Genomic DNA, 120130 nt, shown 5'->3' with positions numbered 1-120130 from the left:
ACTACATCCATAAATCTTCCTGCGTGTCAGCTCCAATTCCAGCATCCGTCTACCAATATATTTACTATCCCTCCTCTGTACATGACCCAACCATCTCAGTCTGGCTTCTCTGACCTTCTCTCCAAAACATCTAACATGTGTTGTTCTCTGATAGACTCATTCCTGATCCTATCCATCCTGGTCACTCCCAAAGAGAACCTCAGCATCTTCATCTCGGCGACCTCCAGCTCTGCCTCCTGTCTTTTCGTCATTGTAAGTGTTTCTAGTCCATACAGCATCGTTGGTCTCACCGCTGTCTTGTACACCTTTCCTTTCATTCTGGCTGATAGTCTTCTATCACATAGTACCCCTGACACTTTTCTCCACCCATTCCAACCTGCTCGAACCCATCTCTTCACCTCCTTTCTACTCTTTCAGTAGCTATGGACTGTTGACCCCAAATACCTGAAATCCTCTAACGTCTTGATCTCCAGTCTCTGTAGCCTCACCGTTCCACACAGGTTCCTCTTATTCACCCACATATACTCTGTCTTGCTGCGACTAACCTTCATTCGTCTCCTTTTCAGCGCACACCTCCACTTCTCTAGATTTTCCTCAACCTGTTCCCACTGCAGATCACAATGTCATCTGCAAACATCATGATCCATGGAAATTTCTGTCTTACCTCATCTGTCAGCTTGTCCATCACCACTGCAAACAAGAAGGTACTCAGTGCTGATCCCCGATGAAGTCCCACCTCCACCATAACCTTCTCTGTTACCCCTACAGCACACCGCACCACTGTCTCATAGCTAGCATACATGTCCCGCACCAGTCTTACATACTTCTCTGCCACTCCAGATTTCCTCATACAATACCAGAGCTCCTCTCTTAGCACCATGTCCAGCCTTGCTACCTTTTCACCTGGTCTCCTGGCCACAGAGTATATGCACCTTCCTTCTCTGCATCATGTCGACCAACTCTACCTTTTCCTGTCATCATCCCGATATTCAAAGTCCCCACTCTCAGTCCCAGGCTCTTGCCTTTCCTCTTCTCTCTCTGCTTCCGAACATGCCTTCGTCCTCTCCTTCTTTGACCTACAGTAGCCCATTTTCCATCGGTTCCCTGCAGGTCATCGGCACCAATGGTTGTTGTTGTTAACCTGGCCTCTACCGATCCGGTATCGTTTTAGGTTTGATTCGCATGTTTGGTTTTTGCAAAAGTTTTTTGCAGATGTCCCAGGATGGCCCGTGCCGCCCTGAGGCTGCATTGTATGATTGTTAATGCAATTGTTATTGTTAAAAAGACCTCTGTCTGTCTAGATCACACTCTTTCTATCTCTCTGCCTTTCTCTCTTTCTCTCTCTTTCCAGCCCAGTCAGTTGAGAAAGAAGGACAACCATTTTGAGCTTGGATATGTCCAAGGCTTCTGCCCAGTAAATCAAACCGCCGACCTTCCGATAAGGGGATCATTTTTAACTTTATTATACAAAATAGAATTCCCTTGTCACTGACCCCCATAAACATTCATTCACCGTCTGCGCCAGTTATCCTGTACTCCTGGGTTGCAGCTGGGCTGGAGCCAATCCAGGCTGTCACTGGGCAAGAGGCGGGTTTCACACTGGACTGCGAGTTATTTATAGTGTCACCCTCAGTAAACAATTTTCCCCCCAAATCCTCATCTGAGCCACTAGTTTGAAGCCTTTTTTTATCACATCATCATCACCACCATTTTAATAGCGTTTGTCCCGTTTGGCTGCAGGAACCTCTTATGTTCATGGGTATGCTGGAGCCTTCTTCTTTAACAATACACATGGCTCATTTAGTTAAAGATATTTATGTTTTAGGTTAAAGTTAAGAATTAAATACAATACAGTTAATGTTTTGGGTTCTACAGCTCCCCAATGTATATATATTTTGACTGTGCCAATTTGTCACACCAACAGCTCATGCCAACAACCAAAATTCTCCTTATTAAATTTAGATTTGCATGTTTGCTACATGACAAAAAGCTTTAAAATTTCTTACAGACTCGAACTTTCAGGGACAAATTCCATTTATATCATGCAATCAGAGCGGCGCAGTGGCACAGCAGTGATGCTGCGGTAAGTGCTTACGCCTTGCAGCAAGAATGATCCTGGTTCACAGGAGCCTCTATGTGTGGAGTTACTCCCTGTGTCTGCATGCATTTTCTCTGGGTTCTCAGGTTTCCTCCAACAATTCACACACATGCAGAAGGTTAATGGGAGACTCAAACGATGTGTGAGTAAATAGTTTTTCATTTCAATATGTGGCTCTGGGAATGATTGGCGACTTGAATGAATGACTCGTCTAATCACACATGTAGCAACGTTGTCATGGAGTCCATCGGTATGAATGTGTTCAGGACAGCAACCAGGTCAGGGAGGGAATTATTAAAGTCAGCAGTAGTAGCAGTTCTCTTCACATATTGGGATTTAAAGGGTTGGTGGTTCCATCGTAACCAGTCATAAAATAAAAGTGAGTCGGGGTTGACATCCAAAAAACCTTCTCATCGATCAGGGTATTTAAACTGACCATGACCTGGATGACTGAGAACCTCCACAGACATACATGTTTAATTCATTTACACTATATGTACAGAGAATGAAATGTAAGAGCTGCTGTAAATCAAAATCTCTTGTTTAAGCTGTGATGCAGCCACAGAGAAGTCTCAGGCCACAGCACTTGGATCATGTGGGACGGGTGTGATGGAAGAGAGATGCTCGGGAGACAGGAGAGGAGGCATGTGACTGTATGGGGGAGGTAGCCTTTTAAAAAGACTTAGTCTTTCTAGCAATACTTTGAATGGAGACTCCCTGAGCCATGAATCATCTGTATTTAAAATTGGGCCTACTTACATTTCTTTATAAAGAAAATTGTTTTTGATTTGCAATTCGCACCGGGTCGTGTAATAAAGTACAATAAAATGTCATGTCATTTTGCAGAAAACTCAGGATTTAAAAAAATAACATGCTAATATGTCTACACATTGCAATGGATGATATTGTGTGTTTTACATATGATGAAAAAAAGGAAATTATTGAAATGACCAAAGGTTGAATATAAAATCACAAACTTACTTCTTACTTAATGCTGAAATCAGTGGAACCAAAAATTTGAGCAGTTAAATTTGTGTAAATATCTTGTACATAATTAAATATCTTTTACATATGACAAATATATTTTTTAACAATTTTAACATTTTTTTTGCTGGAGATTTGCTGAAGATTCTCTGTCATTCAGGTCATGGCACTTGTCTGATAAATGTCATATTGGCAGCTGGACTTAAAAATGTTCTGATAGCGTTTTAGGCTTCTTGTACAGGAGTAACGCATCATGATTATATTTCAAGATGAGCTTTAACAAACTTGTAAAATGGAGTTGTTCAGAATTGCGTTCTTGAAATAAAACAAACCGATCATCTCAGGAGAAATGGGTCTCCATAAAAGTAATGTTTCCCCCACCTTGCAGTTTAATAGCAGCTAACAATGCATTGCATTCACCCATTCACACACTGATGGTAGCAGAGGTGGCGTGCAACACACTAATCACACCATCATGGGAAACTGCAAGCAATAGGGTCTTCAGTGTCGTATCCAAGGCAATGGCATGCAGAGCTAGGAATTGTATGACAAATGTTCCTACTGGACGGACCTCTGCTCACTCAGGTGAGCCATTGGGGCCCCCGTGACCAATGTCTGTGCTGTGGAGTCAGATATGGTAGTTTTCGGGCAAAATGTTTGAAACTGTGAGAGATCATTTACTATACAGTTCAGTTGTCTCCTGATCTCGGGAACTTGTTCGATTTCAAATTAGAGCAATGAATTAGTAAAATCTAATTTCAAGATTCAGAACTGCGACAAAAGGAAGGTCATTTCACTGCAACTTACCCAAAAGAAAGTTACACTTCTATTAGTGCATGTATTAGGGGCATTTAGTTAAGGAGAAAGATTTCTATGGGTGAACATGAATATTGCAAGTAGGCAAGAAGGATATTAATGGCTTAAGTGAAATATCAATGGTGCCGAATTGCTGACTTAATTTGGAGGTAAGATTCAATAAATGCTTGTTGCAGAGTAACCATTGTGTAGAAATGGTGCGAATTTCAGTGCAATTCATTTTCAACAAGAGTATTTAATATCTCCCTTAAAATTGGAGCAAGGCAGGTCTACTTTTGATTTTAATCCACCCAACTTTTTTTGATTGATAACTATTTTCCTCCTATTGTTTCAAGCTGATTCTGGAACACTGATTGAATTCAGCTCACAATGAAGCCCTTTAAGCAAAGCCCGAGCTGTACTTGTACCGCTCTAGATGATTTGGAATATCTATTAACATGGAGGAGGTCATGAACTTGTATGTGATCAATTAAAAATAAAGCAACAGATGAAACAAGATGAGCAATTTATAATGCACTTAAAAGCCTGCATCTTTGAAATTGTATACAACCCCAAATGCAATTGTTAGGGAGGACCAAACTCACTGAGCAGTGAATTACAGTCTTAAGATCTCTGTGACTTTTTTCATTTGACAACACACAGAGCATTCGAATCCCCCAAAATGCAGTTGCATATTTTTGACTGTGAGTGTTGAATATATGAAATGACTTTATGATGTTGTTCCTAGCAGTATGCTGTGTGTTTCCCCTATTTTTTTTCACATGTTCTAGTTTAATACAATTAATACTATGTTGCTTCTGAACTCAATGATTAACTGTGCTGAGCCAAAAGAGGTCAGCGAATGGACTACACATGATCTGTTGGAGGAAATTCTTTTGTCACAGCTGCATAACAGTTACAGTAATTTCAAAAATTAATATGAATATTAATACTAATAGAGAGACAGTTAGAAGACAGAAGATAGCAAAGACATCCGCGAGTAAACAGACAGCAGGGAGAACAACATCAGGGATAAGAATGGACAACAGAATGGAAGAGTGAGGGTGAAAAATAGACGTCCAAAATTAAAGGACAATATAAATAGAGTGACTATAGCAATGACAAGAATCAAATTAATAAACAAAAATAAACAAAGACAGCAGAGTTAGTGCATGACATGTGAATTGGTGAGGTAGTGAGGTTGTGGGGTGCAGCACAGATGCACCTCAGTCTGATGGCTGTGGGGAAACTACGGCCCGCGGGCCACATCAGGCCCGCTGGTCTGCACAAAGATCGTACTTGATGTGAATAATTGAATGAGTGAGTGGGATCAATGAATGTGGGAGCTTAAACAGGAGATTATTTCATTTTTGGAGCTACTTGAGAATTTTCCTGAGCTGAATGACACAGATCGGGTTTGCGATTTAGCCCGGTGATTTTCAACCAGTGTGCCGTGAGAGATCGTTGAGTGTCACGTCTGTGGCGCAATGACATAGAGGTCAATGTTAGAATTATTGCTGAGTGACAGTGATGGAGATGGACAAAAATAAAAAAGAAAAGACGGTGAGCTCGAGGCAATCTAGCGAAAGCTATCTTTCATTTGAATTCACTTTTACCGGGGAATTAACTGTTCCCTCCAAGCCACAGGTGTCAAACCCTGGCCCGTGGGCCAAATTTGGCCCGCAGTGTAATTATATTTGGCTCGCGAAGCCTTACCAAATGACTATTAGAGCTGGCCCACCGGTGTCATAGCCTACAGCTAATGTACCGCTGTACCGCTAATGCTACAAATCCCAGAATGCTCTGCTGGTGTTTTGTCACGGGAATCACGACAGGTCCCATTAACACCCTCTCCTCTGTTGACAGTAGCCATAGCCATTTTTTTTCAATATAAATATCAATGTTTGCCCGTGACTTTGTCCCAGTCATGAATTTTGGCCCACTGTGCATTTGAGTTTGACACTCCTGCTCTAAGCCGGGCGTTTGCGCAATCGCGGACTGCTCCAACGTTCTCCGCGCGCAGCAAAGCTGAAGTGTAAATAAATTAAACACATTTATTTTATGTAAAGTTCAGGTCAGATTTTATTTTCCATCTCCAAACAAAACACCCTTCCGTTCAAAACAAGCTGATGATCTATTTTGTACGCTTACGTACAATTAATGAGATACGGGCAGTTTTTTTGTAGAAAAAAAGCACAAAGGTAAATGAGAGAGCCCTCAAAGCTAGCTACCTTGTTGCTGAACTCGTAAATCAAAAAAGTCCCACACTTTGGTAGAAACATTAATACTGGCAGCTTGTAAAGCTTGAGCAAGCGCTTCATGCGTGTCTTTCTTCCATTACTGCCGGGATATCCATTGTGTGTTCATCAAAACAGCCCCAGATTTAACACTAAGTAAGTATAAATACATTAAAAACTCCATTATTAAGTATATGTGTTATATGCACTGTGTTGGAGTGTCATTTTGTGTCATTTCGGTTGGTGGTGTGCCTCGGGATTCATTAAATGTAAAAAATGTGCCGCAGCTCATTTTAAGGTCGAAAATAGCCTTTACTGTGAACATACTGCCACACATGTACATGTATGAGCTAGACATGAAGCTACGCGGGAAAAACTGGTTTGTCCATGAAATGCAGGCAAACGCCAGAGCTTTCAAAACCAAGCTGGTTTTATTTTTAAAGCAAATGTCAGATGAGTCTGATATGTACTCTTATATGTATTGCATCTTGTGCTGGCCCCGGCCCGTCTGTCAAATTTTAAAAGTCAATGTGGCCCCTGAGTCAAAAAGTTTGCCCACTCCTGGTCTTAAAGCCTTCGGTTCTGCACCAGGGCGGGTCGAACCGTCGGCTGAAAGAGCTGCCGTCGTGCAGGATGGCTCCCAGTTTGTCCTTCACCCTCAGATTGTCCAGGTTTAGTCCCACCACTGAGCTGGTTTTCCTTACTATCTTGTAGGACCTGTTGACCTCACAATGGCCCCACCTGCACACTATAGTGAAGAAGAGCGTCCTGGCTGCTGGTAGAAGGTCTCGAGGAGCTACAAACGACCTCGGTCTCCAATGTGAACCCCAAGGTACTTGTAGGAGTCCACTATCTCAACATTTGAAGTAAAATTCGATGAAAATTTCGGATGTGAGCTCCTGACTCAAGAGTATCTGCTCTCACCCGTGTAGTTTGGAATGATTGATGAATGATAATAGAATTTGACCGCAAAACCTCACCAGCTGATCACGGTCATGCGATTTGTTTTAAGTCACCGGAACTTCATTCTCATCAAAGAAGAGCAGTTGACTTGTGGCGGTTACAAAAATATATGACTATATGATTATTTGAAGGTATATTTATCATTGATATTTTTAGTGGTTTACACTCCTCGATTTATTTATATGTGTCAAACAATTAGGGAGGAAGAACAAGAAAAGGATGACAAAATAAGCTGCATGAGGTCGCTACTAATTGGGAGGGAAGAACACGACTGGGAAAAGCTGAAAAGAGTTACTGAGGTAACCCAAATGTGACAGTGAACAATGGAAAGCAACAAAGCAGCAGTCACTTATCCATAACAATTCTTAAGTGATGAAAGAAAAGAAAAGAATTAGATCTTTTTTATCATCCTTTTTCAGAGCTTTTAGAAAAGCATCGTTAACTGCTGAGACTAATTTATATGTGCATCCCTGTCAAGGAAGTTAATCATTTCTCCTTAACTTCCTTATTACATGATACGCATCCAGTGTTTGAGAGTTAACCTGGTACTGAGCGCTTCATGTGAGGAAGGTAAACTTTGGTGACCTTGATTTGCTGTTCGTTCAATGCGATAAAAAGAACAAATTTTCGCAGAATTACTGATGTTAATCCAATAGCCTCCAGTGTTGGGATCTGGGGCCAGGGGTCTATGTGTGTTTCCCATCACCTCTGTCAGCTGGAGGGTAAGAGGATCCAGCTTGTCAGCCCTTTGGTGCCAGATTGTTGGTTGTTCCTCATCCCTGAATTCCATGTCTTGCTTTTCCTCAACAGTTCCTTGTCCCAGAACTCAACGCCTCTCCTTGCAAGTTCCTACTCCCAAGACTTGATGCCTCTCCTTGGAAGTTCCTAGTTCCTGAGTCACAGGAACAGCTCTCCATTCGTCTCCCTTGTCAAGTAAACCCCTTAAGACATCTAACCTCCTGAGTGTGCCTGCGTTGGGGTCAGGCACTTTCCAAAATTATAACCAGGGCAGATAGTTTTTTAATGAAGCAGGAAAATACAATCAGTCCAAGATTTAAGTCTTTACCTCAAACAATCTTGTCTGGTGTAAAGATTGATTGATTGCTATCTTTGCTTGAATTGATATTTTTGGATTTAATATCAGGATTTCTCACAATACTTTATATCAGAAAATAATCAAAAATATATAGTCTAAAAAAGATATGCCAAGGGGAGTCAAAGGCACTGTTGCAGCTCGTGTCAGCTAGGTAGGATAGCGATAAGAATCTGAATTGTAGCTGCAGCTGTGGCTCTGTAAGACCATCAGACACAAGGAGTTGACATTGTGTGGATTCATGATCTTGCTGTTTGAAATGTAAGGTCATAAAGATGAGAGTCTGTTCCTCTGATGCATAATTAACCCTGACTAGTGAGTGCTGGGAACAATTCTGTCATGAGATAAGGGACCGCTTTGTTTACCAAATGGTACAAAGGGCAAGAATTACATACTGCATGAAGTGAAGCCACACAATCTATCACGCTCATTCCTCGAATCTTTCTAGAGCAATGGCAATTCTCTTGATCCCGACCATATGTCACACGTTGGACTTAACTGTTATTGCACCTCCCAGCCAAGCCTTCTGTTTTAACCCTCAATTCCACAGTCAAGCCCATATAAATAGCGAAAGACCAGTCTGAACCCAAATCTCTTTTGTGTTTTTATAAATTTAACATTGTACCTTTTGAAACCCAAACAAAATATCGATTTGCACCTGACACACACCTACACACACACATACAGTATATATTTCTTCTTCTGCTACTACTAATGCTTTTGTATTGCGTAAGCGGAGTCTTGCCCATTCGTTTTTATCATATATATATGTCATATATATATATATATATAAATATATGTATGTATGTGTATATATATGTATATATAGGAGTATAAATATACATATATATGTATATATATATGTGTGTGGCTATACACATACATATATATACACACACACACACATATATATATATATATATATATATATATATACACTGCTCAAAAAAATAAAGGGAACACTTAAAAAACACATCCTAGATCTAAATGAATGAAATATTCTTATGAAATACTTTGCTCTTTACACAGTTGAATGTGCTGACAACAAAATCACACAAAAATGATCAATGGAAATCAATTGTATCAACCCATGGAGGTCTGGATAAGAATCACACTCAAAATTAAAGTGTAAAAACAAACTCCAGGCTGATCCAACTTTGATGTAATGTCCTTAAAACAAGTCCAAATGAATCTGTGTTGCTTCCTGAGTGGACACTATGATTTCACAGAAGTGTGATTGACTTGGAGTTACATTGTGTTGTTCAAGTGTTCCCTTTATTTTTTTGAGCAGTATATATACATACATACATATACATATAAATATATATGTATATATACATATTTATACTCCTCTATCATAGATAACCTATGACACTCTTCTATTTGTAAGATAGACAGGAATCTGTCTAATAATGACAGTGACCAGTGAGTTCGTCTTTGATCAAGATTGCAGAGTCGCAGTAGTAGCACTATCTACAATCATTCAAAGAACTCTCCGTTCATTGTTTTGCATGTGATTGCACTATTCTTGCTACTCTATAGTACATCGGCACAAGACTTGTTAAAGTTTGCCCCCCAGACATCTTCTCTTTTCAGCTTTCATATTTTCTTGTCACAGGCAACAGTGAGAACAGACCAGGTGACTGGGTTCACTCAATGGGAAACATTGTTTTCTCCTTGGTTTCAGAGCTTGAAATAGGATGATACTGGAATTCGGTAGACGCTGATCACTCGACAGCAAAAAAAAAAACAAAAAAACTTTTTTCTCTCATTGAATTGGAACATTATAAAATGGTATTTAATTGTAGTCATATACAAAATCCAGACAGATTTATGATCCATGAATTATTAGTGATCATCTAGAAATGCTTATAGAAGGAGCAGATGGAAGTCTTTGACCAGTCTGATTTTTCTGCAGCCTCTGAAACTGGAGAGAATATGGAATATTATACAACAATATTATAATATGATTGGTCCTAGTCAAACAATAACAGAAATAACTTTGAAGAAAAGCACTAAAAATGCTTTTTTTAGACAAATGATAGATTTAATCTAACTGTCAGGTATTTTTCATAATGGTTCAATGAAAGGAATTTCTAATAACCTCATCCTACTAACAATTTACAGGATGTTTTAAATTCAATCTGCTAATTCATGTGGTGTCAAAAGTATACCGTATGTATTAAAAGATTATAGGGAAGAATCACCGCTTCACTTCTTTAACTTTTACAGTGGACTAAAAATTCTTGATTTTTTTACTAATTTTTAAATAAATTCAAACACACATATGTGGCCAAGCCTAGTTAATTCGTAATCCAATCAAAGAAATGCGTTTGCCCCTAATAGAAATATAGGTCAGTCTGGAGTTTGTGATTAGTGCATGCTGATTCTCGCGCTTATAGTCTTGTAAGATTTTGTGCTTGGCAAAATTATGCAGATTACAGTCTGGATTGTTCTGATGGGGGGCAAATCTTCAAGGTTGGGATGCTTTTTTTTAGAAAAATAACAATACAGATATTCCAAAACTTTTCATTCATGTATAATCATAAATGATTCTGTCTCCCGACTTGACCCTTTGACTTTTTTGGAGAAATTCTGACTTAAATCTCTCTGACCCTGCTCAAAGGACACACTAACACACACACACACACACACACGCACACACACACACACACACACACACACACACACACACACAAACCCCTCACTTCAAACTTACATTTATGCGAAGGTTGTCATTAAGTTGTAAACAGTTATGAACAAATGAATAGTTAAGGAAAAATAAATTCAAAAACACAAAAAAAATAAAAAATACCTGTGTTTTATCAGCATTATATTTCATGCTTTTTAATCCTGGCAGAAAGAGACTAAATGAAGGATGCAGAGATCACTGGACATTCTTCTTAAAAGGATAGGGGGGAGGGTTTCCTTGAAAACATCTCTGTCTCTGACCTGTCTGACCTTTCTACACCTTAAATCTGGCAAGTTGACTCAGCCTGGTGGGAGTTCAGCTTAGAGGTTTAAATTTGACAGCTCTCCCTCCAGCAGTTTTTTGAGACTAAGAGACTGGGTTTGAATAAAATAGTCCCAAAGATAACATTAGGCATCTACCGCAGCAATTATATTTGATACATGCTACAAATCTGTTGGAATGAAACACAGTGCAAAATCAAATCTTTGTAAAGCGTCACAAAGTAATAGATCTACTTTCTAAATAATCAATGAGCTATTCATGAAAATCTTTGCACCATTGAATTTGAACCGCAAGAGGTAAGACTGAGTAAAGTGGGGAAATTTCAGTTGTACAAGGGAGGAGAATAACTGGGTGGGAAAGTTTTCCTGTTAAGCCACTATTAACGGAGAAAAAATTGCCCCCCTCAGCCCTCCCACACACACACACACACACACACACACACACACACAGCTCCTCTGGACCCAGACTGCTCAGGAACATCTCCCTCCTCTCAAGGGGAGTGCGAGAGGAGAAGAAAAACCACAGCCTCTTTGCCTTTCTCCTCTTCGATCCCAACTCTGTGCTATAATATCACGGCAAAAAATATAATTCATTCCAGCATCTGTAACAACTTGCAGCATCAAACGTCCGGATCTGTGTGAATTACTTGTTCTTCATGGTGCCGGATGTTCATCACTTTAATAAAACCAACCAGAAAATCATTTTTTCTACCATCATTATCATAAACATCATCATCATCATCATCATCATCATCACCTTCGCTATCCAAAAGATAAAAGGTAAGATGCATCCTTTCTTTTCTTTCCTTTTCTTCGTTTCAACAATTATTTCTTGTATTATGTTGCATTTGTACAGCATGCAGTCTACATGGGATGCATTTGCAAGACTGTATCACACCTGTGCACCTTGTTTCAAATTATTAAGGCTCGAGTTAAAAATTCCTGAAAACGGGAAGGTATTATCTCACTGTGTCTTTCAGAATTCAATTTTCCCTGATGTGTGTTTTTTTTTTTCTTCTGCAAACACTGAAAAGAAAAAAAACAGTTCCAACCTAATAAATATGTAATTGTACCGTTACTGGGTAAAATAGTTGTTTGACCACACATTTGACACATTTGACATTTGTTTGAAGACATTTATTGTGAACACAGCTGGATACATTCAGAAATCTGGTCTCTACTTTGCCGAGCCCACGGGCAGGGTGTCATATAAAAGGGGTCATTCTTCTTCCTGATTAGGCACATCAAAAATATTGGACAAGGCTATTATGTGAGGCATTACAAACTAAATCAATCATATAATAAGCCCCAAACCAAACACGTCATTTTTTTTGACCTATTCGTATATCATTAGGACAGTCGGGACTATGGTTTTATTCATAAGAAAATATTCGCCCACCCAAAAGTGCCGGGCATTTATTCTCCATCACACAGCCTGCAGAAAAATGTGTCGTAATTTCTCTGCACTCGGTTTTCTGGAGTTGCAACAGTTGCTAATTGTTCAGCGGATCAGTTGTGCGACCCTGTACTGCCTCTTGACAGAACTACAGTTTTACGCCTTAGAGAGGTATTATTGTAGAGCTGAAATGTCGCACGTGAGCTACAGTCTCCTTTCATGTGAGCAATAATCCTGTCCAGTTCATGGAGCTTTTGTGTTGACGAGGAACACGTCTGCTGCAGCTGCCCTTTGCCTCTGACCCTGTGCTTTGCTGGTATGGTTGCGCTAAGCCATGCAGCTGGATGCTCACGTGTAATCGCAGCAGAAAGTTTGAAGTTGCATTGGCTGGATTATTCAATCGCTTCATTTACTTCTGATTTAGCCTATATTTAACGAATAAAAACCGTTATTATCCTCATGGCTTCTATCATCAAGGTTGATGCATTTCTTGCAACAACAGAGCTCTTTCTTTGTTTTTGCCCCCAGAAAGAGAAAGTAGAAACTTTCATCTTAGATTAAGGGGAGAACAATTTGTCTACATTCTGTGGCATATTTTTAAGAGGAAAAAATTAAAAACCCGCATTAAGGTATTACTTTTATAAGCATTTACTTAAGTTTAATGTCAGCACACAAGTCTTTTAAAAGCATTTATGCATGGTCAAATTTTACAACCTTATAATTGCAATTATAAGCCGTCCAATAACAACATTGTCATATTCATAGCAAAAACAGAATTTGTAAGCACCAACATATATTTTTTTTTTCAAGTCGCACTTGTATTGATGTGATTTTGAAAATGATACTATAAAATAATTAAAAAAATGTTTCATATTCAATTGGAGCTAGCTGCTCTCGCCCTGGCAACCGTTGCCATGGAAACTAGCTCACGGGCGCCATGAAGGTGAGGGGATGATTTATCCCAGAAGACATGGCAGAAAAAAGAAAGAAAACATATAATTTTCACAATGAATGGCAGGAATAGTTCTTTTTTTTTTTTTTTTTTTACACCTGTGAAAGATTCCTGCTTGTTTCTCATTTGCGGGGCGTCTGTGTAAAAAGAGCACAATGTGCAGAGACATTTCAGAAAGCGTCACTCATGCTACCATGCTAACTACCCAGCCAGGCACAGCACAGCGGTAAAAGCCTGCGAGTTAAAAGCGGGTTTGTGCAAAAAGCAGTCTTTTTTCATGATCCCAATGAAAAAATCCCCGAAAGGAACCAAAACCTCATTTAGAGCTACGTATTTCTTGATTAAAAAAAAGAAAGCATTTTCAGACGGGGGGAGTTCAGTGCATTGACGACATGGTAGTCGAATTCAGCTATTGAAACATTGTGACAAATGTGTTTGTTAAATGTAAGATATGATCATTTTACTTAAAAATGCTGTAGATTTGGTGATATGTTCAGTGAAAATCTAAAAGTTGATTTTTGTATGTTACATAAGTGATAATCTCCACAAACATGGTGCAAGGTAGTGCATGACTTGTTCAAAACACTGCTATGTTCTTTAAGTAATCCAAAGGTTACAGACTATACAGCATATAGATAAACCTCAGGTTGCGCTAAATAACACAGACTTGTTCATGGTGCCTCCTCATTCTCCCATTGTGTCGTGCAAAAGTTCAGCACAGGTTAGTGTATCATGTGTGTACCTGTAAAGGAATCTTACATAAAAACTTGGCCTGTCAAGCGTTAAACCCCAGGAGGCCAACAAAGTGCAGACTGCCAAAGCAAAGGATGATAGGAAGACTCTCCCGCAAATCTCCCCACTACACGTCACAGTATCATCATGTGATAATTCCCCCCCTCCAAGGGTCACTTTTTCATATTTTTTTTTCTCAACTGTTTTATGCGATACCCTGGTTTAGTTTTCAGGTCTGCATCTTTTGTAATTGTTGCACAGGCATATTTTTTTGATGAAAACATGGTACCTATGTTCATTATGCATCTTCTTAGCTGTTTATTTTGTTCTACTTTGGTGCAAAGCTACACTTTGCTGAAAAGAGGGTCCCCAAATGACACTATAGTCTTCCCTGCCTTCTTTGTCTGGTGTTTTCAAGTAATTACAAGCATTTTGTTTAGAAGAAGGACCATCTTTATTTTCGCATTCAGTTATACATACAGCGTAACATCAGCTAAATTTGGCCTCTGGACATTAACCCATCCTGGATGAGCTCCTCCAAACCACCGATTTCCTTTTTTTACCTGCATCATAGCGCAAATAAGACAGTTTCATAATGTGTGGACAGTTAAATAAAAATTAGAGGTGACTTTGAACTACAAAAACTAATTTTATACAAGCTATGCTATAGAGAAAGAAATAAGCAGGTCAAAAGCCAGCGTTGCTTCATTGACGTAAATCAACAAGAACCTAAATAGACTAAATACTTCAACCAGTTTACCAGATTACCAAGTAATCTCTCCATGTGTGTAAGGTACAAACAGGTTACTACTTATTAACATCAAATACAAAATACGATTGCGTTTTACTTCCTCTAAATGGAAAATAAAAATGTTTCGTAATCATCTTCCGCTTCCTATTTTCTCCAACAGCCTCACCATGTATTTGGAAAATAAAAACAACCTAGAGATCGAGATGTCTCAGACGAGCGCCCAGGTTCATCAGGGCAGGAACAGCTTGAGATCACCGGAGGCCGTGGCAGGGAATTTCGGGGAGCTGCGGCTGCTGCGGGGCATCTCAGAAAGGAGAGACAACCAGAAAGTGCTTTCCTCTGGACAGTGTGTCATCCATACTGAGGGCTTTGTCCCTGTTCGACAAGAGGACGGGTAAGGCTCCTGAAACACCTTTCCTAAATACAGCATATATGAAAAATCTATTTTTTTTTTACCATTCATTGATTTGTTTTGGTATCCAATATCAGACTGAATTGTCACTTTTGCACCCCATTCTCTGACATTATCTCCACTCCAATTCATTTCTGCAAAGATAGGGAGAATTTTCCCACATCAATAACTAGAAACTGCTCGAGAACATTCCAGTTCCAGTGGCATCTAGTTAATGTAGGTGCGACGTGGGAAGACACAAAAACTCTCTTCTTTCAATTACATACCTTCCTGAAAGAATGCTGATTGGTTTCAGAGTGACTTGTTGTTTTATTTCATTTATAACAGCGCTGACAGCTGTTGAACAGCCATAACCATTGCTGCTATTGCTTCTCGATGATAATGGTTCACGCGGCGAGAAATAATTCACCTTCGATTGTAACATGGAGGGTGAGAAAACCTGAAGTCCTCTTCGGGAAACGCAAGTAAAACAGTATGTCAATTCCGCTCATAGCGGGGATTAAGATACAGTTATCAGTCCATCATTAAATGTAATCAATCTCTGACCACACAAGCAATCGACAGATGCGTAATTATACGACACGTAACAGACAGAGGCGGAAGGTGTAGTGCAGGCTTTTAATTCATCAGTCCCTTTCTCTCAATCTTTCATCGAAATTGCCTTTTCATCTGATAAACAACAGATACATGTCACAATGTCAAACTGAAATCTTCCGAATGAACTTGGTCGAGTGGGAGAATATCCCTTTTCTGGACACAGGGAAACCCGTATTATAATACTTCATATACTACCTAAATACCTACCTACAATATTATCAAATGTTTGCAGCATTCTAGTCATCTTCAACAAATATTTTAACCAGATTTGGTTTATTGTCATCTTGAGAAAAGGTGCAACTGCCTCAGTCACATTCGTCTGTGGCTATTTATGAACAGAATGACAAGAATTTTCAAAGACTTGAATACTATTATAATTGTTCTTGGAAGAGCTGTAGTCATACAAGCAGAACCACATCACACGCCCAGTCAGTTCAAGTTACCAGTCGAAGGAACATGATGGGAAACAAAGATTTCTTTTACAGTGACTCACAAATGGACATATGCGTGGCTGTGGGTGTGTATCTCAGTCATCATGGGGGTGCTAATCTCAAGCCCGTGGGTGTGACGTCATCAGGATTGTACTGAAGAAGTATTTGCCTCACACACACAAAGTCTGTGTTGCACATGATGAGGGTTGAACAGCTGATCCTTGCATGTGTTCTGTTAAATGCAAACAGTAGAGACATATGCATGATGCAACAATTTATCGCAAGAAAAGGTATGTTTTTTCAAAGAATTCCAACAGCTGAAGGAACGAGGATGAAAATGTTGAAAAAGAGTGTGCTTTTTATTGTTTAGGTTTAGATGTCAGACTTAAATATTTAGCTGTGCCGGAATTAACTCGGTATGAACGACCAAACTTGAAGTGCCCATGTCTTCCTCATAGCATCCATAAGTATAAGGGAACCAAATTATAGGTAGTTAATGCTTTGCAGTTTCTTTTCCAGGTAAGTAATAGCACAATGCGCTGTTTAAATCAGTGCAACTGTATTTTTTTTTTTACCAAAATCATATTTCTTCCATTCATAATCTCTGTGAAATATGAAAAATACTATGAAAATCACATGTTGCCACTTATTAGCTGGTGTCTTAAATGGATCTTTTGTCCAGTGCTGCAATCTTCCTTCAAAGATGCAATCAGGGGAAAGATTCAGCATCATTTTGGCATTTTTTCCTCTTCCTCTTCAAGATTTAAAGTGCTTGTTTTCATTTGTATAGTCTGGAAACATGTCTCCTCTTACTGTAAAATTTTAACTTTGCAGGCCACAGTGCATCCACTCAAGTGTGATATGATAGTATAATAACATTTCTTGACATTCAGAAAATATGTATTTCGACTGAAGAGGATTATTGCAGCAGATATAATATCTTGACCCACTGATTCAAAGCATACAAGTATCTGCTGTCAGGGATGTTTTCTTGAAATGCGCTCTAGAGACTAACATTATACACGAAACATTTTGAAATACTGGCAAGTTAAAAAAAAAGATCTAAGAAAACTTTTTGCAACTAGTAGTGACAGATTAAAGTGCAACTACTATTACATAACTTGACATTTTGAGAATTTCATCAAAAGAGGTTGTATTTTCCTTTCATGAAATAACAAAACATAAAGTTGTAAGAAGTGAAATATAGAAATAGAAAGTGTGATTGCTGGTTGTGACCCAGCTGGGGGCTCCTGAGGCTGGTAGCCTGAAGAACCATCGGGGATATGGTTGCACAGCAGGTCAACTTAAGGCCCTTTAATCGTCTCCTGAAGGGTTGAATCACCAGCTGCTCCCCCACCTCAACGGCCCCGGTGGCTTGGAAAATCTTTGCTTTAACTAGTGACTGATGGCTGGGATGTGACAGCTGGCCTCTCTATTGACGTCAATGTTGCTATATATATATATAATTTTTTTTTTTTAATGATTGTATTGTTTTTTTTATTTCAGGTGCAATTTTAGTGTGGTTAATATTCTCAATGGGAAGAGAAATTCAGCCAACATTACGGAGAGGTCACCTCTGCTGAGATTCTCCCAAGATGACAGGTGAGCAGGTTTTTACTTTTCTCATTCGTTTACCATCTATGCCAATTTTTTTGTGAGCAATGTTGAAACGAGGGGGAGGAGCCAGTAGCGGCCAATATTTTAACTCATTCTTTATTTTTGACAGTCTTTTTTAGTTGTAATTGACTACCTGTGCTGTGTCTAGTCTGGCAATGAAATGCTGATTTTAGGTCCATTCCCTTCTATATCCAAATGATAATTTTTTTCTATTACAAACGTGAGGGATTATATCCTGAACTGGTATCTAAGTGCAACTAAAGTATCAGTCTCTGTCCACTCAAGTGATACATGCCTGTGGACTGACTGATAGCAATGATGTCTTTCAGCATAACTTACATGACTCTACATGACCCAAACTTTGCTGGAGGTGATCAGCCATGGGATAGCAGTGCTTTGGACCTTGAGAAGAGATACCGGCTAGGCAGTGAGGTCAACAGCCTCTCCCTGTATCGCTCCGACTCCTCGGAGAAGAATGACCCTCTGGACAACTACAGTCTCAGTTTCAGGCTCATTAGCAGTATGAAGTGAGAAGACTTTTGTTTCACTTTCTCTCTCAGCCTCTCTCTCTCTATCCCTGATTCTCTCTATCTATATCTGTCTCATTGTCTCTGAACATACATGCATGAATATACCGGTATATTGTTTATATGTTTGTATACACAAACACGCATATAGATGTACACTGCTCAGAAAAATAAAGGAAACACTAAAATAACACATCCTAGATCTGAATGAATGAAATATTCTAATTAAATACTTCTTTACGTCGTTGAATGTGCTGACAACAAAATCACACAAAAATAATCAGTGGTAATCAAATGTATTAACCCATGATGTGTGGATTTGGGGTCACACTCAAAATTAAAGTGTAAAAACACTACAGGCTGATCCAACTTAGATGTGATGTCCTTATAACAAGTCAAAATGAATTAGTGTTGCTTTCTAAGTGGACAGTTTGATTTTACAGAAGTGTAATTGACTTGGACATTGTGTTGTTTAAGTGTTCCCTATATTTTTTGAGCAGTATAGATATAGATATAGATATAGATATATAGTGCACAGTCAGAAAAATAAGAGTGTTCAATTTACTAATAATTTAATTTATCTTTTTTTTATTTTGTCAGATGCTGCTTCAGAGTCTCCAAAGTCATCACAATGTTTACCATTGTGGTTCTCTGCAGTGTAAGTGTATTGACCCACTTTATAAGACCCGGGCATTTTACGGCCCGCAGGCCACATCTGGCCCATTTTGCTTTTTTAAAGTATTCAAAGTATTTCCTTTGACTATTTTAATAAGTATTTTCAATCAATATTGAATTTAGAAACTCCGTATTTTTTCCTTTTGTTTAATTTTGTATGGATGATTGCAAACAAAATAATGTCGGTACATATATATGATCATTAATGATTTTAAAGTTGAAATAAAATACCAAAAAATGTGAAAATTTAAATTGCAATTTTCATTTAGTTCAATGTACATGATACCTAGTTGGCCCGCACATAAAAATTAAATAAAGAAATGTGGCCCACCAGCCAAAATAATTGCCCACCCCTGCACTGTATCATTGCACTGAAAGTCTCTTATATATATTTGTATATTGTTTCTGTGACAGCATTATTAGACTATTGTAAACAAAAGACAAACAAACAGCAAGCAGCAAAAAAATTATGCAAAAAAGTTCCACATAAAATCAGCGAAACCTTTGACAACTATGTCAATTGTCTCTTTCTTTATCTTCCATTCACAAACTCATCCATTGCAATTTCATAAAAAATTAGATACCTTATAATAATGTCACTATCTGTGTCCAACCCACAGAAAATATACCAATTCCCAAAGAAATCCTGATATCAAAGTGTTATGTGTCAGGTTTTATTATAATGTTTATTGCCTCTTGGCAGTTTCTCTGTTATCACCACAAAGACAGAACTGTGCTTATCCTTCCATCTCAATAATCACAGAGAAAATCAAATCAATGATCTACCATTAATGACAGGTTATCCCTTTTATGCATCCTTATTCAGTAATAATGGATTTAATTTCATCCCCAGACATTGACAGCGTCTCACCCAACTGCTGTAATTTCAGTTCATATATATATTAAAAATTACACAAAATATGTTCACAAGTAGTTTAAAATGAATTGTCGGTAACTTTTTCGGTTAAAAAAGGAATCTCTGACTGTTACCTTGGATTAGCACTGACAGTATGTTGTTATTGTCTTTTTTTCGTCTAACAACTGACAAATTTGGGTGAATTTATTCCAGTTGTTCTTCAGCATGTATCCAGACCGAGACAACCCTTGGAGAATGTTGGCAGTCTCTTCAACAGAAAGTTTCTGTATCCTTTTCCTGTTGTCACTATCACATTATGAAATGTCATTCTTCGAGACCGGAAACACTGAAATAAGACCCGTCGATTTCTTCCGAACGTATACATTCATTACGTTCACAACATTTCTCTTAACGATGGGATACAGCAATGAATCTGACGGATTTTCGAGATAACGCTTTGTTAAAGCTGCAAGTTGGGGGTCCGTTCATCGGAGGCATGGTCAACTTTGTCAATCAGGAGTTCATCCTGATCCAGGTGGAGCAGACTGAGCCTCCAGGACAAAGGAGGAGGAGACCACAACAAGTAGGGGCCTCTGTGCTATGCATCTAGCATCATTCGTCGAGGAAATGTTAATAACTACATTTATCATCCTTTATATTCGAGCAGATGATTCATAATTGGTCCATCCCTTTAAACGGTGAGCGAAACGACCAGATACTGTTGACAGAGACCTTCGAGATGGTCAGCAGGTATTCAGAAAACACACACTGACTTCGACGCACATGCATATTTAAAGACTCTTAAATCGATATTGATATTGACTGGCAAATAACGGTCTAATCGCAAATTATGATACTATCCTTTCCCGTGCAGTGACCCAATCACAATAACAATTCAGGCCTTCCTGCAAGATAATGAGGTGGTGCCATTATCCATGACCCACCAGTCACTCTACGTCAATGTGGAGACACAGGTGGCCATCGCGGGAATCATCTTGACGGGTGTCTACGTTCTCATCATCTTTGAGGTATATATTTCAGTTCTTAGGATGATGAAAATGTTTTTGTTCCCGATCCGATTGACTATTTTGATCACATATGATCAAGCAATTCAAGAGAGGCATCTGGTTTACTCAGTGAATGAATTGCGCTGCGTATTTGACATTTATAGGAATGAATCCATTAGAGGGACAATACATGTTGGATATTTTGGAGATCAAGTCACATAGACCAGACTAAGATGGTTTTGACATATATGTGAACATATGTGAATATATATGTAGAACGAAGCTGTGTTTAGAACTGCTGGGAAGGATGCCCAGAGGAAGGCCGAAGAGATTTATGGATGGAGAGAAAGAAGACATGAGGATGCAGAGGACGGGGTTTGACGGAGGCAGATGATTTGCTGTGGCAACCTCTGGAGGGAACAGCCGAAAGGAGAAGAGGAAGATATGTTTTTGTGCTGCAATATATTTTATAATGAGTATAAAGTAAACACTTCCACTTAATGTGGATTTCTGACATTGCTGAAATAATTGAACTGCTTTATAGCAGTGGTTTTTTTAGTTGAAATCATGCTCTGCCAGGCCACAGTTCTGTGAAGTGTCACTCACTGTACTGTGAGATTAATCTTCCTCTATGAGGGTTTAGTCTGAAAATATGTAGACATGCGCTTCTGAATTCCTGAGTAAACGAACTCCAAAATGCATGGTATTATCGTTTTCAGGATTAAGAAAGACCCACTAATTGATGCGTTTATGGTTTTCTGTTCACATTTTTTGGACTTCAATGCGATGCAGTTTAGTTATATTTTGTTTCATATTTTGCTTATAGTGTTAAGTAAACAGAGAAATCTAAATAGCCCTTTTCATAAATACCTTACTTATAAGGAGGGTATAAAGGATTCTTATTTTATACATCTTTAAGTATCAAATATTCAGAAATACAGTATTCGCCACCGAACTTTATGGGGAAAAAGAGGCTCTGCCACACAAAGTACACTAAGAAAGGACTACGCTATTGAGTCACAGTAAAAGTTTGTGAATGAGGTATTTCACCAGGTCATGGTGAATTCATGTCGAAATCTTCTTGTCGTGGCGACTGGACATGAATTTCTTCACATGAAGACGTTTCACCCGTCATCAGAGAGGCTTCTTCAGTTCTAATGACCCGTGGGGAATTTCCAAATATAAATGAGAGGGTTTTTTAGCTGAATCTAGGTTACGCTGGCTTGTTATGTAAATGTAAGAATTGATCAGCAGAAACTAGGTCTAAGAAGGTTGTTGTGATTATAGGGGTGTCATTCTTTGTGAGAAAAGAGCAACTTTTGTGGGATCACCCGTCGGATCACGTGAACCGAGGCTCGTGGAAATTAGCAGGGGCTCATTTTGGCGATGAATCTTTCCTGGTTGTTTGGAGGGTGCACATGGGCCTGGTCGCTGTGTGCAAGTCTTGGTATTGATTCTGGTACGGCGTTATACGTTTGTGAAAAGTTGTGTCCAAGGCCCCCCTCCTCTGATCAGAGATGTTTTTTTCTGTTATGAAATTTACTTCACCCTACTATATTAAGGAAAAAGAGCAAAGTAGATATTTCATCGTGCATTTGGTGCAAAATATGCAAAAACGGGGTTTACTTGGTTAGTTGTATCTCTCTATTTTGAATCTATTTTGAGTATTTTTCTATTCATATACATGCATTTACCACTTCACTTTATAGGACCTAGTTATTAGTTGATTTCACCAGGTCATTGTAGGCTGCTAAAAATAATCAGTCAGACCGACAAATAATTAAAACAACAAATTGGAGATGGGATTTTTATCAGCCAATTATTTTTATAAAAGAGATGCAAGAATGCACAGATGATTATCAACCCACCACAGAATTCACACAAAGTCCCAGTCCAACACAATCACACTGAGTCATGGAATTAAACTGAAAATAATTAGCTGTTACACCTTTTATAATTTCAAGCTCTCTAATCGCTTAAATCTTGCACGCTGGTGTGCCAGCGAAATTCTTTTATTTGCATCTTGATCTGTAGTTGCTATTTTTTCTTTTGTGTCAGTCATTAATAATTTGTATGATCTTGTCCGGCCACAGGTTGTTTTTTTTTTACAATATTAGAAACACATTTCTTCCTAACTCCTTCACACTTACTGGCCTTTTCCAATGTTTGAAGTGACATACTGTTTTTCAATTTATTGTGGTTGTATAGATGTCAATCGAGAAGCCTTGGCCATCTAAACTCATCACAGACCTTAATTATTAAATGTAGGCAATATCATAGGTTAATGTGAAGAGGGAACCTGGTTGTGGAGAATGGCTTCATTATGGATTCTGTTCTGGTATCTGACATTACATTTCATAATAAAGAGCATCACAATATTAAAGGATCCTCATGTTGTTTGCAAGATTTTCTTAAACTGCCACCATGGAGCTCTTGAGGGGGTTGACTCATTTGGTAACTTGAGAAAACGTATTTTGCTTCATGCCTGTGGGCAACATGCAGTTACAGTTACTCCCAAATCTAAAGAAACTCCTGAGCATTTCTTTTAGCCATATAGCCAGAGTTATGAATGTTCTGTTAAAAAGCAATTTACAGAAGTATTGAATGCTCTACAGTGGTCCACAGCAAATAACTTTGGGGTGAGAAGCACAAACCAGGTTGAAACCAATGAAGCTTTATATACTGTTCAAAGTGAAACATATACTTGGATTAAAGATTCTTCAATTCAGGGCCATGATATTCATTTTTTTTCTGTCATATTTTTGAATTTTCAGATTGTACATCGTACCCTCGCTGCCATGTTGGGGTCTTTAGCTGCTTTGGCTGCATTAGCTATCATTGGCGATGTAAGTCTCTTTCTTTTTTCTACTTTTGGGCTTGAAATTGAATAGATCCAACTGGAGTGTTAGATTACTGACTCACAATCTGTCAGCAAATGTAGGCGTTAAAAAACAACAGCTTTTTAGCTGTAGCACGCTGCCATTATATTGATATCCCTCAATATGCTATAAAAACAGTTTGCTTGTTTATTTTTAATGGAACGAATCAAATGTCTCTCACCCTCCTCACCTATGTGACACCAATGTCCAGGCCAAGCCAAATACAACTGCAAAAGTTAAAGTAAAAGAATGTTAATCTGATCTCAGCTACTCTATCTGTAGAAAATATACTGTACATAAAAACATAGAAATATATATAAGTTATGAGCTATTGTGATGATGCGTAAAATGTGATTGTTTCTTTTGATTGTCCTTTTCACAGCGACCGAGCTTGGTTACTGTTGTGGAGTGGATCGACTATGAGACACTGGCTCTTCTATTTGGCATGGTGAGAACTAATTGCGGAATATTCACCAAGCAGAAAAATATGATTTGATCATATGAACAAAGTAATCCGTAAGAAAGAACTGCTTGTCCAATTTGTCTGCACATTATGTGAAATACGTAGGAAACTATATATTGTCTTATCTTACAGATGGTACTGGTGGCCATTTTCTCAGAGACAGGCTTTTTTGATTATTGCGCTGTAAAGGTGAGTTGATAAATATTAAAATCTATAAATATCTATTGTGCCAATGAGGATGAAGATGCTCTGTGTGTTGCTCAACTGATACAGTCATTCCGTTAGTTTTTGTACTATAAACATTTGTAAAGTACCTGCATCAAATGTTATAGCACCTCCCGACACGGATGTACATTGTTTTTTTGCTCAAGTGACAGGACAGAAGTTTTGTAAAACCTATGAAAAATAAGAGACCAAAGAAATTTTAGGGCCTGTTTTTGAGAAAGACTCAAAGGTACAGGACTACGATTGGCAAAAAAGATTAATATTTATTTTGCTCACTTCAAAGTTCAGGAAAAGTAGGTCATTGCTGCCTTATCAGAGAAGTTGAATGTGCTGAGCTGAAGAATTGCTTGTTCCTCCATGGCAGTGAGATCTGTGGCCAAAGGCATTATGTTTTAGGGTTTTCTGTCCATCTGCTTAACCATCTGTTCGTCCAATTCTCATGATTTTTTTGAAAATAAGACACGAATGTCCACTTGGACTAAAGGAAGGGCTAATTTGCGTGTGATGGTTGTAGGTCAAAGACCAAACATTAACATAAACTAAAAAAAAGAAAAGAAAAGAAAATATTCTGACCGTTACTGAAATGATGAAGCTGATATTAGTATTTGTTATAAAAACTAAAATGAATGTAAAGGTAATTTATAAGAAATTAACCCATTCAATGATCGTTTTAATGTTAGAAATACATTGTTACATTTTGCATAATAATGGAAACTATGGTAATACTAGAATGCAGCTTACAAATGTCTTGAAAGAAACAAATAACAGCATAAATAAAAAATTTCAAATGACAATCAATGATATTGATATTTCAGGTGGCATTTTAGCCACATTTGTGTTGTCATGCAAGAGCAAACAACACGGGACTGTTCAGTAGTCTCTGCCAACTAGTTCTGGTGGGCACAAATACATCTGCAGAAAGAGAATAGATCTAATTTTGAAATTATAATTGGACCGTTTATCAAAATCCATTTGTGACAATGAGTAAATATATTTCAGTGTTACAGGCAGGATATTCTAACATTTGGAAGATTTTGGTTTGGTATCAATACTACTTATAAGTGAGACAATATCAGCTCTAGCTGTTGGCAGCAAAAAGATACCATCAGCTATTCTGTCATTTAGGTTTTAACCAATATCAACTTGTCAACAACACAAATGTCCAGCTGTTCCTGTCGAGAATATACGGTAATAACAACAGAGATATCTTATTTCACAACTATAAGCTGTTATTCCACCAACTGTCCAAAATGACAGACAGACAGAAACAGATACAATTTCCAAGATCATACCTCACATTGCTAATAAAAATGTAATATAAATCTACACCAAATCAGCAAACGTCAGAGGCATACATTTACTCAGATGAGTCCATTTCTCTCCGGTAGAGTCAACTTCTTCCCGCCCAAAGGTCAAGGTTTCCTGCAATCAGACAAAGATCTCTGAAATGCTCAATGATAATCCAATGTATTCTCTGGAGATGTTGAAGAGGGTTGAATATCTTTGTCCTCCAGGAACAGTAGCCTCAGAGAACAGAGGGATCATGCAGGCTCATGAATTTTAAGTGTGAGTTGGACAAGGGCAGGCACTTCAAATTAAAATACCTTCTGAGAAAGAGACTTAGTAGCTCTGACACGGTGTGCCATGACATTCAAAGGGTAGACCGGCATTATTTTCTGGCTTTGGCAAGTTTGTGTTTGTGAGCGTGGATCTCTGTAGCTCTATCGCACAACGCTGTTTAAGGAGTCTGGGTGTAGCTTCTCAATATGAAAAAGACTATTTAATGGTATTTGCATGCAAGTTGTATTGTTTTTACATTTTACATTACATTACAGTCATTTGGCAGACGCTTTTATCCAAAGCGACTTACAATAAGAAAAGGAAGGAAATAAAGGAATTAAATTAACAAACAAACAAACAAATAAATAAATTAAAAACATTATAATAAAATTATTAAAATAAATAAATAAAGTAAAGGAATGATAACCACCCGCCATGTTATTGTTTTTCTGCCTCCTTATAGTGACGTATATCTTCAGCTCACAACAGATTACTTGTACTCCACAATGAGGCCAAATTAAGGGAAATGATATATATACTGACCTCACTGATTGATTCTGTTGTTTTAACTCCAAGCTCTCCTTACAAATCATGGTACTGTCAGTTTTGTCACCACTAAAAATCAGAAACATCAATATCAAACTGCACTTCAAAAGTATGGATCTAAGAACAGCTCAGGGAAACAAGAAACCAAAGGTTTCCAGGGCTTTTTTCTGTGCACTGCATGTGTATGCATGTGTGTATGTGTGTGAGAACAGATGTGTCTTTTCGCATATATAAGTTACAGTAGTACTTTGTTTTTTAATTGGAATGTTGTATTATTGGTTGGTGATTATAAACTTATACTAAACATTTGCATTATCAATGGTAATATTCTCCAGTTAGATTTGTCCAAATGCAGATTGTATGGGCTATCCTGCTTAATGTCAACAATGCACAGCATCAAATAGGTCGATTCAATGACAAGGGCAAGGGCATGCATGTAATGCAAATAAAAAATGACAACAGCAAATCCTTACCTGCAGCACATTGGTTATCATGTTTTTAACTTGTTTTACAGTATCCTTTTGAGTATTAGATTTCCTGACTTGCTTAGATATTTTTTCTTCTAGCAATTGTGTTTTGACTTGTACTGAAACTTTGTCATTCTAATAAGTCCTTTATTTTATTTTATTTTATTTTATTTTATTTTATTTTATTTTATTTTATTTTATTTTTCACCGTATTATGGCATTATGAAGATTTAAATATGCAACTAATGTCTGACGCTATTAAGCCACCCATTTGCTTAACTTAATTTCTCTTGATTTTCACTTGTTTTTCTACAAAGGTGTGACATGAATTGAGATTATTTGTTATTACTGGCCTTGTCTCACATCTGTATTAACTCTCTTTGCAGGCTTACCACCTATCTAGAGGAAGAGTGTGGCCAATGATTATCATCCTTTGCCTCATTGCTGCCATTCTTTCAGCTTTCCTGGACAATGTGACCACAATGATGCTGTTTACCCCCGTCACTATAAGGTATTATTATTCAGCATGTCGGAACCTAGTTGTATGCAATCTGTGTTAGTTCACCCTAACTATTTAAATTTAGAGTTTAAGGCTACAACCTGCTTTGCTATTTATTATGTTGTGAATAACAGCCAAAATATGACTTCAAATACACTGTTCTTTCATTGTTGCTAATTGTATTTCTACTACAACTCCACATGCTTTGTAACATAGGTGACTTAAAAGGTCAAGGAATCATAATATAGCCTATAGCAATTTAAGAGCAACTAAAATCTTGCTGTGCTTTATTACAGTTTGAAATTTGTTTTTTCAGGCACAATGAATAATTCAGTTAAGTTAGTAAATTTAGGCCTCTGTCGGGGAAAATTGATTCGCATTAGAGGAATAGGACATTAACGCAACATTCAGCATGACATAGAATATAACTCACATAGTTAGAGCTAACATCCAAATATAAGTTATGGTGATGATAAACTGCTGCTTGGACTTGACCTTTCTGACCTCTTTCATTGCACTGAATGAAGGTAAATTTGTATTCATTGGAATCAAATGCAAGCTTATGTTTTAAATGCAAAAAAAAAAAAAAAAAAAAAGATATGGAACTTAGTTGGCGATGAGATGAAGAAAAGCTACCAACACTGTTCCTCCACCCTCTCTGCTACCGTCTCCGTTTCACCCACACAAAGCCACTATAACCATTTCAGATTCTATTGGTGCCAAGAGATCTTGCATAGAAGGAGGTTCTGTAGATTACAGTTTCCACCTCTGTCCTTGTCGGTGTTCAGAGGCAATTTTTCATCTAATCGATTCGTCCTTTTAACAAGTAAACCCTGCTCCCTGTTAAGGGAAATTCAGGATGTTAGATTTCCAGTAATCCTGCTGACAGACATACAGTCAAACAGAGAGACAGAGACAGATGTATTGTTGTTAACAAAATAACCAAAGTCGGGCTAATCAATGAACTTTTGGACACCTGACATTAGCGACCAATGACACAGATGTAAACGACAACTTGATCCTAATTTCTTATCTATCATGTAGGAGTGATATCCGCTACAGATGTGAATCAAAATGCCTCTTCATGTTCTCATGTACTTTTTTTTTCCTTTTTTAAATCCCAACAAATCGCCTCTCCGTGCGATCTTTTTGGGACTAAAGGGCTTTTCTATCTCTATCTGATTTTACAGGTTGTGTGAAGTGCTTAATCTAGACCCCAGACATGTCCTGATTGCAGAAGTAATCTTCACAAACATCGGAGGGGCTGCTACAGCTGTTGGAGATCCACCCAATGTGATTATAGTCTCCAATCAGGCCCTGCGCAAAGAAGTAGGCACTTTCACAGTCCTCGGCTTAAACTTGGTCTTAATAATGCTTTAATCGAAGACACGAATCAGATAAGCAGACTGACTTGTGGGTAAAGATATAATAGGATGTGGGATGAACTGCAGTTTAAGTGGAAGCTTGTACTGTGCTGACATGGTAAATGAGGTAATGACGAACAAGCGGTAAAATCTCAATCCTCAAAGATCCGAAAGTGAAATTCCAGACATGACTGTCATCATGATGGCTTTATGCATTTTGGGAAGTGAATGAGCAGTAACTTGTATATTAATTTCAACCATAGTATCTAGATTACAAAGTAGTGTTTCTGAAAAATCAATTGAAATCTATAATCAAAAGACTAATATTCCAGATCCTCTTCCTGAGGATTGTGATTGTATTTTTTGCTCCCCTGGAAAAGTTAAGCCGAAAAGAAACTCCAGACACATTTTTAAACCAACTAAATTTCTAATGTTGTTTTTTTTTACATGAACACAGTTGTTTGAAAGTACAGTCAAAGGATTCATGTTAAGGAATTGATACTGAAAGAGCATAAAGGCAGATAGTATAGCTGGTTAAGTAAAATACATGCTTGTTGGATAGATCAACAATAGAAACATGTATTAAAAATCTAAAAAAATATCAATGTCTATTACCAAGTATCTATTTACATTTAATCAAGTCATTATTACTTTAAGCCTTAGCCTAGCTTCATAAATTAAATTATATATCCATATACTGTCATGGACAATGAATTTGAATGCATACGTTTATAGTATGTCAAAATACCTTCACATTTGAATAATTATTAATATTAAAAATGTTTACGAGAATTTTGAACTTTTTTGATCACTTAATTTTCCCTTTCTGCACAGCTATTGCTCTGTAACCTAACGCATAGGTTAAAATTTCATTAGCTGGAATATTGGTTTCATTAAACTTATGGTGTTTGTGATAAGTACATTTAAATCTCCTGTACCATGAAAATCTTTGATATGCATGGCTAGAAGGCCATAATAGTGCATCTATTTGGAATGTGGTTGCAGATTTTGCTGTGTTCTGCAGTGGGGTAAGACCTGATCATACCTGTTTGTGTTTAGCACAATCATTTTGTACATTTTTACTATAGTGACGCATGTGACGTATGACCCTTATTTATGTTCGAGTACAGTTGATGAATGGATAAAAGCGATGGCAAAAGCAATTTGTACTTTGGCTGCTACCACCATAAATCAACTGGATTAAAAATGTCAAAACATTGGCAAAGCTGTAACTTCCCTCCCCAAGACCTCATATTACACTTTAAAATATTCTTACATATTGTTCTTAAAAAGTCTTTAGAGTTATAGCTGTATCAGGAGATGAAAGATCCACTCCGCCAGCATATTGAATCATTTTTAATACCTGTGCAGATAGAGTAACTAAAGTAACCTATAACCTCCCGCACTAGCACCATTTAGTGAACACCTGCAGCTCAACAACAGCTTTGGCACATTACAGAGACTTCCGCTGAATAATCTTTAAAGCTGGTTTCAGATACTGTCATGCAATAATGTGCAAACACCTGTACCTGAACCCCCTGCTGACTTTCCGTGGGTGTGCAAATGAAATCTGCAAGAACACTTCCCATGTACCATATATGATTTTATTAGGGGACGTACAGTGACTTCTAGACCATCGATCCATCTTGCTGTCCATCCATCTATTCATCCATGTCATCCGTCCATCCATTCATTATCTGCTGCTTATCTGGCAGTCGTGGTCACAGGGATGTTGGCAAGAGTCGGGGTACACCCTGGACCGGTTGCCAGTCCATCGCAGGGCTCCATCCCTCTCAATCATTTAATATATTTTGTGAAATATGAAATGACTACCCCAAAAAATCAAATCATGGAACTGCATGCGGTATCTTTGTGTTCAAGAGCCAAAAAGTACATCTGAATGTATTTTTCTTTTCAGAAAAAGACTTTATTATAAGCAGTCAATAGTTTGTAGTTTATAGTCGACATGAGGAGTAACTGGTCCATAATTTCCCCGTTTAAAAATGTCTGTTTTTAATCATGACATGGTTAAACAATAGATGAGATCACATCGTGTTAAATGTTTAAAATAGCCATCAATATTTTTGTGCCGAAAATCAAAGCTAACATCGCTGAGCTGAAAGGTTTTTTCTGTTGACGTTAAAGTTCAAGTTTAGCTATCTAAAGTTAACATCGTCTTAAAATTTCATTTTAATATCTAACAAGACTTATAGTTTAACAAAATCTCATCAAAAACCAAACCAAAACAACACAACACAACAAAATGAAACCTTGCATAATCCTACAAGTCATGTTGTCAAATATAATACAAACTTTTGATATGACAAGGTTTAATTTATTCAACAGAAACTGCTGTCTACTACCATTAACAGTTGAGCCAATGTTTTATGGCAGCAATCTTTGCCCTTGATCAGTGAATTAAAAAGCCAATGATCTCTGGGTTAATGTAACCTTCACTCGCCATATGCTTGGAGGGCCCAATGTCACATTACTTAATACCACATTGCTTCATGCGCTGTCTGTTCCCCGTGCTTTACATTTTAGCATTCATGGATACATCAGTATGTGGTCTGTGGAAATAGAGTTGACTCTACCAAACCTTTCACCCTAAGCTTTCCTGTCCAGTTTGTCTTGGCTGTATTTCCTCCATGGACAGGATGGCAGGGGACACAGTATTATCATGTCTGGCCTCTGATAAGGCCAGCTTGTGTGCGCCTACATTGTTTATCTACTTATTTGTTTATTTGCACGCTTGCTTATTTGTATCAAGGGGATTTCGGGTAAAACCCAGAGATAGAAAGAATGGCCAAGCAGTGAAGCCTTTTGTTAGGCGATCCCATCCCTCAAACGAGTGCCCTTGTGTTTCAGTTTGTAAACAATCAAGGTGGTATAGGGGAATAGAAAACCTCTCCCCTCCTTTGTTACTGTACAATTTACTTGGGAGTGCTACGTTTTCCGACAATTTATACAGCAGAGAAAAGCAGAAGTAGAAGCGACCCTCTCCAAATCCCTTATTTTTATACCAATGCACAGGTATGGGTTTGACCACAATGATGCATGCAAACAAAACGTGTGAAATTACACTGACATAGGAAATTATTATTGTATTATAATACATAACACATATATATGTATTATAATTATTATTTCGACATTTTTAGTTTTGACCCATTACGGGACAGGTTAGAGGGACAGGTGTCCAGACGTTTGTTGAAATCTATCATTTTCGAATCCCTTTGCTTTTCACTTTCATTTTATATTTTCAGATTTTTTTCTTTTTTTTGATATAATTACTAGCTTATTTTACATTTGTATCACAAAACAATTTGGACAGTTTAACACATAGTTTAAACTCCAGTAGAAGCAGGAATCACCCAGTTCTTCCATATAGCGTGCAGGTACAGTGGATATTGATTACTGGAAGCTGAAAATCAGGTAACTTGTGTACTGTTTCCTTATTGAAGAGTGTGTTGCACATACAGTATGGCAGCACGGCGGTGCAGTGGTTTGTGCTTCTGCAAACAACGAAAAGCTCCCAGGTTTTATTCCAACTGGAGACCTTACTGTGTGGAGTCTCTAAGTTCTGTTTGAATGGGTTTTCTAGTTTCCTCCCACAGTCAAACATCATGCAAAAGTTTAATTGGAGATCTTAAAATGCCCAGATGTTTGAATGAGAGAGTGAATGGTTGCATGTCTCCATATGTGGCCTTGCGATTTGACTGGCAATGGACCGGGGGTGTACCCACTTGCAAAATAACAGCTGTGATAGGTATAGATCAGAAGTTCTTAACCCTCGTGTGATCTTAATATTGTGTTTACTTCCCTTGTCCTACAGGTCAAAAATGACCCATAAGACAATCTTTGTACCCTAGTGGTGTACAGCCCACATGGAAACATAAACAAAAAAGAAGTATCACTTTTTTTAATTATGGGGTCTCTTTAGGAAAAGTCATAAAATTTCAAGTTGGAAAAAAATAGGTTAAGGTGTTTTTTTTCTACAGCTAAACATGGTAGTGGGTCACTTTTGACCCGCAAGACAACACAAGGGTTAACCTTGTTGGAGGTACTGAACCCCAGCAGTTTCATATGCGCATTCACCGAACCCTTCTTTATTGGAAAAATCAAATGTGATTTTTTTCACATTGGACACAGGTACTGTTTATGTTTTACTGGTGCACAAAATGAACTGTGCATAAACATCGCTGTGTTCAAAGAACAAAACCAGCAAAGCATGATTTTCACACAAAAATAAAAAACATATTAATGAATACCGGTACTTACTACAAATCAGTGTGACTTCTGCTGTTGCCTTTGAGACACTAATTCAGAAATGTGTGGCTTCATCTTGCAAAGAGTCAACAATGTCTGTTCCTTTTCTTTGTTTTTATGTCCAGCATCCTCAAAAAGGATTGCTGGTAAAGATATGATCACGACAGTCATAAGTTGACCACTGAGCGCCCCAAAATCCCTGCAGCACAGATAGGCCAAACTATTTGCGTGATCACCTGCAGCCAGTGATGGCCAAGCCGGGCGTCATCGGGAATTATAAGAGTTGGTTGTGCGTCTCGAGCTTCGCCGAACCCATGGGGTTCGATCGAACCCATGGGGTTCGATCGAACCCAGGTTAAGAACCACTGGTTATAGATACTGTTTGAATGTTCTACAGATGGAAATGATGTTGATAAAAAATTTGGACTCCATTTTGAGAGGATATTCAGAGGATATAGAGTAATAAAGGTGACAAGATTTGCATCATGACAATCAAGGTGGTGGACTTCAATAAAATCTACAGGATGTACTTTTCATTACTGAATTGAATTAAGTATTCCCATTTGACAAATGCATGGATTTTCAAAGTTCATTATCAAACTTAACCAAAATCCAAATCACTATTACAGTGTTGTTGAATACTGAATGCTTAAAGGAAATGCACCTTCTGTCACTGTTTTTAATCTTGATATGTGTCTTAGACTATGACAATGATTAGTATTGACATATGTTTTGGCAGAGAGAAAATATAACTCGTAAACAGATAATAATTGCAGCTTTTTTCTTCTGTTACTCTGTCTACCGCAGGGAATTGATTTTGCTGGTTTCACCGGCTACATGTTCCTTGGAATTTGCCTTGTCCTTCTGACGTCGTTTCCCTTCCTACGAATGCTCTACTGGAACAAAAAGCTCTACAATAAAGAATCAATGGAAATAGTCGGTGAGTCATATCAAACAGAGGGGTTTGCGTGGGTTTTCTCCGGTAGTCCACCCACAATCTAAAAACATGCAGCAGGTTAATTGAAAAAAAATTGGGAAAACAACCTCGAATGAGCGATTCTGTCTTTGTAAGTGGCCCTGCGATTGACTGGCGACCAGTCCAGGGTGAACCCCGCCTCTCGCCCGACGACGGCTGGGATAGGCTCGAGCATCCCTCACGATAAACAAGATAAACGGCAGAAGATGGATTGATGGATAATAATAACAATCGTTTTTATCATTAATATTGTTAGGGTATTCCAGATCCCTCCCGGTTGCGAAATGCAACTCTGGGTTTTTAATTGTAGTTGGGATTCTCGCACCCAGGTATTACATATTAGATTGTTTAAAAAGCTGTTTCAATGAGAGTAGAGCAATAGTGTGATTGGTGTTAATACGTTGTTCTCTAAGATGAAACACTTTCAAATGTTGCCTCTTTTACCAGTTCTTTCCTGTCTGGTGAATATAGTTTCAGACAGCATATCCCTAAGTTAAAAACTAAACCCAAACAAACATAGAGGCTTAAGAAATGGATTGAACTATTTGGCAGAAAAGAGACCTTGCCCAAGTGCACCATATTGAAGTTTCATTCTTCTTGTAGGTCAATATTTACTAATCGTGCATTGTATTCCAATGGTGCTACTTTCCTCTGATCAGTTTGACTGTTGTTCTCTTGTAAATGTAATTAAAGGACAATAAACACAAGAGAAAATGATTTGACCATCTCTCTAGACATGCTTATTTATCCAGATAAGATAAGATAAGATAAGAACAACTTTATTCATCCTGAAGGAAATTGTTGTGCCAGAGTTTCAAGCAAAAACTTAACAATAATAGATAATAGTAGGAAGGAGGGAGAATAAGAAATACAATAAAACATAAATTGTCAAGGTTAAGGCTATCAAGTGTTTTAAGGTCTTAAGTACAAAGATTTGATGATTCCCTGCAGCTGAGGGAAGAGGAATTAAAAGATAAGTAATAGGATGATTTCAGAAGAATAAACATATTATAAACATAGTTTGTTCAGAGTGGATAATAATGCCTCTGCATTCTGAGTATTCATTTCTCTATGATGCCCCCGGGATGTGGATGAATGATAGTCAGACTAATACAAAAGTACTACTTGAATTAAGTGGTTTTCCAGAAATCAAAAAAAGTCCTCCCTGTGGAAGAAGCTCAACAGGAAATCATTAAAAAAACGAGACCACACAGCCTCTTAGTTTTCGACGTCTGGTTAAAGACACATTGATGATAAACTCTTAGGAGCTGGATTGTCACATTAAGCTGCATGAACATTTGATGGAAATTACTGCCGACCCGGCCCACCAGTCCAGCTAAATCCAGCCTCGTCTGATAATTGTGCAGATTTGCTTACAGGAATGTTTTTTTTCCTGTGCCAGTTAGATCCTATTAAGGTCACCTAGCAACCCCCCCAGAGTAAGGATGACATCAACAGGTATCGATAAAAGCATGCGACCCAGTTTAGGATAATTTTCGGTTCTGACATGACGTTCCTGAGCTTGTCAATGTGCTCCGTCCTTAAAACCCTCCATCGGGGCTCTTTCATCATATATTGACCAACGCTTTATTTATGTCAGTAATAGTTTGATCAAAAAAACGTTCCCATGATTTTGGAATTTTTGCAGCTGCATTGACTTGCACCTTGGTGTTTCCTGGTCTGTGTCCCATTCCTCAGAGCTCAAGCATGAGATTCTTGTGTGGAGGCAGACCGCTCAGCGCATTAATCCAGCCAGCCGAGAGGAGACAGCAGTGAAATGCCTTCTAATGCAAAAAGTCCTAAACCTAGAAAGTCTGCTCCGCAAGATGATGAAAACATTCCAAAGGTAAAACGACAAGCAATGAAAACAGAGAATATTTCTCTTAATGTTAAAACTGTTGTCGCTCATATGATATGTAGTATTTTATCTTTAAACACATTCAAGCAGGACAAAATAAAGTGGTTTGAGAATAGAGTTCTGTACTTTTGTACTTATTTCATAGGCTCAGGAAAATAACAAAAGCTTCTGCACAAATACTTTTTTGTTATCTCTGGAAATACACACGTACACACAGACATACACAGACCTTCAGAATAATTACATTGACTTTGTAAAATGGTGATTGGTTTATGAAGAAGTAATATAATATTCAGCTGGTGATTAACTAAAAACAATCAAGAAATGATTTGCTGTAAGACATTTCCTGAAATTTTGAAACGAAATTAGAACACATTGAAAGCCGGTTGATTTATTTTCCAATGAGTTCATTTATCTAGATCAAACAGTACATTGAACATCATAAACGAAGAATTTACTCTCATTTTAAACATAAATTGAATCATTTTCTGTTATTAAATGTTTCTGATGAATTTGAAGTCATCCTCGAAATCCAACTCATCTGACGGTTATTCTGTGTAACAGACAAATTTCTCAAGAGGATAAGAACTGGGAACAAAATATTCAAGAGCTGCAAAAGAAGGTATGGCCTTATGCTGTATTTCACCATCTGTGGCTGTTGATGTTATCTCAGTAACAAAGTTGACCCAGTATCTGCTGTCAAAGGTATGATAAAATGGTTTTGTTTTTTTTCCATCTCACAGCACAGGATAACTGACAAGATCCTCTTAGTCAAGTGTATATCCGTTCTTGGGGTGGTTATCTTCATGTTTTTTCTCAACTCCTTTGTGCCCAGCATTCATCTTGATCTCGGTGAGCACTGTTTAATTATTTCATTTTGTTTAAAAAAAAAAAAAAAAGCTAGGTGGACCTTTTCAAACGATTACTCCTCCTGGTTTTCTCAAACCTTGCATTTGGGTTTATGAAATATCCACAAACTAGCAATAAATGTGGACTGGCATTCATGCAGTGAACTCTGAAATCTTTGATCTGAAACTTTTTTTTTGCCCATGACCAAGGATTTATGTTGCACTTGTCTCTTTTTTAAGGGTTTTTAATGAAGAAATACAGGGAAAGATGAATGGTGCTGTTGATATGAATGGACCTGGAAACATTTTCCATCAAAAAAATGTTACATCACTGTTTGTTTATGATATCAGTTCTGTGATAACAGAGGCTGTCAATGCAAAATCTTGTGTTCATTTGGAAGTCAGACTCAAAAAGGATGGAAATATATGGCTATATATATATATGGCTATATATATATGGCTAAATATATATATGGCTATAAACAGATGAATGTGTTTATACCAAAAATTTATTTTTGACGTCATGAATGTAGTGTTGTAGGATAACTTTTTTGATCATTTCCAGGGATTGTTAGTAAGGTAAGGAATTGGGTGCGTTCTGCAAATTCTGATCACTGTGGTAACGGCAAGCAGCTTTAGGAGATACTCTCAGAATTATAATGGAGTTCCTATTGATACTTCTTGATGCCTGACATAAAGGAAGAAGTAACATAATGGAACAATTTTCACCTCTTACACATTTGTAAGTCAGTCTTGCTGATAATTGGAGGACCTGGATACAAACACGATAAAGAAATAAAGGAAGTTGAAATGCACAGGGAGAAGAGGCGATCGGAGCATATATTACAGTCAATTGAGGATGATGAGAAAGTTAAAATAGATATAGTGGAAAGGAAGTTTTAAGACTACCCTGAGAATGAAAACAACTTATCCATGTATGAAAATGTCATTGTCTTAACTCAGGAGTGGGCAATTATTTTGTCTGGCGGGCCACATTTCTTATTTTAATTTTTATGCACGGGCCAATATAATTATTTAAATGCTATTTCAACTTTAAAATCATTACACATTATTTTGTATGTAATCATCCATATAAAATGAAACAATAGAAAAAAAAGGAGTTTCTAAATTCAATATTGATTGAAAATTTAAGCTAAATGGGCCGGATCATTCTTCACTCTCTCAGTGGGTCTGGTGCTTATCACATCAGTCAGCGGGCAGTGATTGACTTTTTTTCTCAGGACATATTCATTACAAATCAAGCCCAGAAGCAAGAAGAGAACAATGGTTCAGATGTCCTGTAATGCAAAGCAAGTTTTTTTTTGGGGAGATGAAACCTGATGAAGATCCCTAGATTGGCTTTTTGGAATTACATTTGGGCTTTTACACAGATAATTGAAGGTCTAGATTGTGTTGCAAGTGACCTGCTTGCATGAGGAAACTAATGAGCGTTACCATCAGCTGATGATTCAAATGCAGAAAGCAAAATATTATAAAACCTGGATTGCCAAGACAAAAGGAATTAAATCCACTGGGTATATACAGGACTATCTCCGAAAATTAGAATATTGTGATAAAGTTCTTTATCTTCTGTAATGCAATTACAAAAACAAAAATGTCATAAATTCTGGATTCATTACAAATCAACTGAAATACTGCAAGCCTTTTATTATTTTAATATTGCTGATTATGGCTTACATCTTAAGAAAACTCAAAAATCCTATCTCAAAATATTAGAATATCATGAATTTTTTTTTTTTTTTTTTTTTAATTGCAGTACAGATGATAAAGAGCTTTATCACAATATTCTAATTTTCAGAGACAGTCCCGTACTCAGTATAAGAGGATTTAGACAGGAAGGCACTGGATGGATACAAAACCAGTACATTATAAAAAAAACCTTGGTTTTGACTGTTCCAAAACAGAAATGTCAAGATATTAACAAATCAGTTACTGTACCACTAGATGCTAGTTCAAAAGGCACTAGAATTGTTATCCTCAAAGATGGATATCCTATATGTAGAAATCAATGGTTCTAACTGTTTTTTGTGTCTTACAATGACAGTAAAGCCTGACTATTTCTATAACTGATTGTCAGAGCAGCAATGACCGGACACAGCAGGAGTTGAGAAATATCATCGATATTTCAATGGGAAGGAAAATCAGGTTGAGAGCGACCTCCAACCGCAGCAACGTGTTTTTAAAAGCCTTCACATCAAGTCCTCGATGAGGCTACATTGGATGTTGTTTCGGTTACCCATTTCAGAGGAGGAATTCTACACATTCAGAACAACTGTGGTGGTTCATCTAGAAATGCAGCTGCTGAAGGATGTAATGTTAAGAGAAAGAATTAAAGAAATGGAAGTAACAAAAGTCAACTGGACATTAATATTGGCAAATGAGGCCAAGAGTTCCATTTAGGAATTTAGCTGGTGGTTAATCAAATGCTGTTAAATTTCTCTGGATGCCCTACAAGGGTCAATTTGAGCTTAGCTTGCTTCTGGCATGTTAGCAGATTTATACATGCTGTTTAGGTTGCAGGCTTTGAGGCCCATTTCAATGATGCTGACACTACCCTTAGATAAAGATGACTATTTCCATGATGCACATCCTTTTTCTCCACACTCCCCAGAAACTATTTAGTCACTCACTGAATTCTGTTAATTTCTGGCAAAGCTCTGGTGTCCTTCGGATGACATTTGTTAAATGGGAACGATAACACTGCAGTGTGTTGTTTTGTCCCTGTTGAGGTTAGAAGACCGATGTTCAAAAACAAAGATTTCAGTAACACGGGCTTGTCAAAGTTTGGTCAGATGACATTCAGCATGCACATTCTTCATTTAAATGAAGAAAAAAAAATCATTGATTTTCTTTGAGAAACCCAGGGCAAGATTTAATTCATTCAAACTACTGACTGTACTTATACTTTGACTGTAGTTGACTTTGTTTCAGATTTATTCGGTTCAAAACAAAACAAAACAAAACAAAACAAAACAAAACAAAACAAAACAAAGCAAAACAAAACAAAACAAAACAAAACAAAACAAAACAAAACAAAACAAAACAGAAAACTCCAGCTTGGATAGACTTGATTGATCAGTTATGTCCAAAAACTTCAACTTACCAATAGTAAAATTGTAAATAAAATATATGCCATGTGTTGACTTTTATACAGTATTCAGTTATGTAAGTGAATCATAAAGCTCTGCAGTCATTTCTGATTTTAGATCTGCTGAACAGTCTCATCATTATCACTCTTTTAATAATGAAAATTTTGAAAAAGACAAAAAAGCAAGAGCTTTTGAAGCCTCTTGTCATAGATAAAATCACATAATACTTATCAAGTTAAATCAAGTCAAGTCACATTTTTTTAAATATGGTGTCAAATCACAACATTGCTTTCTGATGACACTTTCCATGTAGAATAGGTCAGGATCACCAATTATGAAACTATGAAATTACTCTTAGAAAAGAGTCTGGGGATAAATCTCTGTCCATTACTTATGTGTTTTTATTTTCTTGCATTAGGTGATGAGAACTTCTTTGCATATACAATTTCACTTGCATAATTAAAGTAACTTACTTTAGAAATCTTCAGGTAGCAGGGACAGCATCTTAACAGTCACACTTAAACTGCAATTTCATAAAGACTGTTTTTAAAAAGTTAAATTGATCCCGAATAGGCTATGTGACATCTCTGCAGAAAGTGGTGAGCATACAGATGTCATAAATTATTTACCTGCATGGGGAAAAAAAAAATTTAAGCAGAAAATTCTTTTGATATGCAGTATATACCGCAGAAAAACAGGAAAACATTTTTTTCAATGAGCAGTATTGTGCTAGGCAGGCTTCTGAAACCTGCAATTCCAGTAATTTATTGTGGGAGGACTTGAAAGATGTTTTACAAATAGGGTTGTGTTTGGAGGTTGTCTGGTGCTATTTCTAATTCTGGCTCTCTCTCAGGATGGATTGCAGTCCTGGGCGCTCTATGGCTTTTGGTTCTGGCTGACATCCAGGACTTTGAGATCATCTTGCACCGAGTGGAGTGGGCCACACTACTCTTCTTTGCTGCCCTCTTTGTTTTGATGGAGGTACAGTTACTATTAAATGTCACATTTTATACAGATAAAATGATATAGAGAATATAGTTTTAAACTCCTGGTGCATTTTTTTTTTCAATATTTTCCATGTCCATGTCAGTAAATTCACAAAACATGATGAATGTCTCTAGCAAATCGTTGAAAGAGTTTGTCCTGAGTCATTCTGTGAAATACATATTAATTTGATCTGAGAATCTGAGAAGATGAGCTTCCCCGCACTTTTAGATAAAAGGTGCGCCAAAGACAATTATGACTACATTGTTACATGTGGGTGATTTTTTTTCTAGGAGGAAGAAAGAAATGCTTTGAGAGTGAAGATTAGTAGCTCTTTTTATCTAAATTGTTTTTCAAAACATCCCTTTCCTTCTGTGTATTAAAACAGACGGAAGAAATAATACAATAATAAAAAATTATAATAATCAAAGAAAGTGCACTTGATAAATACATTAATATTGGAAAAAATGTTACCCTTTGCACTATGCATGTAGTTGCAGAGTTTTCCCACAAATTAATTCACCCAGCCAATTTTGTGCGTTAGCGCTGGCACACACTGCCTAGAACGGGGGTGGGCAATTATTTTGGCTGGCAAGCCAAATTTCTTTTTTAATTTTTATGCGCGCACCTAATAGATATCATGTACATAAAACAAAATTATAATTGCAATTTAAATATTTACATTTTTTGGCATCTTATTTTTACTTTAAAATCATTAATGATCGTATGAATGCACCGACATTATTTTGCATGTAATCATCCATACAAAATTAAACAAAAATAAAAAAGGAGTTTCTAAATTTAATATTGATTGAAAATACTTACTAAAATGTTCAAAGAAAATACTTTGGCGGGCCGGATAAAAAAGCAAAACAGGCCGGATGTGGCCCGCGGGCCGTAAAATGCCCAGGTCTGGCCTAAAATAAGGAAACGAATATGATCATAATAAAAATAATACAAAAGATTTTGTAGCCAAAAACATCCAAACAAAAATGCATATTGGGCTAGTGATGTTAACCATCGCTGTGCCCGTAATAGCAGGAAAAACAGTAGATAATGAATGACTGGATAACAAGGAACAGACGCTTCCTTGCACTGGGCGGTTACAGTAAATAAACATTTTTTCGGTCTATGTTTTAATGCCACCTTTGGATTTTTCAATTCAAATTAATCCTCTCTCCTTCTTTGTTTAGGCTTTAGCCCAGTTGCAGCTTATTGACTATATCGGCGAACAGACGGCACAGCTTATAAAAGTGAGTATTTTGTTTTGATTCTCAACGCTTGAGGCTTAACTAAAGTGGCATAACTGTTAATTTGGCACAGGTGACAAGATATTGTATTTCATGCTTTTTGATTCTTTGTTTCTCAACGCTCTGAATTAAATTATTTGGTTTACATCTGATTTCATTTGGCAGGTGAAGGTGTTTGTGTTAAATTCCCACTATTTCCCAGCTTGTGTGTATCATACACTGATGCATCCACTAGTTGGGAATTGCTCTTGTAATAGGCATGTCAGCTTGTGTTTAATCTATGAGCTGCTGTAACTCTAATAATCACAAATGGCAGGTGGTGTGCTATTCATGGATTATGGTCTTCCATGTTGCCAAACAACGTGGGGAAGAATTGCTTGGCCCGTCTCTCTCGATTGAGTACAATTGAAAGGACAAGATATTGTTTCTCAAACTTTTCTACACGTCGCATATGGAGAGTTGGCAGATCATCATGTGCGCAGCTCAGAGACTATAACCTGGGGGCAAAGAGCATCTCAGCTTCTGCTCCCGAACACAAGTGCCTCTTTTTAGTGGCAGATTTTTTCAATCTGTCGCTTTCATTATTTTCTCTCCCAGTCGGTGCCAGAAGACCAACGGTTGGCTATTGCCATTATACTGGTGATGTGGGTTTCAGCTCTCGCGTCGTCCCTCATTGATAACATTCCCTTCACTGCCACTATGGTGAGAGCACATATTGTTTGCAATGTTAATATTAATCTATGATATCTTACACGTCTTCTAATTGATTTTTTTTTCTCTCTTATGATGTTAGAGCGCTTACCTTTACAATAAAGTAAAGTTAAGCTTGTTTTTTTCTGGACATTTGTGAATTTAACAGCCATTTTAACTGTCAGGTCAGATATATCTTACAGCTAATTATATTAAGAATATCAAATAAACTTTTCTCTCACAACTTTTGTTGTCAGCTTTCTGTTTAGCTTCATCTTAATGGACTAAGCTGACATTTGTTTTTAAGAGGGGCAGCAGTGTGCCCAATTAAAGTGAAAGCGGGGAAAGAAATGCTCTTCTTCGGAATATTTCTCAACAAAATGAACCCCTCAGAATTTAACTGTGATAATTATGATAAGTCCGCCACACTTTTAGAGCTCCCAGCAGTTGAAGATGTCTGATTTTTCTCCCGTGGTCAGATAAACACTTTCTGTCTCTGACAAGTCTTCAAAAATTTGTTTCCCTCCATGTGTCCATAAAATGTTGATACTGGATAACCTTTCCTTGCAATTTAGACCAGTAAAAAGGATATTTGTAAGTATATCAAATCAAAACTATCAAAGACAATGTAAAAATGAAGAGTAAAGATGAGAAAACAGAACAATTCTGTTGTGGTCCAGCCCAGCATGTAAAACCCCCAACTATAAATAGTTGGCTAGACAATCACATGTGTACAGTTAAACACATTTTTTCATTAATTAAATGTTTAGCTTGAATTAAATGTTTGCACTTACCAAAGAACTAGAATTGCCTTTCAATGTAAAGGAGTTTATCAATCCCTTTGGAATAATTAGCAACGTATTCTTGTGCTCACAGATTCCAGTCCTCATCAATTTGAGTCAGGATGCAGATGTGAACCTTCCAGTTAAACCTCTCATCTTTGCCTTGGCCATGGGCGCTTGTCTTGGAGGTATGCCGCCATCTTCGAGAAAATAAAGTAAAAGCTAAGGTTCAGAAGAGACCCTGGAGACTGTTATTTATCCCTGTTTAGAGCTCTGAGTCATAACGGATGGCCTTTCCGGGAGGGAGGCTTCGTGATACAAGGTGATACAGGTGATACAATCCCAAAGGATGTCAGGCTGCTCCTTGGGTCAAAGAAACAAAGGCTTTCAAAACTTGTTATATATTGAGTCCAAAAAAATTGAATTATCTTGACTTTTCGTGCATCGTGGCTCCATTTGAGTTGAAAGAAGAAAGAGAGAGATAGTGCTGTCAAAATGTTTCGGTTCATCCATCTAAACCATGACGTGCCCAAATTGACTGAGCGTATGATGTTATGTTATGTATGTATGCATGGATATAAGTCCAAAAATTGCATCCAAATTGAAAAACTAGAGAGAATGGCCAAAAAATGAGAATTATTTGGGATGAATACTTTATTTCGGTCACAAACATTATGCATGTTACTAAATGTGTCATGACGTACTTACTTACTTGATACCATGAAATGCTAAAGTGAATGGCATTGAGATAAAAAGTGAAGTAAAACAATTGATGATTAATATAGGAATAGGCTGAATAGCCTGAAATTCAAACTCATCCAGCCTGTGTTGTTTCTTGATTCGCATCTGTCAGTTTACAGTCTTTGAACACTTATGTGGAGGCTAGTAAATTATTGATATATGTTTTTGAATACATTGTTCACATTATTTGTATGAATATTTTCTTTCAAGTCCATCCTAATGTTTCTATTTACCTGACTTTGTGCAAGATGCTCTATGATGTTGAATTGCTTCAATTTTTCACAATTTTGTTTTCCACCTGTCAAGGAAATGGCACGTTGATAGGAGCATCGGCTAACGTGGTGTGTGCAGGACTTGCTGAACAGCATGGTTACGGCTTCTCCTTCATGGAGTTCTTCAGGTGAGCCCTGAAAAGCACCAAACATCACATAAGCAGCTAAAGATTGACTGATAAATGTCAGACGCATAAAATCTTACAGCAGACAATGTCCATATTTTGAGCTCATCCCAAGAAATAATGTCACACTGCAATACTGTGAATCCATCCTGAAAGATCAATTCCACATTCATTTGCTCCATATGTCTCCATTGTCCAAGAAGTCCAAGTGTGCATTGCATTGCTTTTGCACAATTACAGATGTAGTTTTACAAAAGACATCACTTGGTCCTGGCAGTCTGGAGTCTTTGCTCCATATATGGATTAAAGAAGCAGAGTTGACAGTTTTTAGATCCACAGGGAAGAATAAGCACTTGCTCGGCCACCATTTGAAGACCCAATAATAGACGACAGGAAAAGGGAAAAAAGCATACTTGACAAAACCAGAAAAGCATTAATTTTTCATCTGATAAATTGTGAGAATATGTCAAAATAATTCATAGGATACCTCCCTCGCTGGATACACCATCACCTTGTTTTTTTTGTGGCTGAAAGGAGTTATGGCATCTTACACCAAAGTTGATGTGAGAGGAAACACTGAATAAACCTGTCATTAAATTCTAAGAGATTTCAAAGAGCTGTTATGACACCACCCAGGTAAAAAGAGCGAAAAAGGTTTTGGTTTGTTATGTTTGTTTCCTGAACTAATTGGCTAATTCAGCTGTACTTTTAAGGGTTGTTACTGTATTAGTCCAAATTCCTTGTTTCCTGGTCGGATCAACAAAATTCAAGAGATGTTCCTATAGTGGGTCCATAGATTGTTCTTTGCAGTGATTTGTTAATTACAGTTGTTTTGTATAAGCTAATGGGAGAAGTTTCATCACACATCTTGAAGTAACTCATCACTCTTTGGGTGCCAAACTATACTTCAGATCATGAGAATTTAGTCTGATTAGTCGTTCTAATCTGATTTACTTGCTTTACTTGTTTGATGAAAATATTCATCAAACATGTAATAAAAAGCAGACAACTTTGATGTAGCGTATTTGGAATTAATTACAACTGACCAAGCCAACTCTTGCATTTCAAGCACTTGTTTTTATTTTTTCTTTCTGATTCTAATTAGATTCTCAGATTAGCAAGAATGAATGATTGTGATAGTTTGTTTTTATCCCTCCAAAAAAAGCACTTTTACACCACAGTATTTGAAAGTACTTTTAGTTACAATATAAACTGAACTGAATAAAGTGCTCTTGGAAGACTACTACTAAAAGTATATGTGTTAAACACAATATCTCAAATGTATTAATAGGCTGCCCCTTATTACCACTTTTTTTTAAGATAAAAAACTTTGTTGGTTAGTGTTATTTAAATAAGAATAAATAGCTGTCATATAAGGTTCAACATACAGCAATAAAAAATAGCATTTGGTTTGATTTATCTACTGTGTGTAGTCTGAGCCAGCCCAATCCAGGGCTGTAGGCGAGATTTTATGTGGACCCCACCCACCAGCAACTTGCATCCGCTTACAAAAGAAAACAACGAGCATTGTTTTTACTTTTGTCTTTAGTTCATAAGAGAACATGTCACTGAATTTAATGCTCAACAATCCATCCATCTTCTGCTACTTATCCGAAGTTGGATTGTGGGGGCAGCAGCCGGAGCAGGGAGGCCCAATCTTCCCTCTCCCCAGCAACATGGCTCTTCTTGGGGGAACCCAAGGTGTTCCCAGGCCAGCCCAGAGACATAGTCTCTCCAGCGTGTCCTGGGTCTTCCTTGTGGCCTCACGGATGGACATGCCCGGAATACCTCCCGCGGGAGGCATCCAGGAGGCATCCTGGCCATATGCCCGAGCCACCTCATCTGACTCCTCTCTATGCAGAGGAGCAGCGACTCTTCTCTGAACTCCTCCTGGATGGCTGAACTTCTCACCCTATCTCCATGGGAGAGTCCGGCCATCCTGCGGAGAAAACTCATTCATAACTCAAGTTATGAACAGAATCGGTGACAAAGGGCAGCCCTTGCGGAGTCCAACCCTCACCGGAAATGAGTCCGACTTACAAACGGCAATGCGGAACAAACTCCGACACTGGTCATACAGGGACCGAACAGCCCATATAATGGGGTTCGGTACCCCATATTCCCGCAGCACCTCCCGCAGGATTGCCTGTAGAACGTGGTTGAATGCCTTCTCCAGATCCACAAAACACATGTAGACTAGTTGGGCAAACTCCCGTGCCCCCATGAGGATTCTGCTGAGGGAAAAGAGCTGGTCCATTGTTCCAGGACCAAAGCAAAAACCACTCTGCTCCTCCTGGATCTGAGCTTCAACAACCTCCGCTCCAGTGCCTCTCCTGAATAAACCTTACCAGGGAGGCTGAGGAGTTTGATCCCCCTGTAGTTGGAACACACCCTCTGATCCCCCTCTTTTAAAATCCCGGTCTGCCAGTCCAGCAGCACTGTCCCCGATGTCCACACAATGCTGCAGAAGGGTTTCAGCCAGGACAGCCCTACAGCATCCAGAGCCTTGAGGAACCTAGGGTGGACCTCATCCACCCCTGGGGCCCCACTACTGAAGAGTTTTTTGACTGCCTCAGTCAAATAGATGTAAATAGATGTGGCCATTCCAGAGTCCCCCTGGCTCTACTTCTTCATTGGAAGGCATTTCAATGGGATTGAATTATTCTTTCCATGGATCTACAACGTCCAGAGTTGAGGTCTCCAGCACCCCGCTCCCACTGTACACAGTGTTGACGCAGCACTGTTTTCCCCCTGCCTGGCCATGGTGTTTGTCATGGACAATCCATAACAAAACACTGCTTGGCTTAGATTTGGGGGGCGATTCCTCCCAATTACGCACTTCCCCAAATGATTTCCCCCAACGAGACCGAGCAGGTACTAACCAGCCAGAGGAGGAAGGGGGTTTGGAGCACATTCCAATCAATGGGATTCGAAAAAAGAAACAGGTGATCTCTGCACCTGCAATTTTTTTACTGCTGTCTGTTTAAAAACCACTTGCACCTTAACCTTCTCCAGGCAGATGTTGCAGATTTGCGACAGCCAAATATCAGATTTTTCCTGCAACTACAACTTAATTTGAGCCTGAGAGGGTTAACTTTTTTGGGACTTTGCAATAACCTTGCTCGCTCACTAACTTGCAGTTCTCTGTGATATTATCTATCATTTTTGTACTTTTACACTGGGTCTGAGAGAAACGCTAATTTAATTCTCTGTATGTGTGAAACATATGGCAGTATTGACAATAGTGCTGACATTGACTTGGCAGTACACTCACTCATACACATATATGCATACACACACACATAGACATATATATATAAATGTGTATACACACACACACACACGCAGGTACATCATCCACTCTTTGTTAGTTTGTAAGGCATTTTTATAATTCCTACCATATCAGTGTAGGTGGAACATGTAATGACAGCTACATTACTTTGCTGAACACTAAAAAAAAAACTCCTGATGATTTCTCTGCTTTTAATGAAATGACAGAAAAAGTTGCAACCTTTCAGCTCTCCTTCCCTCATTCTGCGGTTTGATAGAAGCGTTGCTCCCAGCTAAAATCAGCCTTTAATTGGCTGTCAATGGCAAGGGTCACAGCTGCTCACAGAAATAGGCAAGGGTGAATGAAGTCAGTTTCAAACTCTTGGCAGCTGGGAGAGTATTGGGCTCGATCAGATTTTTTGCTTGTAGATTCGGTGGTTTTATGTGTCGGTAGTGAGACAAAGCTTTTTTAAGGCCGGTAGAAATCAAAATGAGAATTTCTCAATAGGTCAGGAGTTATTTGGTATTGTCTATGTTGGAAACATTATCACATTATTTTACTTTTTGAGGAATAAACATATCAATTGCTGTGATGCTTCGATTGAAAGCATTGATTATTTTATTTTGGGCAGTTAAGATTTTCATTCCCTTTATCCAGATAATTTCGTGAGAGATTGATTTGTTGTGTTTGAATCCTGTCCTGAACACCATTGGCTAGCTCCCTGCAGGACCTCTGGCTTTTTTGACTTCTCACATCAACAAAAGCTGGAGTTTAGCATTGTGTTTTCACCTCTAGCTTCCTTGGAGAAATCTATTGATGCTGCTTTTTCTGACTTTTCTGTATGAGATTTTGTGGGTTCTGGTGACGGCTGGACATTTCGTCTGCTGCGTTCAACACGACTGGCCAATGTGATGATGTGGCACAAGACAATGTTTTTTCTAAAAGTCAGTGACCTGTCATAAAAACCTCAGAGTGAACAATTCCAGATTACCTAATGAGCCTAATAATATAACATAACAGCATATCATAATCAAAATAGGCTGAAAACACACTTGCTTAACGTAATGCAGTTTATCTGGCTTCTATTTTGTATTAATGAGGATAAGGGCTTGAATGACGTCATTAACATAACTTAATTTAAGCACTAATTTGACATTCATACACACTTGAATGTCTTCATTTTTTATTTATGCAAATAAAGACCTCATACATGTCAACACACACATACACATGCAAACACCATTTAGTTCTTAATTTAAGAGCTTCTGATATTCTTGTATATGGCTTCCCAAGCTGTGAACATCCAATACACAGCAGGGTATTTCTGATTCTGAAAGGTCATTGCTAACTGGGACTACATACAGCAGGAGTTAGAGAAAAAGAGGAAGGGAGAGCGATGAAGGGAGGGATAGAGAAATAGACACACAGACAAAAAAATGGTTGCCAACTTTTTGCAACATTTTTCAAGAAGAACATAAAATGAATTCAAATAGCTTTGGCTCAATAGCTCAATCAATGATACACACATGCTCTGTTTATGTCGCTCATTTCACACATTTTCATGTGAGTTATTTTTAATGCAATTTGGTATTAACTATTTGTTTACCATTTCTGATATTGTATTTGATTACACAGTTTTACCGTGCTTATCATTAATGGAACATGGCAACACGAGTGTCTTTTTTAAACCGATAGCCTGATTGATCCACTTTTTTCATGCCCTGATGGAATATTGCAATCGCTGAATTTTATGATCACAACATTTAAACTCTTAATATCTTACTCAAAAGAACTTCTAAGAAGTTTTGAAATAGTCACATTTTATCAGTTATGACTGAAACGTTTGTAAACTTTCACTATCAGCTGAAAAAGACCTTTTAAGAGCAGGGTGTAAAAACCAAAAAATGTTCAGCTCAAGGAACATTTCTGAATAGATTTGTTATCATACAGGGTAATTTTAAAATAATCGAAATTAATTTTCTTCAAACCACAATGGCCCTTCACAAAGTCCAAAGTTTTTCGATTACATTCAGCAGATAACTAATTCCTTGACCAGAAATGGAGTGATTTCCAGGGTTTTGCCGATAGATCTTCTGGTCAGTGGGAACTGAAATGCAATAGCAGTTATAATTAGACCTCAGATAATTTGTCATAAAAAAATAGAAAGGCATTATTTTGCACGACTTAAATTATCAAGAGTTTTTTTTTAAAACCTTTTTACAGAGCTTTATTGCTGAAACATGAAGCAATTTTTACTTTTTAATTTTGTTGTTGAACAGTACTTAATTTGATCATTTTAACCCACTTCTCTTTTTAAAAAAATGTATTTATTTATTTGCACTGGTCAACCCAACCACAGTCATTTCAGCAGTTGTTAAAATTTACCTGATCTCTTTTGTGTGATTACAAAACAAATAAATGGCATTTACTGCAAACCACATACATCTCGTTATATTAAAATGGTATCTGTAATAAATCTGTAATAGAAATCTGGCAGCCTCTGGCAGAAAAGGTTGTCAACATCCAAATGACAAATTTCCATGTGGAATTCTATCTACAAATAACAATTATTCTCAGCTTTAAACGCTTTGAGCCTTAAAATGAGAACATACTTGGGCTGTAAAAATGGCAAGTTGGTTATTTTCAAGGTTTTAAGTGAGTTTGTGTCATCGCCATGGAGGCAGAAGTCTTTGCTCATTTGTCCGAGTGGAAAGTATTGAGTGCGATGAAGTGTCACCAAACTAAAGTAAAAATCTGTCGGACAGGACAAGAACATTTTGGTCTGTTTTGATCTTGTTCTGGAATATTGGTATCAAAGAAATCAATGCTGATCATTGAAAGAGAGAATTAAAATACATCAATTTTTGAGACACCCACACACTCACAAATGGATGCTGTCCATTTCATTTTAATGCGGGAGTTAATTTTGGGATTTTCCATTGAGTCAGCAAAATTAGACAATCTTTCTTTACATTGTAGACGTACAAAATATTGTTGGAGCTGCAACATAGTGATGAATGTATGATTAATCTTTTCACTGTTTTACTCCCATAGAGGTGAATATGTTTATTTCAATGGCATTAGTGTGTCATCAGTTTGCTTGTTTTATACAATATAGTATTAAAAAGCAGATGACAGAGATGCTCCTGATGCCTTCTAAATCTGCTCGTGGCCATTCATTGGTTTTTAATAAAAGGATGTTGTGGTAAGGGAAACCATGTCCCAATATGTAAAACTGTGATTGCATTAGGATATATTGAAGAACATTTTGTATGTTGTGATTGCTCTAATTTTGTACGTCAACGCCGGAAATTTCAACAAATTTGGGGATTGTTTTAACTTAAAAAATGTTTTTACCGACGCATTGCAAAGTATATGAGTACTAATACTTGTAATGGCTGCTTTGGTGATTCGGTTAGCACTCCAATACCGCAGCTAATTTGCAATTTGCAGAGTGTGTTTCTGTGTGTGTCTGAGAGTGACAGTCAGAGAAAATGTTTCAAATCAGTTAAGATATATAAGCAAGTGTGTGACATGATGAATTGAGTGTTTCCTTGCATGATCTTTGAACAGGACACGTTGAATCGAACTTGAATTTATATTTGTGGCTAAAAATTCAACTCTCTACCAGGCATTAAGTCTCATATGTTCAATGCAGAGAATTTAAGCGTCCTTGTTTGGTACGGTGTGAGTTGCATTTGACTTTTAAATGGTAGATTTCAAACATACATGAAATTTAGCATACATGAAATAAAAATACTTTACTGTTTGTAAAGCAAGAGAAGTATTGCAAGAAATGATTCGCAATCCAACTCATTCTGTTCCGCTGGACTGAATTAAAACAAGTGATTTTATGACAGTCAAGTCAATAAAATTAGATAAAATGATTTAACATCAACAGGCCTATGTGCTTTCTGTGAAATATTAATGCGATGAAAAAAGTGAAATTATTGTCTTTACGCACAACCATCCTCTTCATTGTTATGAACCTGAGAGTCCTTTATAAGGGCAGATAAATTATATTGTTCCACACTGCTACCACTTACAGCAGTTAAAATTTGTTTTAGCGGCCTTCAGTTAACAAAGGCTGACACAGCACAGTGGAGACGCAGAAAGTACAGTTGTTTAATGAATAGTCAAAAACTTGAAACAAACGTGAGGATAAGAAAATCCCTCATGATACCATAGTCTTTTTTGCAAGTAGGCAAAGTAACACATTTATTCTTCCATGTGTACTGTCCTTTCTCAACTTCTAAACTTCTATTATGCAAACTACTGTTCCTTCAAAAATATAAGGAAACATTATATTTATCCATCAGCTACCTTCGAGGAGTTTCCACAGCGGTGTTTGACTCCATCTAATCCTCCCCTCTTCAAACTCCTCTACCTCACCAACTAACTTAAAGTTCTCCATTCCTCAATCCATATACACTGCTCAAAAAAATAAAGGGAACACTTAAAAAACACATCCTAGATCCAAATGAATGAAATATTCTTATGAAATACTTTGCTCTTTACACAGTTGAATGTGCTGACAACAAAATCACACAAAAATGATCAATGGAAATCAAATGTATTAACCCCTGGAGGTCTGGATTAGGAATCACACTCAAAATTAAAGTGTAAAAACACACTCCAGGCTGATCCAACTTGGATGTAATGTCCTTAAAACAAGTCAAAATGAATCTGTGTTGCTTCCTGAGTGGACACTATGATTTCACAGAAGTGTGATTGACTTGGAGTTACATTGTGTTGTTCAAGTGTACCCTTTATTTTTTTGAGCAGTATATTTCCTCTTCAGTCGTCCTCTTGACCTCCTGTTTGGTTCCCCCAACCTGAGCATCTTTCTGCCAAGATATTCACTATCCCTCCTCCATAAATATCAAAAACATCCCTCTGATTAACTCATTCCTGACCTGAAATACATTTATGCTACCTCAAACCTTTCAACAAGACTTTCTAGTTCCACTTTGACGCCCATATAGATAATTTAACAATAAAGAGCAAACACATTGAAAATAAACATTTGCATTGAAACATTTGCGCTGAATTTCTGTTAGAACTTTTGATGTTTTGTTTTTTTAGAAGCGAGCAATTTCCTTCATCTACTGACAACGTTGGTCACAGCAATGATGTAACATCATGTCAAAAAAAATAAACATTTTGTGTCTTTTGCTTTTTGTGTTCTGTTTCTTCTTATAGGTTAGGATTTCCAATGATGATCATGACGTGCATGATGGGCATGTGCTACCTGCTGGCCACTCACATTGGACTGGGATGGAACATGTAATCCACGGTTGCAACCCAGAGCCCAAGAGATTTTCTGATGTAATGTGATATTAACACATCAGATTACAAGCACTGTGTGTGTTTCAACACATGAAAGTGTCAGTGACCAAAAAAAATGCAGATTTGCAGAGAGTGGAAAGACGGGTGCTTTGACAAAAACCGGGACTAAAACATAAAAAAAAAAATATTAATATCTGTTTTGTTCTCCTGTTTGTCCTTGAGATTTACAGACTTTTTCAAAACTTGAACCCTGCGTTAGCATCAAAAACCCCTCTGGAATAAAATGCATTTGTATGGGACACAAATTCTTCCCCTTAACACTTTAGATGGTGCAAAGGATTAGTTGGTCCCTCCATCTCATGTCAAGTTGTAATTTATGTGGAGCCCTGTAGCGTGCATGGGGAAGACAAAAATGGTGGGTGAAATATATATGTTTATTTACACCAACACCTGTACCTGTGACACCAACCTGTCACTTGTACAATGAACAAACCCAGATATAAATATTAGCATTTTAAAGATTAGCTTCAAGTAAGCAAGAGTTAATTTCTCTCTCTAAAACATTCATTCCTTTCTACATTCATTGCCAAGTGACTTTTGACATTTCGGGCAGGCTGAGTAGAAGAATAAGTAATTGCTGGCAACCCAGATGGTCAATAAATTTGAATTTTGACATTACCAACATATTTCATCAAGTCAGCTATTGTTGGTTTTCAAAATGATAAGAGGTTGTCACACTTTTTAATTTATGGTACAGGAATAATATATAACTGTTAGTTTGTGAAACTTGAGATATTATTCACTCCCATGTTTTGAAATAACTTGCCCCCCTTATTTGATTAATTTGAATATGCAGCATAGCAGACCTAAGTCTATTTCAACTCTGTATGTCCATAAATGGGGACAATTGGGAATATTTAGAGAAAGTATTATTTTGAATCAGCTAAAACAAAACCCTTTGCTTTACTATACATATGTTCAAGGTACGTCTCACCTAGTGAAAGGGATTTTATAGTCATTGATGTCATTAAGGTAAATACCCAAATATAAATGCTCTTTATCTAAATCTGAAGTATAAGGAGCATGAAATAAGTCTTAAAGAAAGATGTTTTAAATAAAACAGATGTTGATTGCTCTCAAACATTGTACTGTGTACACAGAGATCTGATGTAAATTGATGATTCAGATTCTTTTACCATATTTAATACAGAAAGTTTTATCATGTGAGTGACCCGAGATTGACACGAAAATACGCTTCTGCGTTGTCCGGTGGAAACTATCGCCTGTTTCTGTTGAAGATGGAAGGATAAATAAAGATCAAACTACAGTGAACATGAGGAATAAAGTAAGATTTCTGGAAGTGTTCACTTAGTGGTGTTTGTCTCATTCTTGTTTAAACCTCTACCTGCAATGTCATATAAAACTTTCCAGCTTCTAAAGTTCTGCAGCCTTATGCACAATAGTTTTTGAAACTAGCAAAAAAATAAGATCATCAGAGCTCATAAAACTTCAGCTTTATTTGTAAAGGTTTTGGTTAAATGTGGGCTGGGGAGTTTGAAATGCTTTGGTGTTTAAAGCGGTTGATAATTGGATAAATTTAATGTTTGTGAAACTTGTATATCATACCTTACCTTTGTCCATGTGACTAGTTTTTATTTTTTATTGTTATGAACATACATTTACCAGGTCACACTTGTTCTAAAAAGTAGGAAATTTGAAAACTTGTTCACTGAAAGACCAGTGTTGTCTCTACTTTTGTCTTAACATACACTAAGGATTTCCAAGATACGGAGACCTGTACTAGATTCAAGATACAAGATTCAAAGTTTTTATAGTCTGGAAAGATGTTTTCCTGAGCAAATTCGTTCTTGAAATTCTTACCTTGCCATCCACATTAAATAAACGATTATCAACATATCATAGAAATGTGCAGGAAAATGCAAGCAGTGCATAAAACTGTAAACATGCAGAGCATTAAACAGTGTTATAGAATATAAACATAATGCACAAGGTCAGTTCCTGCCATTTTTGTATCTGTACTTAATTCATCACAACTCCACAATACAAGGCCTTTTTGATAATATGTGTTTCCCTAGTCATCAATGCTACAAGCATTTTAGCAGTGATACAATACCTTGAACAAATATGATTTTACTCTCCTTTGCGTAAGAGATAAAGATAAAATCAGCTCCTCCTCCACTCACATTATCTCGACCCCCATGTCTTCTACTTTTTACAAGACATTTGGTTTCTTTTCGAGAAAATCCAGGAGAGATTGGGACAAACTGAGACCAAATTTGGGAAGATCCAAGCAGGTAAATGTATCTAAATCAGTCATGATTTGAAAAGGACTACACATTAGTGATCATTTATTCTTCAAAGACCGAGAGTAGCTGTCACTGAAGACACACTCCCAATGATGTTCTCACTCTCATTATATCATCACAAGGCCCTGCAATGGACTTGCAGAGAGGTACTTCCTTACATGGTCTTGACAATATGGACCTTCCTTATATGTACCGCCCTATTTGTACTTCTAAATGCATGTATTGTTCACTCTTTGTACAAAAAGGGCCCACTATAACTAAAAAATGGGAGTCCTGCTGGAAAACAAGTTTCTCTCCCCTCCTTGTATATATGAACTAACTTCTGATACCCTAAGACTCATCCACCATGGGTTAGGAGATCAAGACCCAGGGGTCGCCACCACTACCTTGCCTCAAGACTGTCTTCAACAAGTGCTGCATGATCAAGTCTGTGTCCAGGGTTCACAAGGAAGCTGGACAACTTGGGAGGGAGTTGTCAACTGGAACATCAGCTGATCAGACCTGTGGACGATGCCTGGGTTCGCATGGCTTGGCTTCCTCCTTCGGACAACCTACAACACATTTCCCTGTTTCTGAAACCTCCACCAGTGGATCAGGAGCAAGGAAGGCTGCTACTTTTGCAATACCCACAACGCAAGCCTCCGCCAAAATGGCACTGCGAGAAGGTCTTAAGAAAGCTTACTAAGGCACTGGAGAGTTGTCAACAAGACAACCAAAAGTCATCACCAGCAGAGAATACCATCAACTTTGCCACAGAACCCAGGGAGCAAAGATATGGCAGTTCAGAGAAACACCTCGCCCAGGAGTGGGAAATGTGGGTTGACCTCAACAGGCAACTTCAATTCCCCACACAGATCACCCCCACATCTCTCCGCCCGACATTGCTGATTGGTCCACCAATACCAGGATGGCATACCTCAATGAACCAACAATTCCACATGAGGAAAGGATTGAGGTTGCCTTCAAGAACAAGAAGGACGAATTCTGCGAGCTGGCAGCCGAAATTGGGGAGGCTGGCTTGAAGGCCACCATCTACCCTGTTGAGGTGGGATGCCGAGGCCTTGTGGGACTGTCAACCACATACCCTTTGAAGGATGCAGGAGTGACCGTTGGGAAGCTGAAGAAAGCAGTTAAAGAGCTAGCAGAGGAGGCAGAGGAAGGCAGCTTTTGGCTCTGGCTGAGGAGGAGGGACGGGTGCTGGCGAAAGAACAACTAACCCTAACAACAGTGGCAGAGGGTAACACCCATCAGCTACAAGGAGTGGCAGGTTCCACCAACCATTATTATATGTGTTATTAATTATAATAAGTAGGCTAAGGTTGATTATTATTATCACTGACTTAATCTGTCCCAACCAGTTTGAGTTCAGCCAGGCATCCGTGGCCAGACGTTCTCAGAGCACATCATGCATTGTGCAAACAAATACAATTACATTCCAGAAACACTGACAATCAAGGATTTTGATTGAACGATAAAATGTTGTATAGACTTTTGACTATAGTCGGAAATCAAAAAATGTAATAACAAATTTGATTTTGTCTGTATATATATATATACAGACACATCACGGGCTGTCAGTTGAAGTTGGATTGTTATCAGTTAAAATTGTAACGTTTGGCGTAAAAACCATCAGTATTAATCTTGTCATTGACGTCACAGCGTACGGTCATCATAATGTAAATATCAAAGCATCATGCATGTCCAGCGGGCTGCCGGCTGGGAATGTTGATACAACAAACAGACCAAATATTTATCATGTAACATATAAATATGCAACATCTTTGTATTGCCAGCATAATATATCTGTAAAGTCCCAGATCATCAGGGCGAAAAAATCAGCTGCCTTCAGATAGGCTGTTGTCATCAATAAAATGACACAGTTTCCATTTGGTTGATAATTTTCCTTAAATCTTTTTGACTGCTACTTAATGACTTTATGTCACAAAGTAAATGGCATTTTGTATTCTAGAATATACAATATGACAGAATATGACTTGCGGTGTATTGTAACCCTGACAATACCGAAAAGAATATCGATATGTAAGATTGTTTTAACCTTACAGGATCCTTTTTTTTTGACCACATCTCATTTGAAAGTCTCCTGATGCATCACCATTACACTGCCCATAAACGCTAATCATTTCACATAACCATCATTTAATATGGCAGATGAGGTCTTAGAAAATGGATATAAAAGAAGTGTTGAACTGGAAACCGAGTCAGACTGTAGAATATGGTCGCTGCTGAACATATTGTATCTTAATTATTAGCCTTACTGTTTTTCCGGTGACGATATGAAATAATGAATTACTGAGGTACAATGAGCATTTATTCAAATCTTTCTAAGAAGTCTTTCCAAGGCTAATACTCTATTTAAGCAAGAAGGGATTAATGTGTTCGGCCCTCTGTAATTACAAAGAAGAGAAAAAGATTTTAAGAGGACTCATTTTACAGCCTATTTAAAAAATGTCCAAGATTCGATTTTGAAGATAGATTAATATAAAGAAAACTGAAATTGTAATGTCTGTCTTTAATCAATGTAATAGAACATTAGTCATTTTTAAAGTCTGTGAGTTAAGCTTACAAAGCCCATTATGAAATACATTATGCATTTATGTGCAATGAGTTACAACAAACTCTGTGATAAAAGGTAAATTATGATTTTAGATGATATAGATAAATATTATCGCTTATCATTTGAATACCATCCCCGTCTTTTCCCCATTTTGCTTTAGTTAAGTCACTTGAGCCGGAAACCAAATGTCTTATTACAACCTATGTCTTTATATAATAACAACAACAACAATAACAGTAATAATAATAAGGCATTTTATTTGAAGGCGCCTCTCTGTACAAAGGTTAATTCCCCCAAATCTTTAATAATGAGGCCACTTATAAACTCAGTTATCTGATGAATCAAAAAGTCCCCAAAAGATCTGGTTGCCTCTTGTACTGAATAATAATTGCCATTCCACTGGGCAAATATAATGTTAAAAAAATCATTAATGCCCTTTATTGTGTCATGGAAGTTAAACTGTGTGGAAAGAGTTTGCTGGTGGGAGTATTTGCTCTTACAAGAAATATCATAATCAACATATTTAAAAAGGCCTTAAAAATGATGCTGCCGACAAACAACCCCTTAATTCTCAGACACTGATCAATGCAGATAAATCGGGTTAATTTGTTGTCAGTTCTTGCTTTTGGGGCCAAATTAATCTGTTAATATATGGTGAGATTATTACTTATTACTTGTTGATTTAAAAAAAAGTTAAGACACTGCTATCTTTCATTCCATTCATACTAGGACTAATAATTACATCAATTAAATTAAATCTCTGTCTTGGAGATATATGCTAAATATACTATCATTTCTCTCATAGGTAGAGATTACTTTATTGTCCTAAATACGAATCCTGGATATTCTTTTAAAACAACGCACTCAACATATCTGGTTATTTTCAGCTGAGCACTGGTGTGTGTGTCTTGAATAGTGTCTGGCACAGCACATTTTAATTCTTATTTTGAAATAAAGGGATCTAAGAAACAATGAATATTAGAGATATTTGAATGTGGAGAGGAATCTTCTCTGTATGAGACATTAGATATTTTGATTGTTTATCTGCAGCCCTGCAGGGTCTCTATGACAGTAAGTTGTATTGATAATTACTGGAAAAAACATGAATTAAACATGCTTTTGATATCTTGTCTGACATTTTGTGTAAAAAGGGCTTGTCTGATATCTTAAAAACAAAAGCTAAACTTAGGACCTCTTTATTTGTGCACATTGCACATTGTGATCAAAATGGCATCATGAACCCATGCATAGGTCACGGCACAGTTTAGGTTTAATTTAAATGCACTTTTGTTGCTAGATTGGGAAAATGCAAGGGGCTTCTGTGATTAGTTGTAATTTTGTCGGATGAGATTTGAAATTGTGTTGCTGTAGAACTGAATAAAACAGTGCTAACAGCTTTGGTCAGGTTGGTGGAAAACATTTTATTAGGTACATTTTTGAGAAAATGAAACACAGAGGGAGGATGGCACGGCGGGACAGTAATAGCATTCCACACAGAAAGTTGGATTCCCATAAGGGGCCTTTCTGAGTGCTTTGCATGCTCTATCTGTGTTTGAGTAGGTTTGCCCCCGTAGTCCAGAAAATGCGGAAACTTGATCGGAAACGATTGAATATTGCACAAATGTGTGAATGAATCAATGTCTATGGAGGTTTTCACTTACCTGGGTCATGATTAATTCTTGTCAAAATCATTTTTATGGCAACTGGACTTGAATTTCCCCCCATGAAGACATTTCATCTCTCATAAAAGGAAGGAGTCTCTTGGTGAGAGTCTGCAAAGGAAGAAATTCAAGTCCAGTTACCATGAAAAGATTTCTACAAAGATGTTGTTTGTCTTTATATGCGGCCCTGCAACTGGTGACCGATCCAGAGTACAACCCGCCTCTTGCTCCAACATCCCTGCAACCTGTGCACGATCAGAGGTAGTGATGAATAAACACATGAAACCCAGAGGTGGAATGGATTCCTTCTGCGGTCCTCTTTTTTCACATACCAGTCCAAATTCAGACAATATAAGTACAAGTATAACATCAACTATATAAAACTTCTATCAATTACCACTCAAATTTGAATTTCACAGTCAATTTAACATTAAGTTGACTTCATCAATAAAAGTTCAAGGTCGGCTTAAGGTTTGCAAAAAGTTCCATCTTCTGATCCAGTCTGGCTGCCATGAAAAGTAAAAAAAAAAAATGGAAATTATGGAAAAGTTGAGTCAAAAGGGATTTTTGAACATTACAAAATATTGGAGCACAGCTGGGCGCCACGACTGAGCAGCTGCTGACCAAAAGCTCAGAATCTCCTGTTCATTTTTATCCACTAAATCGTTAAGGCAGAATATTTTAATGATTAGCAAGTTGAACCAGACAGAATCGCATTGGAATATTTTTGGCTTCTTGGGCAAAAGAGCTCACCCCTATTTTCAGATCAAGATTTAGCAGGCTTGCACTCCAATAGAAATCCTCATTGTTATTCTTTTCAAATACAAAAACCAAAGGTTTCATCTTGTGTAGGCTCTGGAGTCACTTCCTGGATGAACCAAAGTTAAGATTGGAGCTGATCAAAACTCTCCTAATAATAGAGAATTTGCATATCTATGAAGAAAGCATCACATTCTGAGAGACTTGTTGTTTAGAAACATGCACGAGGTAATTGGACAAATGGGCAATAAGACTGCTTGGCATCTGCTTAATTTGATTTCTTATCAAGCCATTGTGTGCATAACGAAACAGAGATGGGTGTCAGTTGAAGTCAACACTCGTGCGGGGTTAAACTTACAGCGATTGCTTTGTTTACGTTCCCTCTTCAAGTTTCAGATATATTCTTTAGATTTACAATTGTGAATAGGACTGATGAAAGGAAAGCCAAGAAGATAAGTTTTTGATTTAGAAATGTGTTTGACTGACAGTAACTACTTGCCCTACACAGTTTATTCTCTGCTAATAACATATAACATAATAACATATAATACACCAAAGAAAGTTATGGGCTACATCCTGTATCGGCTGGTGATACAATGTGTTACTATGAGTGGAGAAAGAGGAAAACCAACAGAACCAACACTTTCTATCAGAGGCAGTGATCTATTTTTTCACCAGAACATTGCTAGAATAGAGGCTATGTCCTCATGATAGATTCATTATCGGAAATTTTTTGTTCCACGGGTAAACAATTGCCAGGGTGAAGTCACCGGCATAGCGTATTACCCTGCCAATTTCAGTGGTATATTCATAAAGAAGTGATGTTGTATGCTCCTACATAAATGGTATAATCCTTTCCGTTGTATTTCCTTATTCCTTCTTTTTTTAAAAGCATTGTGAAATTGGACAAATACCTCTCAGGATTTGCCTTCAACTAGCTTCAATGTTGCTCTTACAAGGCTCTTGCGGCAGGATGCCGTACCACGCTGTGATGCAGCCGCGATGGTGCCCCTGTAGAAGTTGCTCATGATAGGGGGCGGCTAGCCGCTCAAAGCTCTTCATGAGGATGGGAGTGAGCGCAGCTGGAGGGCAAACGATGAGGCAGGAGAAGATAACTTCTTCAGGACTAGGATGATGGTTGTAGGTTTGAGGCACTCTGGTAGAATAGCCTGACTCAGCGATGTGTTGGGTATGTCTGTGAGGACATATGTGAGTTCCTCTGCATAGTCTCTTAGTACCCAACCAGGTATGTCATCAGGACCTGGGGCTTTGCGCGTGTTGATCCTGCCAGGGGGTCTTCTCACGCTGTCCGGGGACAGTGTCAGTACTTGGTTGCTGGAAGGGGGTGTTGTCGCCTGTGCAGGGGTGCTGTTTCGTGCCTCAAAGTGAGAGAATACCACGTTCAGGTTGTTCAGCAGAGAGGTGTGGCTGTCGTGGTGCGGGTCTGTGAGTGTCTGTAGCCTCGCCACAGGCTGCCAGTGTCTCTGCTGCTGCTAAAACGGTGGGCAATCCTTCTTGTTTACTGCCTCTTAGCCTTCCTTATACCAAGGGACAAGTTGGCAGTATTCCAAGCCTTCAGGAGTTGGTGGACCTCGCCTGTCAGCCATGATGGTCTTGGTGTCTGTAGCATCATCCATACGCTTTGTGTTTTGTGCTGTAACAGATGAGGTGTACTCCTGGACTTACGGTCACACCTGTATTTGCTTGTGAACGGGTCTGGTATATTTGACCAATGGTCTGTATACTGGCATTAGCATGACAAGGATGTGATCGGAGGCACCAAAGTGGGGGAGAGGTAGGGCCCTGTAACCTCCGTTTGGGCGGTGAAGACATGGTCCAGTGTTGTTTACCCGAATGGGAAATTTAATATGCCGAAATATGGTTAGGGAACCCATTCTTTGGGTCAGCGTGGTTAAAGTCCCCAGCCAGGATGAGGTAGGCTCCTGGGTCAGCTGTCAGCTGCTCACTGATGTGCTGGTGGAGCTTGTTTAGAGTGTCCAGCCTGGTGCTGTTGTTGGGTCTCGGAGGGATTTAAACAGCCACAAGCAGTATGTCCGTGTATTCCCTCGGCAGGTAGAACACCCGGCACCTTATTGCCATAAATTCCACCAGAAGGGAGCAGTGTTTAAAGATCACAACAGCATCAAACCACCAGGCGTCGCTAATATTAACACCGATCCCGCAGGCACGGGTCTTACCTACCTCCATCGACAAGGGCGATGTCTGCATGACAGCGTATTAGCCAGGTGAGCTGGACGGTGCTGTCTGGGATGCTTTCAGTGAGCCACGTTTGCACAAACAGGAAGACACAGCACTCCTTCACAGTCTTCATGCTGTAGTATTCTGGAGTAGACGGATATGGTCCAGTTTGTTGTCCAACGAACGAATGTTGGACAACATGATTGTGCAGATGGCCAGCTTGTTTGGGTTAGCCGTGAGCCTAGTCTGGACCCCTCCGCGCTTACCCCTCTTCTGCTTCCTCTCGAGCCGGCTTCGACGGCAAGCGGGATAAATGTAGCCAAATGTAGAATCGGAATACAAAACTTCAACAAATATTTTCTCATGAATTTTGATTTCTGAGATATTTTTTACCAAATTGTTGCCTTGGAACAGCCAGGCTCTTAACTTTGAGACCTACATGGTGTTATCTTCAATCTTCAGCGTTTCCCTTCCTCTGCAAACATGTGGTCACCAAAGGAAGACCATGAAAACAATGTTTATATCCCCAAATTTTCCCCTAGCTTTTCAATAATTCAGTGGAAAAGAATGGAATGACACTGTCCTTCCTATCTTGAATAAGCTGGCGCTGCTTTGTTTTACACCAACTCTGCAAAACTGTAACCTTCTAATTGTATGTTCGCTTTTTGGGGAAATTATATGTACAGACACAAATTTTATATTGCATGATCATTTGTAGTGTAATTTTTTTTTTCTTCCTGGCACCACTATTTTAAATAATACCTTATCAATACCAGTTCAGTATCAAGCTCCACAATGAATCTGTCACTATTCTGGTCATAAAAAGGAAGAAGTAATCGTGTGTGAAATGAGAATTTCTTTCATTTTAAATTATACTGTAATTGGAAAGATTAAATGGAATTGAATGGTTTTTGATGGGGTAATTATACATTTCCCCAAGCATGTAGCTTTTCCAAATGATTTTAGCCACACAAAAGAATTCTAAAGAATCATTATTTCACATGTGCATGACACGGATGGAATCAGGATGTTTGATGAATACAGATTTATGTTGTTCAATTGAGAAAATGAATTAGTAAAGACACTCTTACTTCTGTAAACACGGTCAAAAGTTTAAAAATGTTTTTGTACCCTTCGAACAGTGGCATGGGATTAGATTCAATTCTGATATGAAGAGCAGCTCCAAAGTGGAATGTTTCTTATTCAGGAAGGAAAATTTGCTCTTAAATTGGCTCCTTCCAAACAGCAAATCTAAAAAGCTGTACATTTTTGTCTTGTTTCCAAAACATTCATGGAATGATGTCTTAAATGGTGAAAGCAATGTTGTACTTTTTATCTTGTTGTACAAATGTTTTTCGAGCTCTATAAATAAGAAAAAGTAAGTCCTTTCTTAATTGAATTAAAAATATTCATTTCATATTTAACCTTTCCCAAACGTGGGTATTGATACCTAGAAAAAAATATACTTATGGTTTTGTTAAACGATGATCAATTTGTAATTGTAAATTTCTTTTTTGTACAATTCAATGACTAAACAGTTACTTCTCCATTCCTCATTCTAAAAAAGTTCATAATTTCAACTTTTGAAAATGTTTAAATTTTAGATTACTAAAATGTTTTTGTAAAGCCCCAAAACTCACTGTTCAAACTGCGCCAGTGTCTTCGAAGCCATTCCATTGTCAAATCCTGTTCTTAGCAAAAGTAAAGAAGAATCTTCTCTCCAGTAACTTTCTGTCAAAAAGTCTGTGAAGGTCTCAGTCATCTAAGTCATGGAGAATTCTTGTTGATCTTCTTTGCATTTTCTGTCAGAAATGTTGTTTTTCCTTGCACTAGTTCTATAACATTGATGAAATAAATTATTCAGCGATATATGGTTAAAAAAATGTTCATAAAGTCTTGAAGCATTAAAAAAATGTCACAAATGACAACAGTAAGTCTTGAAAACAATACAATGAAGGACAAAACTATAACCTGATCAGGAATGAGATTTTTAGACTTGAGGTAATATTGAGAACGAGCAACAATGTTCTAAAAGTAAGTGAAAAACTGTAATTGGTGTTTTTTAATTCCTTAACCACTAATTTAAACATATAATTTCAGTTTTCAGTTTCCTCATTCTGCTACAGCATTAATCCTCACCCTGCAGGGGCAAGAGAAGGCAATTTCCTTTGAGTTCAGGTCCAAATATTCTTATCTCCTAAAAGAAGGCCGCAGGGTTTAACGAAATATCAGTTTGCCTTTCTGGAGAAGAAAAGAAGAAAACAGAGCGAAACTATTAGCACCACTTTTACAATGAAGACCCGATAGTGCAACGTGTTCTTACCTTGAGGAGAGAAGGTTGATTAGATTTTTATGGTGAAGAATTTAATTTGGGGAAGAATTCTAGACTAAGTTTTGATTAGTTTCCTGTTTAATATAAATGACCAGTGCTTTTGTCCGCAACATCCTTTCTCTCACATAATAACTGACTTATATTTTTAGGTGCTGCCATTTGTGTAGAGCCAAGTTCTTCAGCAGGTCTCACAAGTCATTTCGCCTAAAAAATTATTATGAGAAACTCCTACCTAATACCTCTCAGATGCTGTAAAAATATTCGTTGAGATACTTTCTTGTCAGGTAAAACTCTTTGATCGCATATGAGCTCAGAAATGCATTTTAAATGTGTGCAAAAATGATGTCAAAGAAAGTCATTTACAGATTTTTTTTTATTACATAATAGTTTGCAGTAACACATATTTTTAGATATAAAAAGAGTGAAAGTCATGAAAATAGCATGGGTATCAGAAATTGAGTATAGATGCTGTACCAATGCGTCCAGTGACCTCACTCACACAAAACCACACCGTCAAATATAATCTCAACACTTGCAATGTAATGCAATAGCAACGCAACACTGACTCTGCAGATAAAAAAACAACAAAGAAAAATGGGCCATTTAAGCACAACATGTTGGACAGGAGCGACTATATGTCAATGAAAATTTGTTTCTCTACAGCTGAAATACCCTGCAGATAGCAACGGTCAGGGTAGACAACCTAAGGTTGTGTTAGAAACATTCAGAATATCGCTTAACAGCTGTGCAACAGATAAAATAATATGTTGCAATAATTCATTCAATGGTGGAAAAATAAAAAATCAAAGGGACAAACCTACTTTCTGTTTGGGGTGATGATAAACGCCCCTCAGTCAGAAACAGGAGACCCTACCGCTGCTGTGTATCTTTGCTCAGTAAAATAAATGTTTTTTTTAATAGGGTATGATGATGACATAAAATGTCACGAAATAAAAATCACACAAAGCACCTATCTATAAGATATCACATTTACATATAACAAAACGATGAATCGATAAAGGATGATTGCAAAATTTCAGATTACGTACAAAGCTATAAATACTGGGATCTGATCAGCTGACTCCATTCACAAAATACATGTGAACGCCAAGGATCAATATTTTTTAAAAATCAGCATCAGAGTATCATTCCTTTGGTATCATTTCTGAACCATTCATTGAAATGAAGACCTTATTTCACTGATTGTATTTGGAAAGAAAAGTCTGTCGCGACGGAAACATTGTGCCCTGCAGGTTTATGAAGGAAATTAGATCCGAGTACGGTACTTATTTTCTTCAACAGCTAGACATTTGACGTTTAAACATTTCATGTGTTTAAACATTTCATGTGTATTTGAAACCATTTGATGATTAAAAAAAGCAACCAATTCATTATAGTAACACTGGAATCTGAAGGTAATCTTTATGACCAAATTGTGGCACAGATAGCAGCAGATTCTCTTACCTCTCGGGTAATCATTGAAATATTGGCGAGCACATTTTTAAAAAATACGATGTAAAACATTATTGAAAGATGCCAATTTTCAATAATTTTAGCAATGAGTAGATCAATTTTCTTTGTCTATTTTCTACATAATAAATTCAAGAGGGATCGGTTGTCACTAAAATACAAGTAGAGCTCAAAAAATTAAAATCAGGTTCAGTGACAAAATCTGCACATTGCAAAATACACATTTTTTTTCTCAATGATTTCCAGACAGACTAAACATGACTGTGGAGGTTCTCAGTCATCCAGGTCAAGATAATTTCTTATCAAAGTCATGGGAACTGGACTTAAATTTCTTGACTTGAAGATGTTTCACGTCGCATCAGAGACGCTTCTTCAGTTCTAATGACCCGTGGGAAGTTTCCATAACTAGCAGGGTTTTGGGTGGATCTAGGTGATGGTGGCTTGTTATGTAAATGTAAGAGTCGATCAGCAGAAACTAGCTCGAAGGGGGTTGTTATGCTCATAGGGATGTCATTCGTTGGGACAAAAGAGCAGCTTTTGTGGGATTACCTGGTTAGGAAAGTGAAAAGGTAAAACTAAACAAAGGGGCGAAACCGTCACAAACGTACGACGCTGTACTAGGACGGGATAAATACCAAGATTTGCACACATGGACCATGCCTATCTGCACCCTCCAAACAACCACGAAAGACTCACCACCAGAACCCGGTAACTTCCACATGAGCCTCAGTTCACGTAATCCAACAGGTTTCACTCCTTTATTTAGCTTTACCTTTTCACATTCCAATCCAGGTAATCCCACAAAAGTTGCTCTTTTGTCCCAATGAATGACACCCCATTAGCATAACAACCTTCTTAGACCTAGTTTCTGCCAATCAACTCTTGCATTTACATAACAAGCCACTATAACCTCGACCCGCCAAAAACCCTGGCGGTTATATTTGGAAACTCCCCGCAGGTCATTAGAACTGAAGAAGCCTCTCGGATTAGGGGCGAATTGCCTTCAAGAGAGGAAATTCAACTCCCGTTGCCGCTACAAGAAGAATTTAACAAGAAGACAGACTAAAAAGTTTCTTCCCTAAATGTCTGACACAGGCTATGTCCCTCAGATGCCCCGTCTGCATAAATCATGCTGATACTCGGCACAGATGACATGCTGGTTCAGTCTGAAGCTGCACACATGGCCATGTTGGCCACGGATCAAATCCCTGCTTGAATCCCTCACTGTGTTTACCCTTCTGGCTCCACCATGTCTGGGAAGATGATACCGAAAATTGGACTGTCCAACAATGATGTCAGGGAAAAGAAAGGATGACCTGCTGCTGAAAGCCAAAACAAAATCACTGTAAAGGCGCAATCTCACAGTTGAAAGCTGTTACCACGTAAAAAAAACTAAATTTATGAATAAATATAAAAAAATGCAGGGTTCTTAGCTACTTCCACATAAAACCTTCTGCAAGCGTAACTACACCTGATAATTATCCTTCACTCAAACAATTGAAATATATCAACGTTTTTTAATGAAACATTGTTAAGTCACTGAAATGAAAAAAATAAATTGTCAATGTTACTCTAACAACAACCCATCCAAGGTAAGCATAACATCAGTTTTTAAGATTTTACATAACCTCAATTGAATACAGATTTACACAAAAACGTTGAAAATTTCCCGGAACGACAAGAAAATTGTCGATGGAACGACATAGACTGTCGACGTAATATTAATTTGGAGAAATTGTGACTGAAGAATCAACTTGGAGGAGGCCGGCACGGTAATAACAACTTTACATATTGTTATCATAACAATAACTTCACAATGACTGCCAATGTAACAACAACCATACTATTAAACATGTCTATTCTTTTCAGCCTCACTATACTGGATGAACTCAAAACTTTTGTTTTAACAAAACAACAGAAGGACAAACCTGGCATTTGAATTTTTTTCTTTTTTTATCTGTCCTTTTATTTGGTTAGATGACACTCAAACCTGTTTTTCAAACTTTTACTGAGGGCTCAATTTTTGATAACCTGTTGGGTAAAAAGTGTTCACATCCTAGTTATATTTGAGGAAAATTCGATGAGCGTATATCCGGTTGTTTGTCAATGTGATATTGACAATTTCAAGAACAGAATCCCAAAAATAATATCCTGCTGCGTGTCTCCCCTATTTTGAGTGAATAAATGTGGGCAATAATGCAAAATTTTTAGAATATTACAAAAATCAAACTTTTTATCTTTAATTGTGTACTCCAAAAACTGTACAACTCCAATCTGAAAATTCAAGACTTATTGTGAAGTATAGCACCATGCAGTAACTTTTTGCATCCCATTTTTCTGTCAAATGGGGAAGGGAATTGTAATACAGTAACATCTGTGTTTTAAAAAGCGCTCATCCCAAGTTACGCTAAGAAACAACAGCCAACATGTGGCAAGTTAACTTTGCGGATTTATTGAATATAATATTGGTTCCTGTTTAAATGACTGCCAAATCATCGAACTTGAAACAAAATTCCTAAGAAGTCCGGTCATTATTTCAGGTTGCTGTGGAGACACAATGAGCAGGTGGACTAACATATGTGGCGGCATCAATTTTCATTCGGTGTCAGCCCAGTGGGCAACATATTTTGCCAGCGTTGGCAGAATTTGTGTGGTTTCCTTTTGGAAATAATTAAGATCTCCTGGAAACTGCCACATTGCGAATGCATCATTAACCACTTACTAAACACTCTAAACCTCAAAATATACCACTAAATATACAGCAATTACTTCAGTTTCTACAGTGTCATCACCAGTTTTCTACACGGCGAAATACAAACATTTGTATGTATATCAAAACATAGCATATATTACATTGTAAATTCTATCATAATTTAAGCTTTTTTCATACTTACTTTTTCAAAACGTACTTGTTTTTCAAAACACAAATGCACTGGGCACAGCTGTGAACTATTTGGCACTATTTGGCCTATAAAATACAACTTTTAAGAAATAGCTTAACAAGGGAAGTAAAAGGTTTCACTAAAATGTAAAAAACAGCATCCTTCTCTGAAATGAGATCTCCACCACGCTGAGGTATTAAGAAGTACATGCACATTTCTGGTGTTCTTCTCAGCTCTGGAAGGGCTACTCTAAGGCAATTTACTGGTTACTAATACCAGACGTAAACACAGGCAAATGAAATTATGATTAAAAATGTAAAAATTAAAACAATATCAGTAAAAACCAAAATGAATCTATAATTCTGTCACAGGATGTCTTTCAACTTCCTCAGGGTTACATTTAATTGGTTACTGACTCTAATTTGCACGCAACATATAAACAGCACTGAGTGAATCTAATGAAAGGCATTAATGCACTTGAGCCTCCAGTAACAGTAACTTTCAAACGATGGTCATATTTGATTTAAGAATGCTGATCCCCAACTGTGTTAGATAAACAAGCGTGGGGCCAATGTTAGATGAACAGATAAAAGAAGATATACTCATTTGCATCCCCATGTTATCTAGAATCTAGATAAGGATTTAAGAATTTTCAAGAGCTGCGATAAGGGAAAACGTGTACCATATAAACAGAAAGGTCATATTTGACAACCTTTGTTTGCCAACCTGAGATAAGGATGTACGCAGCTCAATAAAACTTAAATAAAATAGAAAGAAGTGTTTGACAGGATTAATTTGGGCTGTTTAGTTCTCACCACAATTTGCAGTGGGAATAAGGATGTGAAACATGGATATCTTGCTTCTCATTCCACAAATTAAACCATTTCTAAAAACAAATTACAGCTTGTCTAAATCTGTTAACCTACCATATCGGATGGTTTGGCAAACTGAATGATTTGAAGACACCCTGGTTGAAAATGTGTGAAGAAGGGGAAATTCAAATTAAATAAAAAAAAAAAGGATTGAGGAAAAAAAAAAAAGTTGTCGAATGGCTGAAGTTACTCTGTTTTTATTCACCTTTGGTGAAACCGTTGTTGGAATTGTTAACACAGACTTCCTAGTTTCATCACCCAAAGCTACTGGATATACCATATTACTGTGTTTATTGATTGAAACACTTAAATATGCTTTAAAAAATTGCTTAAAACTTCAAAATATCGTCTGTTGGGTAATGGTGAACCCAGCAGTCTAACAATTGAATTTCTTGACAATGAAGAAAAAATAGCGAGATGTCAAGTTATTCACATCTAGCTTTAGTACCTACAAAGAGAAATGCTGCTTTTTCAGAACAGGAATAAATGCTACCGATTATTGGGAATTATATTTGCAGTAAGCACAGGGCAGCAGTGTCAGTTTTGAGACCGTTTCAATAAAAAAACTTTGAAATAAATATACGCAATGGCCCTCATTGTGTGTAATAACAGAAATGATAGAAATAATTTCTTATCAAATGTGCAGATATGCTAGCAGTTTCAATTCGTTCAGTTTAAATCCCAGCAAAGCAGTATATTCCTTAAATCACGTGTCAAACTCAAGGCCCGCAGGCCAAATGTGGCTCGCCACGTCATTTTATGCGGCCTGCGAGAACATCTTTAAACCTCCGATTGTCGTAAAATAAATGCCATTTCAAACAAGTGGAATTGAGAAATACAAATGATCCCTAAATGTCTTGGAAGAGAAAAGTTGATGCAGATGGAAAGCTGTTTCAAGAAAGATGGGAATGCGTATGTAACATTTTGGATTGGAATGAGTTATAAATTAAGAGTAATTTAACATTAAGGAGTTGTTACATTTATTTTACTTTACATTTAGTTACATTTATATGGTTACCGTTACATGTGGCTCTTTTGAGGGCAACCATTATGCAGATGGTGAAAATGAGTTTGACACCCCTGCCTAAAATGTACCATATTCATTGAAAGGTAAATTAAACTGTGATTCATAGCTTACAGTCTGTGCCTTATTGTCTTTTATATCTATTATCGCTATTTTTTTTTTGGGACATTTGGATGTGCACATACGCTAGGACCATCTGATTGTCAAGGAGATATGTAAAAAATGCAAACATTCATTATTCATTATTCATTATTCATTAAATGACTTCAGATCCTGAAGTACGCAGTATCTTTCCAATGAAGGCCAAATTATTTCCTGCATCTAGATTTTATTTAATTCCAACCCCGGGGAAAGAAGTAATTTATGATATTGTATAGGGTTACTAATAGTGCTGGTTAATCATGGTTGAAAGTCAATATGGAGAGATAACAACCCAATTATTTTCATTTGTTGTAGCAATACCTTGTTTAATAAATGTCGCACAAAGCTTTGGATGAGAACAGCCATGTTTAGAAGATACTATCATTCTCTCCGGAGGGAAAGCCTTCACGCAGCGGATATGAAATGGAATGTTGGGTGTAAAAAGGTTTTTGCAACTCGTATAGATTGAGTAACAGTAATGACTGTCAAAGAAAAAAAAAAAATTACATATCTAAAGAGGATGGTTTTCACACTTTTTTGTGAAAAGAAAAGGAAAAGTTTTCTTTTAAATGAAATCAAATATTCTGTGTGGCTTTTGTCTTGCGGGGCAAAGATGGTAGCAACGTAACCAATAAGCCATCATGTTGTGCTGGTTTGGGCGATCTGCTGTTTTTAGATACAAGAGTGGTTCGGTTTAAGGGTTTACAAAATTGTTTACCCGTTAATTGAGATAAACATCTATGCTTCTTGGGTGTCCCAGCCAAATGCTGTCCGGGAAGTAGAAATGTTGAGAGTTTGCAGATTTTTCCGTGACAAAACCATCGAGGAAGCAAGAATTGCGACAGTCCATCAGAAGTTTTGTTTGGTAGCGGCAGCGATGCATTTGGGAACCACAGTGGGTTTCTCTCACTGTGTTTCCACATTGCAGGATCTTCAGTTTTTTGAGAGTTCAATTCTCGAGAAGGCAAAGAAATAATAAACAAAAAATATAACCAAACATAACCGAACTCACGCCTGATAACCGAGTTGTCATTTTTACCTGTCAAAAAAAAATTTGGTAATTATTTTTGCAAGACAATGCAAATAAGAAGTTATTCTCTACAGAGCAAAATTTCTTGGAATGTAAAAACTGGTAATTAGACAAATAACATGGCTCGTCCGATTATGTGTGAACAATGAATCCAATAATTGGTGTTCAAAGGGCTAAAGGCACTATGAATGTTTTGACTGTCCTTGGAGTCTTACTCAACTAGCTTTGACTGATGGCTGAATGTTACATTCCCTACGATAAAAGTTGTCTTCTTGACCGAGATGTTCTGTGTAGCAGTGCGAACCACAATTTCTTCTTTGTCTTCTTATAAGCCATCCTGGCTTCACCCACTGTGCTTAGCATACAGTACGTTGCGCTTACGTGCCTTAAGTCAAAGGCACAGAGACTTGCCGTCCTGTTTTTGAGTCAAAATAACTGTTCAGGTTCGATGTGAAAGACTTTAGGCGCTACCTTCAGTTCTTCCGGAATTTCCTCGCTTGAACAGCATGGAACCATAGACAAGAAGGTGGAGTGCACTAAAGGTAGAGATAACCTACCCAGTACACAACATTAAAAAGCAAGAAAGAAGTTGGAAAAAATACCCGGGAGTATGCATCCAGTTCAAGCAGATCAATCTGAACGCGACCTTTTTTCCATGCGCCGTCTTTGCAGTCCTCGTAGCAGCAGAAGAAGCTCTGACAATCCTTTCCATCCAGACACTCGTAACCACAAGGGTCCTCGAAATCCTGCCAGTACATGGAGTTGTTCAGGGCGATGACTGTGTGAGGGGGCCTTAGGTCAAGGACTGAGTATTTCTGAAAAGACCAACAGACGGATACAAGACAGCTGAGGGGCTTTAAAAAACATTTCAATGTGATCTGAATGTGTAGTTTGTTTTCATCTTAAGTTACTCATCACAATTTCTATCATATATAAACTTCAGTTATGACCATATTGACATTTAACACACCATATTAGCATGGGTTAGAAATGTTAAACACAGCTTTAGCCCACATTTGATTTGGAAACTATTCACACTTTAGGGTTTAACTATATTTGTCTGACAAATCTAACACATATGTGAATGGATGAGCCCATTAAAACAATGTCGCCTGTAGAATGAGATGAGAGAGAGAGAGAGAGAGATGAGAACAACTTTATTTATCCCGAAGGAAATTGTTGTGCCAGAGTGTCAAGTAAAAAACATAACAGTAATAGATAATAGTAGAAAGGAGGAAGAATAAGAAATACAATGAAATATAAATTGTCTTAACTGTTGACTGTTAACTACAAAGTTTTGAAGATTCCCTGCGGCTGAGGGAAGAGGAATTAAAACATTCTTGGACATTCATTGGCTGATTCAAAAACTAGACTATTATAAATCAAATTCTATTAAATATCGTCACACAAATAACATAAGTGCAGCCTCTGTCTTCAATTATAGACACAAAATGAAAATCTGACTGCGGATTTTATTTTTGTAAAGGATGTAAGACATCTACACATCTGCCCCCGATTGGTGACGGACTAGAAAAAGTCAACCCCTGAAGTTAATACTGATGCAGTGTCCCAGAAAATAGAAACATATTTATCTTAAGAGCTTAAAGGCAGCAGCCGTATATATGCACAAAACCAGAAGAAAAACAGACGGAAAATATTTTCAAAAAAGGTGATGGTGAACTTAACCGTCCTCTCAATCTATATCCAAAAAAAAGCAATTTTTAATTCGGTGCCGTATGAATTACTGCGGATATAATATCCGACAGTTCTGGTGAGTGTTTAGTTTACCTGTTTTTTACTTGCCATACAACTGGGTCTCTTTGTGCTGTATGAGTAGTAATTTAACGTCGCATACTCCATAAGAGCAGCAAATACAAAGAGGAAGCAGACGGTGACGAAAAGGTCCATGGCGGTGACATAAGACACTCTGGGAAGTGAGGTTCTGGCCACTGTACTGAGAGTGGTCATCGTCAGGACTGTGGTTATACCTGTGGTGAAGAGAAAATAACACATTCTTTGTTGAAAGGTTTTGCCGATGCTCCTTTCTTTGACTTTGATTTGTGCTTAAGACACATCCGCTGGTGGATTTTTTTAATACATTTTTCAATGACAACTCCCAATAGAAAACCAGGCATGCTGGGCATATGTTGTTCTGTGGACATATTCGAAAATGTACCCAAAATACAGTCAGAACAGTAGGAGAGATAATAAATGTGAGAGTTAAAGAAAAGAAGATTACAATGAGCGCAGACAAGAGCTTGGATGTGATATTTAATGTAAGAGAGGTTCAGGTGTTCAGGTATGTGTTGTGCTTCCTTATAGCTTATGCCGAAAACTGACTAAATAATTCCATCGTCTGTAGATCTGCCTATTTTATCAAATCAGAGAGATAAAAAAAAAAAAAAAAACACACAGTCATTGTGTTAATGTATTCAAAAAAAAAAAACATAATTGTGTTTTAATGGAATTGGAATTAACCTGGCTTTAGAATATTAAATTTATATTTTTTTCCACATGTTATTGCCACCGGCTGATTTTGATGAGAACCAGGATAAGCCCCATAACCTTCTCCCAAGTCCTGGAGCTCTCTCATTTTGCAGGTTCCAGTGGCTTGATCTACCGCAGTATCTCACCATTTCTTTTAGGGATTTTAAAACTACCATTGTACCATAACAGAGTAACTGTCAATACTATGGGTATTAGTAGTATGGGATAAGGGATCACCTCCCCTCTCCAACAGTCATAACCCACTCTGTCTCTATCAAACTCTTGCCTTCTATCGCTTGGTCCTTCTTTTGCTCTTTCTCTCGGTCGTTCTTTTTACATTAAGCGGTGGTCCAAATTTGCTCTGCATCTAAAGTGTCACGAGACAACTGTGTTGTGATTTGACATCATTTAAATAAAGTCTGACTTGACAACAACGTATCTCAAGTGCACATATAAACAAGTATTTAATCGAGGACTTTAAATTTGTCATTTTTAATTGTCCGCAGTTGTTGTTGACCTGACACTGGAAAAGAGGAGAAAAAAATGTAACAATCAAAAACCCTTACATTTTCTCGCTGGTCTTTTGTATAAACCTGGGTGTCTTACGTGCTGAGAGATTTGGGAAAAAAGACAACTCTCCCACATAGAAAATAAGTATTTTGCTCCATGGGACAACTTGTCCATTACGCATACTCTTAAGTTAGTGTCGTGGGATGTGATCAAAAAGTGATGATGCAGACATTCTGTTGACAATGTCTTGATGAAATAAAATAGATTTTATTAAAAAAGTACAGGATCCTGCAGAGTTCTATAGCTCAGTCTCTAGACATCCGTCTCTGGTTGTCTGTTGCACTGTTTGGAATAAAGTGTTTTTCCAAAACAGTGGCTGCAATGAGTCTGGTTAAAAAAAAATAAAAAATACAGTAACCTACCAGAAAAAGTCATTGATCGCTATCTTCATCTTCATCCTGTGCACAAAAACCACCTAAAGTCGTCTTCTTCGGTGTCACAATTATACAGCCTCAGAATTCCTCCATGACACACTTTTTAGTCTCTTTTGTTGTCGCTCTCAATGTCACTTGTGTAAACCACACGCGTGTGTTCTGCTATGTCTATGTGCAATTTCATTGGTCTGACATGCTGAAGCTAAATATTTTGAAGCTTGTTAGCCTGTAAAAATTAATAAATTAGCCACGTCATTGTTTAGGCCGCAGTGTTCGAAACATATGAAAAATAGTAGGTGCTAATATTCCGGAAATTACAATATATATGAATGCAAAAATTTTAAATGACGGTGAATTGTTTGAGACTTTGAAAGCATGAAAAGCCGTATAAGGTTAAATCAATTACCTTGATAAAAATGTTCCACAGGACTGAAGACCAAAAGGACAAAAAGACAGCATGTATGAAAAAATACAGCACAACAAAACAGAAAAAGCAAACAGGCAAGCAGATGCCCACAAAGTGCAGATAACAAATCATTGTGAATTTTCAAAGAAGGAAAAGAAAAAAAAAAAGAAAAAAATTAAAATTTAAAAATGCAAAGCACCAATTATTACGTTAATCTGTATCAGTAGCTTTTGTACCTAAAGCAGTTCTAGCGGGAGTGGCATCTTTTTTGATCCAGAAGGACACCCAGGAGAGGACAACAGTAAGGATGCATGGGATGTAAGTCTGGATGGTGAAGTAACCCATTCTTCGGCTCAGGTCAAAGTACACGGTCATCACCACATAGTCACCTGTGCGGAGCAACAACAGAACCTGACATTCGTTTTAGGTATTTCGGGCCATTTTAACCAAGAATACTCGGAATCGAAATTCCAGGCAAATCTGGTGATTAACAGAAATGAAAAAAAGGAATTCTTCAATTTAAAAAAAAAAGTCAAATTCTTTAATGTTATAATCTTGAATTGTACAAAGACATTATAAAGCTTTTTTTTTTTTATCCTTGACAAACCCATATTTTTGGGAAATTTAGTTTAAGTTGTAAATAAAGTCCTGACATTACATTACATTACATTACATTACATTACATTACATTACATTACATTACATTTGGCAGACGCTTTTATCCAAAGCGACTTACAATAGAGGACATAGGGACTGCAAATACACTTGCAAATACACGATGCACAGGAAATATACAGAACAGTAAGCTTGGGTTATTGAGGGTTTTTTTTTTGTTTTTTTTTTTTTGCATATAACATAAGAATGGCCAATATACATGTATTTTATTACAACCAAAACATAACCAAAACAGTCTGCTTGCATCTTTTTTAAACAGCACAGGCAGCATAAGGTCCTACAAGTTCCTGACCAAATCCAAACAATTTCAAGCTTTCAAAAGTATTTAATTTACAAGCTTGGACTTTTTTTCAGGAGTAGATCAATTCAACTGAATTCAGGCCCTTGTTTCTGTGTTTGACTTCCTCCTAAAACTCATATCCTTTGCATTAGATAAGAACATCAATGAAATATTCCATGGTATAAATAAAGTACCAATTAAAACAGACTAACTAGCTTTAAGCGTAGATTTTATTACACTTTTATATAATACTTTTGATTCTATTAACTAGCTTTAAACTGCAGCAGAGAGTGAAAAACAAGTCAGCGACTGAAGCTAAATAAAAGTGGGAACGTTTCGTTGTGAATTAAATCTGTTTTGCTTTGTCGAAATCTATTTCTCGTAGCAACTGGACTTGAATCTCTTCCCTTGACGTCTCATTTCTTCAGTTTGGACTGAATAAGCCTCTCGGATGAGGAAGGAAACATCTTTATGGGAAGAGAATCAAGTCCAGTTTCTATGAGAAGATTTTGAAAAACTAACAATGATCTGGATGACTTGGAACTTCTCCTCCATCTGTTGTGGTATAAGTTTTTTTCCTTCAGATTTGAATAATAATCTGAGATAATAATCAATTTTCTGTTGCTATTTGAGGGCCATAAATAATGATTATCATTTTGTCATTCAAGTACTTATTTATTTGTTCAGTAAAGTGTCAGTAAATAAGTGGTAAACAAAATTAAAATCATGGCTAAGACAACTTTAGTTGCATTCAGACAGAAGGGGAATAACAGAGATTCGGTTTTCGACCACATCTCCCTTGTTTTGCACTACAATGTTTATCTTTTCTTCTGCAGAAATGCAATATTTTTCGATAATTGTCGATTTGCGTGATTACAATTAGAAATATCTGATCCATCAAAAAGGTAACATTGGGCACATAAATGTAACAGATTTTTGAATAGCTGACTCATGTTACACCTTCTGTTGAGACATTTAAGACACATAAAAAAAAAAGAATTTGTACCAGATACCTTGAATCGTGTACTGTAAAAGACATCCTTATGACTTCCTAATAAACTCTCCAAGAGAATAAGTAAGACAAGGAATAAGTCAAGTAATCTGCTTTCCTGTTCATCCCCGAACTTCTCAAATCAATGATTGTTTTTACCACTCTTAGAAAATAAGCTGCATAATAATGCTAAAATTGCAAATGTAAAATTTTTTGCAAAGCCTTGTGCATCTTACCCGCTGTAGTCTTTATTATATCGGTGGTATTTCTCAAGCCCATAAAGTCAAACTGATAGAGCCGCCAGGACTTCTGATCCGCGGCCTCCACTGAGTTCTTCCGCCACTTGTAAATCATTTCATCCCGTGGGTATCCGTCTGTAATTACACAGAGTGTGTGTGAGCGACACTACGTTTCACATTGTCATGATGGACACCCAGAGCAGGCTGGGAACCTCGGGCAACCCAGAGAAACATTCGTCTTCTGCTGCGGGCTGAGCTAATTACAAGACCATGTAGAGTGAAGACAAATAGGAGAAAGGTAAATTAAACAAAATCATTGGTTCAATTAAATTCCGGATAAATCTTAATGTCGGGTCTAACCTTTGTGAAGCCCCGGAGTGCTTTTACTATCGATCATATGTGGTTAATGGTGTGTTCATTTGTGTATTTCTACCTGTATTTTCCCTTAGAATGTTTCTTTTCCCTCTTCAGACACACAAATCTCAAAAGATTTTCACTCCGCCTGATAGCAATTTGCTCTAATAGCCGTTCAAATTAACAGACATATTAACAGTGAGGGAAACGTTTTCCCAAACTACTAATTGTTTCCAAACATGCTTCAAACATGAACGGGTTCCATTATTGTTTCACTCATTTTCTATTAATGATGCCATTAAAGCTCCGGCAAATTGTTGAGAAATTTGAAATGCCCAGAAAGTAACAGCTTATAGTTGAAAATAACTATCTATTAATGTCACTGGTAATGCTCGTGGAGATAGGACACACACACTCACACACACACAGACACACACACACACACACACACAGACAAAGGCAGTATTCATAAGAACCAATAATCATAGTCTTACTGAAAATACTGCATGTTAAAATAGAAAAAAGCTGCACAAATGGTAATTTTATTAAAGCAGCCAGGTGCTAAGTGCATTCAGAATATTCAGAATATTTTTTTGCTAAATGTCCAAATAGCCTTGAAAGTTCTAACATGCTGGTAAATGAGTTGCACCTCGGAATTCACATTATTTTTATTCAGCCGAGAGCGGAATAAGAGTACACTTCCTGTTCTCTCATGTGAACAACACAAAGATTGAAGAGGTACACTCCGACTCACGTTTTATTAGATTGTAAGTAAAAATTCAGATTTGCCTCTGATCGCTGATCTCTCTTTCTTGATATTTTGACAGGATAGTAAAATACACTGCTCATAGTTTTTACCCAACCAGTAACATATGTACATATTGTAGCTCCTCCCCGGAAGCACGTTCTTTCAAACAGCCTCAACCAGGTACCACACTTCACCATGATGCTGCAAGGCGGACAGGGCTTATCTCTCTCTGCTTGATCTGATCCCCCAAATCCCAAAATGTCTGAAACTCTTTCAACTCAGGGCCTCTGGTCTGAGAGTCTGTCGGCTGATGTCATGCAACCCTGACTAAAAGGCACAGATATATCTCCCTGCATTTAAAAGCTCTTTCCAACTGTGAGATGATAGTTTTCCACCGTGGGTGTTTGTCTGCCTCATCCAGAAAACACCCTATGTTAAATAAAGTGGCATGTTCAATTAGTTGTTGAAATTTGAGCTGCTTACCTAACTTTCATGTCCTCTCTCTTTTTACACTACAACAACAGGGCTGTTTTATATGGTTATCATTACCACGGCGAATCCTCCTCTCTCACTACGTCCGTTATCTTCTCTTTGGTCTTCCTCGAGACCTCCTGCCTGGCAGCTCCGATTCCAGCATCCGTCTACCAATATATTCACTATCCCCCCTTTGCTTATGACTGATCCATCTCAGTCTGGCTTCTCTGACCCTCTCTCCAAAACATCGAACATGAGCCGTCCCTTTGATAGACTCATTCCCGATCCTATCCATCCTGGTCACTCCCAAAGAGAACCTCATCATCTTCATCTCTGCAACCTCTAGTTCTGCCTCCTGTCCTCTGTCAATGTAACAGTTTCTAGTCCATGCAGCATCGCTGGTCTCACCACTGTCTTGTATGGCTTTCCTTTCATTCTGGCCGATAGTCTTTTATCACATAGTACCCCTGACACTTTTCTCCACCCATTCCAACCTACTTGGACCCGTCTCTTCACCTCTTTTCCACACACACCGTTGCTCTGGACTATTGACCCCAAATACCTGAAATCCTCCAGCTTCTTGATCTCCGCTCCGTGTAGCCTCACCGTTCCACCTGAGTTCCCTACATTTGTCTCCTTTGTCGTCTTGATCTTCCTTGTCACCAGAGTCATTCTACAAACCACCATCCTATGCTGTCTGGCTACGCTCTCACCTACAAGTACTTTGCAGTCACTGATCTCTTTCAGGTTACCTCGTCTGTACAAGATGTAGTTTACCTGCGTGCTCCTACCTCAGCTCTTATAAGTTACCCTATGTTCCTGTTTTTTCTGGAAAAAGCTGTTCTCTACAGCCATTTCCATCCTTTTTGCAAAATCGACCACCATCTGTCCCTCTGCATTCCTATCCTGAATACCAAATCTGCCCATTGCTTCTTCATCCCCTCTATTGCCTTCACCGACATGTCCATTGAGGTCAGCACCAATTACCACTCTCTCATTTCTGGGAATATTCTGCATCATCCAACTCATTCCAGAACTTCTCCTTCTCTTCAGATTCACATCCCACATGTGGGGCATAGCCACTAACAACATTGAGCATCACACCTTCAATTTCCAATTTCAGACTCATAAGTCTATCTGACTTTCTTTTCACCTCTAGGATGTTCCTAACAAACTCCTCCTTCAAGATAACTCCTACTCCATTTCTCTTCTTGTCAATACCATAATAGCACAACTTAAAGCCTGCTCCTAAGCTTCTAGCCTTACTACCTTTCCACCTGGTCTCCTGGACACACAGTATATCCACCTTCCTTCTCTGCATCATGTCGACCAACTCTCTACCTTTTCCTGTCATAGTCCCAATATTCAAAGTCCCTACTCTCAGTCCCAGGCTCTTTCCTTTCCTCCTCTCTCTGCTTCTGAACACACCTTCCTCCTCTTCTTCTTGTTCTTGTTCTTCGACCCACAGTAGCCCAATTTCCTTTAGTACCCTGAAGGTCATCAGTACCAATGGCGGTCGTTGTTAACCCGGTCTGCGACCGATCCAGTACAATATGGTTATGGTTGACTCGCATGTTTGGTTTTGGCAAAAGTTTTACGCCGGATGCCCTTCCTGACGCAACCCTCTGCATTTTTCCGGGCTTGGGACCGGCACAGGGAGACACTGCTCCGTGCCCCCCCAGGGCAGGCTTGGAGAGACACGGGCCAGTGCCGCCCTGAGGCTGCATTGGAGTAAGGACTTTGAATATTGGGACGAATAAAGGAAAAGCTAGAGAGTTGGTTGATATGATGCAGAGAAGGAAGGTGGATATACTCTGTGTCCAGGAGACAAGATGGAAAGGCAGCAAGGCTAGAAGCTTAGGAGCAGGTTTTAAGTTGCACTATCATGTGCAACAAGGCCAGGAAAAGAAATGGAGTAGGAATTACCTTGAAGGAAACCTTTGTTTGGAAAAGAGTGAAAAGAGTGTTGGATAGATTTATGGGTCTGAAACCTGGAAATTGAAGTTGTGATGCTCAATGCTGTTAGCGGCTATGAGCTGATGTGAGTTAGATGAAGTGATGCAGAACATCCCCAGAGGTGAGAGAGTGGCAATTGGTGCAGATTTCAATGGACATGTTGGTGCAGGCAAGAGGTGATGAAGAAGTGTAAGGCAGGTTCAGTATCCAGGATAGTAAAGCTGATGATGGTAGACTTTGCAAAAAGGATGGAAATGGCTGTAGTGAATCATTTTTTCCCAGAAAAGGCAGGAAAACAGGGTAACTTATAAGGCTGGAGGTAGGTGCATGCAGGTAGACTACATCTATATCGGGGGTTGAGCAATTGCTTTGGGACCGAACATTCCTGGTTTGATTCCCGGCTCCTCCCAGTGTGTCGAAGGCTACAGGGAGTGGGGATACAGAGGGTGACTATTGGAGACTGTGGGAAAGGAAAGGTGTACAAGACAGTGGGGAGGACAGCAATGCTGTGTGGTTTGAAGACAGTGGTTTTGAAGAAAAGACAGGAAGCAAAGCTGGAAGTAGCAGAGGCTCTCCTTAGGAATGATGGGGATAGATAGGATCAGGAATGAGTCTATCAGAGGGTGACCATGTTCCGATAGTACACTGAAATTCAGGTCAGAGAAGCCAGGCTGATGTGTAGAGGAAGGACAGAATAGACAGACAGAATATCTTGGAAGAAGGCTGCTGGGGTTGGAACAGCCAGGCAGGAGGTCAAGAGGAAGACAGAAGAGAAGATATATAGATGTAGTGAAAGAGGGCATGAAGTTAGTTGGTGTGAGAGAAGAGGATACAGATACAGGATCGGATTGAGGAGGTTGATTCACTGTTGTGACACCCGAGGGGAGTAGCCTGGGAAAAGAATACTTTTAAGGAACGGAAGGCAACTGACCTTAGGGTTGGAAATGGATCAGGAATTAGGAAAGTATTGTATTATTACAGATCTATGATGATATATTGCAATCTTATAAAACTGCACATGTATTTCCCTTCAAAGAAAACCCCCTGCAGGCAGGTGTTTGCAAATGATGTGACAGATTGTAACAACTGTTTCTGATGGTCAACACAAAAAACACACATTCTAAGAATTCCGATTGCATTCTTGCATATGATAATTTAGTTTACTCACAGCTGGAAAAGATGAGCGGGCAAGAGTGCTCATCCATTGGAAAGTTGTGTAGCTGCAACTGACATTCTGCATTTATTGTCAGTCTGTAGAGACAACAATAGAATTAACAGTTTGATTATTTTCTACTCTAGCTGCTGCTGAGATACATCAAACACGTGAACTGAAAAATAACCTTTTTACTGTAATTCTACAATCTAATACCTCATTAAGAATGCTGTTCAGATGGTACCATGCATGTTTGGTGAGGACCAGGTATCACAAAATGTCATCTGCTTTTGTTACAGCCGAGTTGGTGTATGATTAAAACCAAACGGCATTTCATTGTGTTTTGCTCAAGCCATCAATGGAAATTTATCCTCAAGTTCACACCTTAAGAGACAACATTAGTACCACAAGACTGAATCTTGCCTGGCTTTCATTTCTACTTTATTCACCTATAAATATTATTAATCCCCGTGAATTATCACATTTTCCTTGAGACCAGCGCTTTATAGCTCAAACACAGAATTCCAGGTAACAAATTATTAATTGTGCTGTGACGATAGGATGCAAAAACAAATAGACTGTGAAAAAAAGGCATTCTAGAGATTCTTATAAAAGAGGGAACAAATTATTTCAAAAACTGCCTCAGGGCATGACCGGGGTTGCATTAATAAATTGTCCTTAAATCGCAAACCGGCAATTCGGATGTACAGTTGGTAATGGCAGATGGTAATTGCTTCTAAAATTGGGAAATGTTTGTATTTCAAATTGTTTTTCCATTTATTCTCATAAATGTATTCTCATAGATTTATTTCTTCAAGAATAACCTCACAGTATTCTCCATTAGCAACATTTTTCAAAGCTTTATTAAAACTGTGTATTTTACCCCTATTCACATTTCATTTATATATTTATTTGGGGGAAAAAAGGTTAATAAATAGAAGGTAAAAGCAAGTTTTAATTCAAAGGTACCTTTACTGTCATATTTTGTGAAAAACCCTTTTTCATATTCAGTGAAGTAAATAGACTTTTCTTAATCTCTAGAATAAGACTTTGTGATCCCCTTCGTTGTTCAAACAGTGGCTATTATACTGATGTATAATATAACTCAATTAAAAAAAAAAAAACAAAACTCAAATTTGCCAAAAAAAGAAATAAATAAGTTACCTTAATGTATAAAGAATTTTTCCATCATTCCATATTCGGAGGAGCTGGTTTGGCATTGTAATCCAGTGAGAATCTGCGTTCTTAGAGTTCCTGAAGATGGTATCCGGTAGCCAAATTAGTCCAACCATGTTGCTGTTCAAAGTCAATATTTTGATAGTACTGTTGTACTTGAGGCGGCTGTCTGTCCACGTCTGAGCAAAGATAATATCTATTTGATATTCCTGAAAGAAAAAATGAAGAGAGGTTATACCCCGGCAGTTCACAATTTGAAATGTGTACAATAAGAGGAATTTCATTAATCAAAAGCATATGTTTATGAATACAGTACCGACGAGACAATGTATGGTTATTTACAATAGGTGCTCCAATAATGCCAGGAAAATTTTGTGTCACATCCCCTTGAATAATGGTCTTTTTCTGGTAAAATGTACTTCGTTAACCTACTGGTCTCCTCAATCTTCTTTCCATGTTGTACTTTGAATTTTGTCATCTTCTTTTCTACATCCTACATCCTTCCATCATCCCCTTCCTCAGCATATTATTGTAGCGAGTCACAAATGTTGGGGTTTATGTTGATGCTTTTTTTTCTATGTTTTTGGGTTGCTGGGAATTTTGTGGGTGTGGTTTGGGGTGCAACGAATTCTGTTATTTATTTTCATTTTTTTACCTGAAATTGAGCGGGAACAATTAGTTGTATTGCAGAGTTGTGTGGTGCGGCTGTTGCCAACAACAGCTACTGGTTATTAAATGGACATTTTACCGTCACCCGGGTGTTTACCTGACTTAAACGCTACATTATTGTCTAAAAGTTTTATAATAAATGTGTAAGAAGGATTTGTTCTAGCATCCATAAAGTGGATGTGATATAACCTGTTACAAGGCAGAGCTGTAAATGGGGCTGAGGCAATGTTAGATTATCTTGAATGGAAATAAATAACATCCAAAGATTTTTTTTGTGGATGAAATGAGAAAAGTAGTATATTTCCTACGGGTGTCGCTAGAAGATAACTCACCTCAGAGAGAGACAAAAAAAGAATGGTCATGCTTTGCAAGAGCAACACTAGCTGGAGCATTTGGGAAAGGGGTTGTAAGATGAAGCACTCAGAATCGTTTTCAAGCAATTTTGCAATCCACAAGGCCATCTTGTTGTTGAAGTGATATTTCTGCTTCCTCAATCAGCCCTTGTTCTTGCTTGTACAGTCTGTACCTGCCTTTTATCAACCACCTGCTGATGCTCTCAGTTTTCAGTTTCCTGTTGTTTTGGTCAAAAATCACCTTGAGCCTGTCACCTCCCTTCCCTCTTCTGACTGTTTGACCATCATTTGGGCCACGGGTGACTATACACTTTGAAATTGTCTGAATCTCTTCGACTGCTGACCTTCTTTTTCCTCTCCGTGGCACGTTCCCCCAGACGTTGTTTATAATGGAGATCACCATTTCATTTCTCAAGGCTTAGAAAACTTTTGTGGAACCCTTGTGGTCCTCATCTCTCTGTGGTCACATGACGAAACTGAGAGGGCCGATCGAATCTGTTAAGTTGTATCGTCCAGTTCATCATCCCGTTGCTCACTCTCAATGTGTCGACTATGCAAATAACGCTCTTCTGTCCTCCCACAAGCGTGTTTCCTTTAAGTAGCTCTCTAGGATATCAACTGCCTCTTCCTCCAGCAGTGGAAGAAGGAACTGATAAATTATCGTACCACCTCCGCATGTGTTGTAAGGTATAGAGAGAGAGAGAGACACGTAAAAAACGAAATAAAAATCACTCACTGGTACAGGGGCTTTCAATAACTCTCTGAATCAGAAAGTCTGTTTATTCTAAAAAAATTCTCTGCACACGTGTTGCACAAAACAAAATTCAACTTCGTCATTGGACCTTGTAATAATTAAAGACCTTCATAACCCTTCCAATTTCAGGCTTAAATTGCCCATTATTTTTATAATTTTTATTTAGAGCCACTCTGTCTATGTTTAATTCTAAAATATATGAAATATGACAACTCATCAACTACTACAAATAATGAAAAACAGGCTACTAATCAAGTCTAAGCCCTTTGTGTAAATACAATTCGGATCAGGATGGCAAAGACTTCAGGCTTACAGAAGAATTACAGAGATACAAATACAAAAAAAAAAAAAAAAAAGATATAAAAAAAATCTTCTTAACTTCCATGTCGGTGTAGATGACGAGATAACAATAACCAATTTGATGGCTTATAGTTGCCGCAGTGACCAAGAAACCAATATAGAATTATGTCTTTCTTAGTTAGTTCACCGAATGTTCTGCAGCGTTGAGACATGCAGCTATATCAGCCTTAAAATGAGTCACACTGAGTAACATGCTAATCTAAAAAGCCATCAGTTTGAAAATTGGTAAAAATGAGGCTGTTAATCTTTTTATATCAATAGCGGTGATTTGTAAAGTTCAGATCCAAAAGGAAATGAGAGTGGAGGAAGCAATGGGGATCTCATTTCAGTTCCACAAGTCGAGAGAGTGTCAGTTTAGAAAAGACTGTAATGGGTGGCAGGTTGGGTTTTTACTTTCAAAAATATATTCATGACATTTCTACTTAGACATCAACTATTTAGGACCAGGGACAAAAGGTTTTGATCAGAAATGTGAATATATCAGTACTGACCTTCACATCACAAGCACCAATTAACTGCGCATAACTTATAGGCAACCATGACATCATCCATTGGCTTCCCCGAATCTGTTGCACAGCCATGAAGGATCTCAAACGATGTACTTTAAAAAATATCTTCCCTTTAGAATTAGAAACAACTTGAAGCGAGGGGCAAAGGCACTACTCTTATTTTGGACATTATTAAGTCATTATTTAAAAAAACAAGTATAATCGCACTTATATTTCGACAGAATTCAACATCATTTTTACAACTGGGCAGTGCACTGCAACACTGCCTGAGGCCTAACACACTTGAGCGGCAGTCTGTCCAATTGTCTTATGCAAAAGACTTTCCTTGATGTCTATCAAAAGCTGATTGAGGAAACCTATAAGAATTGTATTTTCGAAAAAAATTATCATAGTGATCAGAGAATATAACTACACTTTGACCAGGCTATATCATGATGCAGTAATGAATGTGCCAGACAATGGATCTATGGTACTCTTCTCCATATTGTGATGGTGTTTTATTCAGTCTTTATCTTAGACAGCATATGGCAAATATCACTATATTACAGAGTTTGGAATTTACAAAAGGGAGAGTAGGCTTGCAGCCTGTTCAATGCTGAACATAATTCCTGAGGCTACTCATCATTCATTTATCTGTGTGAATCTCACAATCACTGCGTGAACATTATTGTTAGACAAACTGTCTCCGGTGCTTACTGATATATTTAACACCTCGCTGGGGACATGTCATGTACAAGCCTGGTTCAAGGCCACCACCATTATCCCTGTCCCCCCCAAAAAAACAAGGACTACAGAACTAAGTGACTACAGACCTGTTGCCCTGACCTTGTGTTGTCCCAACTCAAATCCATCATAGATCCCCTCCTGGACTCTCTGAAATTGGCCTACAGAGCCACCAGGTCTGTAGACGACGCAGTAAACTTGGCCCTTTGCTACATCCTACAGCACGTGGATACAGCAGGAACCTACACTAGGATCCTAGTAGTAGATTTAACCTTTGCCTTTCAAACAATTATCCCAGCACCTTTACAGGACAAGCTCTCCCAGCTGAAAGTGCCAGACTCCACCTGCAGGTGCCAGGAGGCAGCAAGTGAAGCTGGGGAAACACGTCTCCGACTCCGGGACCATCGGCACCGAATCCCCCCCAAAGGCTGTTCCCTTTCTGATCTTCTCCATCTACACCAACAGCTGCACCTCCAGTCACCTTTCAGCGAAGCTCCTGAAGTTCGTGGATGACGCCACCCTCATTGGACTCATCTCAGGTGGGGATGAGTCTGCCCACAGATGGGAGCCTTATCACCTAGCAACCTGGAGCGGTCATAACAACTTGGAGCTAAATGCTCTAAAGACTGTGGAGATGGTGGTGGACTTGAGGAACCCAACGTCCCCCATCATCCTGAGGGACTCAGTGGACGCTGTGGAATCCTGCCACGTCTTGGCAACAATAATCTCCCAGGACCTCATTTGGGAGCCGAACATCAGCTCCCACATGAGAGGATGTTCTTCCTGAGGCAGTTAAAGAAGTTTAACTTACCAAAGACAGTGATGGTGCGCTTCTCCACCTACATCATCGAAGCCGTCCTCCCCTCCGCCATCACCATCTGGTACGCCGCCGCCACCGCCACCGCAAGAAACAAGGGTAGACTGCAGTGTATCATCCGCTCTGCCAAGAGGTTGATTGTTGTAATCTACCTTCTCTACAGACCTCCAGGGCCCAGAGGCACGCAGGTAAGATCCTGGGCGACCCTTCCCACCCAGGATGAAGACCTCTTCCAACCACTCCCCTCTGGCAAGAGGTTGCAGTCCATCAGGACCAAAATTTACCACCACAAAAACAATTTCTATAATGTCACTGACACTGTACCAACCCCCTAATCCACCACCTTGCAATGCTTGGCACAACTTGCCATTTTGCACAACCAACCACGATTGCCCTGATCTCAGTTTTATCTTTCACTTATTCAATGCCTGTTACATATTTTCTGTTTCGTGCCATCAAGCAAAATGAATTCCTTGTAGTAGCAAAATTACTTGGTGAATAAAGCAATTCTGATTCTGAAATGTGTAAAGCAAACCTCTCCACCATTAATATTAGACTTCAAACATTTTAGGTGTTAGTATTTTTTTATCAAACAAAATACAAATATTGTATACTCTGATGTGAAAGTACAATAATCTTCTGGTTCTCTATGAACCTGGTGAGGAGGAAAGCTCGTCCTCCTCTTTATCATCACTATCAATTAATCTTCAATGGTTGCTATTTTTACACCATATCTGCTTCACAATTGACTGGACACCCAAGTCTTCTTCAGAAAGACTTATTGCACTTTTCATCCTCATTGTTCCTGTCTTTGTGTAATGAGAAGCGTACCGGTCAAGACTGAAAAAATGTTTGTCACACCATTACCAAAAGTTATTCACAGTCACCTCTGCATTTAGCTCGTGATATTGGTGCAGAAATGTGATTTAAAATGTATTTCAGTCGTCACAATGGCCGCATTACATATAAAATAGAGAGGAGGATGAATTTCCCTTACAGCTTTCTGGAGTTCCAGTCCAGCTGTCATGGTAGTCAATGAAGCTAAATAAATAAAAGCTAAATACTCAATTCTAAATAATAGACTACAAATAAAGGCTTTTTGCTGAGTAAAGCAGCGAGATTAATTCCACATAAATACGAAGAATGCATTTTCCACCTCACACGCCCAACCTAGTTGTGACCCAGTTCCGACAGGGTTTTTTTTCTGTATAGAGTTTTTCATGTTCTCCCCATGTCTGCTTGGGTTTCCTCCCGGTATTCCGTTCCTCCCCCACATCCTCAAAACACTCAGAAGTTTCACTGAAAACCCTAAATTGCCAAAATTTGTGAATAACAGAATAATGATGTCTCTTTATTTGGCCCTGGCCTCGGCTCCAGCCCATTTGCTGCTCCCAAATGCAGGACCGCTAACCAGTACTGTACCAGTATTTATAATGCATACAATATAAAAATTATTAGGAAGATCATGTTCCAGTTCATAACAAACAGAAAAAGGCCATGTGGGTTGGTGACAATTAATGAAAACATTCAGATTAATTTATAAATTGTTTCAAATTGCTGTGTAAGGCAGGGCAAACTCTATGGGCATGATAGACAAATGGCAAGCAGACAAAGTCAGAAATCTCCATAGCAACAGCAGTTTGATCCGCTTTTGTAACAATGCAGTTATAGATGTATAGCACCATGAAACTAATGATGAATGACCTTCCCCGAGCCACCCAAGACTTTTATACAGAGGCCAGTCTGTAGTCAAGAGTTCAAATTAGCTAATAGTCTGTAATTTTTAAAAGCTTAGGGTATTAATAAATAAACTGATTATGAGTGGAAGGGGTTGTCAGAAGTATGCAGCTAAGGCAAATCGTATCTAAAACAACTACTTATGGTTAACTGAGATGCTTCGACTGCAACACCAAATTTCCAAGGTTGTAATATCCTTAGTGATTTTCTCTTTCTAGGGAAATTTAATCATATAAGAAAGTATCAATCTTTCTTGCTTTGCTGAATGCTGTTTCTTAGCCACATAGCACTAATCATAATTTCACAATCATGATTGGTTATGAGAATGTAAGATTGTATGTAAGACCCTGTGTTGTATGATGTAATAAATCTGATGCATTATTCTTTGTCACAAAAGCTGAACAAACAAACAAACAAAAATAAACACAGCTCCTGGAATAAGGATAAAACACATAGTCATGGTGCTACTTTGACGATTATTTGAGTAAAAATGTGATTAAAAGTGGACCTGCCATCTGGGAATTTCCGTCTTATTTTGGTGCAGTTAAAGCCAGAGAATGGGAAAGAAAGTCTTTTCAACAGTAATAAATCTGTTCATAGCAAACCGATTGTTTGAATCCACTTTCTTATTCACGGTAAAATTTTAGGGAAAATAAAAATACATAAATGAATAAATAAAAAGCGTTTTGAGCTACTATCTATCTTGGAAAACAAAGCTCAGAGATTAAAAAAAAAAAAGGATTTTTGATTCAAACAGGGCTTTCGGTGATGATGGAAAAAGATTAATAATATCTCGACTTGTTTATGTGCCTTGCAATGCTTGTCCATATCTTACAAATTGCTTGTTCAACAATGCCTTTTTTTTGTTTCAACATTTTCTGCATCTCGATGTTTTGACCTTTTTCAAGGTAGAACTCGTATACTAAGACATGTCAATATTTAGCGGTGTTGAGCTGTAACGACACATAGAAAGGAAGGTTTTTAACAAGACAGACATATTTTGATATGTCAGTCAAAAGTATGTGCACACAGTAAACAATTCACAGGTAGAAGCGATAGAGCCAAGGTAACATCTGCTGATTTAAAAGAAAAAGGTGTGAAAGGTCCAAGTTGTCAGTTGCTGCTTATTAAAAGCAAAACACCTTTACATTCTTCAACACAAATGAAAAATAAATAGTGTGGGTTTGAAAGCTTAGGTTTTTGAAAGGCTGTAATCGATTGTAACAGTAAAAGCGTACTTTTTTTCAAGCTGCTTGTCAGCCAAACAGTTTCTTTTTATTGTTTGCAGAGATTTTCACTTGTCTGTCCTTTGCAAAGCAGTAAGGTTTTATGTTTGAAAATAATGGTAGAGGAAAAGGTGAGACATTTAATTTCTTCATTTGTCATCTCCTCCTATCTGGAGGGCTGATAAACTAGGTCACTCAGAACAACCCTAATCTCATAATGGAATACTGGATATATCTATAGTCAATATATGTGGAAATACAGCCATCCCACTGTTTTTGAACATCTTCAGAAAGACTAATGTTGACTCTGATATATATGGAATAGTTTCGCATATCCAGTGTCTAAAATGACCATATTACAAGTTAAATATTTCGTTAAAATACAGCAAGCTACCCTATTTGATGTCACCTACACTCTGAGCCACATGAGTTCACTTAGTTTTCTACTTCAGTGAATGGAAAGTGAGCTTAGGTATATTCTGCTGACCTTCCTGCCCCTGATTCAAATAAAGCCTCAGTAATAAGTGAGATGCCTTGAATTTAAGGAAAATCCTCATGAGGCTTTAGCACTTGGAAGTGAATAGGATATGCTTGTAATAACCCTGCACTGTGTGCAGTGTGCAAACATATTAAGATTTCGTTAAAACAAGACTGCATACAATTATGATTTTAATTAGGAGAGAAATTAAAGACAAACACACAGAATATTTATCCTCTCTGGAGGTTTGGTAAGCAAAACATTGGTAGGAAAATACTATACAAACTCCATCCTGGAAAAGAAAATCCTCAACGCTGCATAGAATATGGGGGTGTAGAAGATGCATGTTTACATTAATGTAGATGGATGTAATGATGGGAAGAGAAGCTGTGAATGTAAAGTAAAAATTATATGATAAAAAAAAAAAAAACTTCAAGAAATGCATAGTCATCTGGTAAAATAGTCAATGTGGGCTGGAAAAATAGAAGGATGGACAGATTAAGGGATGGATGGGAACATGCTTCATTACCATGCAGGTACATTGCCAGGCATGACAGCAGATTATTGTTGTCATGTAAAACATAGAGGCTCAAAACACATAACTTGCTTTCTGTAATAATTTTATGAGACTGATCTAGCATCCATTCACCTAAGCTTTTCATATACATTTAAAAAGAATAAAATGAGATCACTGTACACTTGTTTGAGTTTTTTTTTTTTTGCCTATACTAATGGAAGAAATGGAAACACACGACAATTATATCAAAACAAGCTATAGCCGGAAATGTGTAAGAAATTCCCTTAAACTCCCCCTTTACCTGCTTTGGCTGTTCCCTCCTGGAGTAGCCACAGTGGAACAGCCTGTATTTAACCTTATCCTATGCATTATATTAGAAAAAAAAAAAAAAAAAAATCAATGCAGAAAATGATGATTGTTTGAACTTTTGAGAATGATACAGTATCTGATCACAGGATATAAACAAAGTCTCTGATGAGTATTTAAGTTAAATTGAACTACTTTCTATGTTGCTCATGACAAAGCATATATTTGTTAAGTCCAACATCCTAAGGGGGTGACAAACAACTTGTACTTGAAATGTTGCCCTAAATTGAATATGTTAATTCTGGAACATTAGAATGAAAAAAAATGAACTGCATGCAAGAAACTCTTTCTAATAAGACGAGTTAATGCAAATGAAACCATTGTTGTGTATCTTCCACAAAAAGAACTGAATTAAGTAGAATGTGCCTTCAATCGTTCCAACTTGAAGAAATTTCATTGAATGAAAAAATAGATTAGAAATACTTTATAATGTTCCAACTTTAATCGCTCAAAATTCAGATATCTGTTCCGAGCAGTACCTTTCAGTAAAATAGAACAATTTATATTCCAAATTCCTAAATTCCAAAAAATAATGAGGTGTTCCGTTACTGTTATAAATAAGTAGGACCTGCACTGCAAGAAGCAGTTTGCACTTTCACATAATACATAATTAAAGATATAGAGAGTATATCAAGAGTTTGAGTTCAAAAAAATCCCTTTTTTCTAACACTGGGATTTGTCAAAGATTCTCAGTTTAAATAAATTGCAAAAACCAAGAAGGAGAACTTCAAGTGTGTCGTTGCTGTGATGAGAAGACAAGCCTTCTCCTACAGCCCAAGTAGAAATAAAGGTTGTCAGTTAATGAAAAGAAATTAAATTCCACTTTTATGCAAATCCTGATGAGTGCTTTTAAACTTGTCACTGGATACACATTTCCTTGGTCACAAGCCTTTTTTTTTTTTCCTTCTAATTATCCTTTGAATACTTTGGACGAAAAATTAACAAGTGGCAAGTTCAGGTAACACTCAGACAAAGAAACAAACTCTTCTAGAAACTAAATGGTGGTAGCAACCTGGGGCATTCAATAAAAAAATGACGTAACATTTCAGTGTGTGAACAAAACTAAAAGTTTCCTGTCATCCCGGATTCAAATTGTACTCTTTCTTCACTCTGGTAACCACCATGCAAAAATTCTCCACTGGAGGTCACCTGCCCATTTTTCCAGTGGTGGCTTGTACAGGACTTGCTAGCTCCCCTTCGTAGAAGGAGAGGTGTCTGTTCCTTCACTTATCATATGAGTTGAAGGTTAAGAACCTTGACACAAGTTATCAAGAGGCTTTTTTTTAATCTGTAGCTTCAAGCTTCTTCAAGCTTGGGGTCCTGAGGATCAGTAGTAGGCTCTCCTAGTAGGTCCTCCTACTCCCCAATCCGTGGCAGGATGGTCAGTGAGTGAAACCTGTAGTCGATGTTCTTGTTCCGTGACTCAAAGCATTTCAGGAAGAATATTGCAGATTTCCTTGGTAACTCTGGTAACCAACCAAACAGGGGCGCGTCCAGATTCCCTTAATGCATATTAGGAAGAAGCAGTTAGCTGCCAAAGATGACCTAGCTTTGCTAGACCAGCCCTGCTGAGGCTGAGACAGGCCTGTGGAGTGCAAAGACTCGGACCTCAGAAAAATATTGAAGAACCGAGTTTCAGCCTCGAGGGTCATTATCAACTGCTAGGACCTGCTAAATGCTAGGACCTACCGAGCTTGGAGGTTTGAGCTACAGAAGGATGTGAGTCCAGCCTGATTAAGAATCCCAAATATGATTGAATTCGCACAGGCAACCTTTTTCAGAAGCAGCTTTGCAATGATCAGCCAATTTGGGTTTGCACTCATACAGGATCCTCTTTGCTGTCTGCAGTCTGAAAGCTGATACCTGACTGAAAATGTGAGTATGGCCTTAGCCTCCTACTGTAATGAGAAGATAGAACCGTTTGAACAGTTTGTTACGCACCTTAAACTGCTAGCGCAAGATTGTAATTTTGCAAACCGCGATGAAGCGATAAGAGATCGTGTTGTTTTCGGCATCCACTCGCCCAGAGTAAGAGAAAAACTACTCAGTGTCGGATCTGATTTGACATTAGACGAAGCAATAGACATAGCGCGTTCTCATGAGCTAGTGCAGAGCCAACTGAAGACGTTTGCAGGCGGAAACAGTGAGCAAGCCGTGCATACAGTCAACCGGCAACCGCAAAAAGCAGCGCCATGGAAACAGCGCACCTCACGACGTCAAGGCGGCGCAGTTAGCTACAAGTCGGACGGAGATAAAAAGTTCCACAACTCATGTGGATACTGCGGCAATCAAGCACACTCAGCACGAGATGTATGTCCAGCAAAAGGCAAACAATGCAAGTTGTGCAGCAAATGGAACCATTTTGCAAAAGTGTGTCGTTCAAAGCAGTGCACACAGTAGATGAAACACAGCCAGACAAAAGCTCAGAAGATGAGGACTTGTTCATTGATGCGGTGACACAGAAAGATGACATCGAACAAGTCTTTGCAGACATCCTTGTTGGTCCAAACAATAGCAAAGTCAAATTCAAGTTGGACACTGGTGCCTCAGCTAACGTAATTCCTACAAGCGCTTTCAGTAAGCTGGGAACACAGCTCACATTGCAAATGTCGTCTCGCCCTCTCTATGGATATGGAGGTGAACAGTTAGCTGTGAAAGGCAAAGTCGATGTCGAATGCCGGTACAAAGACACTAAACTGCCACTGAAAATTCATGTCGTTGACACAGCAGCACCACCGGTGCTGGGGCTCAAAGCATGTCTTGATTTCAAGCTCATTAAACTGATCCTATCTGTTTCAGATTCGCCAAGCATACCAGTCATGGATGAGTTTTCTGACGTTTTCACAGGAATAGGTCTTTTTCCTGGTGAGTGCACCATCCACGTAGACCCTAAAGCAATACCTGCGGTTCACCCACCAAGGCGTGTTCCCGTTGCTCTACGCGAACGCCTCAAAGATGAACTCATGAACATGGAAAGGCATGAAATCATCATCAAAGTCACAGAACCAACCGAATGGGTAAACTCAATGGTCGCTACTGAAAAGCCACGGACAGGTAAACTCAGGGTTTGCTTAGATCCAAGAGACCTCAACAAAGTAATCAAATGCCAGCTCCTGAAAAATAACCCTCCACAGTAATCCCCCATCCGCCAAACTTCATGCTTGGCACAATGCAAGTCAGACAAGTACCGTTCTCCTGGCAATCGCCAAACCCAGACTCGTCCATCAGATTGCAAGAAGGAGAGGTGCGATTCTTCACTCCAGGGAACGTGTCTCCACTGCTCTAGAGTTCAGTGGCGGCGTGCTTTACATTACTGCATCCGACGCTTTGCATTGCACTTGGTAATGTATGGCTTGGATGCAGCTGCTCGGCCATGAAAACCGATTCTATGAAGCTCTCTGCGCACTGTTCTTGAGCTAATCTGAAGGCCACATGACGTTTGGAGGTCTGTAGTGATTGACTCTGCAGAAAGTTGGTGACCTCTTCACACTATGCGCCTCAGCATTTGCTGACCCGCTTCATCGGTTTACGCGGACTACCACTTCGTGGCTGAGTTGCTGTCGTCCCCCAAACACCTCCATGTTCTTATAATACAGCGGACAGTTGACTGGAATTTTTAGGAGCAGGGAAATTTCTCGACTGGATTTGTTGCACATCCTATCGCAGTGGATTTCACTGCGCTCCTGAGAGCAAGCTATTCTTTCACTTAGGTTTGTAAAAACAGTCTGCATGCCTAGATGTTTGATTTTACGGCCATGGAAGTGATTGGAACATCAGATTCTGATTATTTGGATGGGTGAGCAAATACTTTTGGCCATATAGTGTACGTCAAAAACGTCCCTCATTAATAATATGTTGAGTTCAACATATCAAACCAGGAATCAGTCTATCTGACTGTTTGTCTGTCTATCCATCAGACACAAAGCTATAAAGCATTTTCCTTCAAAGGTGGTTATAAATTGACTTTAATTACTCAACCAAGAGCAGCCAGATTCAATGCTATGAATTATATAAATATCTAACAATGACAGTAAATGCTAATTTAACCAGCTAATGTTTATGGCCAAATAATCAAATTTCCCCAATGGGGAACAATAAAGTATAAAGCATTGTCATATAGTAACAAGTAGCTATCGCAATAAAATTTGAATTGATCGTGATGCATTGTGATTTATTTGTTAGAAAGAAATGAATAAGCTGTTTTGCGTAGCACAGGTATTTTTTAAGTTAAAGTTTCAATGTATCTGTGAACACTTTTTTAATCGATTGAAAGCGTGAGTCACTCTTACCGCCAGTGCTACTCTTCATGCAAAGAAATCAATTGAGGAATGCTCCCCGTGGAGATATTCTGGGTAAAAATACTATTTGGAGCTTCAAATGCAGGCATAAATGTAGAATGCTTTGAATCAATTGCTTTGCTGCTACATCATTAGCCGTTTCAGCCACTGAAACATGAAAGTCAATGTGACAAATTAGAAATGAAAGCTGACCTTCAGCAGCCATTCAACTTGTACCAGAAAGGGACGGTCTGCATTTCTGTGAAAAATATCCCCTACAGTGGTTTCCAGCTCTTATAAATGTCATTTAATGCAGATCATTTTGATGTCTCAAATTGTAAAACGAGCTGAGTCTTTGTGTCATATCACCATCAATTACACACTGCAATGCAGAATTAGAACTGGAAATAATTGCTGTGACAAATACAATTGTTCCCAATTCATATAAGATGATTTTGTCTAAAGAAGTGATATTTATATCCAAAATGTCATTTTTTTTTCCCTTATGAGAAGCAGGTGCGTCAACCACACACGTGTCCAAGTATATTTTCAATGTATCATGATGTCATAGTATAGTAAGCCAATTAATATAAAGATAATAATACAAAATATCATCCAGTTAAATACTTTTATCATGCAATTACTCTTTCTGTCTTATTTATCTCAAAGATGTTGAAGTTTTTTTTATCACTCATCTTGACTTACCATGTTTATTGATGATACTGGTCCAATGCTGTTAACAAATATGTCGACATCTATGACTGTTGGTTTCACTGTGGAGGAATAAAACAGGATAATGATTATTGATTAATGTTCAGAAAACATATATGCATCCAATAAAGCTCAGTTAATATCAAAAGATGTGCTTGATCATCAGCTTGAGCTGCTGTATTATTGTATGTTTCTCTTTAAAATCCACCAATTCATTACACACAAAATTTTACACACCATTATGCAAGAAGAATGTTCTATAGAAACAGTATGGAAATACCATGAATGTTTTTGATGGATTGTCAATAAACATTTCCATAATGATGCTATCTGTTATGCCATCATGGGACCCCAAAAACCTGGGAGGCCAAATGGAAGCAAAAAAATGGATAAAACTCTTCTTTTCACTTGATAAAACTGAAATAAAGCACCCTGAGGACCTCAAATCTTGCATACAGCCAATAATTTCAAATGTCAAAGAAAGGTTCAGTGGCAGAATAAATGGATTTAATTCTGAATATTTGAGTTCAGAGATTTGATTCTCACAAGTCGCACTTTTGTGAAAATATTGTGGTCCTTATGATTTATAATACTAATAACAAAGCTCGAGATTTCAATGTCTTGAACTGGATGAGCCCATCGAGGTCGTTCATCATTAACAGACACAAATTAGACTTTTGTGAATCAAAAATAATGCTTGAAGAGCGTTTTGTGTGGGGAGCGTTTATTTGTAATTGAAGACATTTCAGTTACGAAACAACAGCCTCAGTTGGATTAGTAACAAAATCAACAGTTTTATGTATTTTATTAAATAAATGCAGGCAACAATTAGCAGAGTTAGACAATATCAGAGCATTTTGTCAAGAATAAAAGGACCAAATTAATGAATTCAGGCCAAATTAACAAAGAGATATGAATGTATTGGATTTATTCCAGTAAACGTACAGACACGCGATCCTTTGCATTGTGTTGAGCTAAAAATTGTTTAAAGGGTTGCAGTGCGATTGAGAATAAAAGAAAAAGAGAGAAACTGTGAGAGAGACCAAGGTATAGGACAAATCCAATTGCCTGTGTTTCAGACAGGCAATTGGATTTCAAATTTTCCCTTTCATTTCTATTGTCTTTGTTATCCGCATTGTTCCCCTTTAGGAAATTCCCCTCGTTTCCCTCGATCCTGCGGCCATCTAGGATGCCATGCTGAGTGTAAATGTGTCACTTAGCCCGCCACGTGAACCTTTAAACCAGCCAAGTGACAGCTGTGTCACAGTGCCTGCCACAAGTGTTCATACATGCATGCCAAAGAGCTTCTCCCTCCTTCTACAGTTATTGTTTTTCTTTTCTTTTTTTTGTCTCGGACGGTTACATTTACAGCAGAATTGCTATTCTCTGTTCCCCACGTGCAGAACTACATATTGAAAGCTGACACCTGCTGTTAAAACTGCACAGTTCCCTTGTATAAGGTACTGACAACTAGAGTGGGCTGTTAAAGACGAACCGCCTTGTACCCTTTGTATGTCATGATCAGCAATTTCATGCCATGGACGATGGCTAAAAATGTGCCCACCAGTTATTATCCCTAACGGCTTATTATGAGTGGTTGTCAGGTGATAATGCAACAGCATATTATGGAGTTGAACACCGGGAGATATTTTGACCTGCAGTAAAAGAAAAAAAAAAGTACTAGATAATAACAAAACCCTTCATTTTCACTTCTCCCCCTCCTGATTTGACATATTCATACAGACTACAAGTTTAGCTGTAAGGAGGCGATGGTTAAAACCTTTTATTGTGCCACTTTTAAAAAGTAGAAATATGGGCTTACTGATAGAAACGGCTCTGCATTAACAGCAAAACTTTAAACAATATGCAATCATAGTTTTTGGTCTCAGCAATGTTGAGGTTTCAAGAAAGTGGATAATAACAGGTTCGAAACACAACAAAAAAGAAATGGGCAATTTAATCAGACCATTGTGATTACAAGCTTTTATAAATCATTTCAATAAAACTGACTTTCTTTTTTTTAATACATTTTTCAAGTGAATGTGCACAGATTTCTTTTTACTGTGTAGGTGTTTTATCTTCCTTTTGATATTTAGGTAAGTGCTGTATTTCTTTCATATAGAACTGGCAAACTGAAACTTCAGGGCAAACCTTAGTTCATTTTTTTATTTCCTGTGATAACTAACAATGCCAGCGGACAAAAACGCATCTCAATGGAAATGGCATAACCTAGAACCAATCAGGAAAGAAAGAAGGAAACTGCAGAGGGAAACACAATAGGATTGTCAAAATACAGCATGTGTTTAACAGTACAGCGAAAAAAAAAAATTCATTTCAGCCATGGCTTAAATGTGTCTTTTTTGTTTTGAAGCAAGTCAAAAATAGGGGTTATGCAGTCATGGCCAATAGTTTTGAGAATGACACTTTCACAAAGTCTCTTCATTCAGGGTATTTTAGGTGTTTGCCAGATGTTTCTATGGTTGTGTCATTCTCAAAACTTTTGACCATGACTGTACATTTAACTTAGTAGGAGTTAGCCGGTGTTTGTTCACAATTGCTCCGTTAATGCATTTGCTATTCCCTATTAGCTGTTGGCCAAACCACATTTAAAAACCTGCCCTACCTAATATAACATCAACCTAATTTTCATTCATTTTTTTTCCATAACGTCAGGAAACCTTTTCTGATTTGACAACATATCGTCAAAATACCGTCTTTACACACTGATTCTTTTTAAACATTTAGGTTCAAGTTTTGTATTTCTATTTAGCAATATCAACTTTAATATCAGAAAGTTAGTAGGTGAACTCTTCAGGCAAGCCCTTAGTTGTGCAATTGTGAGCTTGCTCTGCTGAGGAGATCATAAAGGGCACTTCTGTCATTCTTTCCACTTTTTCTTTCCTTTCCTTTCTGCAATCATGTCCCATCATCAATGAATGGTAGTAACCTCATATCTTGTCTCGAGTCCTTGAGCGTCTTATTTCCAAGGTTCTCAGGCGGGTATCTAATGCAGTGGTCCTGCCAGCCCATCATTAGTTAATTATTTCTTTAATGAGTATTGAAACCATTATTGTATTACGTCCTCAGAACCTTGTAGCTGTGAGCAGTGCTTCTATGATTAGTATGGGATTGTTTGTGTCTGTCCCTCATAGCACCTCTGTCTCTATCGCATCCGTCCTTCTTTCTCCCTTTCTACTGCAACCGGTCGAGACAGAAGGACGCCCACATAGAGCTGGGATCGTCCAAATTTTCCGCATTTTTCCCTCTTCAGTGTAGCAAAGTACTTGCTCATGAGGGGATGTTAGATTTCTGTAAGTTGTTTTAAAGAACTGCTTTAAATGTAAACTGTCGTGAAACAACCCTGTTGTGATTTGGCATTATATCAATAAAAATTCGCCTCAACTTCACTTAAATGACTCCCAATCATGTATACAGTTATAAAACTAAAACCAGGACATTTTCGATTTAAAGCTTACCATAAAGTTACAGATTAACATGTCAGCAAGATTTCAATCACATTTCATTATTTATGCAGTCAATTGGCAGCATATAGTATTTGTAATTTTCACATATAAAATCGCAGTTCTTCCTCCTATTTTTGTTCTAGTGCTTAGGTTTGACAGTATTATGTCTTCATTTTAACCAACAAATGATTCAGTCATGTTCATTCTTTGATCATTACATGAATTTCTCCCCTGGTTCAAAATACTGGGCTTGAATATTGCTTGTGCTGGTTTCTGAGATCAGGTATTAGCACTTCTATTGGCATTCAAGCTTCTGAGAAACATAATCGAAAATTAAAATGTCATGTTCTTAAATGAAAATGGGAGAAATACAAGTATGTTTTATGCTGAGCTGGGAGTGGTAGTATGTAAATTAGTGGGTGTAGTAATAAAAAACTTCTTGTTTTTTATTATTCTCAACTTTACTTTTTAAAAATCCACTTGACAAACATGATCAACCAAATACAGCTATGAAGGACTCCATTCAAAGAATTTATATCTATAAGGTGTAAATGGGAAATAATGATTTATCTAACTATTTTTTTATAAATTCCTTTATTTATTACCCGCATAACATTCTCAGCACAGTAATTTATGGGTTTGGCTACAGCCTATCCCAACTGAGATGAGAGGTGATGCACGCTGTCAGACTGAGCTTTTGACTTTTGACCTGAACTGGATACTTTTCTGGTATCCAGGTACCTTTCTCTCAAATTGTACATATTTTTAAAGGACATTATGAACAAGGTTCATTAATTCATTTACTATCTGACGCCTATCCCGATCGACACAGGGCGAGGGATGGGGTACTCACTAAACCACTAACAAGGCAATATTTTGAAAGATACAACCATTTATTCCCTTTTCATATAGGGGAAAATTAGGGTCTCCAATTACCCTGCTGCATGTTCTTTGAATGTAAGAGAACACGGAGAAAACACATGCAAACAAGGAGAAAAGATGCAAACCCCAAGCAGAAAGTGTAGAGGAGAGAGCCACTGTGCCGTATCCAGTTCAACTTGTCTCATTTTATTTTATTCCTACTGCAAAGTTCCCTCTAAAATGACAGGATACAGAAATGAAATCCCTAGACGAGGTTTATGCAGACGGATGCCACGTAAACAATCCATTACATAGCAGGCAAACATGACACTCACATATTTATTCGTGACAACTGGTCCCTCACAGCATTTAAAAGTATTCAGGTAAATTGTGAATGTGCATAACTAGCTCAGAATGGGTAAATGTAAGTATTAGCTAGCTTTATTAACCTATTTATTTATGTATTTAGAAATGTCTAAAAATGCAAAAGTTATACGAGCATTTGAGCAGTGATCGATTTATTATACATTGAATAAAAAAGTTTCATGTATCTTTGCAGCCTCCTAAAATAACAAACTACACAAATCATTTTAATCTAATAAAGATCAGCAACACCACCATTACTATTACTACTACTACTACTAATAATAATAATGGTATTATATTACATTGCCTTGAACTGTTTGAATTTCTGTGCACTGCTTACATTTGGCGGCAACAGTATGTTCGTTATTATTAAATACTACCTATTTGGCTTCACTGCAAACTGTAAGATAAGATTTTAATTGTGCAAGGAAACATGTTTCTTGACCGTATATATGACAATAAACCATTTTAATCTTGAATAACTAAAAGATACAATTCAGCTTCTTCTGTATTTTTTCCTCCTTCTTTGTGTCACATCTTAAAGCTGACTACTATGGAGAGGAGTTTGACTTAATAGGTAAATTAAGTTTTGCCTGCTGGATCATTTAATAAACAGTGTTTCCTTGCAATTGGGTTAAAAAAAATTACCCTCTACTGTTTTGGGTAAATACACATGCACACAGGTACAGGAATACACAGGTTGCAGGACAAAATGCAACTCTCACATAGCCAAAACAAAAGGAGTGAAGTTACCAATAGATAAGACAGAAGAAAATAAAAGGAAGCCATTTATTTTGTGATATTTGGTTATTCAGGTAGCACAACATCTGCAAGTTGGTCCCCTGCAATTTGCCCATCATGTATAATGATGATGCATCAGAAATATATTTTGATAACTATATAATTAATCCACTTTCAAATGATAATGACTAAAATTCCTTTTGGGATATCCTCAAAAAAAACTGATAATTGTCGAATTTCTTATTGAAAAATATGTATAACATGAAGGCTGAATATGCAACACATGAAGAAAACCATCTTCTGACTTTGGTGACGATTATAACACATCTAAAAAATGTCGAATAATAAAGTCAAAAAGAACACACCAAATTAGAAACTGTGGCTAAGTACTACAATTTTTATGCTTCAATTACTTATAAATTTTCCACATCTTGGCTTGATTAAGAAGCTGGTGGGGTGCTGATTGCACAACTTCTACTTGCTTAAGGTCAAGTATAACTATGTGAGTTAGTGAAGTTTAAAAAAAAAAAGAAAATATATATAGAGATCTTTTTTTTTATACTGACTATATATATATTATAGATATAGATATAGATTCATTATGGTATATTATTTTTCTTTTGGCATCCTGGAAGAGAGACTGACAGTCAATAGAGGGCAAGACTTATAGGAGAGCCAATTTCTGAAGAAAATCATATCAAATCAAATCTTTTTCCAAATGATAACATTTCCCAAACAATGAAAAAAGGGTGTAAAAGGGTTGTGATGTTTGACAGTGTTGCCAGTGATAAATCCAAAGGTGTGGGCTGGAGAAAAATGAAGGCAATAGTTAGCTTGGTAATTCATTTCTATCCCCCCGAGGACAAGTACCTCTCTTATCAAAGCTGCATAACGTTACTTTATCTTTATGCCGTGCTAATTCTGCTGCAGGCTATAATTCTGCGACTGCCTACAATGAGACCGAACAGCAGTTAGATTACAAACAGTCATTTAGTAAATGTGGTCAGCTCATTTGTTTGGAGATATCGATTAAAAAGAAAAAAAAGAGAAATGAATAGGCAAATTTGGGATATTCATTTATTTATTTATGAACTCTATCATTTACATATTTTGATTGGTGATATACTCATATACATTGATCTTGCCAGAATGCTTATTATGAAATTGTTTTGACTAAAGTTAAAAAAAAAACATATCAGTAAAATTCTTGTTGAAATCTTCTTCCTCGTCTCGTCAACTGGACTTGAATTTGAAGAATCGGCGAGAAGAATTCAGCATGACCTCCACAGACATATGTTACGTAATAAAATTAATTGAAAGAAAAGAACAGCGTCATTAATTCTGAGCTCTGTTTTTAGGGTGGGGAGGGGATAATGTTGTTGTCCATGGAGACATTTGGTTGTTGAATGTAAGCAACTACATTTATTTTTAGAAATATACATTGAATTAAGTTTAGATTGATGTTTGCTTGAGATCTGGTACCAAAAAGCTTAGGTTTTTTTTTGTTTTATTCTCAAGAAACAAGCATGTTTGGGGGAAAAAATATGAAAATAAAATTACATTGTTTGGGTTATATTAATTTGTCAGTCTTAGTCAAAGAAACTGGGTTAGCAAAAATGTTGAGGAGGATAAACATCCACAGATATATACATATATAATCCAAATAACACCTTTCTCCGGCAAGATTTTCAAACTTGGCCAGTGGTGTCATTTTCACAAAACAAATTATTGATTAAGCAGAAAACCCGAATTATCAAACAATGGAATTATCAGAAATTATAGCTGAGTATTTGGTTGTAAATTCCAAAAAACAAGATGATTATAAAAACAATTTGAACTAGTTCTTCGAGGATTAAGGTTTGATCGATTACGACAGTTAATAGTAGTATTCACAATTGTGTAGAAGTAAAGTGAAGTTGATCACACTTGTTTATAAAATGCTGCTATGAGAAAGATGAGGCCATCACTTTCTTTAAGGATACAGACTGAATTAGATTAGCAATTTGATTTTCATCAACATTAGCAGACCGGATAAAGACTCTTTTTTGCTCACATTACTTCAAATGTTGTCAAATATCACTAATAATTACCATGCATGGTTTCGGTTGCCATGGTTGATAAGCAACACATCCACCGGTGAGCAAGCCAAAGGTCAAAGTTCAAAGTTCAGTGTTTCTGTGTTCTCTGTTTCAGGCAATAATAAATTCTTGTCACGTACAAATTCACATAAGCTCTCTTCAAAAAGTAACGATACTATATAATCCTCATCTGAATTTGACTCAGAATTACACACAAAATGAGTGCGTATCTATTTAAAGTTGACCATAAATAGCCTTAAGTCCTATGCCATGGCAACATATTTTAGGTCTTCCTGTAGAATGCAAAGGCCGTCTCCTGTCAAATAGGCTATATAACCAGAGGACTATGCTCTGAGTTGGTTTTCCTGTATTTCCAGATCGGACTGAAATAGTACCCGAATCACTGTGGATGCTGTATTGATCTACAAAGAACCACATATATTTAAAGTCCTTCATTTGAAGCAGAATCCAATCAATCTTTGGAGCCTTGACTGTGAGGTGCTAGGTTTTGGGACTTTGGGCCTTTGTAAGTTCAGTAGAAATTTTTTCATCACCAATGGAATTTTTATAATTTTCAAGCAAAAAAAATGAATATCCAGTAGATTAATTATACGGTCTTTCGATTCCTATCAGGATATTTTTGTGGTTCTACCAGAATGTGATCCCTGGCTAAGAAGCATCTTATCCGTACCCAATGAATCGCTTCTGCCACATGCCGTCTTCTATTGGCTCCTCCACTCTGTATTAGAGTTCATTTTTGGCGATTTCAATTTGTGACGTCAAATCTTAAAATAAAACAATGAAAATGTCAAAAATTCTTGTGTCCGCTTAAGTGCAGTCGCTTTGTTTTTATAAATGACAAAAGGACTAAACAGAATCCTTGTTTGTGGGTTGTTGTTTGCAAGAGGCTGAAATGTTCGATGAATCATTTAGGTTCCACTAATCAAATGGATAAATTTCTTTGACCTCTAATACCTGGAATGGTATTCTGAGTGGGTTTGATTGTTGCAATAACCTTCCCTCTCCTGAACGGCTCATCAGTCATGGGAATAAGCCATTCTGATTTTTAATGGGCCCCATCAACACTTAGAAAGAGGTGTGCAGAGGTAGGTGTTTCACATTATTGAAGACTGGTCAGCACAGGAAGTGAGGAGATTAACAAATCCCTTTGAACTCCAAGTAGGGGGGAATGAAACTGAAAATCAAAATCACAATCTTAATGAGGATCTTTCGTAGTTGTCTTGAAAAGTATACATCTATGTTGGCTACGGCAACCGTTGCAATCCATGGTGCCATCTTTGCCCCCAAAATACCGCATACAAGTCATCCTTGGATTCTTATTATGAAAATAGCACAATAAATGTGGTTAATCTACCGCCAAAACAAGTATAGTTTGTTGCCGTTATGAAATTAGAGAGATACAAAAACAAAAATCTTATCTGTTATAACAATTTCTTATGAGGAGCACATTTAACACTGGCATGTGAATGTAAGCTTCGAAATAAAAAATGTTGGCTTATTTGAGTCGTTCCATCTATGCGTAAAAAAAATCAAGGAGCCGTCTTTGAGATGAAATTTCATAACTGAAGCTCACTAGGAAAAGACCATAAAAACAGGCAACTTTTGATCCAATCATGACTAAATTTTATCTTCTTCTAATACTTAGACATTTTCTGTATCGTGATCAAACAACTATGTCGAAATATAAAACTGGACTACAGCAGGTCAGAGTCTTTTTTTGTAAAATAATAGCTTACTCAATTATATTATCATCAGTCTAAACTTGTTTACTGCAATTTTTTTAATCGCTCACCCATCCAAATAATGGGGATCAGGTGTCCCAATCACTTCCATGGCGACAGGTTTGTAAAATCAAGCACCTAGGCGTGCAGATGTTTTTTTACAAACATTTGTGAAAGAACGGGTCGCTCAGTGGATTCCAGCATGGAACTGTGATAGGATGCAACCTGTGAAACAAATCCAGTCATGAAATTACCTCGATCCTAAATATTCCACAATCAACTGTCAGCTGTATTATAACAACATGGAAATGTTTGGGAACCACAGGCCACGTAAACTGACAGAGTGGGATCGCGGAGGCGCGCAGTGCGAAGAGGACACCGACTTTCTGCAGAGTCAGTCGCTTCTGACCTCCAGACGCCATGTGGCCTTCAGATTAGCTGAAGAAAAGTGTGCAGAGAGATTCACAGAATAGGTTTCCATGGTCAAGCAGCTGCAAGACACGCATCACCAAGTGCAATGCAAAGTGTCGGACGCAGCCACTGGACTCTAGAGCAGTGGAGACGCATTCTCTGGAGTGATGAATTGCACTTCTCCATCTGGAAATCTGATGGATGAGCGTGGGTTTGGCGCTTTCAGGACTTGTATAAGACAACTCCTCGCAGGTGGAAAAGTGTGTCAACGTGCTGGAACTGGGAGGCCAGGTTGCTCCGCCAGAACCCCGGGAGTTCGGCGAGAACAGGAGTCGGGGCGATGCGGGTGAAGTGTGGTCGCACGCTCGGTCCAGATCGGGGTCATCAGTGTGGTACAGCGATGAAAAATTTATTTTTCAAGCAACAAACAACAACTGACTTCCGTGAACCACAATGCCCCCGAATTAAACGTTGCCCTCGGCCTCCAGTCCCGCGGGGTGAGACGTCACGTCCCTTAGTGTCTGCCACAATATCTATTTTAAACCATTTGTATAATTTGTAAAACAAACGCAATGTAGAGTGCTTCCTTCTGTTTTTAAGAGAGATACATTTTTTTTTCTTTTTTTCTGATATGGATAGTTCAATACTTCAAACTTGTCATGTTAAGGATATGATTAATTGAGGTTAAGCGGACATCATTTATTCAGCAAACATTTGAGTACAATCTAATGCAGACTATTGTTATGGGTATTTTGTACAGAACTTACAGAAAAGGGAAATCTGTAATAACTTTCAGTTTATTCTTGAAATACAAAAGTTAATTTCATGTGTTCGGTTCCCCTTGACCTAATATAGTTTTACCTTCCTTTACTGACCTTGCACAGTAGTACAGTAATCTTGCCAGTAGAGGGCAGGACCCTAAAAGCTTTTAGACTACGAAACATTAGAAAACAGAAAAAGAAACTCTTAATAATGTTGAAAATTTGGATTTTGGTTCAATGAGTAGCTCAATGAAATAACCAGAGGTAACCTTCCCCCCCTTTTACAAGGCCTGCCAAAAATGTGGTGATTTATAAAGTAATAATGCACTGCTAATTCCAATGGAACTACTTTGACAGGAATGAAGTCTTTTTATCATGCAGTAAAATTTGAACTGTTTAGCGCTGAGCCTGGCTCAGGGTTATTCAACTGTGTAAACATGTAAAGACCAGAGGAGTGTCACCAGGGGAATAAACAGTCCAACACATCTCACTGTGCCTGCTTGTAAACATGGACTGCAGCAGGTATTAAAAGCTTTGCTGCTATGTTTAAGGTCTCTTAATTGCAACTTAAAATTCCCTTACTGCCCTTAGACTGCAAATAAAAACCCACTTACTATCCCATGTTAGGCTGAAATGGAGGCAAAAGGACGATTTATGGTTTACTGATGGTTCAGTTCTTACTGTGGAATGAAATAAACATAATCGTTGAGGATTACTGACACCTAACAACACAAAGATACTGGCTCTCTTTTTATATCTAAATGTTGCTATTTAATCAGCAAAATTGAGAAAATATCCCATTGCATAGAATTTCCAGAAATTTTCCAGAAATTAAAGCAAGTGTATACAAAGATAACTCACCTTATAGAATTTTTTTTTTCTCTTTTTGAAAGGTGCTGTTTATAATTTTCGAAGAATGCTTTTTTTCTTTTTTTACTTTTTATGATGCTTGGAATGCTTGGTATTGGTTATTACCAGAGACATTTATAAGTATAATATTAACTAATCAACACATTAATTTCCAAGAGCAAGAATGCAAGCTTCAAAATGTCTTTTTTTTCCAAATAATCTTGTCAACAATAAGAGAATTTAGATATGCAAAACATTCAGTTCATAAATATTCGACAGGTGCAAACTATGAATGCCATCGAGCGTTTTATACCAATAGTTAAAATTCATCCCTGTCACAAGCTGTGATTGATGGATAGCCATTCTGTACCTTATACACACACACACACACACACACACACACACACACACACACACACACACACACACACACACACACACACACACACACACACACACACACACACACACACACACACACACACACACACACACACACACACACAATTCTAAATTTATTGAAGATTATGGTGAAATAGATATTTATGTGATTTGCTGTGCTTTTTTTGGATTATATGATTCCTGCACATGAGACATTTAAACAGATTCAAGAGAAAATAGTCAACGATTACAATATATACTGTTTATATAAATATATATGAACATCTATATGCATGTGTGCAAGTGTGTGTGTGTCTGTTTTTGTATGTGTGCAAGTATATGGGTGTGTTTATAATGACTGAAAATAGCTGATTAATTGCGGGATAATATTTGAGTTCAGAGGATTTATTGTTTATGTTTAACAAGGTAATCTACTGCTCGCCAAGCAGTTCAAATATTGCTTTATTGGATTTACTATTTAATATAGAATTTTTGACTGGGTAATAGAGTTTTTATACTTGGGACTACAGAGGCTGAATAGATATCAGCCAGCTCAATTCGGTGTAACTAAAACTCTTCTGTTTTAGGACAACTAAAGGACAACTTCTTGTTGTACACTTTAATGTAATGGGATAAAATACACACACACACACACACACACACACACACACACACACACACACACACACACACACACACACACACACACACACACACACACACACACACACACACACACACACACACACACACACACACACACACACACACACACACACACACACATATACACTGCTCAAAAAATAAAGGGAACACTTAAAAACACATCCTAGATCTAAATGAATGAAATATTCTTATTTTATATTCTACTATATTATTATATATATATATATATTATTATACTATATTACTATATTAAATATTCTACTTTGCTCTTTACACAGTTGAATGTGCTGACAACAAAATCACACAAAAATGATCAATGGAAATCAATTGTATCAACCCATGGAGGTCTGATTAAGAATCACACTCAAAATTAAAGTGTAAAAACAAACTCCAGGCTGATCCAACTTTGATGTAATGTCCTTAAAACAAGTCAAAATGAATCTGTGTTGCTTCCTGAGTGGACATTATGATTTCACAGAAGTGTGATTGACTTGGAGTTACATTGTGTTGTTCAAGTGTTCCCTTTATTTTTTTGAGCAGTATATATATATGTACATACATGTGTAAAATTCTGACTATAGTCATTTTTTGAGGACCAATGACTGATTTTACTCTGATTTGAGTGTAAATGAATCCTTAGAAACAGTGGGAAGGGTAGCCAGCTATCTTATCGGTCATTCCAGATTTCCAGTGGTGCCTAGAATAGCAGGATGCCAAATACTGCTCAGTATGCTGTTGGTTAATAGTATAAACAATTGTAGTTATGGAATTTGCAAGTTAGAACAAAAGGAAATCAAAGACATGCTGCATATCATTTGCTGTCAGATGTCAAGCATACATGTTTTTTTTGTATTTTGGCCACACAACCATTTATCTTTATTCATTAGCAGCTTCTGCTTTGGGCAATTGCTTTTTCTCAGTAGGTACGTGATATTCCTTGTGTGAAAGACCTCCCGGCCAAACTGAGGGTATTTTAGCGAATGGCAGTTCAGTAGCTCTATCTACATTATAAAATAAAACTTACTCTCTACATTCATTCTCTGAATTTAACCCATTATGGATGAACTATGAGCAGTTGGGGGTTCAACGTCTTGCTCAACAACACCTCGAAACACTCTGAGGAGCCAGGAATCAAACCAGGAATGTTCGGTTCCAAAGACGATTGCAGTATCTCCCCTGCCACGTCGCCCCAATCAATCTAATCTTATTAGTTAGGGGAAAGGGGGATCTAGAAAAGTAAATCTCTTTTAAATGTGAGATGTGTATTTATTCATTCATCCATTCATTATGTATTCTGCTTAGCCTGCAGTCAGGATCACCCTGGATTGCTTGCCAGTCGATCACAGAGCCACCGTGTAGCAACATACCCTTAACTCTCTCATTCACATAATTTAGGGGCTGCGATTAACCTGCACAATGATTTAGGAATGTGGGAGAGAATCTTTAGGAAACCCGCGCAAAAAGGCGGAAAACACACAAGTTCCACATGGAAAGGCTCCCTCTTGGAATTTAACAAATGTTCTTCTTGCTATGAGATAGAGGCGCTAAATCACTGAGCTACGGTGCTGACCTGACTGGTATGTCTATAGAATTTAAAATTCAATAGTAGTAGTCTTATTTCATGTGCAATGCCAACATATCTTTATATTTAAGCCATACAATCTCCTGTTGTTGTTAAAGCAACAACTTTGCAAGCTTTACATTGCACATTTTGTAACGCTCCAAAGGATGAGGTCAAATGGAATACAGTTTACTGTCTGCTATCAAATGACAGCAACACAACAAAATAGTTGTAACTTATTCATACACAGTCTGCCAGCTGAAAAACCTAAAAAAAAAGTCAGTTGTGGTAATCATATTTATTTCTACCATTTTGAAATGATCCACACAAGCTATTTTTCCTATCTTAAATGATAAACACACAATTTGAATGCGTTTTTTTTTTTCTTTTTTCTGAGCATTTGAGAGGGGAAAGAGAAAAAGAAGGAATTAATATGATATACAGTATAAGGGATGGGACTATAGTCACTCCAGTGTCTTGATGAAAAGGTCACAGAGTTGATTACTTCAATACTTGGCTGCTAAATCCACGACCTGACAACTCATATCACCTACCTATTTATGATACCTGCTTCAGCGAAAAATATATTCAATGCTGCAATAATTTACAATGAGCGGCTTTTGAGGGATGTGATTTCTTCATCTTAAAATGAAACACCGTATGCAAGTCATTTTCCATCCTGCGGTTTCTATTATTTGGTTTTTAAGGACTTAAAAGAATGTTTGATTGTAGAATTGTTCATTAAATGTAAAATCATTGAGACTCATTTTGATAACTGCGATTAGAAGTAGAAACCTAAAAGTTATGAGATTCTCTCTAGTTATTGACCTCAAATGCACCATAAAATAAAAATTTGAAAATTCATTTGCTGATTTGTTTCTTTAAACAAGTACCACCTCCCCTGACATGTTAAGTATTTGAAGAAACATTACCATTTTTCTCTATTTTCCAAATCTTGACCTTCCAGACATTTTTATTTAAGATAAATATGGAAATATTGGAGACACATTACAAACTATCTACATCCTTATGGTCTGTAGAGATTCTCAATGCAGAGTGCTTGCATGAAACCTGTTTCTTCATTAACTTCTCCAGTTACTATAATGATGAACTGTAAGAAGTACTGCAAGTACTTTCGGCAGCCGAAAAGTGCAAAATAAATTTGAATTTTGTGAGACAAATAGAACAGGTTTATTCAAAAGCCTTATTCGAGTAAAAATGAATTACCTTTAAATTGTGTGTAAGGGTTTGCCTCGTGGGAAGCGTTACAAGAGCCGAAACGCTCTTCAGGTTATCAATGTGAAAACACGTGAAAGACATCATCAGTTTAAATTGAACATTCGTGTTTTATTCATGGGCTTCTCGGCTGCCGTCCCCTGAGGCATCGGCCACCAGGAAGGTGATCAAAGTGTATAATAACTGGATGCCGCAACAAATTTCCGACAATCAGTGAGGACTCAAAAGCGAGAGCTGCGATCTCACTGGTTGTCGGGTCACTGTTCGCTTAATCCTTATGCTTCTTGTACGTGTCCTGATGGGTCCCTACGCATCAGGATATGTACCGGAGACTGGAATCTGGAGACCATAGACCAAAGACTCACCATAGTGAGTGGTTTAGTCCTTCTGTATCCTTATTTCAGTGACCTGACACTAAGACCAGAGGCCGGAGCGCGAACCCCTGTCAGGTTTCGTCCTTCCATAGCCGGCCTGTTCCCTACTCATCCATAGACCACGGGCCTGAGACTGGAGTGCGATCCCCTATCGGGGTTGGTCCCTATGCATCCACAGACCTGGAGACCACTGATCAGAGACCGGAGTGCAAATCCCTGTTTGGTTTAGTCCCTAAGTATCTTCGTTCTGCCCTATGTATCCAGAGAACACAACCAGAAGACCGGAGTGCGAACCGCCATCAGGTTTAGTCCCTACGCATCGGGAGACCGCCAACTGGAGTCCAGAGACCAAAGCTGGAGACAAGAAGCTAGTGACCGGAGACCGGAGTGCCAACCCCATCGAGTCAGTAGCACGCACGACACAACCACATGCTTCAACAAGACCACAGACCTGGAGATCGTTGACAGGACACCAAGTGCCGACCGCCGTTAGGGTCGTTTTGCTGTGCTGTCAAGCTACATCGAGCACCGGACTCCTGCACTGAAGCGATCCCTTGAGGTGGAGATCCCACTTCTGACTGTCAACTGGGAGTTTCAAACCATCACTCTCATCTGACCTTAGGTATCACACAGATCTGAAATTTTTGAGCTCTCTGAATCACAGAGGTCTCTTCTTCTTTGACAGGAGGAAGATTACAAAACCAGGTATGTATTCATCTAAGACAGACCCGGGCATTTTACAGGCCGCGGGCCACATCCGGCCCATTTTGCTTACTTATCCGTCTACCAAACTATTTTCTTTGAATATTTTGATAAGTATCTTCAATCAATATTGAATTTAGAAACTCCTTATTTTTTCATTTTGTTTAATTTTGTATGGATGATTACATACAAAATAATGTCGGTACATTTATATGATCATTAATGATTTTAATGTTGACATGAAATGCTGAGATTTTTTTTAATTTTTCAATTAAATTTTTCATTTTGTTAAATTTACATGCTACCTAGTTGGCCCTTGCATGAAAACTAAAAAAAAAAAAGTGGCCCGCCAGCCAAAATTGCCCACCCCTAATCTAAGATGCTTTTTCTCTTGGCAAAAAAAATTATGGAAAATTTTTCAAGCTTGTCTCTTTGATTACCACAGCTCATATACAAAATGCAAGAATAAGACATGTTACAATGTATATAGTTCTTTTGAAAGTGATTCATTTTCCATGTTGAACTGTACCGGCAAAGTGCTATTCTACTCCTCATCTAAACAATTCTCATTTTATCTTTTTGAAAGGGCCGACCCAGGTGTGCGGTTAGAACCCCAGCCAGATCACCACTGACAAAAACTATGACCAGCAGCCCTGCCAGCGATTAAACCTCTTTTACCGAGCTGTAACAGTCTGAACACTGGGAGCAACAAAAGCCGGCGGAAAGAGTACAAATTGTTTTTTGTTTTTGTTTTTTTCTCTTAGGAAATGAATAGCATCACATATTGGCTCCACTAACTACCCGACCGACAAGCGTGTCATGCACGTCATGAGAAAAACACAAGAGGTGATGAATAATGGAACTCTCTTTATGCAATTATCCAAATATAATTTACATTCAAGAGAACATGATGATATTGGATCTTGATATACGTTAGTATAGGTGACTACGACAATATCAAATGACAAAAAAAAAAAGATCATTTATGTTTAATTTTCTCACTCGCTGTGGGATTGCTCAAGTCCAGCTTTAGAAATGTGCCTAATTTAGAGTTATCAACCAAATTACACAAAATCGTTTAGATATACAGCGACGGTTCATCGAGAAACTCATTCCTTTTCATTTCACAAGTCAAAAGGCTGGAGTTGAGATTGCTTTTCTCAGCCTGTGTTTCTAATTTCAGTTTATTTCAGATTAAACGTGTGTATGACTGATACAAATGGATTCGAATATTTGTAATGTCACGGTTCACTCACCTTTGAAAATCATTTTTCACTTCACATTCATAATTCCTCACCCCAAGGCCAGAACATACAATAACATGAATAAAAAAATACATTCCTGATTGACTTAAGACCCATCATTTATGCTTACGATCTTCATATCACCTCAGTGTTACTACAGCTTTGTATTTATCACCAAAGTGATATTAATTTAAAGCTCGAATCGATGCTATTTATATTTATACCACATTTATTCACATTGTATTATATTTCAGAGAAGCGAATGTCACGCTTGCTCAATACATCAGCAATATATCCCACACAGATTTCATCTCATTTTGCAGGTATTTCAACCTTTAACCCGTCTAGTTTTATATAAAACACTTAATTTTAACACTCACCTCCGATATCCGGCCGCAGCTTCTTATCATATTCTCTGAGCAGGTTGTTGAGTATTTCCGTGGCGTCGGTTTCATGAGATTTGGGCGTCAGCATCTGGTTGACAGTGACATCTTCGTAGTCCTCTTCGTGTTCGATCGATATAGTGCTGAAAAGAAGAAGTATTTAAAGGTGCTGCACAATCGAAATTCTCTTTCAGACTCACTTCAGACAGTTGCGTTTAGTTTTTTTTTTTTTCTTTTGCGCAAAGATTTCAACATTGAGCCAAAGGCAGGATAAGTTTTATGTGACATGGATTTTTCTCCACTTTTTTTTTTTTTTAAGAGATGCATAACTTACCGCGTGTTGAAAACAGTCAGAAGGAGAATGTAAGCTATTAATCTGGTAAACATATTTTGGGGGGAGACAGTAACATCTATGGAGATGTTGCCGGAGGACGGCGAGTATCTTGCGTCTGGATGCGGTTGGTCACAGCTGCTCCCCGGTAACGGCGAGGGGACAGCGCCTCGTACTTTGTAATCCTAAAGAAATTACGCGCATTGTTGACACGGGACGTGCGCAGGAACTCCGATCTAACGCCTGGCTCCGATTTTTCTAAATTTTTTCCTTCTTTCCTCCTGATTTTTTTTTTCTCTTTTCGTCGCCGACACTGCTGGTTTTGCGCAGGTGTTCAAACCTCCAAGAGCATCCCATCAAAAAGCCTCACTCCATCCAAAACTCCCCCATCGGGTTACACAGCATCAACCCCGCCTTCCAATCCACTTTTTTTTTTTTTTTTTTTTTTCCAAGTTCTTTAAAAAAAAAAAAATCCTTTTAATGGCTACCCGGAGACTTCACTGTCTTCTCCCAATTAGTTTGCTTTATCAGGGGTTGGTGGAGAGAAACATCCCCTGGAGGGAGGGGAGGGGTTGAGAGGGGTGGCAAAAAGCTTATTTAATTTTCAAACAGCCACTAATATTTACTTGGAAACAAGCCCACAGATGCAGATGGTTTAACTAGGAATTATTTTAGTAATTTATTTATTCATTCTAGCTCATACAGCCTTTGCATACTTACAGTATATCACGTTTACCTGCTCATCTCCGAATCTTCTCCAGGAGTCGGTTTGATTTTTCTACAAAGCCTCTCTCTCTCTCGATTCAAAGCTTCTTTTGTTTGTTTTTTTAATAACTCTTTATGCAAAATGCCCTGACGCCCACACTAATGGCAGGGTTTAGACAGCCCATTACACACAAACGAGTTTTCGTGTGTTGTATGTGTGTGTGTGATTTGAATGCGTGCATATGTGTGTCCAGGTGTTGCTTGTGTATCTCAGACGTATCAGTTGCCATTCAAGATCAATCAGATTATAGATATTGGTCGGTTATAATTTGTGGATCCGCTCTTTCCAGCAGGCCATCGGTCTAAAATAGAACTGGTGATAATCAGGACCTTTGCCTGAAGGGGAAATCCTGGGGAAAGATTTTTCTACAAATCTTTGTTTTTCCATTAACCTTGCTGAATATCAATCAAGATAGGACAAGACAAGACAATATTAGGTAAGATAATACTTTCATGACTCCCATTGCAGAAATTCAAGTGCCGCAGCAGCACAGGGTGAGAGGACGGGTATCAAAAGGCACTAAAAGGACTGGGAAATTAAAGAGACAGTAGATAAAGGCATTAAAAAGGACAGAGACAGCAATAAATAAAACTGCTACACAAGAACAGGAACAGAGTGACACGTTGCCAGAAGTGGCCAGTAAGTAAAGATGCGTCTGAGTCGGGTCAGTCTGATACAGTCTGATAGCAGTGAACTCAAAGGACCGTCTGAAGCGTTCAGTTCTGCACTGGGATGGGATGAGTCGTGGGCTGAATGAGCTGCCCATCAACCAGAGAAGGACTTTCCAGGATTGCACCAATTTTGCCCTTCACCCTCTTCTCAGACAGCGTTTCCTAACAGTCCAAATTTAGTCCAACCACCAAGTGGGCTTTCTGCACCAGCTTGTTGAGCCTGTTGACCTCACCAGTCCCGGCACCGCCCTACCAGCACACTACAGCAAAGAAGAACGCGCTGGCAACTATAGATTGGTAGAGGGTCTTGAGGAGCTCACTTCAGACACCAAACAACTTCAGTCTCTTCAGGAAGAACATCCGACTCTGTCATTTCCTGTAGAGGGCATCTGTGTTATGGGTACACTCTAGTTCATTGTTTATGTGGACCCTAAGGTACTTGTAGAAGTCCACAATTGCCATCCTATCACCCCAAATGGTGACTCTAGTTCAGGTCTGCTCTAGTTCTTCCTTGTAAGTCCACCTCCACCTCCTTGGTTTTGCTGATGTTGAGGGGAAGGTTGCTCTGGTTACTCCAAGCAACAAAACTCTCAATCAGTCCTCTGTACTCTTCCTTGTCATCACTGTCGATACATGACACTATGGAAGAGTCATCTGAGAACTTTTGGGGGTGGCAAGAACAAGAGTTGTCGCAGAAGTTAGCGGTGAAGAGGGTGAGTAGGAATGGTGACTGTACCATACCAAGGGGCATACTTTTACAAGCCACAGCCTGAGATACGCAGCCATCCGGCCCGATATATTGTGGCTGTCCTGTGAGGTAGTCCACAATCCAGGCAGTGATGTTGGGGTGAAGTTGTGTATCAAGCAGCTTGTCTCTCAGGGGGGAGTCGGTTGGATGCCGTTGAAAGCACTGGATCTGTCAAAGAAAGTGACTCTTACAGTGCTTCTTGTACTCTTTAGATGAGACAAGGCCTTGTGTGAGAGCAAGATGATCGTGTCCTTCACACCGATGTGCTGCCTGAATGCAAATTGCAGGGGTCCAGGAGAGCAGATAGCGGTTTCTTCCGGTGCTGGAGGATGAGCCTCTCAAATGACTTCATGACGTGTGATGTTAATGCCACTAAGTCACCGAGACCCCTCAAGCATCCTCTCTTTGGTACTGGAAAAGCTCAGGAAGTCTTCCGAAGGCAATGTACCTTCAACATCCTCAGAGAGGTTAAAGAGGTGCTGAGAGACTCCAGCAAGCTGTTCGGCACACACCCTGAGGACGCAGGGACTGAAGTTGCCCTGGTTTTACTCTGCTTCAGCCTTGAGAACGCCCTCTGTACCTGGCTGCTGGTTAGGGTAAGGCCGTTTGCGGTGGGAGTTATCGTTGTGCAAATGTAAACATCCATCCTGTTCATTTTGTTTGAGTTAATTGAAAGGCCTGTTTGTTTGGTATGTTTTTGTTTGGTTGTCCTTTTCGGTCTCTTTTTCTTTCTTCTGGTGCAGGGTGTGCGAGAGGGAGATCGGAAGTGTCATTTTGGGCTAATTTGGGCCACTTTTTCGGCTTGTTAAGTCATTTTTTTTAAGTTGTCCATCCATCTGTATTTCTTTTGTTGTAATATTAATTGCATTGAGTGATTTATCGCCTGAGCAGGGAGGTGTGCCCCAGCGCCTGCACAACAGCGCTAGCTAACCAGCAATATAGTTTCCTCCAAGACGTCACCTAAGTCTCTTCAGCAGGGAGTGCAGATAGTTCCACAAATCAGCATGACGACAGTTGAAGGTTTACTCCTGGCAGTAAGCGAATAGGAAGGACACGAAAACTTGACATAAGCATTAAGACTGACCAAAGCTGTGGTAGCTTTCTTGAAAACTTAAGCCCTTCTCCACCAGCTGATTGGTAATGCCACGGTCATCAATGATGCGGTCATTGTGTCAGTATCCAGTCCTTGAGGAGGCAGGTGTTGATGTGTTTGGAGACACTGTTTGAGACCCTGGAGTTCTCTGCCTGCTCAGGGCAAAGGAAATGTTTTGAGTGTGGGGATATGGGTAACAAACTGGTTGCTTGTCCACATAGGAAAACCCAACTCAGAAGGTAATTTGGTTTCTGATGGTGGAGCAACTGTGGTATGGGCTGCCCCTGTAGCAGGGGGTATCACTCTTGCTTTGTTGACTACCGCAGCTGTGCCCACCAGCTCAACCAGACAACCTAGTGGTGCACTTGCGTCGACCGGTATTGTGCGTCCAGTGAACACGAGTCCTTTGCTTATCAGTTAGGACACAGTGCAGAGTAAACACACACCACAACCCCATGCTTCCCTCATGGAGTGGGATGCTGCTG

The 120130-nt window shown here is 38.1% G+C and overlaps 2 protein-coding genes across 2 annotated transcripts; one reads left to right on the top strand and one right to left on the bottom strand.

Annotated features, from left to right (window-relative positions):
• The first annotated feature begins 11789 nt into the window (after nt 1-11789).
• oca2 (oculocutaneous albinism II) lies at nt 11790-54907 on the top strand. The gene is made up of 24 exons (XM_086161779.1): nt 11790-11923; nt 15135-15368; nt 17921-18016; nt 18361-18558; nt 19159-19216; nt 20303-20375; nt 20515-20672; nt 20757-20839; nt 20964-21117; nt 23871-23942; nt 24358-24423; nt 24571-24627; nt 27623-27747; nt 28926-29064; nt 34176-34308; nt 36043-36190; nt 36767-36824; nt 36946-37054; nt 41014-41141; nt 42338-42397; nt 42992-43096; nt 43961-44054; nt 44914-45007; nt 53478-54907. Exons 2-24 carry the CDS (start codon nt 15142-15144, stop codon nt 53563-53565), a joined length of 2523 nt encoding a protein of 840 aa, XP_086017905.1. The 5' UTR covers nt 11790-11923; nt 15135-15141; the 3' UTR covers nt 53566-54907.
• An 18277-nt stretch (nt 54908-73184) lies between these two features.
• Nucleotides 73185-116423, bottom strand: gabrg3 (gamma-aminobutyric acid type A receptor subunit gamma3). Its single transcript, XM_086162188.1, has 9 exons — nt 116371-116423; nt 116034-116179; nt 98211-98278; nt 84708-84928; nt 83559-83641; nt 78856-78993; nt 76910-77062; nt 74625-74824; nt 73185-73651 (listed from the first exon to the last, which is right to left on the bottom strand). The coding sequence occupies exons 1-9, from the start codon at nt 116421-116423 to the stop codon at nt 73373-73375; spliced, it is 1341 nt and encodes a 446-aa protein (XP_086018314.1). The 3' UTR covers nt 73185-73372.
• Between the last annotated feature and the right edge of the window lie 3707 nt (nt 116424-120130).

Source organism: Fistularia commersonii, chromosome 16, assembly GCF_037954325.1.
Source record: "Fistularia commersonii isolate RoL2024-O1a breed Wild chromosome 16, RoL_Fcom_v1.0, whole genome shotgun sequence".
Classification (NCBI taxonomy): Eukaryota; Metazoa; Chordata; class Actinopteri; order Syngnathiformes; family Fistulariidae; genus Fistularia; species Fistularia commersonii.
This window is presented reverse-complemented; position numbering and strand designations above follow the sequence as displayed.

Excerpts from the sequence above, each read along its gene's own strand:
- oca2 (XM_086161779.1), top strand. The coding sequence starts at position 15,142 with ATGTATTTGGAAAATAAAAACAACCTAGAGATCGAGATGTCTCAGACG. Across the intron at positions 18,017-18,360 it reads AGATTCTCCCAAGATGACAG|CATAACTTACATGACTCTAC; the intron begins GTGAGCAGGTTT and ends GATGTCTTTCAG. Across the intron at positions 19,217-20,302 it reads CCATTGTGGTTCTCTGCAGT|TTGTTCTTCAGCATGTATCC; the intron begins GTAAGTGTATTG and ends AATTTATTCCAG.
- gabrg3 (XM_086162188.1), bottom strand. The coding sequence starts at position 116,423 with ATGTTTACCAGATTAATAGCTTACATTCTCCTTCTGACTGTTTTCAAC. Across the intron at positions 83,642-84,707 it reads AAAATTCTTTATACATTAAG|ACTGACAATAAATGCAGAAT; the intron begins GTAACTTATTTA and ends TTGTCTCTACAG. Across the intron at positions 73,652-74,624 it reads GTATGGCAAGTAAAAAACAG|AAATACTCAGTCCTTGACCT; the intron begins GTAAACTAAACA and ends TGGTCTTTTCAG.